Source organism: Amphiura filiformis, unplaced genomic scaffold (genome assembly GCF_039555335.1).
Source record: "Amphiura filiformis unplaced genomic scaffold, Afil_fr2py scaffold_66, whole genome shotgun sequence".
Taxonomy (NCBI): Eukaryota; Metazoa; Echinodermata; class Ophiuroidea; order Amphilepidida; family Amphiuridae; genus Amphiura; species Amphiura filiformis.
This window is the reverse complement of record NW_027305530.1, coordinates 126236-242258: the sequence shown is the minus strand read 5'-3', so window position 1 is coordinate 242258 and position 116023 is coordinate 126236. Positions and strand designations below refer to the sequence as shown.

Sequence of the window (116023 nt, the reverse complement as noted above, 5' to 3'; positions counted from 1 at the left end):
TTGGTGTTGTGGAGGTATCTGACCCCTGCAAAATTTTCCAAAAATTTTCCCTGGTCATGTTGTTTGTTGTCGCCGAGTTTGAGTCCCTTTCTCCTTACGGATGTCCAGAAAATGCAATTTTAAAATTTGACCCAGATGACCTTTGACCTGACCCCTGCAAAATGTTCAAAAATGTTTCCGTGGTCATCAAGTTTGTTGTCACCGAGTTTGAGTCCCGTGCCCCTTACAGATGTCCAGAAAAGACATTTTAAGATTTGCCCTCCAGACGACCTTTGACCTGACCCCTGCAAAATGTTCCCTGATCATGAGATTTGTTGTCACTGAATTTGAGCCCCATACCCCTTGCAGGTATCCAGAAAGTGAATTCTAAGATTTAACCCCAGATAACCTTTGACCCAAAATGTTCCCCTGATCATTAAGTTTGTTGTCACCAAGTTTGAGCGCCGTACTCCTTACAGATGTACAGGAAATGCATTTCTAAAATTTCACATCTGCATGACCTTTGCCCTGACCCCTGCAAAACGTTCCCCTGGTCATGAGATTTGTCGTCACCGACTTTGAGCCCCATACCCCTTACAGATATCCAGATAATACAATTGTAAGATTTTACCCCTTAATGACCTTTGACCCCAATTCTGTATGCAAGTTATAGGCGTGTGGTATAGCCGATGCATGCAAATGACATCATTGTACTATATATAATATGTGACAGAAGAAGCAGTTTGAAGGTATTTGGTTAAATACCGGAAATGCCCTCTTAATGACCTTTGACCTCAATTACATGTAGGAGGAGAAGCAATTTGAAGTTATTGTCAGAAAGAAGAAGAAAAAAAAGAAAGATTGGATAGCAAAACAGTACCTAGCTCGGGGGTTGTAAACCCCCAGATAGGTAAGAAAGATCGAATAGCAAAACAGTACCTAGCTCGGTGGGGGGGTTGTTGTAAATCCCCCAGCTAGGTAATCAACATGATCAATGCTTATCATCTGCACATTATTATAATATCCACAACAACCATGACAACCGCCAGTGAACTTCTGAATGGTGAAATCGGAGTAAGTGGCTGACATCACCTGCTTGGAGGTCAGTGAAATTAGAGTTGTGACTGGGTTGCAGCAAGGGGTGGTTTTATTACCCAATTGGGAATCAACTTCCAGCTGCAAGTCTGATTCTACTTTTGATCTCTGTTCTGACCATGCTCACTATATAGTATACTTCCATGATTATATGTGCAAGTGACATAGCATTTTGAATTTGTTACAGAGTATGAGTTTTTTGTACCCAAATTTGTCAAAGGTTATTCAATGAATATACAAATATATTGGGGTTCAAGAACTGGGCCATGATAGGTGAGTCTCTGTTGCCAGCGGAAGTACAACACGACTGATTCTAATACCTAGGTTTGTGTAAACCCACCTAGGTAATTAGTGTGCCATGTCTCTGATATCAGTATTAGGCCTATCTGTACACGATTTTTCAATTGGGACATTTTGTATAGGCCTACATGAATTTGTATTATTATTTTTTTCATGATTCAGTGATATAGAGGGTATAAACACATTTTCCAAGTGAAAACTACTCCACTGGATATGCCATTATTTTCACATCAAAGACCCTGGGTCTAGATCGTTCATGTCATTGTACCCTGGCTGGGCTAGCAAGTATTTAGTAAACCTCAAAATTATGCTATTTGTCCCTGTCCCACAAAATGAGTACAAATTCAAAAAGACATACTACAAGTATGCCTGCAATTGCTGCAAAGCCGCGATTTGTTAGCAAATATGTGCAATTTTGGAAAAGACATCTTTAAATTTTAGAAACCAAACCAAAAACCAATCTACAAATGTTTGGGGCACTGACTGAAAAGCTATTGAAGTAGCTACAGCAAAGAACAAATACTTGCAACAAGTTATTTTGTCCTTATTTTCAGAAAGCTGGACCACAGCACATAATTCCAAACTGTCACCCACAAGCATTAAATCACTTGAATCGGCTCAACAATTTGAGCATCATCATGATAATAGCTGCTGCAAACAAACATCAGATGTTAGACATGTTAAAGAATTACAAAACAAATTCCACTTTCCTCATAGCAGCTATCCCAGAGGTGCCATCAGTTATTTATGGTTTTACTAAACTTTCTTTGCAAGTCCCACGGAGACTGCCCACAATATTAACCCTCACAGGTTCTAACACACACTATTACCACAGAGGAACAGCCTCTAGTAAACAAAGGCAAAACAATTTTCCATGACATCAACTTGGGTTTCATACTTTAACCCTCTCTGAGTCTCTGTTGCCAGCGGAAGGAATGGACTAAAAAAGAATACCTAGGTGGGTGTAAACCCACCTAGGTAATTATACTTACTAACAGTACACCAAGTTGCATACACGCATAGTATGCGACTATCCATTCCGAGTGATTAGCACCCCATATTGCTATGGTGTCGCCTTTCTTAAGGCCTTTGGAAATAAGGGCGGCCGCAAATTGTTGACTCTTAAAGAGAATGAAAACATTAAGGTTATTAATTATTTGAAACTGTTGTGATTTGGTAGTTCACAGCATCTTACGAATGGTAGTGAGCTTTGGCAAAAACTGCATTGCTCAATTCATAGCGAGCGTGTAGAAGAATTAAAATATCACAGATATACTTTTATAGGTGCTGCGGTTCTTGAGTTACGTTGTAAAGAGGTCTGAAACAACAACACTTTTGTAAAACGTACATAACTCATTAACAACAATAAATTAAGCAAGTTTGCAAGTATACGATTTGTAGAATGAACTTTTGCAAAGCATCAAGGTGTTAATTTTCAATAATATATTGATCTAGATAATGAAAATCGATTTTTAGGTTGCTTCGACCAACAATACCTCGTCTACCCTTAAAAAGGAATTAAGATGAAGTAAAAGAGTGAGCGTCCTACGACAAATGATAACTTAATTCGGCTTTTTTAGGTTTAATTATCGTAACGGATGCACCAAACAGTTAATTCATTCAAATCGCTGTAACTACATCTTCGTGCCGTGATAAGATCAGTGGGGACGTCACGTGGGGCATGGGGGGAAATGTTCCCAGTTAGAAATCTTCCCCCAGTTGCACTCTAAATACTCCGACAACTTTCAATTTCACGGCAATTTCATGAATTCAACCCTCTGAATTTCACGTTGCACCTTCCCCGGAAAAATTCTGGTGCGGCCACTGGATAAGAGCATACGGGTATAGGCATTGATATTTTTGTTATGTTCAAAAACAAAAACAAATTTGGCGTTTCTTCAACGTTTTTAGGGTACATTTCTGGCTCGAAATGCTGGGATAAATTTGACCAAAATGTGTTGTGTATCATTTGTCGATATAGGTCTATGTTGACAGACGTGTTCTTTCATAAACTATAGACTTCAGCATATCAAATGAAGATCAACACAAGAGATAAAGTATACATGAGTAAGTGTGTAGGCCTATCTATATCGTAATTGTTATCGATTAACAAAATCGTTTTTGAGTTTGTTAACTCATGTCAGGTGGTTAGGGAAGAATCAGGCGATATGAGCTGATATGTCACCGACTTTATGTCTTTCGCACATAACAGCTACACCGGTAAATTGTCCAGAACGTAACATTTTCCTGTCTGCAAAGTGGTTAAATTTTCAGATCTTATTTTTGTCTCATAAGCTCTCATAAAAGGATGCCTAATAATGTCAGGCCTAGTATTTTTCATAGACACCGGTTCTAATAGTTGATAAATGACTTGTTGTATTTACTTAAAAGTGCTCTTCCTTGAGAACACGAAGTAGGCTACATGTAATACCCTACAGCTCGACCCTACACTCTCTATAATCTACGCCATAAATCTCAATTTTAGCAACAACAGGCCAAGTTTTCTATATGATGAATTCCAATGCTCACATTGTGTTATCTGGGAATTCCCAAAACAACATCTGACTATATGCTATTGTGATTACATGTGAGGGAATTCTAATATCTCATGAGATCAATTTAAGGGGTGGTGCAATAATTATGTGTACCCCTGGGGTGGTGAATTATAGGGGGGGCAAAGATTTTTTGGCAGGCCAAAGGGGGCAAGCATTTTTGGCAGGTCGAAAGGAGGGTCAAGCAATTTTGGCAGGTCGAAAGGGGGGAACGATTTTGGGCACAGATATTTTGGGCACCGTTTCTATATTACGCCCTAAAAATGTATAGGAAAACGTTTAATATGAACATGTTAACCCTAACCCTACCCGTGGTTTTTGTGCTATCGGAAGGGAAAGAAGGAACGAAAAAGGAGAGAAGATGAAGAAGAAAGTCACTTGCCCCCCGGGATTCGAACCTGGCACCCCTCGCATGCCACGCAGAAGATCCCCAGCATGTAGCTACACAGGTGACGTTGGCCCGGCCAACGATTCCCTGGGTATATATGACTTGGTCTGATTGCGTCATCAAGTCCCGTGGAATGCATGCACGCAGAGCGTTTTTAATAGTGAGCTTTAGTGAGTCCTAGTTCTGTTAGGGTTAATATGCAAAATTTCCTGCTCGCTACGCTCGCATTATATGATAAGACAATTTAAGGTTTTAAATTCAGGTTCCCAAAAATCTTGCATGTGTAAGAGGTGGGGGAGGGGGGGCACATCAAAAAAAAGGGTGGGGGCAAAGGTTTTTGGCACGTCAAAAGGGGGGGCAAAGGTTTTTGGCACGGCTAGGGGGGAACGATTTTTGGCACACCATTTTGAAAAATCACCACCCCGGGGGTACACATAATTATTGCACCACCCCTAAATAAAGCATCGAAGTACGCTTTGGATATCTCTTATTAATTACGCACATATTCGTTATGATAAAATATAGACATAACTTACCTTTTCTTTCATTTGTTTAAAGGTAAATCTCTCTTTGTCGACATAAAACACAAACATTTCTTTATCTGGATACTTGTCCGCCATTTTATACAATTGTTGTCCCACCGTAAGCCCGATGAAGGGATCTTTACGTGGCACATGGATGTAACTTTCTGTCAACTTCTTAGCTGCCATTTTCGGTTGCTATAATTATACGCGTGTACACAAGCTGAGATATATGCTCACAACGTTGGCGGCATATAATGTTATGAAACTAGCTGAGATCAGAACAGGCCAGGATTAAGCGAACTTTGGCCTTTACTTGATTCGACAAATTTCTGAATCTTCTGGGGTTTGGGTTTTGGTTGTAAACTATTAATAACATAATGATATATACAATTTACTCATCATGCTCATGTTGATTGATAATACAGGTACGAGGTCTACCGTGAATAAACACATAGTACCGGGTGTCCCAAAAGTCCCTTAACATTGTGAATTTGCCATAACTTGCGTTAGGTTAATAGTGTTGTTACAGAAATTGCACAGTATATAGATACTTCTTTTAGAAATGTTATGATACCAAACATGCCTATGTGGTCATAACCCTTTGGCATGAAATTAATGGATATCTAATTATCTATCGTACCGTCAAACCCACTTTTATAAACGCAAAATAAGTCTCGTCATTTGAGACGTGAACACGATATAGCGTGTTATCATTTTAAAAGCTGTTTTGATTAATTTGGCTGTGTTTGTTTGATTGTTTGTTTGTTTGTTTTCAATGCGTTACCTTCACTTTCTGTTTTATCTGGTTTTTTTTATGGAAACTACTTAAGATCTTTTCTGAGGATTCGATGAACAGTTGTACGCGGTACGTTGTCCATTGAAAGTCGACGTACTGATCGCCTTGGGCTTTTCGCCACCGCTCTTCGTATGACATCAATGTTTGTAGCCGATCTTTCTGTTCTTCTACGTCCTAGCTGCCCGAAGTAGATCATGAACAGATCGTTGATAGGAATTTCAGCACTAGTTGCTGGATTGTATTTCAGCTGGGTAGTGCATAATTTATATTAAACTGTTCCTTAAACATTGCTTCAATGAGTTTGTCCGACTTTGTCTCGGCAGAGAACCATACGACCTGAATCCGTTGATCTATAGGAAATTCATCTTCACTTCAACTGTTTTAAAGTAAAGTTTAATATTGTCAATATTATCCTAATTATAATCTAAAACAGCAGTCACGCTTACGCTAAGCCATGTAATCCATGAATGTTCATACATAAATGTAGCGTGCGCAGTGAGTGAACCAACTCTATTGTTCAGGGAAGCACATCATTCATGTTCTTGAACAAAGAACACATGAGCTTGCTTTTGTGGGTTTGATACACACATATTACAGTCGCACAGTAAGGTCAAAGGGTCATCAATAATGCTGTTTTTGGTATCAGAATAATTCTAAAAGATCAATCTATATGAATATGTTCTCCATTTTGGTATGAAGTAGGAAATATTTGAGATATGGCCAATTCACAATGTTAAGTTAGTTTTGGGACACGCTGTATAAGTGCAAAATACACACATGTATTTGAAGCTAACCAAAATTAACCTCGCGCCAATGATCCGTGTTCAATGTAAGGGAAGGTAATTATTTATGCCAGGGGATGGAGTAGTTGAGGAGGAACACCCTGAATATAAAGGCCATGAATGTTCCTTTTCACCAAAGGAAAGACCCCATGATTTTTAACATTTACTTTAAAAGAAATCGCTGGGCCAAAATATGCAAGCTTTGGCCAAAACAGTTTGGTTTGCCCATTCCAAAGAAGTCCTTTTTATGGAACCACACCGAACGTCCCTTTATCTATACTCCAGAACTCACAAGTAGACCTAGGCCCTATGGCCTCCATCATTCCGCAAGTTTACTACTTCTAACTTTGTTCCATTTTCTCCTCTCCCGGAAAACACATTTTACTTTTTCCTTGTCTAAATGCATATAATAAATAAATAAATAAATAAATAAATAAATAAATAAATACATAAATAAATAAATAAATAAATAAATAAATAAATAAATAAATAAATAAATAAATAAATAAATAAATAAATAAATAAATAAATAAATAAATATTATTTATTTATTTATTTATTTATTTATTATTATTTATTTATTTGGGGTGACCAATGAATGTACTGGCACTGTTCTCCCTTGTATCCGCACCTTTGGGCAAGCCCTCCCCATCCATATCAGATGACCCCTTTTTATTGTACGTTAAGTTTCAAAAAAATTTACTCGCATTTTCCAAAATAATAGTCTATTGAAGACTTTTAAGGCATATATTAACTTTCAAAAGTTGCTAATATGTGCGAAGAAAATATCATATTAGTTGACTCAGGAAATATAATGTTCACCTACCATGATACCCATCTTCAATTCATCTGCACACACTTAAGCAATAAAAACAAAACATGACTAAAAAAAGTACAGTGTTTTTGTGGGACCTGAGAGCATTCTAGACACGCCAAATTGCATTTTAGTACGAGTATGTAAATATAAATATATTTTTAATTCGTGAGATAATACAAATTTTATGGCAAATTATTATTGATATTAAAAAGTCCTTAAAGTAAACTTTATGTGATACGTACTTAAAGTATATGTAACTGTGATGAAAAATAGACTTCCCCGTAGTCCACTTGCCCATTGTGCATACTCTGGATATTGTATTTACGATTTTTAACCGGGAATTTCGCGATTAATAAACTGGCAGATTCTAAAATCAGAATTGTTCAGTATTGTAGTGCCAATACAATTATGACATTATGATATGTTGCATTCAATATTAAATATAAGCCTACGTACACTTTACTTTTACTGTCACTAATATAATTATATAAATTTTTTCATAACAATTTTATACTAGTATTTTGATGTAATAAATATCAGTATAATTTCGAGTTCAACTGAATGCTTTCATTATGATTAAACATGCTTTTATTTATCAAAAATCGACTATGGCATAGTCTAGAAAAGCCGATTATCAATTTGTACCTTTTGTATTGAAGATATACATTTTTCACCCAAAGAACCAGATTTTTAGTTGTTTTGGGGGAAAATGTATAGCTTCAATACGAAAGGTCAACATTTTCATATGATGGAGGGCTTTTCACAAGGCATTTGAGGGAAAATAATTTGCGATAAAATGGGTAATATATCGCGAATAAAAATAAAAATCTAATTTACTTGATATCAGAAGGACATTACTCGCATTCAAAATGCAAATTGATTTGTGTGATGCGCTCTCAGCCCCCAACAAATACGTGAAAACGGACCTATTGTAAAACATTGGGAGCAGAATTTATTTCTGCGCATTGTGACACCTCATGAGTCCCAATAATGATGTTGCAGAGCAAATTTACAGTAACCAAGATTTGAAAAATCGGAGCATCGGACCTCCACAGATCCAAGATTTGACCTTTGAGCTTTTTTGAAATAACTTAAGAACGCCGGGCACATCCTAGGTAACAGCTTACAGTGTTTGGTACTGCGAATACAAATCACTTATTGATATTTGAAAACTTTTGAATCCATAGACCGGATTGAAACATGAGGTTTTCGTAAAATTCTGTTATATTCCTTTTTAAGAAGAGGTACGCACTTTGACGTATTCTAGATCTTCTCCGATATCACTGGATAGTAGTACATTGACTACATTAGATATGTCAGGTTCCTTTCTTTGAAGGCATAGACTGTTAGCATAGTAGCTAGCCCACAACAATACTATAAGAATTATGTTTACTTTGTTTAAAACCAAACAAAAATCCCATTATATAAATAGTCAATCGTAAAATTCTTCTCATACGGATCAATTTTCAAACTTCAAAAAAGTATATGAAATTTAGTTTACTGCACCAGTGCATAAAGTATTCGGTTATGTTTGATTAGTGCATTAAAAATACCATTAAAGTTTTTGACGACGCAGTTCTTTCTGAGACATACTGTATCATTGCGTTTAATTTTAGATTGCATCTCAAATTCTAAAAATGACAAGATTTGATAAACTTTGTATTAAATCAATCCTGATTAAATGTTTCACTTTGCCTTGGGATGAATTGAGGCATCATTGTGAGTATTGTTACGAGTCGTTATTCAGTCCAAATACCTCTTCCCCAGATTCACTTCAGAATGCACAACAAAACACACTGATCAATTAAGTTAACAATGTCTGAGTCTTTTAATCAAAAGAAAAGTATGGATTAACAATAATTCTGTTAGTCAACATAAGACATACAATCAATCATACATACACTCTTTAGCAAAGGTACTTATCCGGCAGCCTTCTTCTTGTTGTTGATTGTAAAGTTCTCAATGTTCTTGAAGTATATCCTGATTCACTAGTCCTGCGAAGATCACTGTTCAGCGAAGTCCACAGAAGACTTTTATACCCATTTTTAAGTCCTCGCACAGTTGACTATCTCCAAAATGGTGTTATTTTCACCTTTTACACAATTTCTAATGGAAAACAGGTCTGCATTGCAGCTGTCTCCTTGTTTCCACTTACATTGACAGATGTGTTGTTTCATAAACCAGGCTTCAGCAAGTCGACAAAATTATATATACTAGTATATTCTTTTCTTAAGAAGAGGTACGCACTTTGACGTATTCGAGATCTTCTCCGATATCACTGGACAATAGTACATTGACTACATTAGATATGTCAGGTTCGCAATTTCCTTTCTTTGAAGGCATAGACTGTTAGCATAGTAGCTAGCCCACAACAATACTATAAGAATTATGTTTACATTTGTTAATATACCAAACAAAAATCCCATTATATAAATAGTCAATTACTATTCTCACAATGTGCAATCTGGAAATTCCCAAGAACAATTGTAAATAGTATTAGCCTTTCACATTACATCATTTCCTGTGGGGAATTCCAATATGATGTCATATCCACTTTACAATCACAGGGGATTTTCAAATGTGCATCTATCCAAAATTAAAAATGATACAATTTGCTTTTGATCAATTTGATGAATGAGAGGGAATTCCCCAAAATGTCTGAGATAGATAAAAAATCAAACTAAATTACTCGGGGCACGTCACATTATGCACCTAGAATTATGAACCTTCCGGTTGCATTATTATTACCAAATCATGTCACAGTATGCATGGTTGGGCTACATGTTGGCACCGTTTTTGCAAATTCTATATTGGAGGGCCAGAGTTGGAAGGACTCGCCCGTGGATCCCTTTTCCATGTTGACCATTGATTCAATCACCCAGCTATTCCACGTTGAACTTTTCCTTCGCGATTCTTGTTACTTCCATAAGTGAAAACTGAAAAGAAAGATAAAGAGGAAAAAGACGATATTCATGGCAGATGTTGTGTTATAGCCTATACTATTGCTCAACGACAACGTTAGACCATGGGCCGAACAGGGGGAAAAGGAGTATGCTACTAAATTGAATACAAATTCTAGCATTGTTTTTTGAAAAGGTACATGTCTGAAGTGTATAAAATATCATTTTATTTACAGCATCATGTACCCTCCGTTGGTATCATGAACCCTCCTGGCCCATCAATACATTGTAATAGGACATGAGTGCAAGAAGTAGGCCTTTTCATAATAATGATATGTGCTTAGGTACATGTCCCTATATCATGTGTACATATGAAATTGCGTTCATAGTGCAGTTATGTCCACGGCAAATTCATCGTGACCTTTCCAGCCAGAAACCCGCTTAGTGAAGATTAAACCGAGATATGCAGTACTAAACCATTATAGCAATCGATTGTCCTATCTCTTAAGCTTATTACCACGTGATAATATTAATCCAATGAGCGATCGAATAATTTGTCCTCTACGGTCCACTAATCCAATCGATAATGACGCTATTGACATGTACGGGCGAAGCTCCATTGACTTAATTTTGGGGTATTTTCACTGGTTTGCTGTCATTTACTCATCAATGCGGTCCCCCGTTATTAGAGGGACTTTGCTAATGATTTAAAGATAAACATGTAGAGAATAAACCATACTTGATTGACAGAAAGTACTAAATTTGTACCTATTACGGTTTCGTGACACCCTTCTTCCAAATGCGACCAGGGTGGCCAGGTGAAGCAAAATGTGCATTGGAATAACACGGGAGTTTGGATATAGATGGTAGAATTCTTTCTCATACAAATGTATGGTCCCCCGTTATTAAAGCTTGTACCGGGTTGAAAATTCAGATGTTTTGAAAAAAAAAATAATTGAAACATAGAGCAAGTCGTCGGCTGTATTCAATAGTGGCGTATAGTGATTTTTGGTCATTTTTTTTTAAAAATTGGCACATAATGTTTTTAATGATGTTCTCTTTCATTTTTCTAAGTCTCATCAGTCATTATTAGCTAATTAATTAGTAATTAATTAAATAAATGTGGCGTATAGTTACAAAGTGACATTTTTGTATTCCATAGTGGCGTCAGCTCATAAGCCACTTTGTATACACAGTTTATAATTAAGAAATATCGGCAAAAATGAAAAACTTTGTATGTCATAGTGGCGTACACCTCGCTACATGTCATAGTGACGTATCGTGACCTATGCGCCACTATGGAATGAAGACGACGAAAAGTAACGCCATAGGGATTACACGGCGATCGAGGTGGTAAGGTTAACGTTAGGTTAGGGTATTGCGTTTTGCGTGTTTTCCATAGTGACGTATAGTTTTATACTTATTGTTGTATGTATTTATTTACTTTGAAAAATATATAGAAATAAACTCTAGTTAGTTAACTATTGAAATTTCACATCATTTAGAAAATATGATGAATGTCTGATTTACACAACTCGATTTTAAATTGGTATTTCTTCAAACCCGATTTTCTCGAAAAGTTGTTTATTCGCGATGCCTCACTATATGCCACTATGGAATACAGCCGACGAAGTACTAAAATCATAGCTTTTTTACTTTTTGATATATGACGCTAACTAGTTCATCTCCTATATCTACTATACAGCGCTACCAGATAGGTCAATGCCTATTGTGAGTGCCCCTGTGTTGTGTGCATACATGTAGGCAACTATAACTTGCTTTTCCAATAACGGGGCGATCACTATATCACAACTGGGGAAATCGATTAGATCTCCGTATAAATCGTTTTGAAGACCCCCCTGGATTTACAGACGCTCTCCTCCTTGCATAATGACTATAAATACCAAGAAACTGAAGTATGGCTGGATAAAATTGATCCAAAAATAGTTGAGAAATCTCAGAAACAACACTATCTAATAAAACAAAAATCTACTTTGTGTGTTTGTAGATTGATTTGTTCACATCAACATGTGGATTATACAAGACCACCACGACGCTAATTGAAATCAGTATATTAAAACAAAACAATTACAACCGTAGCATCAAGAAAACAATGAAATTATAGTTTCACCTTTCCAGTTGTAGTTGTTGGAAATTCGTCTAAGAAGAGAATGTACTTTGGAATCAACAGGGTGTGCACCTAGGTGAATTAGAATAATAATAATATTGATTAGGGATTAGGCATACATGGATACAAAATAATTAAGAACGCATCAACATCATGAATGTTACATTAATCCTTCCTGGCATTCCTCGTCTGGACCATTCCCTTTCTCCGCGTGAACGATACATTTGACCAAATTTATTGTTTAATTATACAGGGTAATTCAAAATGAAGTAAACTCATGTTAACTGGTATATTCAAATGCAAAATAAAGTTGTGTGATGGGAGTGGTTTCGATCAATAATGCCTACATTATGACATAAAGATGGGCTTTAAGAGTTCTTTTCCAATTTTTCAATTTCAATTTCATCATATTGCGCTCAAAAAAAGTATGGAGTCAAGTATGGAGTCAATTATGGAGTCAAGTGTGGAGTACAATATGGTTTTTCAATTACGGCAACAATTTTTCATGAAATATGGGTCCGCGTGAAGTTCATCGTCTCTTTCGTCTTTAGTTTCCCACAGCTGATCGGATATCAAGTACATATAAGTAAGCAATATAAGAATGTATACAAGCTTTGAATCATTTGATTACAATGATCCGATAGTCTGACGCGTCAGGGTCCGGAAGACCGCGAACTGCTAGTAAACATTTAATTATAGAGTAAGGCATGCGTTGCAAATAGACACTAATAGTGTCAACATTTTCCAAATAAGTTTCAGTCTAACCATCTGGAAGACTATGAATTACACGAGTTAGAAGAGTTATCATACAAACTGCAACACCGTCGTAGTTGCAGTTTGGTTTTATACAGATAAGTATCAAGTTCATCAGGATTGCCAGTAGATATCATTTATAAAATTTCATGTAAACAAATCCAATTGATTATTTGGTAAAATGATGTTAAACATACCTAACAATGACGTTTCGTGCTACATCGTAGCACTTTCACAAATCGTCTGACCAATTCTCCCAGTCCTCCTCGTTTGCTTCCTGTCGGAGCGTGACGTTGGTGGCGCTGTTTTAGGTGGTTTTAGGAGTTGGTCATAGATGTGTGGCAGGAAGTGATTTCCTTCATCCCGGTTAAGTGTGTTGGGCCCCCTTTTCCGTATCCAAATCGCTTCTTTTATGTGTCTTCTATTTCTGTTTTGCTCTCTGTCCTTTATGCTCGCGTCATCCCAATTGATCACATGATTATCATCCGCTACATGGTCAGTAATAGCGGATTTGTTGACCTCACTGGTGACCGAGGCCCCGGGGCGAGGCCTTCCTCTGAGCTCTGGTATAAGCCTTAGTTGAGGATTTTTCCGCTTCGGTTTTGTGTTCTTTAAGCCGCGCACCTAGAACTCTAGAGGTTTCACCTATATAGGTTTTTTCAGTTGCGGCAGGGGATCTCGTAAACGCATTTGGCGGTTTGTAAGTAATCGCGTTTGTCCTTTGGGTGGACCAGAATGTTTCTTAATGTCTGGTGTGGCTTAAATGTGACACGATCTGGTCCACGGGGGCCAAAGGAGGCATTTTTGAAAATTGAGTTGCTGTAATTATTACATTATACATACAAAAGGCTATCATTTACTGAAAACACCAAAGGTCTAGCATACTTGGTTCAAAAGCTATGAAGTTGTTTGATGTCTATTTTCTTATGTATTTTATTGTTTTTTACTCCATATTTTGCCTTTATCTCAGTTACAAATTTGCCGCCTTTGGCCCCCATGGACCAGATCGTGTCACAAATGATGTTTGAATGCTATGCTTATTAAATATCCTCCAGCACGCTGAGAAAGCACCTCTTTGTAGGGGAGGACGACCATACCTCTATTGACCGACTGTGACGGTTCCTGTTTGGGGGGTTTCTTTTTGTCCACGTCTTTGAAAGCCCATTCTGGGTACCCACAAAGTTTGAGGGCTTCCTTGATTTTGCTTTCTTCCATTCGGTTGTCTTCCTCCTCTGTGATGACTTTATCCTTTCGATCCATAAGGGTTCGAATGACGCTGAGTTTATGCTGAAGTGGGTGGTGAGATTGAAAGTGGAGGTACTGATCCGTGTGTGTCTTTTTACGGTACACTAACAGTTTAATGGAGCCATCGGGTTTCTTGACAATGAGGGTGTCAAGGAAAGCGATTTGTTGGTTTTCTTCTTTATTCATACGTGAATTTGATGTTACCGGTTTTGTCTATCTGATTTATGTGTGAAGTGAGCTGTTCCGCTGATCCTTTCTTAACAATTTCTAACACATCGTCCACATATCTTTTCCAAAGTCTAGGTTGACATTTGACCGGGGCTGAGGGAATGGCTTCTTTTTCAAACCAAAAAAAGAGTTGGCATGCCAAAAATAGTGGAAAACGACACATTGTTTGTCAGTATAGCCTATCCACTTCATGGTATATAGATTTTCATGTTTTTGTCAATATGGCGCTGGCGGCCATCTTGGATTTAGGGGTCAATGTGACCCCAAACTCTTTGAATATGATCTTAAACGGTTTTTCATGCCAAATATAGTTGAAAACGACACATTGTTTGTTATTATAGCCTATCCCCTTCATGATATATCGATTTTCATGTTTTTCAATATGGAACTGGCGGCCATCTTGGATTTAGGGGTCAAAATGACCTCTCAACACTTTGAATTTTATCTTGAAAGGTTGGGCATGCCAAAGATAGTCGAAAAGGACATATTATTTGTCATTATAGCCTATCAAGAACATGGTATATAGATATTCATGTTTTTCAAAATGTCACCGGCGGCCATTTTGAAAAATGAGCTATAAATAGATTTTCCCGCCATTTTGGGAGGGAAATAGGAGCTATTTTTTCTTAGAATATGTCCATCTAGTCAAATCCACAGAGAAACAAAGGTATGCTATGAATGGTCACGGATCGTAAGAAAATGATTCAACTATGAGTTTACTTCATTTTGAATAATATGCCATCAATTTTGCAATAAATTACGAATTAAAAAAATTTACTTCCGATGATCTGATTTTCTACGGGATTAGGAGTTTGGACCAATTCTTTTTGATTGATGAATTAGGAATTTGAAGTACAAACCTTTCCTCGACAAAATTCCCGGATTTCATCCTCAGTAGGTGAAGCAGTCTTATCAACTCTGAAATAATAATAATTTCAAAATTTTCTCTTGGTAATAAAATCTGGCATCGATCTTTGTACATTATAATTAATCATTTGACTTTTGTCCGAGAAGTCATACAAATATGTTTGCACCCTATTTATTGTTTTATCACATTACCACATGTGTGCACTTAGGGATTCAATCATGTTTCACCGTTGTTCATCACCGTTTAACAACGATGCGGCCGCGTCGTCTGCGTGGTTTACTTCGCGAGGGCAGCTGTAGCTGCCCGAGCGAAATAAACTACGCCGACGCGCCGGACGCTAGTTGTTAAACGGTGATGAATAACGGTGAAACATGATTGAATCCTTCAACTAACGAAAAGAAGCTAAAGATCGTATAATTCACGATTATTTCACGAGGAAATGTCAGTTAATCATTGTCACTAAGCCTTACAAAAACTTCGATGATTTCTCTGTTAATATCATTAATAAAACTACAGAATAAAACGGCAAAATTTAGCCGCTATCTGAAAATACTGAATTCAACTTGTAAGCTTGTATACGCACAAAGGTTCCAGGCATGACGAATTTTACGCGCTCTCGCGTAACGCGTAGTCTCGCTCGCGTTCGCGTATACGCTACAGTAAAAGTGTGGATTCATCACGAATTAACAACGGTTGGCTCCTGTACAAAGGTATAGGAAGAGTTGTTGAATCGAGTTTAATAGCTTTCTACATGTGCTGCGGTAATCAATCGAAAGGTCGATCAATTGATCGCTCGATTGATCGATCAAATAATCATTTTATAATTAAATGAAATAAGTATTAAAAACTAAAATCAAAAATCTTACCTGATACAAGCACAGATTTCTTCGCCCACTCTTTCATCAGGTAATCCCACTACCTATATGGCCAAATATAGCAACATTGGTGTATTAATAGTACACGGTTCAAAAATGCAAGTATGTCCCCCAAGACATTTTGGTATAATCCAAAAACTATTCGATCAATTTCCTTGATTAAAAATCTGGAACGGATGAAGTGGGCTAGCTTTTTGTTGCTATATATTTATCATCTTGACTAAGAAAAAATCGAATGAAATCGTTGCAGTTTTGGGTACGTACCATTGCTGCGTGTACCTTAGAATGTTTGTACAACACAGATTCCAACTCTGCTGGTATCAAATTGACACCTTCCTTGAGAATGTTTGCCTACACAGTGTGAAAAAGCGAATATATGTCAAATATTTCTTTTATTTGAAGTGTAGATATACAACCGTGGAATATGTTTTTATGAAGTTTAAATATTCATTTAAAGATCGCGATATATCTCTAAACGTCAAAAGAATCGTAAACAATTGAAAGAATTAATATTATCATTAAAAAGGCGATCTTCAATATAATAATTACAGAACGCCAAATCATGGGATACCCTGTTTTCCTACCTTTTTTCTTCCTTTTATTGTAAGAAAGCCTGTTTGATCCATCATCGCTAAATCGCTGAATTGAAAATGAATATTAAAGTCAACTATTATAGTCGTGTATCGTAATAAATAAGGTGAGGATCGATTTTTAAAATCCAGGTGACCTTCATGACCGCAAGGATTTTTTAAAATTTGAAATTCATGTATCAGTGACGGCAAATGCTGCAGAAATAACCAAGTTATGAAACTAAAACCGATGTAAGGTACAAATTTAAAAGTTGTAACCCTATCACTTTGGCTGCACGTTTCATGAACTGCTACATTATTTACCGTAACATCCCGTCTACAAGTATAATACATAGTACTTTTGGTGAAAGGTAAATTAATCCAGACACCGTCCATCAACAGAATTATAACATAATGAGTTTGAGCAAATAAATAACCGGTACAAGTTTATACAAACAAGTATTATTGTAAGACCAATCTACCGTAAAATTCCGTCTAGAAGCATATATACCTCTAAACGAGGGTTTTTTTTAACGAAAGATATGAAAGGCCAATACCCTTCTCAAAACATTGCAATAGATTGGTCTTACAAATATACATGTTTGTACAGCCGCCTTTATCAGTAATATAGTTGTTCAAACTCCAAATAACGTTTTTGTTGAGAGTGTCTGCCTCTTGTCTCTTGTGTCAAAAAAACCTCGTTTAGAGACATATATATGCTTGTAGACGGAATTTTACGGTATTGTATTGGCATATCTTGGGCTGTGTTGTTGTAATTTTCATCAAATACACTCTATATATATGCTTGTAGACGAGGTTTTACGTTATTGTGTTAACTATATGTACTATCGTGTTATTTAACCTTTTATTCTGGGAGCAACTTTACAGCAAACACATGTCACGTTTTAAATAAGTTACATCTTGGCTTTTGGTTTAGGTAAAAACGTTTTAATAACATTAAAATGTCGGGTTATATAAAGGTCATGAAAACGTGTTAAAACGTTTTGTATGAAAACACACTACAACAATATTTTAAACATGTTTTCAAAATGTTATTGTAAACTATTTTTGCAAACATTTTTTGCCAAATATTTTGTCAATACTTTTAAATAACATCATATGTAAACATATTTGCACCCAGCAAACACAGAAATGTTCTTAAAATGTTTTTTCGAAACGTTTTAATAACATTTAAATGTCGGGTTATATAAAGGTCATGAAAACGTTCTTAAAACTCCAAATAACATTCTGTTTAGAATGTTTTGTATCAAGTTTAAAAAATATTTTTGGAATGTTATTAAAACGTTTTTATGCCATTTATATAACCCGACATTTAAATTTAAACGTTTTCTGTAAAACATTTGTGTTTGTTGGGCAGTAGATTATCAAAAATTTTTTTTTTAATGTTATTAAAATGTTTTATATCCTTAATATACCCTTTCTATTACCCGACATTTAAATGTTTTCAGACAACCTTTTATAACCTTTTTGCGAATGATGTCGAAAACGTTTTGTGTTTGCTGGGTTAGTTGCCATGGTATGTCACCAGTCCCAAACAGACATGTCACTTCTTCTCATCTATTTTTGAGAGCGTAGGCTGTACATGTAGAATATTAAAAAAAAAAAAAGTTTCTTCTTCATTGACATCTTTGAGAGGGTAAATACCCTTTGTGTCATTTCCAAGGTGTACTGCTCACAATGTTTCGTTTTTCATTCATCACTGGCCTTTACTAATATTGACTCACCCAGTATGAATCCAACCATTGTTATCTTTAATTTCCTTTGTTTTCTCGTCATTGTTAAGGTAGTATTTGAGACTGGTATAACCCCGCACAAGAAGGTTTCCAACAGTATTGACAGGAACAATAATTCCCTTATCATCAACAATCTTTGTCTGCATAAGTAAAACAAAAAGCTTGGTCTGATGGTGGCCGATAATAAGCAACAAAATTCAGTTCTTTGTCCCCTTTCTCATCTTTGCCGACTTCATTAATAAACACCTCCATCATCACATCTCTGTTATCTTACGTGTCAGGATATTGAAATTTCCCATGATTATACTCTTTATTTCGTATTTCGCTGGTCGCAGCATCGAATCGCGCGCGTAAACGTAATCACAAAGAGCGTACATGCGTTCTTACAATTGGGCGGTTTGTCGGCACGCTTGCGGCAAACCGCAAAAAGCTTTGATATCACTACCGAATTTGAAGCGAACCAATGCATAGTAAACGAATCATTTAACGAAGATGGTATAGGAATTGTTAAAGACTTTTAAAAGTTGGCATAATAATAAATAGGATAAAATATAAAACAAGACTTGAGTTTCTTACCTCAAGGCCTGCTGTGGGATAAACCGCGGCATCTGCTATTTTTTCTGGTGGGTCCAAAGGATCTCCACAATGACTTAGTAAAATTTCGGCCATGCCATAGCGATTCTATTAAAAGCAAATATGTGATGCGATCAAGCAAAATCAGTTGGAACTCGGAAATATTGATTTTGAGATATAGCCAAACAAAGGCAATATTTCCTTTTGTTATCCTATCGCTTTAATTGCTCATATCTTTGGAACTGGTTGTTAAATTTCAATGGGGGTTTCTGCAAAATCCAGCTTTGTAAATCCTTTTTACTATCCTATAAGAAACTGAAAATGTATTATTGCCGAGTTCCGACTGATTTTGCTTGATCGCATCACATATTAGTCAACAAGTCGATATAGACGCATATTAACTAACAACAGTGTACAATATAGATGAAATAACTAAAATCGATCGCTCAATAAAACAGGATCTAATCACTAAGTTAAGGAAAGTGTCGTTCATTTCATATTTTCTTGTTTTGTTCTTATTTTTTCGTGATCAGGATGATGTTCTTTTCCCTCTCACTTAATTTAAAATACAGCCAAAATTCTATTCAATAAACTATCAGTACTTATGCTAATACTGTATTGTTACCTTGGTCCTATTATAAAGATGAACATATTAAATATGCTGGCTTACCGTTGTATGTGTGGCTATTTTGCCCATCTTCTGTCTTAGTTTGTGTGGAATTATACTACCACCTATGCTGACTAAAAAAGGAAATTACATTATTTCAGTTAATGATTGTCAAGTTAGCTCAATAAGGCGTTCGACTATGGTGCGAGAGGACGCGGGTTCGAATCCTGGTGGTGGTTTAGTACGCTCTCATGGATAAATAGAGCTAGCATGAAACTTCCCCTGCACCAGGATCTTACTGCTAATTGTCTCCATGTAACCCGTACAAGTCATGTGAAGCTGATCCTGGCTGCGTAGGTCAATTGTGGAATGTCTAGGGTGTGCACTTCTAAGTAGCAAAGTACTTGGGTTGTTGTTTAATGGTAATATGCAATGGTGTGGGGTCGTAGTGGTGAGCGACGACCTGTACAGTGTGCTGAGGCTTGCGAATCAACGTCAACGTAGCGCGCTATAAATCGTTTTGTTTAATTCACACTATATACCACAAATTATGCAGTTCTCCGATCATCTCGGACATTTTAAAACTTTATACTTTAGTAGTATTTTTTTGCATTTGGTACAGTACATTCGTCGAAGTTTGCAAATTTCTTCTGTAGTCGCTGGTCGGGCAAACCTCATTAATATGTGCATTTTCAATTTGACCTATTTTACAAATACGGAACAGTAACAAAAAGCAAATTTGATGCGTGTCTTTGCACGGACAGAAGACACAACTAATAAAAGCACTATTCATTAACAGTTAAGTTAGGTATCAAAATGTGTATGCACTTGTGAGTGTTTTCCCGCCCAGCGACGTTGTTAGAGACAAGGCCTATATGTTTTACCTTGTTTAAAATTAGAGAAGTCATAAGAATCAATATTCGGTAGATTGACGAGATCATGAACGTGGTGACTTAATGTCGGGCCGCATGTTACTCTGTAAAAAATCAAGTCAACAAATAGTTATTGAAGTCATCATCATCAAAGTAGTGAGTGTTCGATGTTTGTGAATTCGAATTGAAGTAAGTTTGATTTACGGGCCATATATAAGCCCTTTTGCTCTCTTTGACGTCTTAAATTTGCCACTTCCGTTTGTTTTTTGGACGTATAAGGCAAATGTCTCAAAATGACCAACATGTGGGATAGCCCATTTTGCCTAGAAACTACAACAATCATTCAAATGAGATCTCGTAAAGATAACATCTGCCTCTTTAGGCCTACATGTAGCAAACCAAATACCTTTCGTTTTGAAGTGCTTCTGCCATAATATGTGCGTTGAATGTTGGAAATAAAACGATAGACGTAGAACCTCTAACAATAGGGAGGTAAGTCCCAAGCCAACTGTTAACGGCTGCGAATGTGGCCACTTGCATAAGCCGAAGAGACTCCTGCAAACAGTAACAAGAATTCGCCGTAGAAGTAATGATGTAACAAGATCAAATTGACCATGCTGAATGCATTGCCTTATGCGATAAGCAGCCTGCAGTCCTGCACTCATCACCTGAGTATGTGTAATAAACTAGATTGAATACGATACCGCTTTTTTCAAAGACACTAATCCGAAAGGTGCGGGTGCTTATCACAATGTAAAAATTCTATCGTAGAAATACGACCCAGGTTACCCTGTTCTTTAATAGTGCAATGTACAGGAATGATGTAACTTCTAGTGAAGGGCAATACAATGTTTAGTTTATCAAAACCAAATATGTTGTGTTCCATTTTCGTCATTCATTCATCCGTGTTATAATGTCAAAATTATCAAGCTTGTTTTTACGCACATTATAATAATAACAAAATCTTTAATTTGACACAAATCGCAAAGACCGTTGCAATTCATTTCTCTTATTTTCCAACAAATTACTTTTTCATTACCCAGTCACAGTCCAAGACGTTGACATCGCTTCTGAAGCCTCCTGTCATGGCGTTATTCAGAATGGAATGATGCGAGTGCACTGCTGGCTTAGGTATTCCGGTACTACCCTATAATAATCAATAAAACAATCAATCAATTACATTAAATCAATCAATCAACATTAAATTGTTTGATTCAACTAATCTGATATTATGTCCGCACCGTGTAGTCGTGTGGAAGACTCTTTTCAAGGCTTCTGTAAAGAAATACCACCAAAAAAACGTGACAACGTAAAGAAAGCAGCAAGTTTAAAAAGCCCCCACCTCGGCTCACTTTTTGAAACTTGGTCCCATTTGTAAAAGATACTGATTTAATCTTTGTCATAATTATCAACTTAAAAAAAATCCAGAAGTGTTATGTATCTTTAATGTGCCGATGCGATATTAAGTTGTTAGCATTCTGGAACGATCAGAAAGGTCATTATGTTGTTCTTGGCCAATATCCTATATGTTTTGTTTTATAATAATTATTAAGTTCATGACCAATGATTGAATTAAACGAATAACAAGTAGGCATGTTAATGGCAATGATGCTATTTTTTAAACGTTAAAAACACCGATATTCAAAATGGGACCAAGTTTCAAAAAGTGAGCCGAGGTGGGGGCTTTTTAAACTTGCTGCTTTCTTTACGTTGTCAACGTTTTTTTGGTGGATTTTCATTCTTTTTATGAATGTAGCCAAGCAGCTCTAAGCTTGGAAAGTCATCGGGTTACGAAGTACTCCATAAAACGAATAAAACGAAAAATAGATGTTTGAAATTATGTTATCCTTGATTTATGACAGTAAATAATTTAATAAAACTTTATCAGCCGTTTATTTTGAAAACTTACTGGTCACTGCTACCGCGTGACTGTAATGTTAATAGGGATACATATACATTTTAATATACTTTAATTATTCAAGGCAACTACGAAAATGTAAATATGAACAACACATACCCAATGTTGACGATGCCAGCGAGACACAGAGTCAGTCCGATTTACTTCAAATTGAAACTATGGGCTTATACTACGGAAGCGTCGAAGTGCCACGACTTAGCAAGATAATTATGTTTTAATGATTGTGGTTTTTGTAGCCCTGCGGGGCAATCTAGTTGGATATCCAAATTTCGCGGTTGATAGTTCTTTGTAGCCCTGTGGGACAATCTAGTTGGATTTCCCTATTCAGCGGCGGTTGTTGGCGGTCTTTCGCGGTTTGTAGTTTTAATTTCCCTCATTCTTCATGCCCTACCCTCTATCGGGGGTTAATTTATAGTTTAAGCTCGTTTGATAACTATACTTCGTGGTGTGTGGTTCTTTGTAGCCCTGCGGGGCAATCTAGTTGGATATCCAAATTTCGCGGTTGATAGTTCTTTGTAGCCCTGCGTGGCAATCTAGTTAGATTTCCCTATTAAGCGGCGGTTGTTGGCGGTCTTTCGCGGTTTGTAGTTTTAATTTCCCTCATTCTTCATGCCCTACCTTCAAGCGGCGGGTTAATTTATAGTTAAAGCTTGTAGCCCTGCGGGGCAATCTAGTTGGATTTCCCTATTAAGCGGCGGTTGTTGGCGGTCTTTCGTGGTGGGGACAGTCCCTCCTTTCAATAGGCCTTTGTGTATTTTTGCCGCTTTGCTAATTTGTCTTTACGTATGACTTTAATGGCCTTCCATATTTGGTTGTCTCTTTTTGGATACGTTTTTGTCCCTGCTGGCCTTCCATATTAGTGGAACAATTTTTCACACCTATAAAGTGTATGCAACAAACCAACCGGAACGGTATAACAATTGAGTCATGTAGGAATACAGTTCTACGATAGCTGAAGATGACAGAGGGACAGGTCTCTAGATCGATTCAACAACCATTCATACATATTACATGTTTTATTGTCCTATTATCATGCGAATCGCCCCGTGTTAGGACAGAACTTTATTTAAATGAGAAAATATTGGTAACCTGATCTAGTTTCTTGTGTTATTCAGATTGTTGTGTTGTTCAGATTTAAGGGCTGGGGTATGAACGTTTGGACAGTATTTATTTTGGGACATTAGAGCACATCAGACATATCGAATTGCATTCTGAATACGAAGAATGTCATTCTGATATCAAATAATTTTGATTTTTTGAAATTCGCAATTTAATACACATTTTATGGCAAATCATTAAAATTGATATTTTTGATATTTAACAGTACTTGAAGTAAACTTTATAAATCTGATGATTTATACTTAAAGTGTATGTAGGTGGGATGAAAAGCCGACGATCAATTGAAAATTTTGACCTTTCGTATTGAAGATATGGATTTTTTTCCCAAAACACCAAAAAAATTAGGTCTTTTGGGAAAAAAATCCATATCTTCAATATGAAAGGTTAAAATTTTCAATTGACCGTCGGCTTTTCCTCCTGCTACATACACTTTAAGAATATATCATTAGATTTATATAATTTACTTCGAGGACTGTTATATATCAAAATTTGAAAAATATCAAATTTTTATAATTTGTCATAAAATTTGTATTATATTGTGATTTTAAAAAATTAAAATTATTTGATATGCTTCGTATTCAGAATGCAATTCGATAGGTCTGAGATGCTCTCATGTCCCACAAAAAATACTGTCGAAACGCAATAAACGCTCATTTTGGATCCCTTAAATAAATAAAGAAAGTAATAAAGAGATTTCTTTTATTATTTGTTCTGCTAGCGGCTGCACTATAGGTTTTTTTTAAATAGGCCCTTAATATAATAAATAATAAACCTGAGAATCAAACATCTTGCTTTGATTAAAAAAAATAATATCACAATAGCACTGGATGATTAAAATTGTGTTATCCATGATTAATGACAATAAAATTATTGTTTAATACAATATTGAGAAAAACAGTTGGTCATCGGGTTTCGAACTCGGATCCCCGGATCCGGAGTCGAACGCCGAAACCATTGAGCTACGGGACTCTGATATAAATTGCTGTGTGGAAGTACATTATTTATTATATGAATGGGTGCATCGTCCGGAAAGAACAAAAGAATTGTGAAAAACTTGATTTTTTGGCGAATGGGGCTCAGAATTTTTATGTAGGGTATCTCAGAAAATGCTAGGGTATAATTAGAAGTAAATCGGAAAAAGTAGTGTGTAGGTGATTGCCCGCTAGTGCTGTAGCCTTGTCCAAAAATTCTGGATCAGTATTATTTTCCACTAATTTTTGCTATGAAATACCGGGTGAAATGAAGCAAAAGTGTTTGTTTATTATTAAACAATGGTTGACTGTAGGATTGGTGTCCCTTTTGGAATTAATGAGTTGTCAAGATATTACATTTGGGACTCTAAATAACATTAAACATGGTTTTAGATACACTTTGCACCCAGCGAAAAATATCATAGAACAATAGAAGTCAAGTGTTTTAATGTTAGGTGTAAATATAGTCTCGCGGGAGCATCTTCTTAGTCTTCTTTAACAGTCTTTTTTTTAAAAACTTGCTGGTCACGGCTACCGCGTGACTCTAATCATTGAGCACGTGAAACAAGCCTCCGAATCTCAGTGTGATGGAAGAAGCTATGGAGCGTAAAATGTCTCATTTGCATAACAAGGAACCACTTAGATTACATTACATTACATTAAATCAATCAATCAATCAATCAATCAATCAATCAATCAATCAATCGATCAATCGATCAATCGATCAATCGATCAATCGATCGATCAATCAATCAATCAATCAATCAATCAATAAACCAACCAATCAATTAATCAATCAATCAATCAATCAATCAATTAATAAACCAATCAATTACATCATATCAAATCAGGGAAGTGCACTTCAAATCAACACTATTGTTGAAAACTCTAAATTTACCTATTTCTATACAATCATTCACTTTCCAATATGAACAGAATACCTACAACCCCACACATCCACCCCTAGCACAATAAACACTGTGACTTACAGATGTAAAATACATACAACATGGATCGTCAATATCCAGGGACTTGCAGATTTCCTCCACCTTGCTTATGTCAGTCTCGTTACCAAGTGCAATGAAGTCGTCGTAACTATAAACACCCCTGCATATTGTGGATATATCAATAGTTGCAGCTTTTCTTTAAATCTAATATATTAAGGTTATTAACTATTTTTAACTGTTGCGATTTGGTAATTCACAGCATCTTGTGAATGGTAGTGAGCTTTGGCTAAAACTGCATCGCTCAATTCATAGCGACCGTGCAGAAGAATTCAAATATCACAGATATACTTTTGTAGGTCCTGTGGTTCTTGAGTTATGTGGTAAAGAGGGCTGAAACGACAACACTTTTGTAAAACGTACATAGCTCATTAACAACAATAAATTAAGATAGTTTGCAAAATAAAGAATTTGTAAAATGAACTTTTGCAAAGCATCAAGGTGTTATTTTTTCAATAATATATTGATCTAGATAACTAAAATTTTTTGGTTGCTTCGACCAACAATACCTCGTCTACCCTTAATGCATTGCATGGGCGGCAATTCATACAGACAGCTTTAAAAAAAATTAATTTGTCTAACCAATTAAAAATAAATCCGGTGTAAATAAACATCTCAAAAAGTAACTAACCCCCTTAAATAATGGCCATTGTTCAAAAACGGGCTAAATGCGCTGGAAGCAGACTTTGTTTCTGCACATTTTGACACCTCATTTGATACGATAGCCCAGAAAACAATAAAACACTTGTCAATTTTATGTAGTGAGGTCCAGATTTGAAAGTTGCACTTACAACAATACAAAAATACTCGGATATCATTACACAGATTTCCTTCCATTATAACTGAATACAAATCAATAGATTTTACTGCAACTTTCAAATCTTGGGTTACATTGATTTAAATTTACGCTGCGGCGTCAAAATTTAGACACTTGCTACAAATGAGGTGTCAAAATGCGCAGAAATAAATTCTGCTTCTAACGCATTTTCCAGATTTGGAATATCGCCCGTTTTTGAATAATGGCTATTATTTAAAGGGGTTAGTTACTTTTTGTTGAGATGTTTACATCAAAATGTAGAAACCTATAAAAGGTCCGATATAGACCTAAAAGTAAATAAGGTAACCAAAATACTACAGACTTACCTTTTCCAGAAGATATTTCCTTTTGAATTACCACAATTTATGACGAACTGTAAATGTGGACAACTGTTACAAGAATGAAAAAGTGATATGTAAATGAATGTAAATTATTATTATAAACTAAAAGCAAACAAAAAAGAAACACACATGATTGATAGAACATGTTGTACCATCACAAAGATTTTCAATATTTCGTATTAAAACAAAATTTATGAAGAAGTAATTATGACAAAACCAAATTATATAGATCCTGCCAGTGGAACAATAAGGAAAAATGTTATTTGAATTGACTAACGTCGAATTAACACGCAATGTTACCAACATATACAGTAACACTTTATTAAGAATCTTACCTATCTGATTTAAATTGTTCAGCCGGAGTACCTTTCAGTTCTGCAAAACATTCACAAGCCTTGTCCAGTAGATCGGAAGGCGATCGCATCAGAACTATGGCCTTACATTGCAGCTGAAAATTACAAATTCTATCCTAAGATTTTAAAGTATCAACAAGATAATTAATCTTGTTGATACTTTAAAATCTTAGGATCGGATAACGTCGACCCGATGCTTGCTAAGTATGATAAATGTATACCATAATGATCTAGATCTAGTTGTAAAAATGATTTTTCGGGCGAAAAAAATGTCATTTTCAATGATTTTTAAATATTGGTTTAAATTTCAATGTGTTACTTTGTTTTGTGTGTTTGCTTTAATTGTCTTTGTTAATGTGATGTGTTGCGAGATGCCTGGGGTATTCTGTATAAAACGAAGTTTACGTGTGATATCTAAAATACCTTATTCACGAGGGTGATGATTGTTGTATGTGGGAACTCTAACCTCAGGGGTACCTGAAAAATCATAGAAATAAAAGGTAGATTGGTTACATGATTCGCCTTTAGTAAAAATAAAGGTAATGACGAGCAGCATGCAAAACATTAAACAACACTGTTTAAAAAAAATACCGAAACGGGTTCGCATGGCTGGCAGCAAAATAGGTTATTGAACACATAATTATTCCGTTAGTACATTACTGTAATTAATAATATAATAAATTCTCTATGAACAAAAAAATAATAACTCATAAGGATACGTACCAGTAAAATTCCAAGTTGTATACAGGCATACAAGGTGATCATCCACTCCGAGTGATTAGCACCCCATATCGCAATGGTATCGCCCTTCTTTAGGTCCATAGCTACGAGGGAAGCTGCAAACTGCAAACTCTGAAATGGAAAGATGAAGATTATTAGCACACGGACATTTCAGTGACTTGACCGGACCCCTAAACAAGTTTGAATCCAATGATCCCATAAAGGCGACCAAACAATACCAACAACAAGTCAACAACACCAGCAACATTATATCTGGTTCCATACAGCAATACGCAGTATTGCTGTCTGGTAAGCAGGTACGAATTGAGACGTTGTGAATTGAGACGTCGGAGCCGGTCAAACACAGAGGACTAGCCTACATCCCGTATCCTACTATCACTCAAACAAGCAAATCTCTTCACGAATTCACTCACCTTGCGATCCTACATCATCAGTTGAAACAAACATCTAAGTTTCCAAAAACAACTTTGTCATTCCTCAAAACTACAAGTAACTTCATTAATAAAAAATTGAAATCATACTATTACCCGTTATTGAAAATTTTGTTCGATTTATGTGAACCAAAAGAACGCACGAGTCGAGTTCAGTTTACCAAAATGGTAGCTCCTGCCTCCTGGTCACCTCAGATATGACGTCAGTATCAAGCTGCTTATTAAACGGTGGATCGGATTGGTTGAAATCAACGCCACGTTTTTGACCTTACAGGGTCAGAGATATGCATATTCATGTATGAAAACAGCGATGCGGATATTATCGGGATATAGTATCATCACCGAGAACTGAGAATTGCGACATTTTCGATGTTTGTACCGGGGAATTTCAGACACGGAGACTCCGCGGAGATTTCGAAAAATTCGTCCAAAGGTAACCAAAGGGTTGGGGATCGCATTTTTAACTATAACTAAATGTTTCGGAATTGAGGTCGGCTAAAAAGTAGACAGTTTCGGGGACTGTAATTGGTGTAGATGTCACATTTTGAACAGTGAGCGATAAGTGACCAATTTCATGCTCAGCACAAGTGACTATCTTTACACAGGGTACAGCAACATCATCAACAACAAAAACCCTGTTCTATGTACGGGTCCGACTGACTCTAATATTTCCCGTTTGTTTTTTTATTCAAATTTGATGTATGCATGTAAAATCTGTCGCTTTTTGGACAAAAGTAGATTTAATTGGATGGATGTTTTTGTACAAATATGCAAAAATCAGCTGGCTTGAAAAAAAAATCCCACGCGCGAAATGAGGGACAAAGATTTACTCCTAGATTTTAACTATTTCCAATATCGGCCTGCTGTTTATATATCACTTAATCATGTCCCTGGTCTATGTATGGTGTCAAGTCATAGCTCAAAAATCTGGATTTCATATGTCCCATCATTCAGTGCGACATTCTACCTTATACCTGTAGTACCGGGGTTTAAGAGCTTTTAAGCATGATCCAAAGATAGGCATTATGGGATATTAGAAATCTACATCCATTATATTTGACATAAATAATGTGTATTTTGTTTTGGAGAATGTTAAGGTGATGTTAGACTGATTATTAGGCTTATTGCAAATTGAGACACAGACTCGACACCCAGAAAATTAATTCACACCCATGACACAGAACATATTGTTGTACAGTCATCCTAAATTAGCATCTATCACAAATTGTTTTGAGATGTCTGCCCAACAAAAGTGCTTTATCATGTGTTTATATTTTGTTTAGGATATGTGCCCAATCATGTAACATTTTGATGCTTATAACTCGCCACTAAGAAACTCTAAAAACATGCAGTATGCAGGTATGCAAAACGAACCTGCCGTTAAATAAACGTGCTGAATGGTATCATGATCAAATATACAAAGACAGGTCAAAAGCATAAGCTTACCTTTTCCTTCATTTGTTTAAACGTAAATCGTTCTTTATCCACATAGAAGACAAACATTTCTTTATTGGGATGTTTCTCAGCCATTTTATACAGTTGTTGTCCCGCTGTAAGCCCTATGAAGGGCTCTTTTCGAGGCACGTGAAGGTAGCTTTTCGTTAATGTTTGAGCAGCCATTTTGCTTAGTTAAAGTAGCCTTGTTTATCATTTAAATGCTTATTTGCACAATGCAGATAGAAATCATTGCACAAGGTCCGGGCACACGGTTTATATAATTATCATGTGGTTATGGGATTGCTCGCGGGGTACGGTCGAAGGACTCGATCGATGTAAGGTCAGCGTGTCGAACCATAATGCACACACAATTATTATTTTTTTGCTGAACCGTCATAAAATGGTATCGACCTGAATAATGTGTGTTACTTAACTTGCTTACTTACTTAGGCCTACTGACAAACCTTTTGGTCTATTAATATAGAGGGAAAGAATTACGCATAGCACACTAGCACAATTAAATATGAAATTACAAATGGAAACATGACATGCATAGCCTAGGCAGATATACCAGAGTTGGCTCCGGAAATACCTGCCCGTGCGGGGACTTGAACCCCAGACGTGTCGCTGGCGAGGCTTGCGCTCTAACCACTGATCGAGCTATAAACAGGACTGAAGTCTGATACTTATGAATATGAGCAGTCATGGTAAACGTGAGTTCAAACAACACACCAGTGTACGATATCAACATGAAGGGGCTGTCATTTTCTTCGGAATGGGGGGGGGGGTCTTAATATTTTTAGACAAAAAACAGAGGGGTGGGTGGGTGTGTTATAATTTTGTAACACCCAAAATATGAGGGGGTTTATAGAATTATTAAGGGCTGGTGACTCACAATTTTCATGCATTGGTTACGTAATCACCCAAATTATTTCGGATTAATCCCTTTCATTTATATCATTATCATTTGTTCTCGTGCAAAGATTGGTGAATAAATATGTTTAATTTAAATCCATGCTTGAACAATATTTTGTACTTTGTTCTCAAAATTACAAAAAAATACTTAGGTAATTAGCGTAGCAGGCTGACGATATTCTGTTAAGGGCTGGGGTATGACCGTTTGGACAGTATTTATTGTGGGACATTAGAGCACATCAGACATATCGAATTGCATTCTGAATACGAAGAATGTCATTCTGATATCAAATAATTTTGATTTTTGAAATTCGCAATTTAATACACATTTTATGGCAAATCATTAAAATTGATATTTTTGATATTTAACAGTACTTGAAGTAAACTTTATAAATCTGATGATTTATACTTAAAGTGTATGTAGGTGGGATGAAAAGCCGACGATCAATTGAAAATTTTGACCTTTCGTATTGAAGATATGGATTTTTCCCCAAAACACCAAAAAAAATTAGGTCTTTTGGGGAAAAATCCATATCTTCAATATGAAAGGTCAAAATTTTCAATTGACTGTCGGCTTTTTCCTCCCTGCTACATACACTTTAAGAATATGTCATTAGATTTATATAATTTACTTCGAGGACTGTTATATATCAAAAATTTGAAAAATATCAAAGTTTTATAATTTGTCATAAAATTTGTATTATATAGTGATTTTCAAAAAATTAAAATTATTTGATATCAGAAAGACATACTTCGTATTCAGAATGCAATTCGATAGGTCTGAGGTGCTCTCATGTCCCACAAAAAATACTGTCGAAATGCAATAAACGCTCATTTTAGATCCCTTAAGGACCTGATTACCAATGACTCCACGAACCGGGCCACGAAAAACCCTTCAGATCCCGCTTGACATTTACATTATTTTAAAACTGAGTCTTCATGTGCTATTTATTTGTCATGTCTGTTCATTATCTTCCCAGAGCTTATACGATATTTTTACTGCTATGTCAAATGCCGGGGTCAAATGCATGAGTATACAAACAATAGGCATATCCTTGCAAACATTTGCATTTTTTCCATAGTCGACCTGCCATACCCCCCTACGTTTCATCTGGACCTGTTTTAAAAGGTGCTTAACAAATGATGCTTATTATTATTATTGTTCTTACTAGACCAGCTGTAAATAATACTTGCAGCTGGTCTGCTAGTTTACGTATTTCCAAAAATGTTTAATTTTAATTTAGATTTACATTTTGTATATTAATAAAGTTTGGTGAGTCGCGACAAAAGAATTAAGACTGATTACGTGACAGCTGTCTGCAGCTCCTCTTTGTGTGTACAGGGTGTTCCATAAAAATTACCGGGTGTATAAATGTGGACATTAGTCGAGATATAGCTAGACATCTGAATCCAAACAGCGTATCATAGCCCATCTTATTATGCATCTTATGCACTAATTTTACTTGAATCGGTTGACTGATTGCGAAGAAATAAGCGATTACACAACGCATGTGCGTCAATTCTCTTAATTCCAATTATCCACGACACTGAAATAAAGAAACCCTCACACCAATTTTGGACCTCTTGTCAGTCATTCAGAAAGAACGCATAATTTATTCGTGCAATGCTTTGAGAAAATTCATTGAATCAGCCAGCTAATATTTATTGATTTATGGTCAACTTTTTCGCTCGCGGTAACCGAGCCTCCCAAACAATTACTTCGAAAGCCAGTTGCGCCTATAAACCAAAAGTTCCCTTAACTGGGAATGCACTATCTAACGATAGAGAAAATATAAAGACTCCATCTAACAATGGATAGAATATAAAGACTGCATCTAACGATGACAATATAAAAAGCCGCGGACTTACATATATCAAAAGAAATTAAATGGCTGACCCCTTTCTCATTTTCATATTATATTCATATTTAGATTACATGGTGGGCATCAGTAGAAACCAACGCCAAATCTTCTAGTAGGCAAATACCCCGAAGATTGGAAAGACTAAATAGAATTTATTAATGTAATATATGTATAATTATGTACATTAAATTGATCATTTTAGAAAAATGATCCAAAAAACTGTCCCAGATTCCTTGACACACATTGTCATGCTTTGAGAGCTTATGATATCGTATACATCACTCGGTTATGATGCCTACTCTAAATACAATAGGACAGCCTACCCTAGAATTCAACGTGATAACTAGCCGGCTGCGCAACCTCATAAAAACTTGATTACAATATTTCCTTTTTATATTTTGTTGAACAAGAAAAATCTGAGGGCATAGTACTTGGCCCCTGTCTAGCTACCCCATGCCAACCTGGTGTTGATTCCTTCCTTCCCGCTATACACAACATTCCTCAACCAAAATACCGCCCAAGACTGAAATGGCATAAATTTTAACAATTTTACTAATGCTTCTGAAGAAGAAACAACTTAACCACTATTTTACAACGATATTTGAACATTTATAACTGCGCCACAGCATAAAAACGTGTTGCTGAATTAGAACTGAACCTGAAATGATCTATTTGCGCACTCTCACACCTTAGTCATATTATTACGCACGGAAAGAACATCAGTATATTCTAACCCGAGGGCTCTCAACCAATTATGTTTTCCTTTCTCCTTCCAGACTCAAAATGGTACAATTTAAAATTAATTTTACTAGTGCTTCTGAGGCAGAAGCAAACTTCACCACACTATTTCACTGAGAATAATATTACAGCTGCGCAACAGAATAGAACATGTTGCTGAGATAGAAACTGAAGCAGAAGTGAACTACTCACACACGTACATCCATATAGTCACACTATTATGCAACACAAAGACCCGTGACATCCAACATATTCTGATTTCATTTCATTCTTAATTACATTTTGACTTAACGATGAAACCTTTATGTGATTTTTCTCACTCTTGCGATACTTATTTATGACGCCCAGTCCACTATTTTGATCAATTTTAATCCGATCAACCCTGACATAAAGGGAGTGGTGGGTGGGAAAAATGTTACGCCCGCTCTGAATGCTTGACCGACAAAGAATGAATCCAAATAGCGACAACCCGTGCTGAAGTCCTGCCCGCGAAACTATCACGTGACTTCACTACGGAAGGCGATTCCAGCCACCGGGAAAATAGTGAAACTATCACGTGACTTCACTACGGAAGGCGATTCCAGCCACCGGGAAAATAGTGAAACTATCACGACTTCACTACGGAAGGCGATTTCAGCCGCATGGATAACTGTGTTTTCATTCGACAAGCGAATTAAACTGCAGTTTGAAAGAAAGGGCTCAACACAATGCGCACTATTTCTTAACATGTCAATGGGCTTTATATTTTGTTCGGTGAAATAATGTTCGTTCTTCTTAAAGGTCCGTAACCCGATCGACAGCATCATCCCCGATTTTTTCATTGTTGATGAGGTTTTGGTATCACATAATAGATACTATTTTTCTCATTACTATCCTGAAATTTGACGCTCCAAGTCGATGTATTTCCGGAGAAATCATGAATCACAGCGGTTTTTACAGGTATACCAGTTTGTAAACAATAAAAATTACTTCGGATCATGGGAAGAAAAAAGCGAACTACGGTAAGTGCTGAGGAGACGGTCCGCCGTATATAATTAAAACAATTCCTTGATTATTTCAGTTGGTGAAATAGCTCAATTGGCTAGCGCGCCGTTCTTTTACCCGCGAGGTACCCGGTTCAAAACCCGGCATCGGAAGGTTTTTTTCCTCTCCATTTTTAACCCAAACTTTTTATATTCATTTGAAATGTACATATTGCCAGGGGAAATATATTTTGTTTCCTTTTTTCTGAAACGGTACGAAAAACAAAAAACAAAAAACAACAAATATTTTCCGTTCAATACGGGCCGGGCATTGCAGCATGTCAGCATTCGTCATACGAACGGGAATTGTTGTTGTTGCATGCCTACCCAGAATGCAATTCACGTATACAAGGTATTGGATTGCAAATTTGGCTATTTATTCATATTTACGCTGAAAATGCTCTCGTTTTTTCACAAAGCAGCATAAAGGGGAGATATTTGATATTATTATGTAATTTTAAAGACAATCCATATCCAAAACCAATAGGGTTACCCCCTTTAAACAATCTGTTTCTTGCAAAACATTAAATTAGGTTTTCTTCAAATTTGACTACTACACGATATTGAAATGAAAGCCTGCATGTAAGATGATGTACTTGTAAATATCTTATTTCGTTAATGTTAATATGATTATTGCATAAAGAAGTATTGCAGAATGCCAGCTGGCTAAAAAGTTATCTTACAAATTTAATAATGTTTTTGAAATATTTCCAAGAAATGGTAATACAAAATTTAAATTGTTTAAAACATGAACATAATGTTGCATGATATTTTAAAAACCACACGTCAAAATTCGCACGTGATCATCATGTCTTTGATCATTTTCAATTTTGGCTCAAATGTTATTTGGAAAGTTAAAACAAAACATAAACAATTATAGCTGGAAAGCTTCCAATTGCAGCAAAATGTTCAGACAAACTGTTGCTTTTAACTGTTTTAACTTTAAACTCAACAAAACTAAAAACATTAAAATAATAGTGTACAATATCAAAATTTGAAGTTACAAACTCATCACTTCATGTCTTTCTTGGTTTTTTGAAAAGTTTAATATATATTGCATGAGAGAAGATGTAAAGAAAGGAGATAGATCCAGCTATCCTCAAACAAAATATGTGTGTTGCCGCTCATTCAAAAGCAATCACGCTATTTAGGTTTAACAATAAAATACAACAAAAGGGTTCGAACCCATTACGGGTGTGATACACAAGTTGCTGCTTACTAGTTTTAGGGAAAGGTCAGTGTCTGTATACCATCAATACTATGCATGCCATGCATGCAGATCCTAACATCCAGTTTATTTCAAATAAAATATGACCGAAGTTCCATGGCAAATAATAATTTTGCACGCTTGGTTACGCTTTCAACCTCTACGATTTATGATGCAGCCTATTTTCAATTATCAAAATATCTTTATTAGGTTTGCAGGAAATGACAGGAAAATACATAAAACAATAAAATATAGATGATCAAAAATCATCCCTTTTCTAACAAAATCCTAAAACACTCTCCTAAATAATTAATATATGTTCCAAAATGGGCGGATGTTTTTGGAATCTTTACAAAACTGCATTTCTTTCTTATAGTATCCACGTGTGGCATCCCTTCAGAGCAGGTACTTAACACACACGTGTCATACTTTCAAGGGATTCTCTATAGAAACATTGGATATGGTTTCAATTCTGGAGTGAAAATTAATCAACCGTAGTCGGCAACACACATCACATCAAAGGCTACTTTCAAGTAGATGTGTAACTACTTGAGAATAAAGGACTATGAATAGGTGCGACAGGATTACCTACGGGATTATCTCAAGGATATAATTCCGTTCTCCCTCCTTCTTTTTCAACTTTCCTGGTTATAGTTAACCAATTTATGGAATCCGTTTTAAGCGTCTTATAATTCAACCAGCAACCACTGTATATCAATGTGAAGGCAAATCAAAAGTTTTATTCAGGCTGTTCATCTTGAAAGCATGAGTAAAGTAACACCGTAGGTTTAAGCGAATAATTATGAACGAATATGAAAATATTGATTGGAGTGCGCGCATTATATAATCGCTCATGTATTCGTAAGTTAACCGAATCAAATACAATTCAGGTATATGATGCATAATCGATCAAATGGTCTACGTGCTGCTTTTTTAATTTTTTGATCTTAATGTCTATTTTTTTGACTTATGTCAAAATTCATTCACCGGTAACTTTTTATGTTATACCCTGTACTTTTCCTGTTATACCCTGTGCGCAGTACACCAAACCACTACGCGAAAAGGTGCAATGGTGAAGAGTTCCGGTTAATAGTGTTTGTATACCGTTCACAAACACTTGTGTGTGTATGTGGGGGGCAGGGGCTTAAAGTTTTGACCCCTTAAAGGGGGGGGGAGGTCCGAAAATTGACCACAGATTTTCCGGGAAAATTTAGTTTATATACTTTTCTATTGGATTGGCCCATACTTTTCATGGCCAAAAAAAAGGGGGGGGGCTGACATTTTTGAGATCTGAAAAGGGGGCGAACAATTTTCGCGATGAATTTTTTTTGCATCAGACCCCCTAACAAGTGTTTGTGAACGGTCCCTTGGACATATCATAATGAAAGATGCTAGCCTATTAATCACTAAAATAGCTATGAAATTATACAAATCGATTTCACAAGAAAAACACGATAGTCCTTTAAAGGAGGATTTTTCCTCTTTTTATGACATTTTTTAGTAGATATCCACGAAAAAAGCTTATTTCCAAAATTTCATTTGATTCCGATTTTGCGTTTGCGAGTTATGCATGATCATGTGTATTACACTGCTCCATAGACAATGGGCTATTCCAGAAAATAGATGCACACCCCCTATAGAGGAGTTCAGATATCCGGACTTTTTGTTCAGTCGTGACTGTTGGAAATCCAGACTTTTAAAGTGTCCAAAGGCAAAAAAATAGTTTAAAATCAGAAATCCTCAATTTGAGAGCTCATTTTCAACATTTCCATGATTTTTCCTTCATTTGATTGGATTTCCAAGCTTTTTCCAGTAAAATTGGCAACTGGAAATCCAGTTGTTTTCAGAAAGCAGACTTGGAAATCCGGACATTTCTTTGATTGAAAATTTTCTCCTCTATAGGGGGTGTGCACCTATTTTCTGGAATAGCCCAATGTGTTGTAATTTCGTTCTGGTGCACCAGAACGAAATTCAAATTTAACGATATTTTTGCTAAACGAATTAATCTGCAAGAAATATTTGGTACATAAACATTATAATTTTTTTGGAAAAGTGGGGGGATGAGGCTGTGGATCACGAAATGCCCCTTTAAGTTTTAATTTTCGCATACTAGTATAGTAATTCATGTTTTGGTGTTAAAATAGCGGCATCGCTTTTAAACATTTTTTTTAGTAAAAACATGAATCTATAAAGTTAACCAAAGTTGAATCTTAAATGAAAATTCAATCCTTATTTAATACCAAGATGACGTAAAAAAGTGAAAAATACTGTCACGCAGTCACGCGGGGCAGAAAACACCGTGTAAAAATATTGCTTTTCAAAGTTATTTAGTGGTCTGCGCCCTGAAGTGCCGTGACCTTCAAAACCAGAAAATCAAAGCAGAGCAATTTTGTATTGTAGTGCAGTGTATACCAATATACATGTAACTCTACACTACACTGCACTGTAAGAGAATAGGCTAGATGCACATGTATATAGAACTTGAAGCAGTGGAAATCACATGCACATAAATGGCGACAGAAAAATTGACGAAAAGTTACCTTCATGTCCCACGTAAAGAGCCCTTTATTGGGATGTCCGTGGGACAACAGTTGTATCAAATGGCTCACAAGTATGCAGATAAAGAAATGTATGTATTTTATGTTGACAAAGAGAGGATTACTTTCAAACAAATGAAAGATCAGGTATGTATTTTTATATATGTGACCGTCCACGGCGAATGAGCCGTAAATTCCTCCCCCGGTCAATTTTGTTTTATTTCGTGTTTAAAAAATAAACATCATAAACTTAAAAATTGTATATCATTTGACTTCAAACGATATCCAGAAGCGGAGTTATGGTTAGTTAAACTTTGCTCCTTCAACAAAATTATAGCTTTTTTCGTTTCTATGTGTGTCTCTTTTTCCACATTGCTGGCAATAAATATCAAACAGTCATAATTGGCGGTCATTTCAAATCATCCCCAAGTCAACGAGGTTTAAGAAGGTTCTGTCATTGTTAATTGTTGGTTATGCATACCTATACAAATAACCCACCACTTGAAAAGGATTTAGCAAAAGCAAACAAAGACCAGAGCTATTAAAAGTTCTATAGCCATCTAAGGTAGAAGCTTATTATCCACTTCAATAATAGGATTATTGATTGATGTTGTGACTATCAAAATAAGACAGATGTCGCGCTAGCTTAAGTGACCGATGAATACGACCTTCGTACACATTTTACACCATATCTCAGAATACAATTTAGGGAATTTACGGCTCGTTTGTGCTGCCGGGTCACATATATGGAGGTGTTTGATATGTATTCACCGATTTAGTCGCCAGATATTATTATGGAAGTGCATGATACTTGATGACGGGAATTAATTAAAGTGTTTGCAAAAGCGTTTCCTTGAAAAAATAATAATTCGTGCAAAAAGATACATGTATACATATATCTACATTTTGTTGACGGAGCCTGAACCATTTCCTCCGGGATTTCCTCACTTGAACCCATGTATCTCATAATGCACAGTTTATCATTTATCGCTACGTGTCTTGAATTTTTTAATAGCTATTTTAGCCTACCAACCTTGTGGTAATACCTAATATCTCACACCCAAGTTTGTATGCATGCCTTAAATGTCTTACTGACACAAAAATTTGCCCCTGAAAATATGTTGTGTTTTTGTGATAAAGAAGGCGCGTGGAGCGCGTAAAAATTTTGCATGCTCTATAGATTGTACTCACATTTCGATTGTGAAGTTACAGATTGCGCGCGCAGCGCGAGAAAATTTTGAGTCACAAACCCATAAGGGGCTGTGCAATGATATGAGCCCCGGGGGGGGGGGGTAACATTTCCAAACGGCTCGCCAAAAATCGCTTGCCCTCCTCTCGGCCCGCCAAAAATCGCTCCCCCCCACCCCCGTCTCGGCCCGCCAAAAATTCTTTGCCTCCCACCCCTTGAACATGCCAAATTTTTGTGATCCCAAATTGCAAACCCGATGGTCTAGATGTATGTTGCGAGCGCAGCGAGCAGGAAAATTTGCATATTTAAGCGTTTCCGTACTGTTTTCCTAAGCCTTTTTAGAGCGTTTTATTAAAAAGGCGCCCCATGAATGCGTGCCAAAATCGCTTGCCCCCCACCCCTCGGCTTGCCAAAAATTGCTTGCCCCCCCCCCCCCAATTTTACCCTCATAATTTTTGCACAGCCCCTAATAATCTATAACCCCACTATTTTGGGTGTTAAAAATTTATAGCGCCCCTATTTTCATAGTACATTAAAAAGGCATTTCGTGAACCAGGGCCTCATCCCCCATTTTTCACAAAAAAGCTGAGATTTTTATACCACTGGAAACCTCTGGCTGCATAATGTTTATGTACAAAAATTATCATTTGATTCCATATGTGTAGTTACACCCCGCACAGCATAATAATAATATTAATAATGACAATATAAATACATTCACAAAATAAGGAACACACGCTCTGTCACCCGTAGACCCCCCTATTTTTCAAATTGAACAGTAACTTTCATTTATCACAGATTTTGTTAATTACGGTATTTTGAAAAACAGCAAATTTGAAGCCATATAACTAGAAATTCAATGTTCGAGGTTTCTGTGGCGCTGTTTCGGCTCTCACCCAAAGATTTCATTAAAAAAAAAGATCATGTTCTCACCCAATGGCCCCATATTTTTTACATTTTGCTCTCACCGAATGCCAAAAATCATGCTCTCACCCAATGACCCCATATTTTTTACATTTTTCTCTCACCTAACTGGGTAAGTCCATATGATATCAAGGAGGTCCCCACCTGACCCCCTCAGATTTGCTTTATATTTTAGTCATATGTTGTACCTGTAAAAATATTAAAACCTGCAAATTTGAGGTCTGTAGCTCTTACGGATTTTCTGTGGCAGCCATTTAAAGTTGAAGTATGGTGGTCTAAATTTGGACTCAAAAGTTGCCCTTTAAATAAATGTCATCTTTGGGAGTCTGTGACTTCTTTACAAAATAAGAGAGAGGTCTGAAACCTTGTATACACACTAACTGCATGACAATTTGTCAAAAAGTAAAAAAAAAAATCTGTAATTGCGCGTTGTGTCACGGGGTCATTAAATATGCAAGAAAAAATGTAATGTTTTGTAAACTGGCAAGTTTAGCCCTCTAAATTCACATTTTTTGTCAGATTAATTATTTTTTGTTGTCACTGATGCTAAATATAGGATAAATACAATACATATCCAAACAATTGAGGTCACAACTCATTTACATTTCGAACAGCGCCCTCACGAAGATGAAATTTATTTTCAGGGGGTCCAAAGTCGATGTGGTCCACCTTCAAAATTTATAAAACATTTTATTTTTTATATGACTACTAGTCTTATATTACAACTTTGCAAAGTCTCAGTAATTGTCTAGGTTGACTTCATATAAAACGACAAGCCCAAAGTTGACCATTTTCTTATGATTGCATGTACTGCAAAGGTGCCGAATTTGGAAGGCTTAAAGTCAAATTGGCCCCAATATTGAAAATAAAATGGAAATTAAAGTAAATAGGGCCAATAACTACGCATCTAGTCATTTATTTTCAATATTGTGGCCATTTTGACTTTTAAACCTTCCGAATTCGGCACATGTGAATTTAGGGGGACTAAAACTTGCCAGTATACAAAACATTAATGTTTTAGCCCCCCTAAATTCACATTTGTTGTCAGAATAATTGTTTTTTGTTGTCACTGATGCGATATATAGGACAAATACAATGCATATCCAAGACATAGAGGTGACAATTTATTTACATTTCGAACAGCGCCCTCGCAAAGATGAAATTTAAGTTGCAAATTCAACATTTTCAGGGGGCCCGAAGTCAATGTGGTCAACCTTCAAAATTCATAAAACATCACTTTTATATGACTACTAGTCTTAAGGTACAACTTTGCTATATCCCAGTAATTTTATAGGTTGACTTCATATAAAACGACAAGCCCAAAGTTGACCATTGTCTTATGATTGTATGTACTGCAAATGTGCCGAATTCGGAAGGTTTTAAAGTCAAAATGGCCACAATATTGAAAATAAATGACTAGATGCGTAGTTATTGGCCCTATTTACTTTAATTTCCATTTTATTTTCAATATTGGGGCCAATTTGACTTTAACCCTTCCAAATTCGGCACATTTGCAGTACATGCAATCATAAGAAAATGGTCAACTTTGGGCTTGTCGTTTTATATGAAGTCAACCTAGACAATTACTGGGACTTTGCAAAGTTGTAATTTAAGACTAGTAGTCATATAAAAAAAATGTTTTATAAATTTTGAAGGTGGACCACATCGACTTTGGACCCCTGAAAATGTTGAATTTGCAATAAATTTCATCTTCGTGAGGCGCTGTTCGAAATGTGAATGAGTTGTGACCTCAATTTTTGGATATGTATTGTATTTATCCTATATTTAGCATCAGTGACAACAAAAATAATTAATCTGACAAAAATGTGAATTTAGAGGGCTAAACTTGCCAGTTTACAAAACATTACATTTTTTCTTGCATATTTAATGACCCCGTGACACAACGCGCAATTACAGATTTTTTTTTTATAACTTTTGACACATTGGGCATGCAGTTAGTGTGTATACAAGGTTTCAGACCTCTCTCTTATTTTGTAAAGAAGTCACAGACTCCCAAAGATGACATTTATTTCAAGGGCAACTTTTGAATCCAAATTTAGACCCCCATACTCCAACTTTAAATGGCTGCCACAGAAAATCCGTAAGAGCTACAGACCTCAAATTTGCAGGTTTTAATATTTTTACAGGTACAACATATGACTAAAATATAAAGCAAATCTGAGGGGGTCAGGTGGGGACCTCCTTGATATCATATGGACTTACCCAACTGCGAAAGTGCCAGCCCTACACCTATATCCATTTCAGATTGAAGTGCCCCCCCCGATTACTGCTCAGTCGATAGACAATGTGTTGTAATTTCGTTCTGGTGTAATTTTGCGATATTTTGCCGAACGAATTAATCTGGAAGAAATTTTGTGTACATAAACATTATGTAGCTAGAGGTTTCCAGTGGTATAAACATTTATATGACCATGATGAATTTGTGCCAGCTATATTATATGTCTACATTTTAATAGCTGAGGGGAAATGCTTTAAGCGTTTTCAATGACAGTTAAATAGGAAAATTATTGCAGCATTGTCATTATCATCATCATCAGCTCATCATTATCTTCAGTCTTCAGTATCATCATCAAGGCCTAAAAACATTTTCTTGCGTCCACAACAGGCAGGCCAAAACAATTTTCCTGAAAAATTGCTTTAATTAACATGTTCTGCTTATAGTTTCTGTAATAATTGTCTTTGGTTTCAATTTTGAACATTATGCAGTCATGTCTACAGCAGAATTCACCACGACCTTTGCAGGACTTAAACCCCATTAAACCAAGATAAACCTCATTGAAAACAGCTCAACTATGTTAAATCAGGGATGTGTCTCATAGCCCTGGTTAAATCCATAAAAATATGTTTCTGATTTACCTGTGCGATATTTCAATGTGCTGTGATGAAATAGAACAGAACAATACTGAGCGTGGCCTTTGTTTCCGAAATGAGAACAATAATTTTTTAGCTCCCTATCGGGCAGTCAGAACTTCATATTTGGGAGGGCTCGACAACAATCTTCCCAAAATCGCATTTTAATCATTTTTAGATGACCATAGAGGGAAAGAATTGAAAATTTTTTACAGCTACTATGGCGAAAATTGATCAAACCGATCACACGATGGTGCTCGTTCGAAGTTGGAGCTATCGCGAGTCAGCTGTTGAGCACATTGCCATTGAAATTACACGTCCGACTGTTATGAAATTTTGGAAGACTCTCTTCGGGAAAACAGCTCGACAACAGCTTTCCCGTGACATTTGTTACTTCAAATTGTAGTATGTTAAGGATGAACATTATAATTCACATGTGAGCTTCTATGGCTATTATTGGGTGAAGGGTTTTCCCACCAGCCCACTAACTAGTCCATTGTCTATACCTACAGTACAGTGAGTGAGCTAGAGGTCAATCGTCAATTGGAGCGCTGTGTGTGCACTGAATAGGAAAAACGGACAGTAACTGCATAATGATTACATGTATGTATTATGTTTCCTTTGAACAGCGCTTGCGCTGGGGTCCATACATATTTGAATTTCATTGCATTGTATTGTATTGTATTGTATTGTTTTGTAGGCTTATTGCATTGTATATTGATACCATTTCAGAGCCAGAAGTTTGCTTCCTCCCTCATTGCAAAGGGCTACAAGAAGGGTGATACTATAGCAGTATGGGGTGCGAATCACTCGGAATGGCTGGTGGCGCTCTTTGCAACTATGCAACTCGGAATGCTGTTGGTAATAAAAATTTCCCTTCCCTTTCCTCTCTCTGTCCCTCCCTCTCTTTCTCTCTTACACTTTTGCGCATTCTCGTAATCGGAGTACTGTGGTTTTTTCATAGTTAACCTTGCTGTTTCATTTTTTGGTGAGAAATCCAACATTCAAGGCTTTGACTAAATGGTATTAAAAGAACAGAATGTTCTCTACTTTGAGCATGACGCTGGTGAGAAAATGGGCATGTTTTCGACTCAAAAGTTTCATCAAGCGGAAAGTGCTACAACCAGTTGAGTTTGTGTACTAGGTATATACTGTACTGAAGTTTAAGTTAGACTGAAAGAAAATGTGTTGCTAAAAAGATTTGACCAAATTGAGATAATAAATACAGAAGAAAAACAAATATCATGGAAAAAAAATACAGAATGTGAACTTTTCAACCCTACTTGAGCAATTTTGAACAAAGAACATGCAATAAAAGCTAAATGAAAAATATGGGTCTCTTTTCCTTAAAAAGTCATGAAATTGACACAAAGTGGGTTTCTTGACGAAATTTCATGGTAAACATAATAGATGTCACTGTAAGATTTAAGGAACATATTGAGCTATTTCATTTGATACCAAATTTCCCATGGTAACACTTGTAGTTTCAAAGTACAGAACATTTTTCATATTTTGGGAAATGTCCTTGTTTGCATGGAATCGCCCATGACAAAGTATTATTGTTGTTGTTTTCCTAGGTGCCACTGAGATTAGAATTTCCGGAAGCAACGATTGTAGCCTTACTAAACAAGGTAAGAAATAAAATGAATAAGTCTGTATCGAAATTATTATTACACGTGATTTATTTTATCGAAACGCCTGCAACTGCCAAATGCCACATTAGGCTCCTTTTGAAAATAATGACCCGATTCTATAGTTGAATTGAATGAAATTTTTCAGGATTAAGTTTACCAAAAAGTGCTACATGTATACTTACCTGACATTTTGATGTGCCAGTCTTGTGTCCCCGGGTAACATTAATTTTGATACAGCCTGTATATTATTTTTCTCAATGGTGTCAATTTAGCTCACTTCGGTTCTGTTTTATTTCATCACAACACACATTGGCGCAAGTAAAGAATATTGCAATGCAGAGTACATGTAGGCATTTATTGATATTAATAATAGTACCGTATACAAAATGCAATACATAAAATAATATACAAAATGACATAATATTACCAGATTAGGTTACGAAGTAACTCTATGTGTAAGATATGGACGGCGCAGAAACGCAGAACGTGTAGAATTGTCGCTCCATTATGCAAAACAACATAGGCTAGTATACATACATACATACATACATATACATACATACATACATATTTTATTTATTTCCATCATATCAAAATACATGCAAGCAAATTTAACAAAACGGCAAAATAGAATTAAAAAAAATATGGCGGAGATGTAACAAAAGGCAAAAGCCTGAATTGAGCGTTACACCACCTTAACCCAGATTGTAATGCAGAGTATATGTAGGCATTTATTGGTATTAATTAGTACCGTACACAAAATGCAATAAAATAATATACAAAATGACATAATATTACCAGATTACGTTACAAGTAATGTGTAAGATATGGACGGCGCAGAAACGCAGAACGTGTAGAATTGTCGCTCCATTATGCAAAAGAACATAGGCTAGTATATAGAACTGATTAATACAATATAAGACAAGACAAGCACCCAATCATATTCACGTCAGAAATAGTGACCAAATCCAGGAGACCAGACACACACTCTACTCACGCATGCAGATTACAGAAAAAATAGCAAATAAGACAACCTTATCAAGAAGGACAAAAACAGTATGGGAGCTGAAATACTTCCATGTAGCAGTTCCAAGGTCCAGAGGCTTAACCAATGAGACACTGAGAACTTTCTGGGTCTGACAAATAAGGAAACAAAGACGGCACTAGGTCCTGACACTATACCAAGAGGAGCGCTACTACCTATAAGCCTACGTAGTGGCTGGGAAGAAATACCAAGACCCCGGGAACAAGTCATTTGGTAGTTGGGTGGACCTCCTGTTCCTCCTGTTGAAGAAGACCCGAAAGATATGCCAATAGTACATCCAATTTGAAGGCTAGGATCCTGTGTTAGTGGTCTTGAATGGTGCTTGCATTTTCTTCAAAGGATTCTAGCTTACACTGGAAGCCTGGCCCTCTGGACTCCATCCCAAGAGGCCATACTGGTCAAGTAGGGACAATAAGTTTACACGTTGGTATTTTTATAGCCGTAAAGTAAACTCAACCCAGAAAGTATCGAAACGATTATAGATGGTCAGATATATCGGGAACTGAAATATATAGCAAAAACTTATTTAATGTATATAAAGCGCAGCTTTCTCCTGCGCATTTTGATACCTCTTTTGTCGCTCTACGATATCATTTGATCGATTTCTGGGCGCTTGAGTGGCTTCAAGACCGATTTTGAAGTTGCACTTAGCTCCTATTCAAGCCAAATGCCTTGTACTGTGACCAATAAATGACCATTGCTTTTGTCCGCCAAATTCAAATGGGTATGTGTGTCGCGTGTTGGATAAATTGATTGCAAAGAGTCCTGATCTTAATCCACTAGAACACTTGTGGGACACTCTCAAGAGGAAAGCTAACAAGGCAATCAAGCCTGACACCACCTTAGAAGGCCTTCGGTGCATCCTGCTCAGGAAATGGTGAGACATTGACCAAGGAAAGATAAGACATCTTGTTCAGAGCATGCGACGACGAATCAAGGCAGTGATAGACAATGATGGTGGGCACACCAAGCATGCCAAGTATTGAGATGTCAGCAGAAAGAGTTCATGACATAAGTCAGAGATAAGTAAGGGTAGCAAGTATTGAAGTTGGAAGTCGAAGGAGTAAAATAAAGTAAAGTTCATGGTTAAGTAAACAGAGCACGTCGGTGTCCTTTGTCTTGATTTTGTGTGTATATGTGTGTGTGTGTATATGTGTGTGTGTGTACACGACGAACGCATTTGGCTTGAATAGGAGGTAAGTGCAACTTTCAAAATCCGATTTGAAGCCACTCAAGCGCCCATAACTCAACCAAATGATATCATAGAGCAACAAAAGAGGTATCAAAATGCGCAGGAGAAAGCTGCGCTTTATATACATTAAATAAGTTTTTGCTATATATTTCAGTTCCCGATATATCTGACCATCTATGATCGTTTCGATACTTTCTTTTTGACCTGCCAAAGAATCTCTGCCCCTCCCTTTTGGCCTGCCAAAGCCCCTGGACACGGCACACTTTAGCGATTGAAGTTACGGACACATTTTCTGATTGAATATTCAATCGGTCACCGACTGAAGTTCAAAACCTCTCAATAAAAGTTTTATAGTGAATTTTCAAGAAAAACTGGCTTGTTATCCACACAGTTGTGGCAAACCGATGTGTTCCCTTCAAGACAACATTGAGAAAGGCAACATAATTGGATTGGCGAAAAGGTATAGAAAATAAGCTTTTTCTAGGAATTTTACTATGGGGTGAAATCAAAACTCAACTCAACCGGCGGTTCCTTCCGGTTGGAGCCGGTATTAATTTTTCTAAACGCTGTTTTGATTTCATCCCATGAAAACTTTTAAATCTGATTGTGAAATTCCTGATGAATCTCTTTATAACCTTGTGCCAATTAAATATAATTTTTATTATTACAGCTGAAATGCAAAGGGCTCATCCTGACCAGATCGCCGTCAAACATATTGGACAGGGTGTATGAAATATTTCCAGAACTGAAGGACACAACTACTGACGGATTCCATTCTGAACGGTATGAACTCGTAAACTGTACCTTAACAATCAACTATAAATAAACAGAGTGTACACACTACACATGAAAATTGATGTGATGGTACAAATGTGGTTGACAAAACCCATTACACCTTTTTTGATTTTCAAATTCTAATGACTAAGCCGGGAGTAAGTTTGGTTTCGGACACTAAATTTGTATGTTACGCCTTCTATGATATTTTGTTGACTTAATGTTACAAAATATTTGGGCTGAATGTTTTGTAATGTAGATTATTGCCTCGACGTTGGAGAATGCTAATGAAGATGTTCATGATTTTTTTTTGTTCATAACTTTTTCTAGTTTTCCAGGTATGGAGTTCTTCATCATTAGTGGTACCGTTCCAGAACAGTTATCGTTGAGAAAGTAAGGCAATGACAACAGTTTTTCATTTCATTATCTATATTTCCTTAACGAATATTAAACAGCTGAAACTAGTAATAAAATATATGCTAGTGACATTTAGCGTCACATTAATTATGAAAAACACAAACTGTAATCAGAATATTTGCACTGTTTTTCTTCTAAACATTATTAGGTGTGTGTATAGTTACGATGAATTCATGACGTTTGGTAGTGAGGCTGACATGGAAAACGTGAATAAAATCTGCATGTCTATTGATATGGATGAACCATGCTCTGTGGTGTTTACATCCGTAAGTGAAAAGCCATACATGCTTTCTCATGAAAAAGTATCATGTAATTGCACATTAGGCGTACATTTAACAATATCGCTTTAAAATATGTTTCGACCTTGCCGTTTATTACGAAATCTAAAATACCGTAAGCCCCTTCACAATTGATTCCTAGTTTCTGTTGGAGCTTGTAAAAATAAAAGATGAGGTAATATTTAATTATTAATTTTATTTTATTTATTTGGAAGCGAGTCGTCACAGCCTAATATCAACTGTACATTTTGTCACTGCCGATTTAATTATATTATGGTTTATACATTGATAATAATGGTTGTTCATTGTTTGTTCAGCAGTATACTAAAGATGATCAAAGTAAGGAGGTAGCAAATTAATGTAATAAAATAATGTCATTGAACAGATAAAATATCAAATAGGAATCAAATAAATAAACACTCTGCAATTCTCAATTTTGGATGCGGGATTGGAAATGGTAAACTCAAAATCAATTGTGAAGGGTCTATGGGATTTTGATTTACTAAAGGAACTAATTATAGCTTAATAGTATAGTAGACGCATTTTATATTCTATCCATATAGGGTAAATTTTACTAATATTTGCTTGATTAAAGTTGATGCCTAACATCTTGAGCAATACAAGAAATATGAGGTGAGGTGAATATTTCGATCAAAGTTGTCTCAAAATACTCTTGTTAGAATATTTAGAATAAGAATAGTTTAAAATAACGCGAAAAAATACGTCAACAAAAAATGACTAAACAGTAGTAATACACCATGTAATAATAGTAACAATACATGCAATTTATTAAGCGCCTTATATTTCACGCAACCACAAAACGTTTATAAATGCGCACGTGACCACCTACGCGTTGCCATAATAGCTTATAGACAGCAAGTCTATATATATAAGTTCTATATAGCGAGTGGTCTTTTTATACATTTGAATGCAAAGGCGTAACAACATGAGACTGCTGTGCAGCAAAATTATCTATTTTGTTCAACTCGTGATTATATTGTAAACGTTTACGCGTTTCCGTCGTTGAATATATTTTTCCGTCGTCAAATATTTTCAAAATGTTGTTTTTGATAACATACCGTAAACGTTCGCCTAATGGCGCACCTAGTCGCCTTTGCCTTGGGATAAATTTCATGTACAAATAGAGAGCTCCCTGCTGTAAAAATCCCAACAAGAATTAAGGGTATGTGTCCTTATTTGCTGGTGGGATTTTTACGGGAGGGCACTTTTACTTAGTGTCTAAAATTCCAGTTATGTCAAGGGAGCCTATAGCGCCATTAGGCGAACGTTTACGGTATTACAAATTGTAATTGCAAAATGTGTAATAATTTTGCAATTCAATTAAGGGCTGGGGTATGAACGTTTGGACAGTATTTATTTTGGGACATTAGAGCACATCAGACATATCGAATTGCATTCTGAATATGAAGAATGTCATTCTGATATCAAATAATTTTGATTTTTGAAATTCGCAATTTAATACACATTTTATGGCAAATCATTAAAATTGATATTTTTGATATTTAACAGTACTTGAAGTAAACTTTATAAATCTGATGATTTATACTTAAAGTGTATGTAGGTGGGATGAAAAGCCGACGATCAAATTGAAATTTTGACCTTTCGTATTGAAGATATGGATTTTTTTTTCCCAAAACACACAAAAAAATTAGGTCTTTTGGGAAAAAATCCATATCTTCAATATGAAAGGTCAAAATTTTCAATTGACCGTCGGCTTTTCCTCCCTGCTACATACACTTTAAGAATATATCATTAGATTTATATAATTTACTTCGAGGACTGTTATATATCAAAATTTGAAAAATATTAAAATTTGTCATAAAATTTGTATTATATTGTGATTTAAAAAAATGAAAATTATTTGATATCAGAAAGACATGCTTCGTATTCAGAATGCAATTCGATAGGTCTGAGGTGCTCTCATGTCCCACAAAAATACTGTCGAAACGCAATAAACGCTCATCATTTTGGATCCCTTAATACTTAAATTTGATGATATTTATCTATAGAGTTCCTACTTCTTTCTGTATAGTGGTCAATGCATGAAGATTTGGTCACGCTTGCTGGTCTTGGTACGTCGTGCCCATGGGTCACCTGCGCATTTATAAAAGTGCATTTATAGATATAACTGAATTACACTGATATACAACTCTAAAATTACAATAACTTATAAAGCTATGGTGAATAGAGTACTATTTAGCAAATTGTACAATGGTAGAATAACAAGGTTCAAAACCTAATATTTCAAGCTCATACTGCGCAGTTTGCCAGGTGTAATCCACCAATATGCAAAGAACGTGGTAACGTATGGAGCCCAAATTTCAACCTTTTCGCCAATAATTCCAAACTGACTGAAAAGTCGTAGGTAGATGACCAGAGGAATATTTTCCAATAAGTTTTTACCAAATTGGAGTTTTGAGTTTTGTTCCCTATGTAAACTTTGACTCTGAATTTATCCGAATGGTAAATGGTGCCCACTTCCTATTCAATACATCTCAGATGTCAATATTAAAACATGTTATGCATATCCAACTTTGCATCCACAAGCAAATTCTAACCGAACTTAAGTAAAAATTTTCTTTTTTTGCATTTCAGCATTTCCATGACCATATTTCAGTAGAACATGATGAAAAACATCCACAGACCAAATTTGGTGGGAATGGGATCGTGAGGGCCCGAGATATGGCTACATGAATACCTAATTAGCCCCATTGAAATCAGTGTAAATTGGTCTGGTTCATAACTGTTTGGAACCAGGCCAATTTACATTGATTTCAATGGGGCTAATTAGGTATTCATGCGGCCATATCTCGGGCCCTCATGATCCGATTCCCACCAAATTTGGACTGTGGATGTTTTTCATCATGTTCTACTGAAATATGGTCATGAAAATGGTGAAATGCAAAAAAAGGTTTTTTTTGTGACGTTATCACTTCGGTACTCTATAAGTATCAGCCTGTTTGATTACTTTCAGTGAATGCGGGTTGTTTTTCACTGCTGTATATAAAATTTACATAATTATAATAATATTGCAAAGCTGAAACTGTAATTCGTGAGCGAATAAATAAGCTAACTTGTGACCTTTATGACTCTGTAAATCACAGCTTTTGATTAAAACAAAATCATTTCAGGGTAGTACTGGGATGCCCAAAGCGACTGCTATTTCATCACATGCGTTATTGAATGACAGGAAAAATATTGGCTTCAGACTCGAAGAAGAAAGCTTGCAATATGATTTGGTAAGGACGGCTCTTTTTTATAACAGTTTGTATGTATGTATGTCACAACCGAAAAATGAACATTTTGGACAGGTTAAATTTGAAGATCCACAGGGGTTACAATGGCTATAATGCTTCTATTTTGATGACAAATGTTGATCTAAATTTGTCGGTACCTCAGATTACATTTTTATGTTTTACACTACAGCCTGTCTAAAAAGTGTGCAAGTGAAAAGCGCCCTCTTTGGCAATTAGAAAATACTGTTGTGACATGAAGCTTAAATTAACATCAAGGGCGTAGTCTTAGCTTTCAAATGCCTACCATCTTGTAGTGTAGATATGATACTATCATCTATAGTGTAGAGATTGGTGACCGTATGAAGTCACACATATAGCTATTACCTCCTAAGGTTTGATGGCAGGAATATTCGCATGGAGAGCATTCCATATGAGGTATGTAGATGGTACAAAAGATATTTGATGGCTGACAATGTTTGATGGTGTTCTCTTCCAGTGTATTCAAGGTATTCATCTTCTGGAAGTCTGACCAGGATCATGATGTACTAGTAGGATTGTTTATCTACTAGCATGTCTTCTACACCATTTTCAGTCCCAGTATCATTTTGGTATCAGGTCAGCTGGACGACAAGCTACGTTTAGGGGCAGCCTGTCCGGCAGATTTGTTGCTTTGTTTGCTGGATTTTACACCCTGACATAATGAACATGTGAACTTCACCACTATACTGTATGTTATCACAACATGCACATAAAACATGTATATGGGACTCATGCCAAAATATTATTTTACAGGAATCAGCCAGGTTCGGAGAAGCCATTACATTTTCAGGAGGTGCCGGATATATTGGACTTATTGCCCCCCTTACGGTAGGACTAACTACTGTCGTCTTATTTCCAGAATTCAACGCTGAGACTATGGCTAAAGCTTTACAGGATGAAAGGTATTCACGAATAAGATTCACAAAAGTTTATTCCCGCAATAGAACACCAGGCCTTGCCGTTTGAGGCGAGCGATCGCTCTCGCTCGCCACCGCTCGCCCAAACTCAATTTCTAGCGAGCGATGTTCCACTCACCATAGACAGTAAATATCGCTCGCTACGAATCACCCAAATATAATCTAAATTACATTCAAGTTTTAGCACTTCCAATGTATTAAATTTATCGTAATAAATTAGTCTCGATTTCTGAAAGACAGGATGTCAGCAGTGCGTAAGTGTGTCATATTGATTGCTCTTTCAGACCTACTGCGTGTTTCTACTGAGGGCCAAATTCCGTGCCATGCCGTGCCGTGCCGGGTCATACCGGGTAACAAGCCCAGTAGAAACGATCTGGGTAATCGGTTGCCGTGTCATGCCGGGTCATGTGCTCGCCTTTCGTTATCCACCTCTTGAGGTGGATCATGCCGGGTCAAAGCGTGTAATCCGCGCAGTAGAAACGAGCCGTGTCATCGGTTGCCGGGTCGAGGTCATGCGTGTTGCAAAAATAACGCGATTTATATCATTTCTACTTGTACAGTATAGGGCCTAGGCCTATAATGTAGTTCTTTCTGATATACACTGGCCACATGTGTGACTCGCATGAACTTGATGAAGTAAAATGGATATGACTTTACTTAGTCTAGGCCTACTTCTTTATAGTTAATGAGTTGGTTATATTTTGGCTGTAAATTAATTATCATAATAGCCAATTACTAAATCCACTGGTAAACTAATGCAATTTGGATTTTACGAAAACACTAAATTGTGATTGTAGGTCATATGCCATGAGCTGCCATGCGTGGACATTTAAATTTAGGATACAACCGTCAAATCTGTTTTCCGTACTTCCGGTTTACAGGAAAAAAATGCCGTGCATCGTGCGAGACACGGCTTTCTGGTCTCAGTAGAAACAAGCCGGGTAACGGTGGCCGGATTATGATCGGTATTTTGTGCCCGGAAAATAGCGGGTCAAAAATCCGTACGCTCAGTATAAACACGCTGCTAGAAAGTGATACGACCACTAGCGAGTGATTCGATCACTCGCCTAGCATCAAGGTAGCTAGCGATTGACCACTCGCCTTTGAAATCTAGACGGCAAGGCCTGGAACACTGTGATATACGACTTCGAAAAACATGCTTTAGTAAATTATTTAGGTCTATATTTAGAACAGGTGCGTAGCAAGCGGGTGGACAAGATGGACGAAATGCAATTGGCTCCGAGGGTCCAGGGGACTGCATGAAGCAAAAGGGGAAATGAGCTGGGTTAGGGATAGGGCTGATAAAGGAGATGTTAAAAGGGCCTCGCACTGTTTCTTGTCCATGTGTCCCCCGAGGCTATTGCTACGCCCCTGTACTCGGACTATATTTATGACTATATTTTGGTCGCGTTATTTGGTACTATATAGTTCCTTTCGTGAGTGGATGGTAATGATGTTATTAGAGATGCACTGAGTTATTATCAATGATATTTGGTGACAACATCTTTCGTGTCCTAAATAGGTGCATACCCCGGGTGCATACCCAGATGTTACTTGTACTATTAGAGATCATTTTGTTTGGTATAATAAATGCAATGAAATTATTGGAAGGTTATTATATTTTTCAGAGTCACAATGGGCTTTTTCTTCATCCATCATATTCACGATTTATTGAATTTACCAAATCTTAGCGACTATGATTTTTCCAGTTTAGACATTGGTAAGTTGATATAAGTATCGTCCCCTACACATCATTAATGATTTTAAGTGGAGGGAGGGTCTAAAATATTTGATTATACCCATGTTGATATAATGAACATAAATTACTTCCATGCGTGCTCACCAGGGTATGTAACGAAAGACATAGCAGCATAATATTTTTGTTCATTATATGCGCACTAAAGTTTTCAAGAATAATCGATAAAAAGTTATACAAATTTAACATCATTTTAAAAAGACCACATCTTGCTTTTCCATATAACAACTACTAAGTGTTTAAATCTTTAATATGCATTTGCAGTGTGAAATAGTTACAAATTATATAAATCTTTATTTGAAACAAGCATAAAAGTTAAGGAATTTAACACTCATTGTGTGACATATTTTCAGTAAATATCGGGGGAAGTGTTATCCCGTTTGAAATGAGAAGAAAATTGGAGAATATCTGCAAGTATGTAGTTGTAAGTACGAAGTTATCATTTTAATAAAGTATTCATTATTGGTTGGTTCACTAACAGCTATCACCTTAAATACTAAACGGTGATATAATACAAAAAAAAATCCTTATTGTTTATAATAACTGTAAGCCTACGAAGGTTTTTCATCCAGCGAGTCAAAACGTTGTTTACACCCTAATGACATAAGATTATCGTAGATCCTTCATTTGCGCTCAATTGTCAATGATTGTGTGATTATAACTCAACACTTACTCCGATTCTATAATATATGAACTTGAAACTAGATAGTTTTGTTTATTTTTTGTCCTTATTATGACGTCATATTGACGTCATATTATGTGGAGAATGTTATATCAACAAATAAACAAATTGGATTTATATATTGCATTCTTGCCACCAGCTTCAATCACTGAATAGGGACGGTCCATTATATCAATAGATTAGTATAATGAAATTAGTATGGAATATAAGAAGATTGCAGCAACTCCACTTCATATTCATGTTACATAAATTAGCTGAGTAGGTCAAGTGTTAATTTACTTGATTGTTTCTTGTTTTCTTTCTTTATATAGCCCTCATATGGCATGACAGAAGTTATGCTCACACATTTAAGTCATCCTAACGACCCAGAAGAGAAGCTAAAAGCAGGAGCGTTGTATCCTATAGGTGGAACAGAGGTAAGGCTCGTATAGAGCAAACCTCTTCAAACGTGTCCATGTGCCTTTCATTAAGGACCGTCATGATTGATTATAATGAATTAAAATGTGTTGTCATGTTCTTTACAATGCCAAAGTGAAATCACACTGTAAGCATGATTCACTAAACCGGCTTCAAGTCGGACACAACCAAGTTTTGTAGCGTTGTGATGGTAATTTCGTTGTTTTTATTTATTTATTTATTTATTTATTTATTTATTTATTTATTTATTTATTTATTTATTTATTTATTTACTTATTATGTTTATTTTTCTTTTGACAGACCAAAATTCTAAATGACAATGGATTTATTGTACCTGTTAACACAATTGGCGAACTCCATATCCGAACATATTCTGCTTTTCTATACTATGTGGACGAGGAAAAGAAGACGAGAGAAATGAAAGACGGAAATGGATGGATTCATTCTGGGTAAATTATACACTGTAATGAGGGTTAGATTTTGCATCGATATTAAATGCATAATAATCACAAGGATCCATACACTTAACTGACTCTAAAATACTGCATACTATGTGACCGACGCCATCTTCACTCGAGAGTAATTATATATTTTATTGGGTTTTTTTACATCTTTTCCAGTGATTTGGGTGTCATGGACGAAGATGGATACATCCAAATATGTGGAAGAAAGAAGGTTAGTGATGTGTCTCTTCTCTACTGCCCGGTTCCCACCTATAGGCCGATTCAAATCGATGAGCCAAAATAGTTTAAAATGCCACGAGCGCACATTTATAAGTGGCTCCATTTTCATTCCGGTTTTCATCTGAAATTGTACTTAGATGCTCAGAGTGTTTACACTAATTATTGAATAACCAATATTATGTTAAGATATATTACATGAACAAGTACTTCACAAACTGTGAACTCAAATTTGGATTTAAAAATATAAAACCATTCAACAAATCTTGAATTATCGATTAGCGTCATATACACACAACTTTGTTCTTGTATCAATATTCTGGGGAAAACTGAAATGCTTCATTTTATATATTACTTATACAGGATCTTATAATTAAACAAGCATTGAACTTGGCTCCTGCTGAATTGGAAAAGAGGCTGTACCAACATCCACGTGTTCAAGCTGCTGTGGTAGGTACATGAGAAAGACAAAGGGCTTTTAGCACTAAGGACATTCATACATTAAAGTGATCATATTTGGCTAGCAAATTACATTGTGTGTCTTTGTAAATTTCGCATGTATTTCTATTTTGCTGAAAAAGTTTTGTGCTGTTTGTCCTAAAATGTAATTTTTACTAGTTGGCATACATATGAAAATCAAAGTTAACGATCAAAGGCTTATTTTTGGCAACATTTTAGAGGTTACCCTTGCTTCTTCCCTTATTGGCTTTGGCAATGTGGTGTTATTGATAATTAATAGCACTGTAGAGTCCGATCCCAGGTGAATATGATCCCTCCAGCATTTTCCAGTGGAAATAAGTTATCGAGCTGCAAGCATAGTTTTAATTGACACTTTAGGATGCACTTATTTTGTATTTCACAATGTTCATTGTTTTAAATAATAGGTTATTGGCTTGCCTGATTCACGAGTAGGGGAAGAGATCTGCGCATGTCTTAGGTAAAGAATGACTTGCTTATTCGAAAGAAAATATGTTTATTTCATGTAATAAAAACAAAAAATGCAGGGTTACTTAACACTTTATGGTAAGAGATTTATCCAGTTCCCACACCAGGAGAATGAGAAGAGATTTACCCACTTCCCACATCATGGGGAAGGAGGATCAATTTTATGTGTTTGTTCCTTCGGGCTCCCCAGGCCAGATGTGCAGGAAATCAGATCTTAAAGGAAGCCTCCGGCAATCACAACATTATTCCTTATATGTTAGAAAAATAATTATCAAGCACGAATCACATGGTTTTATTTAAAACAAACTCATAGTGACCATAAAAACGAATAAAAACATCCGTTTCTCAACACGCGATATTCAAAATTCCCGGGCGCCGAGTGCAATGACGTCCCAGTATACAATGAAGGCTGACGACAATTGAACACATATAACCATTACGTCATTGCACTTAGACAATTTCGGCGCGGGAATTTTGAATATCGCGTGTTGAGAGCCGACTGTTTTTATTCGTTTTTATGGTCAATATGAGTTTGTTTTAAATAAAACAATGTGATTTTGCTAACATATAAGTCATAATGTTATGATTGCCGGAGTCCCCCTTTAAAGAAGCCGATTTACTATACAAAAGATTTAGCCAAACGTGACTGTCGTTAAAGAGGAAGCCCCGTCAGAGCAAATCTTCTGGTGACCCAAACCTGACTGGTTATCAAATTAATTAATGACAAGGTTATCGCTGAATGTAATAGGGGCTAATTGATACCATAACATTAAACAAGGCTAATCCAGGAATCACGGTTTCTTCTTGCAGACAAATAAAGATGTTCCGCGATGTTGGTCTCAAAGTGACGAGCTTTTATTGATCGTATAACACAAACTGTACTTGATAAGCATACTAAGATATAAAACTTTAGAACAATACCAATAATTGTTATTTTCGCATTTAGGGTTGACAAAGAAAATGCACCGTCTGAAGAAGAAATAAGGCAGTTTTGTAACGGAAAGGTATGCTTTGAAAATTCATGTTACTTTACTTTGTTGAAATTAATTCAAACCTTTGATATAATTGAAGGTTATCGTTCTAAACACAATGTACGGTTACAGACGTGAAGGTCAAAAGCTACATTTTGCTCTCCTACAACTATAGACAATCTCCAACTTTGATTGAAATTAATGCTACGCCTTTTTTGTTTCTTTATTTTACTTAGCATAAATATTCATGGAAACATTAATATTGATATCTTAAATGATGTTACAGTCCATTATAAGTTAATAGAAGTTATTACAATAAAACATCATTAAGGCATTGTTATAATTAAGAAAATAAGATTGGCATTGTTTTTGATTATTTCCAAAGGTCCATGAATTGTTAGTTCCCAAGTATATTCTATTCGTTGATGAAATTCCTACAAGTGGATCAGGAAAAGTAAGTCGTGGTATTTTACATATAATTATCATTTACTGACTATTATATCGTCATGATTTGCGCATAATGTCCAAAGTCTAGTGTCACCCTCTATAATACAGAGTGTCCCTGAGAGAACTGTATCATTAGAAACTTGATTTTTTAGATATTTGAAAGCCCAAACCAAACATAACTAAATAAGTGTGGTATCCTATAGGTGGAACAGAGGTAAGGTTCGGATAGAATTATGGAGTAAGTGGTAACCGAACAACTTGTGGAACTTTTTGAGTTTTGACCATTGACCACCCTGTTCTTGAAATTTTAGAGATTTATGAAACCACTTCATTTTCAAACCATTGATTCATTCATTTATTTTCTCTATGTGCAATATTGTTTGTTTGCTTGTTTTAGCAGTTATCATAGCTATTTATGTGCGGTTTTAACCATTGTATAATATACATTTTTTTCTGTATAAATTTGTATGTTTAATTATTGTAATCGTGGTAATGCGCTATAGATTCAAAATCATTATTAATTATTAGTATACAGAGATCACGAAGAAGTATAGGATTAGGAGTACTAAATCTGCTTCACGTATTCGTTTGTGTTTATGTTTAAAAAAACTTCTTAATTCTGTGATTTCGTAAACTTTAATTGAAAGTCATTTAACATACCGACAATCTCTCATAAGTTAATTGAGTGTTGATGATCAGTAATACATAAAGTAGTCTCCATGATTTATTCCAATAGTTTTCAAGACAGAAATTGACAGAAATGGCAATGGAAAAGTTCCCAATTGTATAAGGTAAGCTTTCAATAAGTTTATTGAAATAGTAACGTTAACTTAATTTGTTTCTAAATTACAAACCATTTAATTTTACGATTGTTTTTGCCTATGCAGTGTACATTATCAATTAAAACAATGTCATTAGGATGTTACTCATGGGTTTCAATACTTAGGTTGTTGCTAAAGCAAATTTACAGTTGATATCTTCCATTATCTACTTTCGTAAGATTAAGAATTAGTTCACTTATTTCTTAGAATACCGATTTTATTTTTCAAAATTGACCATTCCATTTTGCTCAACAGACTCTCAGAAGATCTGACGATATCATCAACATCTCTCATTGCTACATAAATTCTTGCCCGGTCGCAAAAATAGTCTGCATCACTTGAACTTATTCTAATCAGCATAACTTCGTCACAGTTGAATTGATATGCAACATCTCTCATAGCTACATATATTATTTGCGCGGTCGCACGAATAGAATCTGCATCTATGGAGTTTGCTGGAACTTATTCTGATCAGCATAATACATCGTGTAAAAGAGTTGATTTACTGGTTAAGGGGAAGCTGCACTGAAAAAAGTGATTTTCTAAAGTATTTGACCTGTGCACTTGTAAATTGGTGGGAATGTGTATGCTGATCAAACTTAGCGATTCCAGCCAAAAAATGATCGTCGTTATAACGGTTACCATGGTAACGGCGGCCATGTTGGATTTTCACATGATGTCATTGCGCGCTATTTTTCTTAGTCGTTCTTTGGAATTTTTTTCTGAAATCTGTTTTATTTGACAAATTTAGGTTTAATTAAAAAAATTACAGAGGGAATTTTCAAAAAAAGGTTGTACGGTTACGCTACGGTGCATTGAAATTGAAAATTTACGAAAACGGGTCGTTTCCATGGTTACCAGATGTTTTTCAAAATTTCCTTCTGTAAATATTTAGATACAGGTATGTCCAACATACTTGCCAAAAATAAGCTCAAACAGATACACCATTACCAAGAAAAGTGACGTGCAAGGTAAAAAATGACGCGAAACGACATCTGGCAGAAAATGGCATTGTAAGTCTAGAAACACTAAATATGTTAATTAGCCAGCAATTATGCATATCAAATATTATAAAATCATGTTTCTGTCAACAATAACATTTATACTAATTATTAGAACTCTTTATAGCCAATAAACATATTACATTATTCAGAAATTAATTTTTAGCTGGAAATTCCTTAAATATCGCCCCTTGAAAACAATACAATACATAAGAAATACATTACGTGTATTAGTATAGGCCAGAGTTCAATTCGTGACTTTTTCGTGTCACGTTGTTCCCTTTGATTACTTGCAACTTCTGAACCAAGTGTCCGATTTGAATCAAATAAAAAGCAAATAAAGGCCCAAATTCTATAGATTTTTAATTTAGAAAAAACATAAAATGACAAAAATACCCCTATTTCACAACAATCCTGGCAACATTAAGGCCAAAATCAACTCACAATGGTGCAGGCCCGGATGCAGGAAGCAAGTTAGCATAAGATCAAATTCTTTACATTGTCTATTATTACAAGTATATTTTGACCGTTCGGTTGGTGAAGACATTCTGCATCCCCAGCTCGAATTATTTTGTTAAGCTGGATCGAACTATTCGATTGCGTCCTAAAAGAGGTGAAAGCCAAAAAATAAAAACAATTATAGAAAAAAAATGTCGTTCATTTCACGTATCATTTTGTTACAAATATTGGCGTCACATTTCACGTATCATTTTGTTACAAATATTGGTGTCAAAAATTAACTTTTTAATCAAAATCAAATTAATGAAACAGCATTTAACTTACAATAAGCTATTATATGTTGAATGCTTCCTTCGCAATTCGTGTTGCTTCAAGGCGTGAATACTAAAACAGAAAGACAAAGAACGAGGATTTATGAAACATTGAAACATTTTGATTATTTATCATAATATATTTATGAAGCACACAATGTAAACAAAGTCTATAAGCCCTAGGTAAATCCGGAAAGCTTTTAGCATACAATACAACATGAAAATAACCTAAAATTGAAAAATCATATGGTAAATATCAAACTAGTATTAAGACCATTTAAAGTAAACTGTTGGCAAACTTCGACATAGTATAAAAAAAGGTCATATTACTGTACTACAGGTTTCGTATCGGAGCCACCTGCACAGGTACACCATCAACACAATACCAATGCTACGACTGTACAGGACCCACCAGCAGTGGTACTACACTGATACTCCCCTAACACTGCACAGTAGCATCAAAGTACCTTTTACTGGCGACGGTGTACCTGAACAGGCGGCCCCAATAGGAATCATGTAGTGTATCTAGACCCATCATATTGTTGACTGGAAAATGCTTGCGAAATAAGTAAGATATGCATAAAACGACATTTTTTGACAAAATAAACGAGACCTTGTTGGTTTCTGCCACTGTTTATTGAGTCCACATTCAGAAACCAAGCGATGTGATCGAGCATCATCCCGATTGAAGTGGTATTCTTATAGAAAGCAATATAATTACACGGCAAAAGAAAGAAGAGAGAGAGAGAGAGAGAAAGTGAACAAGAAAAAACAAAACAAAACAAAACAAACACCTCACACACATATAAAACAACATAAACTGACAACAACAACAGCAACACAGAAACATGATATTCACCTTTCCATTCGGAGTCGTTGGAAATTCATCGAAGAAGAGAACGTACTTTGGAACCAATAGGGCATAGACCTAAGTGAATGAGAGACATCAGATAAATAAAACAACAAATAAACCAACGTAGTCAAATTATAATCTGATACTTGACCTCTTTTGCAGGAAAATTTAGTTTCATTCTTTTCAAGGATCGTTGGTACATTAGCAACCAATGTAAATATGTCAAGTTCAAGTTAAGAGGATGTTAGGTTAAGATTAGGGTTAGGATAAAGTTTTAAAAGTGTTAGGGTTTGAATCATGGTTAGGGTTAGTGTTAAGGAGAGAGAGAGGGTTAGGATATTATAGAGCGCATGGGGGTGTGTCGGGTTTGGCTGATGCGTGATAACATTTCGAAGTACATACTTTTCCTCGGCAAAATTCCATGATGTCCTCCTCAGTAGGCGAATTATCCCTATCAACTCTGAAAAAATCAAATGTAAATAAAACATATAAATGATACACTTCATAACTTTATCCCTGTGTTATTTATGCACTTCCATTTATCTTGGTTTACATGTTTACGAGACAAACGCCGCTTTCTAATAAACTTTACCGTTGTCTACAAAGTCATGAAAGTTAACATCATGAAACGTGCTAGTGCGATTAATTAAAATAAACAAGCAGAACACAATCCTACCTGATACAGGCACAGATTTCTTCACCCACTCTTTCATCAGGCAATCCAATCACCTATTTATACACACAAATATAAGGCCAAAGATGTATATCTAGAAATATTTAAAATCGAAAGGCGGGATTTGTTTCCTTTTGTTTTTGCCAACTCAAAGTCAGTCAAATACGTTTGAGATGCTTGAAACTTTTGACACTTAAAAGATTCTTATATTTTTATAATTTGCAATCCGTGATATTTATCCCTGTTCTGTAATTAGATATAATTCTTGTGTGACATGATATTAACAAACAAATGTCACTATGCAAATATCACGATAGTATAGACGTTCTTCAAGTAAATTGCGTAAATCTTGCTTCATTTGATTATCCTCTGACCAATAACATTAAAACTATAGCAAAATATTGCTGCAACCGGAATATCGTTACGATTTGGCTGTTATATTCCACCCTGTTTGTACATACCATTGCTCCTAGTACTTTTGGATGTTCGTACAACACTGCTTCTAACTCTACCGGTATTAAGTTGACTGCTTCCTTGAGGATGATATCCTAGTAGGAATAACAATATACACAGGATAAATAATATATTTAATTATAAAGATAACATTGTTGAACCGATTTTTCGTAAAAGAGATTTGTGCTATTTTAGTTTCAATTTATACACCACATATGGAATACATGACCTATATAAATCTTCAACAGAAAGTGTGAATTTCAAAATCGGATTAACTGAATGAGTGACACCATTTGACATCTACGGTAGTCTTCCATAGGGGTGTATGGATTTCAATCGGAATAGCCCAATAAAGGATGGAAATGTAGTCACATGCATTTCACTGGCACTAATCTGGTATCACATAATTATACACCTGCGTCACATTGTACATACGTTACACAAAAGTATTTCGTAAACACCTCTTTTTCTTAAAGACTATAACCTACACACCTTTTTCCTGCCTTTTATCGTAAGAAAGCCTGCTTCATCCATCACACCTAAATCGCTATAAAATTTAAAATTGAGAAATTAAACATAGAATCAAGATATTTAACATATTCACGAGTCACACATTAAAATTTATACAGATATTTTGAAAATCCGTTTTAACATCATTAATGATATTGTCAATGCTAAGAGTGTTTTAGTCAGTATTGTAGGCATAAGATGTTAAATTATTGCAATTTGAGGACTGATATTATTATATGAAAAATGTTTTCAAAAAAGTAAAAATTTTTTACCATTTTTGAGCAAAACAAATTTTTGTTCCAACAATTGGCATAACTTTAGGTACGTTTTTCGTCAAATTTGGTTTAAAGTCGAATAGTTTTTCGGAGTCCCAGCCGCACATCCCCACCAAACCAAAGTTGAGAAGCCCCCCCCCCCTCCCCAGGCCTGGTGGTTATATGGAAATTAGAAGACCTACATTAAGCCTACTGGAAAACAGCACCTGGCAGAGATTTCTAGAATATCTTTGGCTCACCCAGTATGTATCCACCCATTGCTATCTTTTCTTTCCTTTGTTTGCAAATCATCAGCCAAGTAATATTTGAAAGCAGAGTAACCCCGGACGAGAATTTCTCCAACTGTTTCCACAGGTACAATAATGCCATTGTCATCAACAATCTTCGTCTAAATAAATGTAAGAACAAGAACACAGCAACACATATTTTACCAACAAAGACATTCATGTCCTCACAGGTGCCCTGGGACGGGTGCCTACCATAATTGAAGATGAAGATGTGTCGAAACTTACTCTGTATATTTACTATAACCATGATAACAGTAATAAGAATTTGGTGGTGATTGCTAGCCATATAAACAAAACCAAAATAAGAATTTACACTAGGAAAAGAGCCTTCGTCTTCAGTGTAATAAACATGTTTTTCGTCTGTGCCGGTCACACCTTTTTGATTGTTTTTATGCGGTGGTGTGCTCCAAATGCTGTTTTGGGGTTGCAGTGCAATTCTATTTTAAACTCTGTGTATATTTACAATAAAATTTTTTATAATCGCTTATGTGCTTATGAAATATGATGTTCTAAACTCATTCTCCTCGTCACTTCATATGTGCCTTTTGTCGTGCCTCCTCGTTTGCTTTTTGACTCATGGGAAGCGGCGTGGATTATGATATTTTCTTTTTGTTTATATTGTACTGTATACATTTTTGTTTAATATTTAAAAAAAAAATATTTGTATTTGTTAGGCCCTTAAATTTTCTTTGTTTGTAGCTTAAGATATTTTAATACGTTTCTGGTTGTGTAAAGCGCCTATATTAAATATGTCTTTATTATTATTATTATTAAACAAATTAGCCGGCCAGTAATAGTGACATGGTTTTTAAGTATATAAAAGAAAATCCTCAAGGAATCGAATAGCAACGCTTTGCCAGTATCTTTTGTGGGGCCTGAGAATACATCAGACACACCAAATTGCATTCTTAATCTGAGGAATACACTGCTGCTGTCAAATATTTAAGAAGTTTTGAAATTCGCGATATACAGTAATACACATTTTATGCAAATTATTAAAATTGTATGTTTTGATATTTTTGGCATTTAATAGTCCTCGAAGTAAACTTTATAAAACTAATGATATGTACTTAAAGTGTAGAGCTGAGAGGAAAAGCCGTCAATCATTTAAAAACGTTTACCTTTTGTATAGAAGATATACATTTTGTCCACAAAAGGCTTAAAGTTTTTGTCTTTTTGAGAACAAAATGTATATCTTCAATACATAAGGTCTACGTTTTCAAATGATGGACAGCTTTCCCTCCCAGCTACATACACTTCAAGTACATATCATTAGATTTTAAAGTTTACTTCGAGGACTGTTAAATATAGTATAATATCAATTTTCAATAATTTGCCATAAAATTTGTATTATATTTTGATGTGTCTGATTTTGATGTGTCTGATTTGCTCTTAAAGGCCCACAAAAATACCGTGCAAACGTTTCTATTCGATCCCTTAAGGTTAAGCACGATATTTTATTTTCATCCATTTTCTCACCTCAAAACCGTCTATAGCATAAGTAGCTGCATCTGCTGATTTGTCCGGTGGGTCTACAGGGTCACCCACATGAGTCATTAACATTTCTGTCATACCATAGCAATTCTTTGTGCGTAAATAAAAATATAAAACCTGTTAATTATTAAGAATTTCACACTTAAAACAGGCAAATTTACAATACGGAGCGGGTCGCGAACTATTTTACCCGTTTAAGCAACTGTATACGTGGTGTCCCGCCTATTAGGGTTAGGGTTAGGTTTAGGGTTAGGGTTAGGGTTAGGGTCTTAGGGTTAGGGTTCAATATTGATCGGAGATAGGGCCTATATACGTATTAACTAGTAATATAGTTTTTATAGTATATCGTGTATATACGCTTTATTCCGTAATCAACAAGTATGATAGAAAGACGGCTTTCTGGCAGAACTACTCGTAGCATAGTGGTATAGCGTCTGACTATGGATCGCTAGGTTGTTGGTTCGAACCCCGGTCAATCCTTGGTAGAATTTTAAATATAATATAGTTCGTTTCTTTTTGTTAAGAAGAAATACTTAGTAATAATGGCATGTGGAATCTAGCCTCATAATACATGTAATACTATACATTATGTATTATAAGTTTCTCCTATTCAAATGTTAACTACGGAAAAAAAATTCGCGAGCGGGTCATGCGTACACGTCACGAAATGACATTTTATTTACTGAGATCCAATAAGCTTATAAGTTATATTAATATTCGTTACTTTGTGAAGGGATTGCATCGAATTATGAACCATCTCTATTGTATTAGTCTGTCTAAAGAGGGCGCCATTAATTACCTTTTGTTTACAGTCAGTTGTTTTTACACGTAATTGCATGCACAAAAATGTCTCAAATAATTCCAAAAGTGTATGTATGTTTTCAAGCAATATTTTATCAGTCTAAATCCGTTGAGGTTCGTCAGTGAACCTCATTATAAGTACTGTTTTTTGAATTCTTTGTATGAATAACGCACTATGTTATGATACAATACTTAAGAACTCAAACTTGTACACAGAAGTTACGTTGTGTAGTGTTCTGCATGGTGATTTTTTTCTGCACATTTATTTTGAATCCAAAATCATTTATTTTCATGTGAAAATGTATATATTGCACTAGGAAATATATTTTGTGCACTTTTTTCTCTAGATAGAGATAATAAAAATTCCTTTAAAAGGAATAGGGCGGGCAAATGAAAAATTGTCAAGAGAAATAAAAGAATGAGTAAGTCTTCACAATTAAAAACAGGGAAAATATGACACAACATCGATTTCATCGAAGTTAAAAGAGTTTTTAACTTTATACGTTTATACGTTTGTTATTCCCCCATTGGAGGTTGTGTCATATTTTCCCTGATTTTAATCTTATCTATTGCTTATCCTTTATTCTCTGCTGGTCAGTTGGAACAGATTTTCCCTGTTTTTATATTAACCCTTCACATCATAACAGAAGATGATTTATGTTAACATTTTATATAAAACATTGTTATAAAACTTTTGTAGATAATAGTTATTTAAAACATTTTCGTAATCATACCTAGAGTTTTTTTATCATCAGATAGAAAGACTTCTGCTCATCTTCTCTGGTGAGACAACAGGGCTGGGGTATCTTTCCATATCAAAGTTTAAAAATCTGTCATATCAATTTCCTCAATATGTTGTTTTGATACAACTTATGAGGGGAAAACTTTGATTTTACAATATTTCGATATTATTTTTTAACTTTGTAACTTTATTATGATTAACATAACTGTATTTCAAAGCGTCAAACTATATCATTATTTTGTCCCAACAAAAATAATCCAGGGAATAAAATATTCATTCATATGTTTATTTATTATATTCAACCTGGGCCATTTCTACTGGTGCACATGCATTCTAATAATTTGTCTATAATACCTTATACAAGCATTATCAAGCACACTTTGTCACAAGATTTGAAAAGTAAATAGCCTATGTACACACTGAACACAATGTACATACAAGCTGTATTTAAGTCCATACAGAAACTGTCAGTATAAAATGATATATATTACCTTCACGATGCTGTTAATTTAGCCCAAAGATTAGGAAAACTAGCAAAACTGGTGAACTGGTACTGTTCAAATAAAAACATCTGCAAATCTTGCTGCAATTTCCAAATAGTATTTCTATTACTTAAATAATTATTTTTGTTATTTCTTTTAATACAAACACATTACTGCCTATGACGACTTTATCGTATTACTTACATATCAAAAGCAAGTAATAATTACAAAACTTGCCGTAAACTACCACCTCTGTGGGTGTTTGGGATATAACCGGCACGAATATTTTCTCAACACTGCGGTATGTGAAAAAGTAGGTCAATAGTCAGAGAATACAGGGCGGGTGCGGCACGCCGCACCCGCCCAAAAACACACCTCGGCTCGGGGAAAAATAATTGCGTCCAACGTCTAGGCAGTGTTGCCGTCATATTGTTTGTTTTGCTTACGATATTGGCTGTTGCAATATTAAGATGACGTCGGCCACTATCGTCTGTTTACAGTGCAACAGTCATCTTGGTTGCGAAACGCGTATATCACTTTCAATACCCGATTGGCAACATTAATTTTCCAAAATGTTGTTTTAATGCTTTTTCATATAAAACGTTAAAACATTCTCATGACCTTTATAAGCTGGCAAAAAATATTGTTAAAACGTTTCTAAATTAACACGTTTATAACGTTTTAGAAATATGTTTATGTTTTCTGGAATTATAGTACTCTGTTATTCATCATTATGGACAAATCGCACGACGATTCAGATGGACCGTAATTTACTTCTACTCACCGTTGTATGCTGGACTAGTTTCTTCATTTTTTGTCGTAGTTCGTTTGGAATAATACTACCACCCATGCTCACTAAAATAAATATAAAACAGTGTTACTTTTCGTGTATTTGATATGTTGATTTCCCTTAGCAAAAAATGGGCACGGGTGTACACATGGGTGTACGCGACATCTCATGTCCTATGTTGCGACAGGCCTACAGCAAGAACTTTGCCACATTATGATAAAATATGAACCCTTTTTAGGGAATTTCGATTATTGTTTTAATTTATTACAATTTTGCATTTGGAAACTATACATCTTACTTAGTTTAAGGTTTGAAAAGTCGTATGAATCGATATTCGGTAGATTGAGGAGATCATAGACTTGGTGAATATATGCCGTACCGATGGAAACCCTTGAAGAAATAACAAAATATGAAATGGACATTTCAGTAAATTCTGTCCGATCAACCAACACTGTTAATCTACAATTGGATATCAAATTTGTTAACAAATTGTAATATGTCACACTCCAATTTAACTTAAAAGTCAAGGTTTATAGGGTGTAATTATTCACGGAGGGCTCTATCAAGCAAATTCGACCAATGGGCAAGGTCCAATTCTCGCTATTCCTTTTCTCAAGTTGTGTTGGGATGTACATTTATGATTTAGAACCTTTGGTATCAAAACCCGGGACCACAACATACTTCTGACGTAGAAGCCTTTTGAAATCAACTACGTTGTCATTATCGCGGGAACGTAATACCCTTGAAGGTACTTTGGCTTGTAGGTATATTTGTGATTATCATTATAGAAATGGGTATGCAGAAGGTCCCACGTAAGTTTTTGGAAAACAGAAGGCCTAGGCCTAGTATTCCCCACAATTATAAACGATTACCTTTCATTTTGAAGTGCCTCAGCCATAATGCCAGCATTGAATGCTGGGTATAAAACAATGGTCGTACAACCTCTCGCTATAGGAAGATATGTTCCCCAAACAGTCCCGACGCCTGATAAGGTGACGCCAATCATATACCGAAGTGATTCCTAAAAACAATAACAATTTGTGTTTCGGGAATCTATTTTTAACAGTTTTCAGATGGCTAGCGCATATAATGTATGAATGAAATAATCTACAGCGTTGTAGATTACGCCATAATGCAAACATTATGCATCAATATAATTATCGAATGTCTCTCTCCCTGATTCCTTATTACAAGATTTTATCAGATTTGGTATATCAAACCCATTCATAAACTTTACCAAGAAGAAGTTTAACTATACTTTGAAGTTTCGAATGGATTTGATAACATTTTGGAAATTAAAGATTAATATCCACATTTGATAAGATACCAACAACATATTTATCCAATTAATGCATCCCATATTGGGCTTCCAAGAAGTATAAATGAATAAATAAATCATGTAAATTAAAAACGCCTCGGGAGTTTCTCAGGGATTTAATTACAATGACGCTATTATTAAAGATGTAATGTAATGCAATGAATTATATTTGAATCCTTTATAAAGAAATCTAATTGGACTTCATACAAATGTTTAAAAAGAATGTTTTATCATTACCCAATTGCAGTTGAAGTTGTCCACTCCCGTCCTAAAGAAGGCTCCCGTCATTGCGTTATTAAGAATGGAATGATGTGAATGCACTGCTGGCTTAGGCATCCCAGTACTACCCTGTACAAATAATTATAAACAATCAGACAATCAATCGATCAAGCAGAAACATGAGAAACAGTGCATTCTTGTTCATTGCTTCAAAATGGAACAGTATACATACTCTCAATTCTATTTGATTGGTTGAATATGGTGTTATTTGTATCTATTCTTGTTATCATGTTTTTTTAAATGTCGCATTTTCTTCTTCTGGAATGTACCATTCTTTCAATGTTGTCCTATGGAATGCATTGAGGTGACCGATATTAAGACAATATTGTAAAATTCCTGTACACAAATTAACTGTGTTTTTTCACATAATGTTAGCTTTTGCTATCCACGTAGATATTACGCCCATTTAACAACTGTTGCAAAATGAAAGGATATCGCAATCTTAGAGCCTAAATTGTGCGTAAATACTTGTATCAGCGATTTTAATTGGCTGAATTGTCGGGATGGTTTCGCAGGGTATTTTCTTTGATTAAAATTCACTCGTATAAAACATGTACAAGTAAGAATTTGGAATAACAATCGAGGGCGGGGGCCTAATCCCCAGCAAATCAAGAAAAGGTCTTTACACCAATCGGAGCTAAGCAGCCCGACGGGTCTTTCAGATGCACCCTTATTTCGTTTGCTCTTTTTCAGGATTTTGGTATCAGTGCTTCCACTAAAGATATAGGTATATTATAGTTATATACAAAAATGAAAGAAAAAAATAATGAAAAAAAATATGTCAACTGCTTTCTGACTTACAGATGTAAAATATATACAACATGGATCGTCAATATCCAGAGACTTGCATATTTCCTCCACCTTGCTAATATCAGTCTCGTTACCAAGTGTCATGAAGTCGTCGTAACTGTAAACACCCCTATAATATTAAAGTATCATAAATAGTATAAATGTAATTATTGCTTTCCCAAGATGAATACGTGTTACTGCACATTACCGGGCATTAATTCAGTATCATGCTAAAATTGACAATAACATAAAATATATCAACCATCACTAGTAGAAAAATTCAGAACGATGAGAATTGGACAAAAGTATGAGAATTGTAAATTTTCTATGAAACTTTCTCATCCAAATGAATGAGAAATACTAATTAGCGTGTCAACCACCTGTCACATTGTTTTAAATGAGGAAATTTAAGTTTCAACCGTCATCCTGACGTTCTGTATACCATATATATATAACTACAATCAAGTGCAAATTTGCTGTGACATATCCACGGTTCAATGACTCCCCCCGCCCCCTTATTCAATGTTATGTACCAAACACCGCATTTAAAAAAAAATATACTACATGTATAATATACATGTATGATACATATATATGATACATATATATACATATATGATATACATTGTTATACATTGTATATCATGAATATGTTTGCTCCAACATTGTTTGGTGGGGAGGGAGGGGATTCAAAATAGGCTGGAAATTATACACAAATAAAATATCATATGGCGAACTTGTTATGGACGGTTTTATTGAACCGAGGGTGCGAAATATGTATATGTAGTTATTAGGCCTATGATTTTCTATAATAATATATATATAAAACAAAATTGAACATGTTGAAGAAAACCAAGCATTGATACATGGAAATAGAAATTAGTCAATCAAGATTTATTCATTGAATAATTCATATAAAGACATTTTAATAATTATGCAATACAGAAGAAAGGAAGGAAGGAAGGAAGAAAGAAGATTCACCAAAAGACCCGCTCACCTTCCAATCCACTCATAGATCTTTGGTATAAATATATGCCGATAATGCAGTTGTATAAATTGAGTAAATACGTTGAGGTTAAAAAAGTTTTAATAATCTTAAAAGAAGAGAAGAGGAAAAGTAACAATAATAAGAAAATAGCACTAAAGAAGATTCGAACTTCATGACCCTCAATATAGACTATAGTTAACAAGTCAGATCCTCTACCGCTGCACCACGAGGAACTCTATGTACATTTAATCGATTTGTAATGTATATTATTATTCAATGTACGTATGCCCCGTGACATGGTAGAAAAGACATACTTGTATCGATTTTACTACGAATATATTTGTTGGCAATGTATTTAGGGTTAAGAAAATAAACTTGGAATTTTGATTCGTGCACTTTCCCACTAAGGACAATAAAGAAAATTACATCAATTTCTTTTAACACTGTTTGTGTCCACCGTTTGGCCATCAACCTGCTATACTTATTATAAATAACTCATGCACGACTGACAACGGCCCTACTACGGTGTAGTGGTTTCGTTAATGCCTTGCGATCACGAGGTCTAGAGTTCGAGTCCAATTGTAGCCGATTGTGTTTCCTTTGAAATTCTGGTTTTTATCCCTTTTTAAAATCTCAGATGACACCTACGACGGCGCAGTTTATTGATTTAAATGTGTTAATAAAATTATGATCAATAATGAAATCTGAGAGATTAAAAATTAGCAATGTCTCAAGATCCTGGTTATGGCTTCCTTAGATTTTACATTCACTTACACAGATAACGCAATGTAGGTGCTTTGCATCAAAACAAATTAATCATAATAATTCCTTTTAAGAAAATCGAAGCTCACATTAATATCAGTGTCAAACAACTACCTGTGACAGGTTGTTGACAGGTGAATTAGTATTTCTCATTCATTTAGATGAGAAAAGGTTCCATTTTCATAGTTTTGTCCAATTTTCATCGCTTTTAAAGAATTCTCATTTTACAATTGAATATATGAATACAAAACCCACCCAAGTCCATACTTTGGCCAAACTGAGTTAAGCTTGGGAAATTGTTGCTATACATATGCCTGTCATATGTATGAAAGAACAACTCAAATTCATCCTTTGTGTCTATTAAGCATGTGAATGATAGCATGTATAAAAGAACCACCCAAGTCCATGATTTGAGTCTTGTAACACATTGATTGAAATCCAGTATGTATAAAAGTCCACTTGTAACGCATTCATTGCTGGAGAGTGACTTTTGAAAAAACAATGGGTTTAATCAAGGAAAGTGGGTGGTTTATATTACATGGCAGAATGCTTATCAACAGTATACATACCTGTGTGCTTTATTTTGTATTATCTTACTAGTGGTAATCTCATTCCAACATTGTTGTCTTTGTATATGATTCGAAAAACACCCAAGTCCAGCATTTAAAATGAACCCCACGAAGTCCCTGAAATGCTAATAGTCATACCTAATACAGTTTAACCCACTCATTTACACGTATAACTTGCCATATTGACCAGGTAAATCTAACTGGAGGAATTAAAATGATACACGGATTTTTTTTTCAAAATCACTTCCCATGGACTTGGGTGGGTTTTAAATTCATGTATTCAATTTTACATTTGATGATTGGTCTAAACATTATTAAATCTGTGTGTATACGAGAAAACAAGTCAGAACTAAATTTTACGTTTTAGCATCTTGCAATAATGAAATATAACTTGGCTATTGTTATATATTGCATTTAGAAGTAAAGAATAAATTTTAACCGTACGTTTTGCAGGATAGTTTTGTTGCCGAGTTACTTCCGAGAACAATGAACTGTAAATGTGGACAGCTGTGGAAAGAAAGTATATGTTAAAGCACGTTGCAATACTATAATAATTCGAAAAAGAAAACAAAAGAAAGAAAGAAAGAAAGAGAGGAGAGAGAGAAAGAAAGAAAGAAAGAAAGAATAGAAAGAAAGACAGAAAGAAGAAAGAAAGAAAGAAAGAAAGAAAGAAAGAAAGAAAGAAAGAAAGAAAGAAAGAAAGAAAGAAAGAAAGAAAGAAAGAAAGAAAGAAAGAAAGAAAGAAAGAAAGAAAGAAAGAAAGAAAGAAGGAAGAAAATAAAGAAGGAGAGAGACAGAGAGATGACACCGAAAGACAGATATGAATACCGGTAAAAAGTCACAGAAAGGACAAATTCGACGCACGCTTTTCACAAAATAGTAGTAGTTAATGCACATAGGCATACATGTATACATGAATATTTTATCAATGTATACAGTGTTATCGTTTAAATATTCCAATCTACTCATCTTACCAGTCTGATTTTAATTGTTCAGCCAGACTACTTTTCAGTTCTTGAAAATAATCGCAAACCCTGTCCAACAGATCATCAGGAGATCGTGTCAGAATTATCGCCTTACACTGCAACTGAAATGGCAAACAGATCTTGATATGTTTTCTTTAAACAAAATGGTTTATGACTACCTTGCCATTTGCAATGAATGTACAATAAACAAAAAAAAAGCACCACAAATTGATCGAAAGGACATCAAAACATACGAGAATATTACTTAGTCCTCCTGACTCGAGGTATAAGCTGCACAATTTTCAGCTAAAGTGTAAACAAAAGCAAACGCATCTTGCTTAGGATTAAATATAATTGACTACTTTTGAAAGCGATAGGAAATACCTTGTTCATGATGGCTACGATTGTTGAATGTGGGAACTCCAGCCTCAAAGGCACCTGTATGGAAATATACTACATAATTATTACTTTTTTCATACCAAGTGTTTTTACAGAGATGCAGTTTATACGAATACCAAGATCATCCTCCCGGATATACGGATGGCAACTTTCATGTCACATCATGGGCGTCAATCCCTTCGGTAAATTACCATTTTGGTTGTTTTCAGTCACTTGTTGACAATTAAAGCCGACCCCCCCCCCCCAACACACATTTTAAGTTGGATCATATGGAAAGGTTTCTATACAAAAACGATTCTCTTATAAACCATCATGCGCACAGTTTCCACCTCGATACACCTGAGCACACATTATCGTTCAAGAGCTCTCAAGCAAAGCAGTGAATTGTCTCCGCACAGTCTTTGATTACACTACACGGTTGAGAGCATAGCAATGTAAGAGCTGTGGAGATTCTAGCTGAAAAATGGCCCATTTGATTTGTTTTTGTCGAAACCTCAAGTTTTCCCTTTATCCAATCAGATTTTTTTTAATATCAAACGAAAGCTAACACTTTCTCCTAAAACTGTTTTCGTCACTAAGTCATCAAATAAAGCAATCTAATGTTATAGCAAGGCGAATGTGGAAAATCTGGTGAAAACTGCCTAGCCAAGTACATTTTTATACCAAAATGTAGGTTTTAAAGTCAAAACCTCAAATGTTCCTTACAATATTTTTCAAATGCATGCCATTAAATGCAAAAGCACATTTATATTATCCATATACTAGCGTCACTAGAATGAGCAATGGCCTATTCTCTTTAAATTGCAAATCGTACACAAGTTACCATTTTCGCCTGTTTTGTCATACGGTTGTAAATTCAATGAACTATGACTTTGCTAAAGAGCGCTTACAAATTGATATGTGGCGCTTATGCGTCACATTATTATCCGAAAAAGTGTCTTTGTGCATGATTATAGGTGCTCTGGTTCAAAACTTAAATTTTCAAAATGGTGGCGGCGGCCATTTTGGATTTTGGCCTCTAGCGAAAAATGCCGGGATTTTCGCGAGGGACATGGTGGCTATTTTTCCCCTAAATGGTCCATAGAAGTCGAATCAATCGTCAAACCTTACTAGCCAGAGAGTGGTCACCAAATTGAACTTTTCACCTAACTACAATATCAAAACAGGACAAATAATAAAACTGGAAGGCACAGGTTCAAGCTAACATCCTACTCTTTTGGTAACCGACTGCGATCTATGTATAGTTTGGCTCTGTGTACACGGTTAAACAATTTTTGTTGCCGTCAACCATGAAAATGTTTACTCTCAGCATTTTACTCTGTTCGAGAGAAATAAAAACTATACACTATGTACTTACCAGTATAATTCCAAGCTGTATAGAGGCGTACAAGGCGACTATCCATTCCGAATGATTTGCACCTAAAATTGCTATCGTGTCTCCTTTCTTGAGGCCCTTAGAAACAAGGGAGGCAGCAAATTTCTGGCTCTGAAATGAACACGAAGCATACCAGATATTACGTATGGTATAGCAAAAGTGCCGGAAGTGGTTAGTTCGGGAAACCAGGGTTGTATGATTTTGTATATTACGGCAAGCGCCTAAGATGGGAGTCAAACATGATTGAATATCATCAGGATTGGTAGAATCAAAAGGTTCTTATTTGCATGTCTTCTTACAATTGCAGTCACAAAATTAAAAGATTTTGATCAAGTCTAAGCATTCGTCAAAATATTATAAGGCAATTGAGTATAATTGTAATTATTTATTGTTTATTTATTTATTTGTTTATTTATTTATTTATTTATTTATTTATTTATTTATTTATTTATTTATTTATTTATTTATTTTATTATTATTATTATTATTATTATTATTATTATTATTATTATTATTATTATTATTATTATTATTATTTTGATAATTGGTTCTAAAATTCGAACATAATGTTGTTTGAGTGTTGAGAAAATATTTGTTAAAAAAAAAAAAAAAAAAATGTTGGCAAACAATATTTGACAATAACATTTTGAAAACATTTTAAAACTATTTTTTGTAGTGTGTTTCATACATAACGTAAAACGTTTTCATGACCTATATATAGTTATGAACACGGCATTCGTGAGCACTCATTTGAAATGTATATTATTGAATGGTGAACTTGCCATGACCTAATTTATGGCAAATCTAACAATGTAGGCCTATACTATGATAGTTATACAGTGAATATAATTATAACTCTCTAGGTAGGGTATGGCTATAAATTATGTCGTAAAATACCGAGATAAATAACTGTTATTAAGTGAATGTACACGAATTATTGGCAATACTTGCATGTTCTGAAATGATCGATATATCCCTCAAAACGCGTTTTAACAGCTATTCGGCTTTATGCTGTATCCAAAATGTCTCTACCACTGCGCAGAGAGAGAGGTCGAATACGCATTCAACTACGTGTAAACCATAACACGCGTTCTTGATTTGGGGCTTTTGTGTAGCAATTACTAGTTGTCCTGAAGCTATGTAGACTTAACTTGCTATGTAAGTTATAAATAGTCATCCCTGTAATATTTAGCAAAAACTCGAGGATTTTAAAGCAAAAATAACAATATTAGCCTATATTTTAACGTATGATTTTCCGGGATTTTCCAATTTCACGGGCGCTCACTCACATAATTAAACCACAGTAATATCATGTGGGGAATGTTTGTACTTATTTTGGTATCACTGGATAAAAGATACCTACAGCTATACGTCGGTATCAAATATATTAGTATAGGACATGTAATATAGAAAATTCGGGGTTTCCGCTATACAATACTACAGAACAACATGATTTGTACAGCTAAGTATACGATTCGTCTCTCTGCCGAATTCATTTATCGCACTTAGGCGCGATTCGTCCAAATCAAAATTTCAATAACTACGTCGGTGAGTAAGATTTTTGGTGGAAATAAAAGATAACCTGAAACATAATCATAAGCATACAAAAACTCAATTTGCTCAAAATTCTCGATTCGTCACTCTGCCGAATTCATAACGACTTATATAAACACGACATTTAATGTTATTAAAACGTTTTTACCAAAACTAAAAACCCAAAATATAACCTGTTCAAAACATTTTCAAAACGTCAAACAAAATACAGTTTTTGACCCTTTTTACAAAATTGGCTGAATATTAAAATGTGACCAGGGATTAGGATTTAGCTATGTTTCCTTTTGCAAAACAGTATGATATTTGTTTAACTACAAAAAATAGGGATAATTTGCGCTCACAGAGCGGAGACAAGGTTCGCTATATTAAGGGGCTGTGCAATAATTATGTGTACCCCGGGGTGGTGAATTTTCAAAATGGTCTGCCAAAAATCGCTTGCCGCCCCCCCTTTAGCCGTGCCAAAAAATCTTTGCCCCCCTTTTTACGTGCCAAGAAACCTTTGCCCCCCCTTTTCACGTGCCAAAAATTCTTTGCCCCTCCCCCTTACACATGCAAGATTTTGGGGAACCCGAATTTAAAACCTTAAATTGACTTATCATATAATGCGAGCGCAGCGAGAAGGACATTTTGCATATTTGAATGTGTTCCTAACGTTTTCCTACACTTTTTTTTTTTTTTATGGTGTAGGCCTAATATAGAAATGGTGCCCAAAATATCTGTGTCACTTGACCCCCCCCCCTTCGACCTACCAAAAATTGCTTGACCAAATTCATTCACCAGACCGGGGTACACATAATTATTGCACCACCCCTAACGTGTAAAATCTATGGAGATGATAATCCCGCTATCTCTAATAGAGAAAAGGGTTCCCTATACCTAAAAAAGATTTAGTGATAGCGAACCTCAGGTATAGCGACCCTTCAATAAATTAGTGATAGCGAACCTTATTTAAAATTAGTGATATCGAACCTTAGAATTACCGAACCTTATTCCAAATTAATTGAAAATAGTGATATCGAACGTTAGGCATAGTGGACCTTTCTTGTAATTAGATGTAGCGAACCTTAGAGATAGCGAACCTTAGAGATAGCGGACCGTAGAGATAGCGAACCGGTGCCGTTTTACACTACCTCCCAAATGTATTTTGTAGCAAAACCGTGAAGGTTTCTATAAATAGTTGCATGCAAATAGATAAGGTGCTCTTCTGATAAAGCCGTGTGCACATAAAGCCTTGATATTGAATGGTGAACTTGCCATGACCTAATTTATGGCAAATTTAACAATGTAGGCCTATGCTATGATAGTTATACAGTGAATATAATTATAACTGTCTAGGTAGGGTATGGCTATAAATGATGTCGTAAAATACCGAGGTATATAAATGTTAATAATAAATTATAATAATAGGCCTACACAATGGTTCGAAATAATAAAGATATGTAAATCCATCAGCAATATGCTCGAACATTATACATAACCACCAATGCTAACAATAGATGATCAAACCAGGGAAGTGTAAATCAGACTAACAGACTTACCTTTGCCTTCATTTGCTTAAATGTAAATCTTTCGTTATCCACGTAGAAGACAAACATTTCTTTGTCAGGATACTTCTCCGTCATTTTATACAGTTGTTGTCCTACTGTCAACCCTATGAAGGGCTCCTTTTTAGGAACATGAATGTAACTATTCGTCAACTTTTGAGTCGCCATTTTAACTTCATAAGCTTAAGGGCGTAAACCACCAAATAACTTCTCCATTGAAAAGCACGTAAAAATCACCTTTTTTAAACGGCGTTTTCTACCAGACGTGACAATATTTTTCACTTTTTAACGTCATCCCTGTATTAATTAAGGACTGAAATTTCATTTAAGCTTCAATTTTGGGGAACTTTACAGGTTCAGTTTTTTATTAAAAAATGTTGAAAAGCGACGCCGCTATTTCAACGCCAAAACTAGCATAAAAACTTGTTCCGTTAGCATTCGGACATGGCCTACTTTTCTTGTGAAATCGATTTGTATAATTTCATATCTATTTTAGTCATTAATAGGTTAGCATCTTTCATTGAAATCAGAACATGCCAACCTCACGAAGAACATGGTCCCTAAGGACACCACATTGTCTCATGTAGCCATATACGTTTAACCGGAACTCATCACCATTGCACCTTCCGCGCAGTGATTTAGTGTAATACGCCCTTAATATCGGTGCAGCTTCACTAGTAATATAAGGGCGCATTACACTAAATTGCCGCCCTTTCGGACCTAGTTTTTGATGCGATTGGAATGTTCTTATTATTTAGATTGGTGATAGCATTCTGAACACTGAAATTGACCTTAATTAATAATGTAAATTAATTTTATCACTTAAGGGATCTAAAATGAGCGTTTATTGCGTTTCGACAGTATTTTTTTGTGGGACATGAGAGTAACCTCAGACCTATCGAATTGCATTCTGAATACGAAGCATGTCTTTCTGATATCAAATAATTTTCATTTTTTGAAAATCACAATATGATACAAATTTTATGACAAATTATAAAATTTGATATTTTTCAAATTTTTGATATATAACAGTCCTCGAAGTAAATTATATAAATCTAATGACATATTCTTAAAGTGTATGTAGCAGGGAGGAAAAGCCGACGGTCAATTGAAAATTTTGACCTTTCATATTGAAGATATGGATTTTTTCCCCAAAAAGACCTAATTTTTTGGTGTTTTGGGAAAAAAATCCATATCTTCAATACGAAAGGTCAAAATTTTCAATTTATCGTCGGCTTTTATCCCACTACATACACTTTAAGTATAAATCATCAGATTTATAAAGTTTACTTCAAGTACTGTTAAATATCAAAAATATCAATTTTAATGATTTGCCATAAATGTGTATTAAATTGCGAATTTCAAAAAATCAAAATTATTTGATATCATAATGACATTCTTCGTATTCAGAATGCAATTCGATATGTCTGATGTGCTCTAATGTCCCACAATAAATACTGTCCAAACGTTGATACCCCAGCCCTTAAAACAATGTCATTAAGATGCTCCTCGTGGGTTTCAATACTTAGATTGTTGCTAAAACAAATTTACAATTGCTATCTTTCATGTTTACTTTCGTTAGATTAAGAATTAGTACACTTATTTCTTAGAATACCGATTTTATTTTTCAAAATTGACTATAAATTCAACTTTGCTCAACAGACTCTCAGACGACCTGACGATATCATCACCATATCGGAAACTTATGCTGATCTGCATAACCTCGTCACAGTTGCTATGCAACATCTCTTGTAGCTACATACATTATTTGTGCGATCGCACGAATAGAATCTGCATCTACGGAGTACTTTTGCTGGAACTTATTCTGATCAGCATAACCTCGTTGGATTGCTATGCTACAGGGCAATGTATTTAACCCTTCGCCCCCACATAATAGACCTCCTTGAAATATGGCGGACACAAAATGAGAGGGCGTACTTTGAAGTGAGTAATCTTTTGTCAGCTGAGAAGCATAGAAAAGATTTCTCACTTCAAAGTACGCCCCTCTTTTGTGCCCGCCATCTTTAGAAAAGGTTAATTACGTTTTATACACGCATTACAGGTTGAATGAATCTACCAAAACGTCTCAAAACGCAAAAAGGCGCCAAAGCCACTTATGACAACACAAAAGGAAGCTGACCGCATGTAATTGCATATTGCTGTCAAAATTATCTGATCGATGGCTGCTGAATATGCTCAGGTTGATTCATTTTCTCGATCTATGACTATTATAGTAAAATTAGTAAAAAACAATTTGAACAAATTGTGTCATCTATTTCCTCTTTCGTTTGATTTTACTGACGCAAGTTATGTTTAAAAACGTAAAATACGTAATGTGTTAAAAAAAGCTATCAATTCGATACACACCACGTATGGTGAATATTGACGAAAACAGTGATAAAATATTGGTGCAATCAAGGCCGGTTTTCCTATTAACCCTATTTTATTACCCCTTATAAAAGTGGTATATTTGAGTGGTGTGGAGGGTTGGGTAAAAACCATTAAGTGGCTTGGTATTAAGTGGGATACCATTGACAAGCTTGGAATTTAAGCTTTTAGAAAAACAAGCGTTTAATTAACTATGTAAATTTTATCCAAATATGATGAAAACATATTTTGATTTACATTTTGAAGTGTGTGAGTACATCAATGTGGCATCTTTATACAGTTTTAAATACACTGTCGTGTTTCTACATATAATAAAAAGAAATCCGAGTTAATATGGACTATTATGTTAAAAGTTTATGGACATTTTTGGGCTATTCTTAGAGCAAAATGTAGCCTAAAAATGGTTAAAATATGCAAGTTTCCAACATTTTAAACCATTTTATGACGTGTAAATGGTAGTTATATTAGGAAAAACGTTTTTTTGTTGATAGAGAAATGATAAATTATCAAAACTGCTCAAAAGATTAGACCTTATTTTGTGTAAATATTTTTTTAACATGCATAATAAGCCGACATTGATAGGGGGTAATAAAGAGGGGTTAAGACAAATAGGGTTCCACATCTTTTTGAATTTACAGCATTACTATGAAGTTTCCATTAAAAATAGATTATTAAAGTAAACTTGACCACTACTAGTATAATGATCGTAAATCGGATTCAATTGCTATTATCGGGTTATTTTTCCGTGTTTTATTTTCTCGTCTTAATATTTTGCGCTTGTCTCAATACCTCTCTTGTCTCGTAACCGGGTTCATTGCTTTGAGCGGACACGTTCTTTACATTCGCATCCTTTGGGCACGAATCATTGACAGTGTGCAATGTATAGTTGATAATTTGGTATTTTGCATCCTATGATGTTATGAATAACGTAGGACTGGACTATTCTGGTACAGGCTTTACGTTGAGTTCAGATTATTTTAATCGTGGTGATTATAGTGAAATTGTCCCCTCGATCGCCATGCTCCTTCAATACTTCACGTCCAGGTCTTTGGGCAGCTGCCCTCGTCTAGTCCAGGCTGGTCTCGGGCAGCTTTATCGTTTCTGAAATGCAACTGTCCCTAATGGTACTTTGATTCTTTTGCGGACTGTATGCCAGGAATGTAAGAAAGATGCATTGAGCATTATGCTCTTTGCCTTGAATTAAGTTTGTCATAAACTTTAACAATGGTTATCTTCTGCTTCTTAGTCACTATCAATGTTGACTACCATTATACAGATCGTATTTTGTTAGTCAAAACATAATACATCGTGTGGACGAGTTGGTTTACTGGTTGATACACTACGGCCGCGATCAATTCCTCATGTTGCAGGAAGCAACTTTAATAGAATGAGTTCAAATTCTTCCCAGTTTCCATCGTAAAGAATATTCTCAAGTATATTTTGACCGTTCGGACGGTGAAGACATTCTGTATCCCCAGCTCGAATTTGTTGAGCTGGATTTTAGATTAACATCATACACGAACTATTCGATTGCGTTCTAAAAGAAGTGAAAGCCGGGGAAAAACATATTTAAAAATATTAAATATCGTTCATTTCCCGTATCATTTTATTACAAATATTGGTGTCACAAATTAACTTTATAATCAAAATCAAATTAATGAAACAGCATTTAACTTACAACAGGCTATTATGTTGAACGCTTTCTTCGCAATTCGTGTTGCTTCAATGCGTGAATACTAAAACAGAGAGACAAAGAACAAGGATTTATGAAACATTTTGGTTATTTATCATAATATATTTATGAAGAACAAAATGTAAAATAGTCTATAAGGCGACGAAAAAAGAAAACCCTGTTCTACATGTTCTACTAGATATGCATAAAACAACATTATTTGACAAAATAAACGAGACCTTTTTGGTTTCTGCCACTGTTTATTGAGTCCACATTCAGAAAGCAAGCGATGTGATCGAGCATCATCCCGATTGAAGTGGTATTCTTATAGAAAGCAATATAATTACGCGCCAAAAGAAAGAACAAAAAAACCCACTCCTACCCACAACAACAACAACAACAACAACAACAACAACACAGAAACATGAAATTTACCTTTCCATTCGGAGTCGTTGGAAATTCATCGAAGAAGATAACGTACTTTGGAACCAATAGGGCATAGACCTAAGTGAATGAGAGACATCAGATAAATAAACCAACAAATAAACCAACGTTTACGTATAATCACATTCAGAGATCTGTATCCGTAAAAAATGCAGTTGCATAACTACACCACGAATCCATAAGCAGAAATAGTACCATTTGATAATAACCCTTGATTTTTCATGAAATATATTGAGTACTTCTTTCTTAAAGTACCCATTGGCCTATCTATCGCTATCTGCTATAATCTGAGACCGAATTAAAAACGACAAGTTTGCGTATGACGTCCTGTCAAAACCAGCAACCAAATGCGCTGCGCCTTTGCTCTGACGTTGAGCATGGTTTCCGAACTCGACGTCCTTGCGTGGCAAGTTTCTTGCCTTAGGGGACAGCAAACCACCAAAATCTGATACTTGACCTCTTTAAAAAAAAAATTAGTTTCAGACTCATTCTTTCCAAGGATCGTTGGTACATTACCAACCAATTTATACCAAGTTCAAGTTTAGGGGATTTTAGGTTAGGATTAGGGTTATGATAAGGTTTAAAGTGTCAGGGTTAGCATCATGGTTGGGGTTGGGTTAGGGAGATGGAGAGGGTTAGGATATTATAGTGCGTATGGGGGTGTGCTGATGCGTGATGACATTTCGTACATACTTTTCCTCGGCAAAATTCCCTGATGTCCTCCTCAGTAGGTGAATTATCCTATCAACTCTGAAAAAAAAATCAAATGTAAATAAAACATTTTAATGGTACACTTGTTACACTATATAACCTTGTCCCTGTGTTATTACCGTTGTCTACAAAGTCATGGAAGTCAACATCATGAAACGTGCTAGTGCGATTAATTAAAATAAACAAGCAGAACACAATCCTACCTGATACATGCACAGATTTCTTCACCCACTCTTTCATCAGGCAATCCAATCACCTATACACACAAATATAAGGCCAAAGATGTAAATGTATATCTAGAAATATTTGAAATCGAAAGGCGGGATTTGTTTCCTTTTGTTTCTGCCGACTCAAATAAACTTGAGATGCTCGAAACTTTGAACTTAAGATTCTTATTTAAAAAATATTGCAACCCGTGACATTTATCCCTGTTCTCTAATTAAATATATTCCTTGTGTAACATGATTTTAACCAACAGACGAATAGGTATTCGTCAATATGCAAAGATCGCGATGGTATAGACGTTTTTCCAGTAAATGACGTAAATCTTACACTGATTATTCTCTAACCAATAACATGATTAACACTATAGCAAAACATTGCTGCCGCCGGAATATCGTTACATCTGTTATATTCCACCCTGTGTGTACATACCATTGCTGCTAGGACTTTTGGATGTTCGTGCAACACTGCTTCTAACTCTACCGGTATTAAGTTGACTCCTTCCTTGAGGATGGTGTCCTACGTAGGGAATAACAATGTACACAGGATAAATAATATTACAAAAATAACATTGTTGAACCGATTTTTCGTATCTAAGAGATTTGTGATATTCCAGTTGAAATTATACACCACTGTGGAAGGCATGACCTATAAATCTCTATAAACAGGAAGTATGAATTTCAAATAGGATAACATGAATATGGGCGACTCCATTTGAAATCTATATACGGTAGTCTTTCATAGGGGTGTTTGGATTTTAATCAGAATAGACCAATAAAGGATGGAAATGTTGTGACATGCATTTCACTGGTACCGATCTGGTATCACATACACCTGTATGTGTCAAATGATGTGCATACGTTTCAAGGTATTGTATGATCACCTCTTATCTTTTTCTTTAAGACAATGACCTACCCACCTTTTTCCTCCCTCTCATCGTAAGAAAGCCTGCTTCATCCATCACACCTAAATCGCTAAAATTGAAAATTGAGAAATTAAACATAGAATCAAGAGATTTAACATATTCACGAGTCATACACATTAAAATATACATATATTTTGAAAATCCGTTTTATTGTTATTGTCAAAGATAAGAGTGTTTTAGTCAGTATGGTAGGCATAAGGTGTTAAATTGTGGCGACTGATATTATTAACTATATGAAAAATATTTTCAAAAAAGTACCAATATTTTACTATTTTTGAGCAAATTTTGCGAAATATTTTCCAATGACTTCCCAACCAATACAAAAGTTACAAAGCCCCCCCCCCCACCATTCCGGTCTGGTGGTCATATGGAAATTAGAAGACCTACATTAAGCCCGCTGGAAAACAGCACCTGGAAGAGATTTCTAGAATATCTTTGACTCACCCAGTATGTATCCACCCATTGATATCTTTTATTTCCTTTGTTTGCAAATCATCAGCCAAGTAATATTTAAAAGCAGAATAACCCCGGACAAGAATTTCTCCAACTGTTTCACAGGTACAATAATTCCATTGTCATCAACAATCTTCGTCTGTATACATAAATGTAAGAACACATCAACACGTGTTTTTACCAATAAAGACAATTTCACTGGTGCCTACCATAATTGGAAATTTAGTATAGGTATAGATTAGGTGATTTTACGTAATAATAGATATGATATACCTATTCAGAATATTTCGACTACGGCAGATTTTTCCACCTTCAAATAGCATTATCAAATGCTAATTATCTTGATATTCTCCTTCAGAACAATAAAGAAAGCGAAACTGAAAACTTGAAAAGGTACGTCTTCAAGATATCTTAGTATGTGCGATACTTTGCCGTTTAAATTATGTGCGGTCAGAAATTGTCCGCAAAACCCTCAACTATAATCACCAGCCGTATCCGGGATGTTCTGTATATCGATATCCGGGTAAGATGGTATTGGCGCACTATAAATAGTCGAGGATAAATACATGTAGTACGGTATTCCCGGAAGTGGTACATATAGCACCATGCTTTTCAGTTTTGACCAGGCGGCGAGTGGCATGATAGAGCACGGCCGTATGGCATTTTCCATATACTCGGTTAGTTTTGTGGGGTTCATTATCGAACCCCAACGGCTTAGCTTGTATTTATATTATTTATTAACATAGGCCTATTTGTTTGTGATATTTCAAGCGTTTTAAAATTTCAAAATAATCCCATTCAATTACACGGTTGACGATGGAAATTTACTGAATTTAGAGAATGCACGCCATTCACCACCTGGTTTTGACCTCAGTATATGGCACAGGACATTCAATTTGGTGAATATTATATGACGTAAATTGATTCACTATGAACAGCACTAGTTAATGTATAATTATATTAAATACTATAGAACTGGTAAAAGATGTACCCAAACTTACTTAGTATAATTATTTAGTTTAACAGTACTAAGTAATTGGTGATGATTGCTAGCCAAACAAAATGAAAACAAAACCAAAATAATAATTTATACTAGGAAAAGTGCCTTCGTTTTCAGGGTAATAAACAAAAGTAGCCGGCTAGTATGGTTTTTAAGTATAAAATTAAAAAAAAAATCCTTAAAGGTCCGTAACCCGATCGACAGCATCATCCCCCCGATTTTTTTCATTGTTGATAAGGTTTTGGTATCACATAATAGATACTATTTTTCTCATTACTATCCTGAAATTTGACGCGCCAAGTCGATGTATTTCCGGAGAAATCATGAAACACAGCGGTTTTTACAGGCTACCATTTTGTAAATAATAAAAATTACTTCGGATTTCTGGGCAGGGAATTAATTGCGAATCATCAGTCTCCTCAACAATTACTTTGGTTTCGCGTCATACACATTAACTAACTGCTGAGGAGACGTTGCGCCGTATTTAGTTATAAAAATTCCGCGATGGACGTAGTGGGCAGAATAGCTCAATTGGTTAGCGCGTTATGCTTTACCCAAGAGGTACGCGGTTCAAAACCCGGTATCGGAAGGGTTCTTTTTCCTCTCCGTTTTTAACCCAAACTTTGTTATATTCATTTGAAATGTACATATTGCAAGGGGAAATATATTTTGTTTCCTTTTTTTCTGAAACGGACAAAACCCAAATATTGTCCGTTCAATACGGGCCGGGCATTGTACAGCATGTCAGCATTCGTCATACGAACGGGAATTGTTGTTGTTGCTTGCCTGCCCAGAAAGCAATTCACGTATACCAAGGTATTGGATTGCAAATTTGGCTATTTATTCACATTTACGCTGAAAATACTCTCGTTTTTTCACAAAGCAGCATAAAGGGGGCGATATTTGTTATTATTATGTAATTTTAAAGACAATCCATATCCAAAACCAATAGGGTTACCCCCTTTAAGTAATCGGATAGCAACATTTGAACAGTAATTTTTGTGGGACCTGACGTTGCTATCCGATGAATATTTTATTTTCATCCATTTACTCACCTCAAGACCGTCTATAGTATAAGTAGCTGCACCTGCTAATTTGTCCGGTGGGTCTACAGGATCACCCATGTGAGTCATTAAGATTTCAGTCATACCATAGCAGTTCTTTATGTGTAAATATATATTAAAAAACCGTTCATAATTTAGAATTTGACACTTAAAACAGACAAATACAATATGGAGCAACAGACAGTTAGATTAGTATCATCACTTACGAGTAGGCCTATGTCAGCAAGGTCGGGTCATGCGTACATGTGCATGAAATTACATTTTGTATACCGAGATCCAATTAGCTTAATATTCATTACGTTGTGAAGTGATTGCGTTATATTGCCAAAATCGCATCGAATTATGAACCATCTCTATCGTATTCTGTCTGTCTCTTAGTCTGTCTAAAGAGGGCAACATTAATTACCTTTTGTTTACAGTCATTTCGGTTACTCGCGTTCGGCGAATCGCGTAAATCACTTCCAGTTATTCTCCAGGGTTATTTTCCAATAGCATATGACCTTTATATAAGCCGGCAGTAAAATATCGTGAAAACGTTGAATAACGTTTCTTTTTATTGTATTACAATTTGCATTATCAGAAACTACACATCTTACATAGTTTTAAGTTTGAAAAGTCCTATGAATCGATATCCGGTAGATTGAGGAGATAAGATATTGTTAAAACGTTGAATAACACTAAAACATGTTTATAATACGTTTATAACGTTTTAAGAATATTTTTGTGTTTGCTGGATTTATAGTAATCTGTTATTCATCATTATGGACAAATCACACGACGATACGGATGTACCGTAAATTATTTTTACTCACCGTTGTATACTGGACTAGTTTCTTCATTTTTTGTCGCAGTTCATTTGGAATAATACTACCGCCCATGCCCACTAAAATAAATAAAAAAGCAGTGTTACTGTTTGTTTATTTGATATGCTGAAATTTGATAAAACATGGGCACAAGTGTACACATGGGTGTACACGACATCTCATGCCCTATGTTGTGATAGGCCTATAGCAATAACTTTCAATTTGATAAAATATAAACCCTTTTCTCTTCTGCAAAGGGGGATTTCTATCATTTGGAGCCTGATACATTTGATATTTTAGATTTGATTATTTTTTTTATTGTATTACAATTTGCATTATAGGAAACTACACATCTTACTTAGTTTTAGGTTTGAAAAGTCATATGAATCGATATTCGGTAGATTGAGGAGATCATAGGCTTGGTGAATTAATACAGTGCCGATGGAAACCCTAGAAGAATTAACAAATAACAATGTTGATCAACGATAAAAAACACAAAATACCACGATGAAAACCACTGCGCATGTGTGAATCCCAGGGTTTGCGATCATGTGCTATATGCTCACGGAATCGCTGTCCGGGGCAGCGTAACCCGTGTGGCTACTGGTCGGTGATCCTGTGCTTGGCATGCGGGGTTGAATCCCGAGGGTGCAAAGTGACTTCTTTGTTCATCCTCCCTCTTTTTTCGTTTGTTATTTAACTTCCGATGGCAAAAAAGCAGGGGGGCAATGTTAGGGTTGATAATATATACACACTCTAATAAACTTATAACTTGTGTTTAAACATCCTAAGTTAAAGGTTAGGGTGTAATTATCAACTGCGGGCTCCGTCTATACACATATCAAACAAATTCGATCAATGGGCGAGGTCCAATTCCCGCTAGTCCTTTTCTTAAGTTGTCTTGGGATGCACATTATAATTTTGAACTTTTAGAATCAAAACATACTTCTGGGATGGAAGCCTGTCGAATTCAACTACGCTGTTAATCACAACATCGCGGAACGTTTTACTTTTGAAGGTACTACGTGGCTTCTCTTGTAGGTATATTCGTGATTATCATTATATATATATATGTATGCAGAAGGACGCACATAAATGTTTGGAAAAAAGTAATGGGCCCACTCTCTCCTATAAGCAATTACCTTTCATTCTGAAGTGCCTCAGCCATAATGCCAGCATTGAATGCTGGGTATAAAACAATGGTTGTGCAACCTCTGGCTATAGGAAGATATGTTCCCCAAACAGTACCGGTGCCTGATAAGGTGACGCCAACCATATACCGAAGTGATTCCTAAAAACAATAACAATTTGTGTTTCGGGAATCTATTTTAACAGTTTTCAGATGGCTAGCACAATATAATGTATGAATGAAATAATCTACAGCGTTGTAGATTACGCCGCTAAAGATATAATGCTAACATTATGCATCGTCGTTGTCATCAATATAATTATCGAATGTCTCTCTCCCCGATGAATACATAAATCATGTAAATTAAAAAAATAAAAAATCCCTCGGGAGTTTATCAGGGATTTAATTACAATGATGTTATTATTAAAGATATAATGTAATTAATTTGATTTGAATCTTGTATAAAGAAATCTCCATACAAATGTTTAAAAAGAATGTTTTATCATTACCCAATTACAGTTGAAGTTGTCCACTCCCATCCGGAAGAAAGCTCCCGTCATTGCGTTATTGAGAATGGAATGATGTGAATGCACTGCTGGCTTAGGCATCCCTGTACTACCCTGTACAAATAATCGATCGATCAATCAATCAATCAATCAATCAATCAATCAATCAATCAATCAATCAATCAATCAATCAATCAATCAATCAATCGATCGATCGATCGATCAATCAATCAATCAATCAGAAACAGTACATTATTGTTCATTGCACATGGAACAGTATACATACACTCAATTCTAATTGATTGGTTGAATATGGTGATATTGTTTATCTATCTTGTTATCATGGTTTTTAAATGTCGTGTTTTCAATGTTGTCCTATGGTAACATTGTAAGATTACTGAAAACAATTAAAGCTGTGTTAGTTTTCAAAAATGGTAGCCTTTGCTATTAGATATTACGTCCTTTTAATCTATGAGCCGAACAACTGTTGCAAAATGAAATGAAATCGCAATATTAGCGCCTAATGCGTGTATCGGCGATTCTGATTGTCTGAATTCAATCTCGGGATAGTTTCGCAGGGTATTTAAAAAATAATGCCAACTGCTTTCTGACTTACAGATGTAAAATATATACAACATGGATCGTCAATATCCAGAGACTTGCAGATTTCCTCCACCTTGCTAATATCAGTCTCGTTACCAAGTGTCATGAAGTCGTCGTAACTGTAAACACCCCTAAACAATATATGAATATTAAAATGTCATAAATAATAATATTAAAATGTTATAAATAATACAATGTAATTGCATTAAGAACTGGAAATTTAATTTCAAACTTACGTTTTGCTGGATAGCTTTTTTGCTGATTTACTACACAGAACCAGGAACTGTAAATGTGGACAGCTTTGGCAAGAAAGAATATGTAAAACATGTTAAAATTCTATAATAAGAAAGAAAGAAAGAAAGAAAAAAAAAAAAAAAAAAAGAAAAAAAAAAAAAAGAAAGAAAGAAAGAAAGAAAAAAGAAAGAAAGAAAAAGAAAGAAAAAGAAAGAAAGAAAGAAAGAAAGAAAGAAAGAAAGAAAGAAAAGAAAGAAAGAAAGAAAGAAAAAACACAAAAAGACAGATAGGAATTCAGGCAGAAAATCACGGAAAAGAAATCGGGTAATTTGCGAATTAGACGCACGCCTTTCTTGAAACGTTTATGCACATGCACACATGCCTATGCCTTCTTATAATTCAAATACATGATTAATTTATTATTTTAACATTTTTATATAGCGTTATCGTTTAAATATTCCAATCTGCTTATGCTCATCTTACCAATCTGATTTTAATTGTTCAGCCGGGCTACTTTTCATTTCTGGAAAATACTCGCAAGCCCTGTCCAACAGTTCATCAGGAGATCGTGTCAGAATTATCGCCTTACACTGCAACTGAAATGGCAACCAGGTTTTGAAATGTGTTTTTAACAATATTGCCATTTGCAATGAATAGACAATAAACAAGAAAAACACACAAACACACAAATTGATTGAAGGAACATCCAAACATACGAGAATATTACTTAGTCCCATTACAACATGACTCGAGGTATAATCTGAACAATTTCCAGCTAAAATGTAAACAAAAGCAAATGCTCAATGCTTAGGATTAAATATAATTGACTTATGAATGCGATGGGAAATACCTTGTTCATGATGGCTACGATTGTTGAATGTGGGAACTCCAGCCTCAAAGGCACCTGTAGGGAAACATACTACACAATTACTACTAGTTTCATATAATGTGTTTTTACAGAGATGCAGTTTATACAAATACCAAGATCATCCTCCCGGATATATGGATGGTAACATTCGCGTCACATCATTGGCGTCAATTCCAGGGGGAGGGGGACGTGTCCCTCCCCCTGTGGGCACAATTACCCGGTTTTTGTTCTTTTCATCCACTTTTTGACAATTGAAGCCGATTCCCCCCCCCCCCACACACACACACCCCAAGTCGGATTGGCGCGTCACATTATGTTAGTTTTTAGGGTGTCAATATCAAGACAGGACAAACTAAAGGGTAAAGGTCACAGCCAAGCTAACATCCTGCTCTTTTGGTAACTGACTGTGATCTACATGTATAGTTTGGCTCTATGTACACGGTTAAACAATTTTTGTTGACGTCAATTATGAAAATATTTACTCCGTCAATTATGAAAACATTTACTCTCAGCATTTTTTTTGTTCAATATAACCTTATAATACCGGGTGTCCCAAAAGTCCCTTAACATTGTGAATCTGCCATAACTTGCGTTGGGTTAATAGTGTTGTTACAAAAATTGCACAGTATGTAGATAATTCTTTTAGAAATGTTATGATACCAAACATGCCTATGTGGTCATGACCCTTTGGCATGAAATTAATGGATATCTACCGTACCGTTAAACCCACTTTTATAAACGCAAAATAAGTCTCGTCATTTGAGACGTGAACACGATATAACGTGTTATCATTTTAAAATCTGTTTTGTTTAATCTGGCTGTGTTTGTTTGATTGTTTGTTTGTTTGTTTGTTTTCAATGCGTAATCTTTATGGAAACTGCTTAAGATCTTTTCTGAGGATTCGATGAACAGTTGTACGGGGTACGTTGTTCTGAAAGTCGACGTACTGATCGCCTTGGGCTTTTCGCCACCGCTCTTCGTATGACATCAATGTTTGTAGCCGATCTTCCTGTTCTTCCACGTCCTGCCCGAAGTAGATCATGAACAGATCCAGTTGATAGGAATTTCAGCACTAGTTGCTGGATTGTATTTCGACTGGGTAGTGCATAATTTACATTAAACTGTTCCTTAAACATTGCTTCAGTGAGTTTGTCCGACTTTGTCTCGGCAAAGAACCATACGACCTGAATCCGTTGATCTATAGGAAATTCATCTTCACTTCAACTGTTTTAAAGTAAAGTTTAATATTGTCAATATATCCTAATTATAATCTAAAACAGCAGTCACGCTTACGCTAAGCCATGTAATCCATGAATGTTCATACCTAAATGTAGCGTGCGCAGTGAGTGAACCAACTCTATTGTTCAGGGAAGCACATCATTCATGTTCTTGAACAAAGAACACATGAGCTTGCTTTTGTGGGTTTGATACACACATATGTACAGTCGCACAGTAAGGTCAAAGGGTCATCAATAATGCTCTTTTTGGTATCAGAATAATTCTAAAAGATCAATCTATATGAATATGTTCTCCATTTTGGTATGAAGTAGGAAATATTTGAGATATGGCCAATTCACAATGTTAAGTTACTTTTGGGACACGCTGTACGTACTGACCAGTAAAATTCCAAGCTGTATGGAGGCATACAAGGCAACTATCCATTCCGAATGATTGGCACCTAAAATTGCTATCGTGTCTCCTTTCTTGAGGCCCTTAGAAACAAGGGAGGCAGCAAATTTCTGGCTCTGAAATGAACACGAAACAGATGTTACGTTTGGTATAGCAAAAGTGAAACAGATGTTACGTTTGGTATAGCAAAAGTAGTGCCGTAGTAATTCGGCGGAACCTTTGTTGTTATGATTTTGTATATACGGCAAGCGCCCGAGAAGGGAGTCAAACATGACTATGGGACCGTTCACAAACACTTGTTGGGGGGGCTGATGCAAAAGGGGGGGCTGAAATTTGTTGACCCTCCTAAGGGGGCCCTGAAAAAAAATGACCACAGTTTATATGCTTTTCTATGGGGTTGACCCATAATTTTCAATGAGGTCTGTAAAGGTGGGGGGGGGGGAGGCGAACAATTTTCGCGATGAATTTTTTTGCATCAGGCACCCCCCTTACAAGTGTTTGTGAACGGTCCCTAAATATTAAATATAGGATTGGTACAAAGACTTGGCACAAGTCTATGCATTCAAAATAGGGCTAAGGCCTATTATTGGGTAATTGGGTATAATTTTATTTTAATTTTATTTTTGATAATCGGTTCTATAGGAGTTTAAAAAAATGAGTTTTCCAAAAAATAGAATGCATAAACTTTGTAAAAGTCATTGCATGGGCTTGATTGTCAAATCATACAAAAACAGTTTTGGCCCTTTCTTAAAAAAATGGCTGAATATTAAAATGTCACTTAGGATTAGGATTTAGCTCTGTTTCCTTTGACAAAACAGTATGATATTTTTTTAAATTACAAAACAACAACAACAAAAATTAGTGCTATATTTTTAAAATTCCCTGCCCGATTTAACATAATTACGTTTTACACTACCTCCCCCAATGTATTTTGTAGCAAAACCGTTTCTATAATAATGCGTGCAAATAGATAAGGTGAAAATCGTGTGCATTTACTGATTGTGCCCCGTGCCCTGATTGTGAATGGTCAGCTGAATGGTGAACTGCTATACTGCTATATATATAGCAAATTTAACCTTGTGTACTGTGCTATTTTTACAGCGTGTATACACAGTAGTCCTACTATACAGTTGTGTATGTAGGGCATGTCTATATAATATGTCGTAAAATACCGAGGTATAATGTTTAGTAATATAATAATTAAACTATATAGACCTATACCGGGACCTATACATGCGGGTTCGAAATGATATATTATAGGCTATATCCATCAGCAATATGCTCGAACATTATACATAACCACCAACGCTAACAATAATACGTACTAGTAATCAAACTTGGGAAGTGCAAATCAAGACTAGTATTAAACAGGCTTACCTTTGCTTTCATTTGCTTGAATGTAAATCTTTCGTTATCCACGTAGAAGACAAACATTTCTTTGTCAGGATACTTCTCCGACATTTTATACAGTTGTTGTCCTACTGTCAACCCTATGAAGGGCTCCTTTTAGGAACATGAATGTAACTATTCGTCAACTTTTGAGACGGCATTTTAACTTCATAAGCTTATCGCCTATCGGTCTGATCAGGTCTGATATGCGCTGGTATATAAATACAAGGGCGCATTACACTAAATTTTACGATGTGCAATGGTAATGAGTTCCGATATTAAAGGGAGCGATCGTTAGGGGGGAACACGAAAAAAATTTTGGGGTCTTTAGGGGGGAACCTGAAATTTTTAGTTGAACCAGGAGGGGGGATTGTTAAATTTTAAATGGAGAAAATTGGAAAACAAGGGGGAACGCGAAAATTTTGAGCGGACGCGAGGGGGAACGCGAAATTTTTGTCGATATTTTTTCCAAAACGCCCATTCTCCCCTTGCCGTAAATAATGATCGGTCCCTAAAATGTATACAGACTAGACTGTAACAATAAAAATTATATACTTGCAATTTCGCTTCTCAGAAAAAATAAAAGAGATCATTCCAACAATTAATGTGTTGCAGTGGAATCAGTAACAGCCTTGGCTATCAGAAAAAAAATACTTGGTTTCTTTACTAATTCTGGCTCAAACGCTATGCTTAATTAACTAAATCGTCAAGAAAACTAGTTGTAATTAAAATACAAGTGAGTCAATAATACATTGACTCACTTGTATTTCAATTAGTAGGTCAAGTTCTATATGGCGGGGCTGTTGCGCGAATGGAATTATTGGATCGCTCAGAGTTTACATTCCTTTCCGCGCCTCGATTTGTCTGCAGCTGCTGGACTAAACAATGGCCGGACATTTTTGGCAATGTTTTTGTCCTGACAAAAATAATAGTAACTCTAAAAGGTAAGTTTATTTAAGGTTAATGTAAGCTTTTGGTTGAACGTAGCTTCATTCGTGCGGTTTGCTGGGCGGATGATCCACTTGCATGCAATGCGTGCCATGACAGTCGTCCAACTCTATGATTTCTATATCTTTCTCCCCCAAAAAAAAAAGGTAGCTACACTGACAGTAGTCGAAAACATAACGCACTGCGTGCCACGCTATATTACGTCCTAAAAAGGTGTAGCAAAACATTAGTATCACGTTCAAATATGCAACTTTGCTCGCTGCGCTCGCATTATATGATAAGACAATTTAAGGGTTTAAATTCGGGTTCCCCCAAATCTTAGTGTGTAAAGGTAGTGGGTATGGATGGCGGATACCTTCAAAATACGCCTAAGATAATACGCCTTACCTTAGACGTCTAAGATGCATTCTTAGACGCCTAAGATGCATTCTTAGACGTCTAAGATGGATTCTTAGACGTCTAAGAATTTCGCGGTAGACTTAAATCAACGAATGACAGGACCCGAACTCCCAAACAACCAATCATACATCGTAGGCGTATTCAATTATTGACCAATGAAATCTTAGACGCCTAAGATTTTACACGCCTAAGATTTTTCTTAGACGTCCAAGATTGACCATTTGACCGAGTGATGGACGGTATCGCAAATTTGATCAAAACGTACGACGGGCGCAGTAGAGATGCTCTCACTGGCGCCTGTTGCTGTTCCCAGCTAACCAAAAACGTTTTCTGAACGTTGTGAGAACGTACCGTTGACGTTTTCTAGACGTTCTGATAAAACGTTTTTAAAACGTAATTTTGTGGAGGGTTTTGACGTTTTAAAACGTTATTAAAAGACGTTCTAAAAACGTTTTCGCAACGTAAAAGACGTTTTTAAGACCTATCTTTCCGTTACCCAAGACGTATCCAGGACCTACAGACCAGGTTCTAGCACGCAACTAACGTACTAAGAACGTTGCAGAAACGTCCAAAACGTCCTGAAAACGTTATAGCAACGTAAAAAACGTATTGGAGGATGCATTACTCACCACCAGAAAACGTATGTTACGTTTCTACTACGTTTTTAGAACGTTTTCTTGACGTTTTAGTGACGTTTAGAAAACGTGCTATGTTTTTTAGGTTTAAGACAATGAAAATAAAGCGAAAATATAATTTAATAAAAGTCCAAAACAAATATCAAATATTATTAAATTAGGCCAATACAAAATTCATGAAACAATTTAGTTTGGCAAATTAGTGATACTTACGACTTACACGACACATAATAAATCACACCAGACAATTAATGTTGATTTGATGTGTGATTCATTAAACTTTATTCCTGTGTATGAATACTATTCTTCATTCATTTTCGTTGAAAATACTGCTGAAACATAAATTAATTTTATACAAACATGCTATGCAAAATCACCCCATGGAACATGTGGAACTTGTGTTACCATGTATCGAGTCAACTATTGTCATGACCATTGATGACTGTTTATACACTCTATTACTCGATTTATAATAATTATTGTTTAATACATATGCATGGATGGAATACTCATGAAACCCGATTATTGTACATTTATAGGATAAAAAGTTTTAAAACATGATTTATATACATGAAAACTCTCAAATATAAGTTACTATTTATAATTGAAGACAGAATAATATTCAAAAGACTAGTTTGCGTATAATGTCCTGTCAACCAGACCAAAATGCCGTTCTGCGCAGGTCAGCAACCAATCACACCGCGCCTTTGCCCTGACGTCAGACGCAAACTAATGTTTTCAATTCGGTCTTCAGTTAAATTCGACAAACTTAATTGATTACTCTCACGTACAAAGCGCAGTTAACACTCTAAGAAATAAAGGTTCTAAAAAGATTCTAAAGTTGTCCTCACAGGAGAACCCTTAGAGGTTTTCTAAAGAACCAAATATGGTTCCAAGACCATCGAAAATGACCCCAAACTAAAGAACCTTTTAGAGGTTCAAGATCTAAGAGGGCAGGTTCTCCTGAGAGGACAATTATTTCTTAGAGAGTTGATGATGACTAGACTTGAAAGTGCTCGTAACTTTTGCCAACACTTTGCTAAAATTAAGTCATAATTATTGTTCATGGTTTACTTTAATTTTGTAGAATTTTGCCATAGGCCTACTATGTTCGTAATGTCTAGCCCCTCTCAAATTTAATTAGCATTTATGCAAAGTAACGTGGTCCGGTTTGACACTTTGACAAGAACGTATTTGCGCGATGTTGACAAGTCGCAACTCACAACGAATATATGGCGACGGAATTAACAACACGTATTTTGATTGACCAAGTTTTAAGGCAGAATTCTGTAAAATAAAAGTACCATGAACATGTATGCATTTATTTTAGGCATAATATTGACAAATGTACAGTTCATGAGCCTTTTCACGGCTCATTACCTAAATTGATTAAATGTAGGCCTATAAAGATGATAAGTCTGCATTTCCCTTATGAAACTAGCCCCGTTCTCAAACCGCGACGCCTCTCGAACAGCGAGCGGAGCGAGCAGCGAGCACAGTGGAAAATCATCATACAGGTATCAGAGTACAGAGTGCTAGGAACTACCGGTACCCAAAGCATTAACGAGCAAATTAGTCCTATAAACGAAACTACTTTCGTTTTCGGCCATCATCTCCCTCCCTGCCAGAAACGTAAATCCACAAATGTTGAAAATTATCTTCTTAAAAGAAATATTTTTACAAACGTCATTGAGATTTGAAACCCACTCCCAAAAACCTCGATCTTTTTGGTTGTTCCTTTAAGGATGGGGTATGAACGTTTGGACAAAATTTATTGTGGGACATGAGAGCACATCAGACATATCGAATGGCATTCTGAATACGAAGAATGTCCTTCTGTTCTCAAATAATTTTGATTTTTTTTTAAATTCGCAATGTAATACACATTTTATGTGAAATGATTAAAATTGATATTTTTGAAATTAACAGTACTTGCAGTTAACATTATAAATTTGATGTTTTATACTTAAAGTGTATTTATTTAGGATAAAAGCCGACGATCAATTTAGAAAATTTTGACCTTTCGTATCATGGATTTTTCTCCCAAACACCCAAAAAAATAGGTCTTTTGGGGAAAAATTCCATATCTTCAATATGGAAAGTCAAAATATTCAATTGATCGTCGGGTTTTCCTCCCAGCTACATACACTTTAAGAATATATCATTAGATTTATAACATTTACTTCGAGGACTGTTAATATCAAAAATTTGAACAATATCAAATTTTAATAATTTGTCATAAAATTTGTATTATACCGTTAATTTAAAAAAGAAAATTATTTGATATCAGAAAGACATTCTTCGTATTCAGAATGCAATTCGATATGTCTGATGTGCTCTCATGTCCCACAAAAAATACTGTCGAAACGCTCAAAACGCTCATTCCAGATCCCTTAATGTCATTAAACACGTCAAATAATTTGAATACGCATAGTCTAGTCTCAAAGATAAAATAAGTTCAATTGAAGTGTTGTGTGAAAACTCCTCAAATTGAATTATTACCTCTTTACTAGTGTCCCCAAATACAACGTAAAAACCACTAATTTACATTGTTTACACAACATACAGATAATATCATCACTTCCGTTGCTGATGGGCAGAGCGATTAACTGTAAACCGTTGACAAGAGCGTACTTGCGCGATTGACAAGGCGCAACTTGCGAGTATGGCGACAGAAATAACAACACGTACGGCGTGTAAAGCACACATAGTAGGCCTACGCTTCGGATCGGAGGCGCATTGTGAACATCGCGGAAGTATGCTCTCGTTTTACAGCAAATTAAAATCACGGTATAGTTACTATAATCATGGAGGTATATAAATAAATGGAGAATGATCTAGCCAAGCATCTTTTGTACTACGTTGGTTATGACCAATTATTGTTGAATAGGCAATTTCAGGGGATATTGATTATGCTAAGCTGATTACATTGTTAAGTCTGTTTCACTGGTCATTTATTTCAATGGGGTGCTAAATGCAGTTACTTATAATGTTTATTGGAAAGTGCTCTTGTTTCAGAAAATTTGATATCAAAATGTCATTTTCGCCAAAAAATTGCATTGAAATCAGTCTTTTTGAATAAAATAAACACCCTATCTGTAGGCCTATATCTGTGGTCATATTGTGACCCCCTACATTTTGGTCATGATTCTTGACAAATTAAATTAGGCTATGACCCCCTATTTTTATTTCCAAAAAGTTATGACCCCCCCGTATAGGCCTATTTGGAACCCCCCTCCAAAGAAAATGATGGCCCCTAATAATATTAATAATCATTTAGGCCTAAATACTGATAATTATTTATTATAAAATGAGAAGTTTAATGATGATGAAAAGATTTTAGCTGAATTCCGAAGTACTTCCGGTAAATCTTACTCGCTCTTAACTCAATTGGCCCAAATTGGCCCAACATAATTTTTTCACAATCGGAAGGTAAAACGTTTTGCTTTCATTTGCACTATATTTGAACTCCTCAGACCCCTTAAAAGCTTAATATATGAACATGAAAACTAAGTATATTTGTCAAGTTACGGCACAACTAGTGTAGAAAACAGTTTCATAACTTGAGAACAGAACATCCAAATTTCATCGGGTTTTCGCACAATCATACATTGAAACTATAAGCTATCAAAACTGGCGACTTTGAACAGCTAATTGACTAGCTGACGTCATTATACAGTCTCTTTTACAAGCCTTCCGGTACGGGTCAATGTAGGGTCAATTCCTATGAGGAAATTTTGGGAGTGACGATCAATGAACCATGGTAGAGTCTCATAACCATCGTGGAGATCAATAGCTTGGCTGAAGTGGCTAGTCATTCAAGTTTGGTGACTCATTGAATAGAGGTAATAGGATAATCTCCACTTAAGAGATTAGAATTCTGGCGATCATTCTCCATTTATTTATATACCTCCATGCTATAATCGATAAGTCGCTATAATCTGAGGCAGAATTTAAAAGTCCGAGTACATTTTCGGTCTGGTTGGCAGGATGTCAGACGCAAATTAGTCTTTTTAATTCGGGCTCAGATTATAGCATGCCCTCGAGCGTCAAGTCGCAAGCCATACATGGCCTTTAATGCAACTTTGACCAAAGGGCCGTTCATATTACGCCGCAATTGCGGTGCGGTGCGGTGCCGCACTGCAGAATACTTCAATAAATGAAGTTCAATACATTTTAACTTGGAAATGCGACGAGTAGCGTTGAGTTGAGGCAAAAAGTAATCGATTTATCGGTACCGCATCGCACTGCATTGCGGCGTAGTTTGAACGGACCTCGACGCTGCAACAATAAGGCTTTTTGAAGTATGACGGGCACAAATGGAGATGGTGTACTTTTATTTGGGTAATCTTGTGTATGCTTTCTTTCAGCATACAAAAGATTACCCAAATCAAAGTACTCCCTCTTTTGTGCCCGCCATACTTCAAAAGGCTTAATATAAATCAGCGATTGTGGAAACGTACTCAGCGAATACTAGTGTGATTATCATGGAGCTATTAAATACACTGGTGAAGTGACGTAGTTAGTCGGATTAACTACCATAGCAATAGATGAATAAAATTTTGACTGTATCCCCCGTATGCCTACAACGTCCATGCGGTACCGATGCATTGAACCATATATTATGTCAAAGAAATGCTAATCACTTGCACCTGTAAGATTAGCCTGTTTGAAAAAGAGCGGTATTGTATTCAATCTATTATATGATTGAAGACAGGTGATGAGTGCAACCTGCTGTAGTGCAGAGCGATCTATTCAAAAATTGTATTCATCTATTGCTATGGTAGTTAATCCGATTAGGACGTCACTTCGCCAGAAACAAAAACATCTTAACATGCTTATGAGAAATGTTTTAAAATAAAAGTCTGATATATAATCACAGCTATTTTAAACTTAAACCTTATATTTATCGAATATATACTTCAATAGACAGTGAGCACCTTGTCCGACAATGTTGTAAAACTAGCATGTTTACCAGTACAGTGCCTGTGGTCTTCAGTTTCAATGTGTCCCCTAGTCTTGTTCTTCCTCTTCCTGTTGGGAGCCACGTTCATTTTCGCCGCGCTCATCATCCTCCAATTCCCCTACAGGTACCGCTGCATCCACATTCCCAGCTTTCTATAGATAATAAAATGGAAAACAATCTATTTATAAGCATGATCATCATTTTGGGAAACATCATTTTTAAATTGAACTGAAACCCGATTCCCTTAAATCTATCAGCTCACTAAAATAGCAGCCATGACAAAATATATATAAATAGGCATAAGAAATTCTATGAATAAAAAAATACTATCAGGTTATGGTCACCCTTAGATATCCAGACAACTTATTTATATTATCAGTATCATTAATTCTGAGTAATTTTCAAGGTCTGTATAAACCATAACGAAATCATAATGCGCGCGTGGGGGTGTGTGTGTGTAGGGGGCATGGATCCCCTACTGAATCTAAGAGAAGTGAAAATAAACAAAAATGCTCCATAGAGAAAGAAACATCACGTAGGTGTGTGAAATGTAAGGACAAAAAGTATGTCTCAGATACATTTGGTAAAATAGCTTTGTGCTATGCTTTATTATTTTTTTTAACATTATTTTTAAAAGAAAATGAGCTGTGCGATATGCGATATTTTTTTCATTTTACATTCAACGAACAATATTTATGCACTTTTGATATTCAGATACAGAAACATAGTAATACACTGCAAAAACAGTGTCTAGAGATTGAACACTTTTTTTTTGTCCTCAATTTGTAAATACGTTTAAAACCTAAACACCAATGTCAAATTTCAAAACATCATATGTTTAATATCTAAACACATTAAGACATATTAATTCCTAAACATGTTTAGCATTTAAACGTGTTTACAAATAGAGGACAAGGTGGTGTCTAGAATAAGTGCTTATATTATAATCCCTAGACATTGTTTTAGGCCTACATGAATTAAATAAATGAATTTGGCATTTCAGCAATGATATTTGAACTTACTTTATACTTTTTTCCACCTGGAAGATTTGGTGTTCTTTTCAGATAATCTCCAAGTCCCTTCTCTATCTCAACCTCCTTAGCTTGAGGATGATTCTTCATGCAAGCTTCTATAGAAAGGTGGAAATGATATGAGTTCAGTATTAAATTAAACTCCTTTATCAAAATAAACGGTCTGTATCTCAATATTAGGATTTTCCAAAAGCCTACATGTCGACGTGTTACCATACGTGCGGTCTGTGGTCTTAGGGAAATATTTTTTATTTGATAAGTTTATGAATAAAGTATACACATATAATCTAAAATAACAAAAAAAAACCAAGTTGGAAACGTATGTCCGATTTAGGGTCAGATTTAAATATCCATATTTTAATTTTATAGTCACAGAATATGAGTATATTACACCCACTATGATTGGTTCAGACAGCATGACAAATTATATGCATTCTGTTTAGGCTTAAAGGCAAGTGCAAAATGTCAAACATAGGCCTATTTTGAATTATGGCCTATTTATAAATGATCATGATTATTAGTACTTCAATTGTGTAAATCAACCACAATTTCATATTGTGTACTTTTGAACACACGAAAATTGCATCTTAATTCATAATTTTGTTTTTAAAGCTAGTATAGGGTGGAGGCAAGGGAACATTTTGCACAGGTTATGATTGTTTGGTATAAAATGACAGTTCCTGAGAAATATTAAAATATTTAAAGAACCTCTCGTGTCTATTCGATATTCCTATATTAAAATACATGTATATAGAAATATTTTTGGCTGAGTGGAGTTTTAATATAAAACCACATGCGGCCCTCATGTGCATGTTTTGCAAAAAGCAAAACTTATAGTTAAGGGCTGGGGTATGAACGTTTGGACAGTATTTATTGTGGGACATTAGAGCACATCAGACATATCGAATTGCATTCTGAATACGAAGAATGTCCTTCTGATATCAAATAATTTTGATTTTTGAAATTCGCAATGTATAATACATATTTTATGGCAAATCATTAAAATTGATATTTTGATATTTAACAGTACTTGAAGTAAACTTTACAAATCTGATGATTTATACTTAAAGTGTATGTAGGTGGGATGAAAAGCCGACGATCAATTGAAAATTTTGACCTTTCGTATTGAAGATATGGATTTTTTTTCCAAAACACCAAAAAAAAGTCTTTTTGGGAAAAAAATCCATATCTTCAATATGAAAGGTCAAAATTTTCAATTGACCGTCGGCTTTTCCTCCCTGCTACATACACTTTAAGAATATGTCATTAGATTTATATAATTTACTTCGAGGATTGTTATATATCAAAATTTGAATTTATATCAATTTTTTATAATTTGTCATAAAATTTGTATTATATTGTGATTTTCAAAAAATGAAAAATATTTGATATCAGAAAGACATGCTTCGTATTCAGATAGGTCTGAGGTGCTCTCATGTCCCTCAAAAAATACTGTCGAAACGCAATAAACGCTCATTTTAGATCCCTTAAGAGTGCACCAAAATATTGACATAGTTTTTTTGTATTTCAATCAGGTACAATAAAAAGCTATCTTGTCATGTTTCTTTACAAAGTTCTAATTGATAACTAACTAAACAGCAGATTGCGTAACTCTATCACTCTTTAAACAAATGATAAACTTCAATGTTGCAAAATATGGAATATGGATATTTTTCGACAATGTTCTTAGCACATCGAAAAATGTTTCAACAGAACGAAGGACAATATCTTGAACTTCTGAACCAGCAGTTGCCAGACCTTAAGGCCTATATGATTTTATGACATGTTACATGTACAAAATAAGTAATTGTCTTGCTTTTAAAACTTTATACGAAGGAGAACAACTAAGATTACAAGAGATGGTAATCTAATACTAATGGATATGCGTTTTCCCAGTCGCCACCCAAACAGGATAGTGGGTTATGTATTTTTAAATTGTGATCTGTTTAATTGATAAAATGTCATAGTTTGTTTTGGTGTCATTTGAAAGCTAAAACACCACTAACATTAGTAACCCAGCAAACACAAAACGTTTTCGACATCATTCGCAAAAGGTTATAAAAGGTTGTCGGAAAACGTTTAAATGTCGGGTTATATAAAGGGTACATTAATGGTGTAAAACGTTTTCTTAACATTAAATAACATTTGTTGGTAATTTACTGGACAGCAAACACAAATGTTTTACAAAAACATTTAAATGTCGGGTTATATAAAGGGTATAAAAACGTTTTAATAACATTCCAAAAACATTTTGAAAACTTGGTACAAATCATTCGAAACAGAATGTTATTTTGAGGTTGAAAAAATATTTTGCAAAAAATGTTTGCCCAAAATATTTACAATAACGTTTTAAAAATGTTTTCACGACCTTTATATAACCCGACATTTAAATGTTATTAAAACGTTTTGTAAAAAACATTTTAAGAACATTTCTGTGTTTGCGGGGTGCAAATATTTTAACATAATGTTATTTAAGTGTTGACAAAATATTTGGCCAAAAATGTTTGCAAAAATAGTTTACAATGACATTTCGAAAACATTTTAAAAATATTGTTGTAGTGTGTTTTCATACAAAACGTTTTAAAACGATTTCATGACCTTTATATAACCCGACATTTTAATGTTATTAAAACATTTTTACCGGAACCAAAACCCAAAATATAACTTATTTAAAACGTTTTAAAAACGTTTTTGTGTTTGCTGGGAACAACCCTGTAAATATGAACAATGTAGCTTTTCAACTACTGGAGATGTGTGGTTGATCGAAAGTTGTGAGGGAAGGATGGGGAAGAGGAGCACACAAAGTCTATGGGAACAGGGCGTTTCGCATGTGTAACTTGAATAAATTAACCCTAACCCTACCCGTGGTTTTTTGGCTATCGAAAGGGAAAGAAGGAACGAAAAAGGAGAGAAGATGAAGAAGAAAGTCACTTGGCACCCCCGGGATTCGAACCTCGGACCCCTCGCATGCCACGCAGACGATCCCCAGCATGTAGCTACACAGGTGACGTTGGCCCGGCCAACGATTCCCTGGGTATATATGACTTGGTCTGATTGCGTCATCAAGTCCCGTGGAATCCGTGCACGCAGAGCGGTTTTAATAGTGAGCTTTAGTGAGTCCTAGTTCTGTTAGGGTTAATGACTACAGGGGCTACATGAACTTGATTTTGGTCTTAATTTACAGCTAAAAAATTCTACTTGTTGTTTTTAATCATTTTGAACTCTTATGCATGCATACCTAGGGCTAAAGAATCGTACTGGTCATCGATCTCTTTGATTTTTTTAATTCAGTGCTTTCAGGCAACACAAACCTAATTAATTACACTAAAAATAAAAACAAATGTGTTCCACTTCCAAGCAATCAATATACATCATTATTCATTTGCAATCATTTCATAAATATTCCAACATTCCATTGTTTAGGGCAAACATTAGCGTACTTGAACTTCTCTGGGTAATATATGATTTATAGGTCATACCCCGGGGGTCATACCATCTGTTGTTTTTAACCATGGACTTGGAGTTTGTGACTAACCCAGAACATAGGTCAAGACTGAGGTGGTACAGGTGAAGTTCTGGGTGCACAAAATACACCTCTGGGTGCAATAACCGGCAACATGATAATCATTTCAATGGATTTCCAGTAAACCCTTCTGCCTGACTTTAAAGTAATTATTCAAATTATGAGGTTTTGGGCGCTAAATACTCCATCACATATTGCTTACATATTGGGTAACCACGGCCACTCTTTTTTGCACTTGTAATTAATAATGTTACTTCTCACGTGTTCTGTTTTTATACTTGATGACTTCTCTTACTACTTTCAGGAATTTGCCTGTGTAAATATACATGATATAGATGAGAATAATAATATAGCCTACTTGTAATTAAATCAGGTACTGAGTTGTCCGACGATCTGATGATCGAGTGTCATGAGTGTCATGCTAATATAATACTCATCTAACACATTATGTCAGATAGACTTATGAAATAGGTATAACAATTTGACAAACAAGACAAAACTCAAGTCAATAAACCACCTTGAATTTCAATCAAATAATTAATTGTAGGCACGGCCTTTCGATTCTGACAACATCGCCGATCTATTTCAATTTTGAGATTGCAATTTTATAAAGCTTTCAATCACGACGAATAGGCCAGCTATACGAATGCATCACGAACATACAAGTATTTTATTTAGTAGTACCAATACGGAATTAAACCATGAATATCATCAAACCTTACAACATACTTTTAAGTCAAGAATGGTAAATAATTAGAAAAACAATATCCTATTAAAAACATCTTAAGTCCTCAGCTTTTAAAGACTTTCCTCGAATTCAAATTACATCAACCGTCATTATATTGTGGATGCCATATGTTACTCATTGTACTTAAAACTTCACTGATTAAATTGACTAAAAACATACACGCTTTAACATGTTTAATGCAAATATAGTAATAATAAAATACAATCTTACCTTTGTTTGGTAGAACTGAAAGAAACAGATGCAAATAGTTCCTTTTGATGAGCAACTTGATGTATATTCCTTAGAACAGCATGCCAGCATAAACGATCGTGTGAAACGTATAATTTTTCACATTCCAGGTTTGAATTTTGGGTTGCCAGACGATTCACAAAACCATAAAACTTTTATATAGGTCACACTTAAAGATGTCAAGCAAGTCAAACACCGCGTCATACATCACAATCTCTAAGACACAGTTCCTCACTAACCAGCAGCTTATGCTAGGCTTAGGCTGACTTTAAAATGTTGGTTGCAAAAGCTTAACTCTACAAATTGAGATCAACGTCCGAGAAGTGATGTTGTCGAATGCATATAATTGAACCGTGCTGTGATGAAGAGATTGTTATAATAAAAAGGACTGCGTGAAACACTTGCCAAATTAGGTACATGTTTCCTGATTGATGCACATATAATAAAGAATTAAACAGTTAAACTTGTATTCATCAACAATATACAGACATCATTGACTTCACAATTGCTGGGATTTATATGCGCGCACAGCAGGCGAACATTAAGTTTCATATTTTGAAGTGAAAGTTGATACACATTTGGGTTCATTTCCACGAAGCGCGCAAAAATATGCAATTTTACACTATTTTATACCAAATCAAGGCGTTTAATGCTATCTATAAACAACAAGGAATTTTTCTTTCACTTTTTTCTTCTTTGAGATGTCGGGGGGGGGAGGGGTTGTCATAAGAATTCAAGGAATTATTTAATCCCAGTTGATTTAATATTTAGTCGGCTTTGTCATGTGTATCTTGTCTTTTTTTTTTACTTTCTTCAATCCTTCGATTCCGTCCTTTTCCTCAGTCATCTGACATGATAGCTCCTCTTTTTCCTTTCTGTTAATTGCTGACGTACCAGATATCAGGGGTATGACATAGACAAATTGCTTTTTACCGGTCAAGTTTACGGGGAGATGCGCGTATTATTCACACAAATCTTGTTATACTATTTTAGCCCCCAATCACGGTGAATTGGATGTGAATATGAAGGTGAATTTGAATTCGATGAAGTACGCGGAGCGCGAGAAAATTTCAATTCTAAACTAGACCAGGGAAGTGTTTGCCGAAAACGGGGTGGGGGTGACATTTGATATCCCAAAGTGTATGCGGGCGTGTCCCCGCTGTCCCCCAGGATTTACGACCATACAGTGCCTTAAACCAGAGTAGGCTACGTGTTAAAACATTTTGATAATATGAAATAATAATTAAACGCTTTAGAAAGACATTTAATTGACGTTGTACAAAACGTTCGGAAAACGTTCTGGAAATAACGTATTATAAACGTGGCAAAATAACGTAAAAATCGAAATATTTTGTAACGTTTTAAAACGTTTTCTGAACGTCATGGTAAAACGAACAATATTTTAACCAAGTCAAAACGTTTTTAAAACGTTTTTAAAACGTTTTGGAAGACGAAGACGTAAAAGACCAAACTAGAACCTAGAGAAAACGTTTTCTAAACGTTTTGTGTTTGCTGGGTTGGTCAGACCCTGTAGAGGTGTTGGCATGGTTGGCGGTCGTGCTATTTGGTCAAACTGATTTACCTGATCCAATGGGGCGGCGATTAGCCATAATTCTTCCGGATTATAATGGCAGTTCCTTGATAATAGTGAATAAAATATTCGAAACTTAGGCCTATATTACACTCATAGAAATGACTTGTTCGCCTTGTTGGCGCAATTCAAAAGGAGTAAGTTTGGACAACTCAAAACTAGTGAAAAGTTGCCAAAACAAAATTCATTTTAGTTATCCGAACTTAAAAAATGCTGAAAAAGCTCAAAAAGTTCCGTCAACTAATCAACTTTGTTGGCATTACTTAAACAGTTGATGTAAGTCGTTGCGTCAACTTTTTAAGTAATGCCAACTTCTGAATTCAAGTTCAGGGAACTTAGAAAAATAAACAAGGTTCAAAGAATCAATTTGTTGTAACTCAATATGTAAGTTGATGTAACTCGTTCATATTAAGTTACTGGTACTTATTGTTTTGAGTTATTCCAATTTGGTACTTTGTTACTTAAAATTCACAATTATCAGTATTCAAATATTTATTTTTGTATTCAGTGCAAAATTTTGTATACTATAGCACACCTCTAGAAAATTATGCTAACCTAGTTTCATTTTCTGAGTTGTAACAACTCAATAAAGTAAGTGCAAATGAGTGCGACCAACATAATGATATCGAGTCAGCGTTACTCAAAATTGTACGCGTTGGCATTACTCGGAAAGTTGACGCAACGACTTACATCAACTACTGAGTAATGCCAACGAACAATTTCTATGAGTGTACGGTGTACCATCTCCGCCAATTCGCCCTTTTTTATTTAAATCCCCGATTTTCCTTTTTTATTTTCCAATTTCCATTTTCTTTATTCAATTCCCGATTTTTTTATTTTCCCTTTTTATTTAATTCCCCAGTTCCCCTTTTTAAAATATTAAATTTCCCTTTTTAATTCCCCTTTTATCGCACAAAGCAGAATCTCGGCTGAGTTACAAAATACTGGTCCAAGAATCTGCTCGCTTCCCGCTACGTTTGCTGGTCTTCACGTGTTCCTTTGCGTGACTGACAGACCGCATGGTCAGACCCACTGTGTAGAAGTCAGTGGTCAGACCATGTGTGTGTTTATTAAACACCACTGACCACGATAGCCTGAGTGTTAGAGCCGTAGACTTATTTCAAGTCACGGGACTAGTATTTAGAATATTTATGATCGATCACTGCGCATGTAATACGAGCTACTAGAAGTCTTCTAAGGTGCTTTGTGAGCTAGGCGAGCTATCACATTGGTGATACCGTCCACCACTAAAATATCAATCTTAGACTTGTAAGAAATCTTAGGCGTGTAAAATCTTAGGCGTCCAAGATTCCATTGGTCAATAATTGAATACGCCTAAAATGATTGGTTGTTTGGGGTTTCTGGTCCTGTGATTCGTTGATTTAAGTATACCGCGAAATTCTTAGACGCCTAAGATTGCATCTTAGTCGTCTAAGGTTAGGCGTATTATCTTGGGCGTATTTTGAAGGTAACCGCCATCTATAGGTGGGGGAGGGGCAAATATGTTTTCACCGTGACATATTACAGGTGTGTCACTTGACCTACTTAAATTGTCAAGGGTGTCACTACAGGGACGGAATAAAGACTCGCATACGTGAGTACCGGTGACCCACTTACAGTTTTCTAACTTTACTTTTAGCTTTCTTAAAGAGTTTTATGTATAGGATAATGGCCAAGGATTAGAACGTGAGTGGGTAAGAATGGCTGAGCCGCGGAGCGGCGAAGCCATTCTTACCCACTCACGTTCTAATCCGCGGCCATTAACCGACTTAATACACACCTATGACGTCGCGCTATTGTTTTACCGCTCCATTATTTTTCACGAATGGAGTGTTATTGAAATAGGTTGCTCTTTACAAATTGATCAATTACTCATTGATGCCGGACAATACACTAATATAATGATCGTACTAAATTTTAGGTGCGAGTGCAAAAATAGTCCGACTCAGCTTTATGTAAAATTTCTATAGAAATACCCATCATATCACGATCCAGGTGTTTAGTTCAAATCATCCGTAACCACCTTCTTGAATTATAAAGATTTAAAATGTTTGTTACACAAATTGAATAAACGTAGATTCGTAAAATCATTAAAGTGATTAGACCATCAATAGTTCTTTATGCCCACTTCTAATGTATTAACTGTTGAAGTAGTTGCGTCATGTTGCGTTTAGGTCTCTATTTTGCATAATAAGGAAAATTGGCAAAAGGTCATATAGCATGTATAGGCTCATATGAAATGGTCATTACAGTTGTCAACCTCAAGAAAACTACACCTATCGCTATACCTGAGCAATGATACTCTTCTCTGTGAATCGAGTTTACGATTTTGGAACAACCATGCAATTATGGACACTATTGTTTATCTTGGATAATTTTGTGATGGAATCATTCCGAGGATATATATCGTTGATTCGCAGCAGAAGGACCAAAATCAGGTACGAAAAGGTACGAAAATTTTAAATGTACTACAACACATTTTACCTAGGCCTATTATTGTCCTTGAACTTTGTCGGCAAAAACAAAACAAACTTCGCCGCCTTCGACGCGAAATAAAAGCCACCTCAACTTCCAGTCCCCCCTTCCGAAATCAAATGGAGCGTCCCTAACATTGTAATATTTAATTACCGTATAATGGGGGTAACTTCGGTAAGCGGGGTAACTTTGGTCGTTCAAATATATTTTTTAAATGGTCATATTTCCGTACAGCAATATTGTTTTTAGTCATATTTGGTCTCAATTTGTTAAGAAATATATTTGGAAGAAGTCGCTCATGTCCAATTTCTTTGAAAGTTACGAAAATATTGGCATTTTTGACCAAAAATGAGCATTTTTTTACATTTTTTTCAGACAAAATAAAAATCGATATTTGTGAGCAAGGATGCGTGCTTGCTTAATTTTGCATGGTGATAAATGTCACAAAAAACAAAACCTTGCCCATATACAGCGAAGATCAATTTTTTTCATTTTCTTTTCTTCATGGAATGTAATACTCTGACCAAAGTTGCCCCAAATGCGGGGTAACTTTGGTCAGGCTATTTTCAACCCCTAGGGCACCCTTTCAAAATTATTCAAAATCTTTTTCAACTTCAAGGTGTAGAAGGAACCCTAACGTCATAAAAAGAGATAATTAGAAATATATTTGGTTTTGTTTGGAAGCAGTGGTTTAAAAACTCTGAAAAGTGCCCAAAGTTACCCGTTTTACGGTATCGGATAGGCCTACTGATCGATGTAAGTAAATATTCAAGCATGCCAAAATACCATCAGATGAAACATCAAATATACTAATGACAAATAAAAATTATACAGAAAATAGACCTACTGTGGCTTTTATCATTATTAAACATGCCCGAAGAGAACGATTTGAAAATAAACAGATTCATAGGCCTAAATACATTGATACAGATGTGTATTATGTATATGTAGCAATGTTGCCCAAAATATGACAAATTATATGTAGGGCCTAAGCCACTGAAAACGTATAAAAATATAAAGAAGGAAAAAAATGTTATAAAAAACAGTAAGCGTAGAAAGAAAGGTCCAAATAAATAAAAGTAAAGGCCTACGAAGTAAAGCCTAAGTGAGGGTAAAACACATCTTGCATAATAAGTACAACGTACTTAGCCAACAATTTAACCTGCCCGTTTTGATCTTGACTTGCTTTTCACAGATTGCATTGTAAGGGCTCGGATAGCGACGTTTTTACGTATTTTGTTTGTGGCACCTAAGAGCAAATCAGACACATCCTTCTGATATCAAATAATTTAGATTTTTATTAAATTCGCGATACAATACACATTTTAAGGCAAATTATTAAAAATTGATATTTTTGAAATTTAACAGTCCTCAAAGTAAATTGTATAAATCTAACGATATGCAGTAAATAGTAGGAAGTTGGGTTGAACAGCCGTCAATCATATGAAAATTGTGACCTTCATTATTAAAGATATAGATTTTTTCCTCAAAACACTAAAAAATGTAGGTCTTTTTGGAAACAAATGTTTAAGTTCTATATGAAAGGTCAAATTTTCAATTGAGTCGGCTTTTCATCACAGCTACATAGGCCTATAGTTTAATTACATATCATTAGATTTATAAAGTTTACTTCGAGGACTGTTACATTTGGAAAAATATAAAAAATATGAAATTTTAATAATTTGTATTATATCGCGAATTTCACAAAATCAAAATTATTATTATTATTAGATATAGGGACAATCCTCGTATTCAGCATGCAATTCGATATGTCTGATGTGCTCTCAGGTCCCATGACAATACTGTGCAAATGTTGCTATCCGCTTCCTCAATTTATTGTATTAATGAAAATCATTTTCTTCTTGTTTTTCGTATCATTGTTTTGCATGAATGAAGTGATGATAACAATACCGCACTTTTCGCAAATACTTGCTTTTCAAAAGTGCAATTGATATTAACACTACATTCGTAAATGCCAGTACTTTTTCCCTGAAAAGTATTTGCTTTTCAGAGAAAAGAGAAAGGCATTTACGAATGGCGTGTTATTGTGATCATCGCTCCATTCGTGGAAAATAATGGAGCGGTAAAACAATAGCGCGACGTCATAGGTGTGTATTAAATTTTCAGAATTTGATATTTCTTTTTTATTTTTCAAGGTATTTATTTATAAAGTACAGATAAGGCCTATCACATTTCATAATTATAAATTCGGTCATCTACTGCAAAGACGGTCAATACAAACACTCCCATTTGCAATCGGAGGTCCGGGTTCGACCATCTCTAAATTCCACCAACAGATTGTACTTTCAATCACTCATACTTTCACCACGTCTTTACTTAACTCATGCTAACAAATGCGTTGGTAGAAGCTTGGAATAGGTAGATGACTAAATTAAATGAAATATGATAGCTGATTCCCGAAAAATACACCACTAATTTTCTTGGATTAAAAAAATATTATCATGTTTTGCAAAATGAAATATAGGTAAATCTTATTCCTTTAGTTTCTAACTGACAATATAAATCAAATTTGAATAGCTTTGAAATTTCAGGCTAAACGGGCCAAAAAACACGCAATTTTCCATGATTTCTGACAATTTCAGTCACAAAATTCAAAGACCTGGCTGGTACAAGTATAAGCATTCAAAATTTGTAGTATATGCTATGAGTTTGCTCAAATTCATATTTTTTGTTAATATTGATAATTGGTTAATATCGTTATGAATTCGGCAGAGTGACGAATCGAGCATTTTGAGCAAATTGAGTTACTGTATGCTTGTGATTATGTTTCAGGCGATCTTTCATTTCCACAAAAAATTAATGATAAATCTTACTTCCCGACGTAGATATATATTGAAATTGTGATTTGGACGAATCGCGCCTAAGTGCGGTTAATGAATTTGACCAAAAGACGAATCGTATACTCACATGACTTAGCTGTGCAAATCAGGTTGACCTATTGTAAAGTGTAGCTGGAAATTCCGAATTTTCCGAATTTTCTATATTACATGTCATATACTGGTTTTTTTGATAGCAATAGGTAGCTATAGGTATCTTCTTTCCAGTGATACCAAAATAAATACAAACACTCCCCACCCGATATCGCTATGGCGTAATTATGTCAGAGCGCCGTCGCACAATTGGGAAATCACACAAAATATAGCCCAATATTGTTATAGCTACTCTAAAATCCTTGATTTCAACCGGAGTTTCACTAAATATTACGGGGATGACTAATTATAACCTATATACCAAGTTTAGAATCTATAGCCTTAGGACAACTAGCAATTTTTACATAAAATCCCTAAATCAAGGATGAGTGCTATTATAGTTTACACGTAGTTGAATGCGGATTCGTCCCCGTATGTAACTCTTTGCGCAGCGGTTGACACATTTTGGATTTAGCATAAAGCCGAATAGCTGTAAATACCTGTTTTGAGGGATATATCGATTGTTTCAGAACATGCAAGTAGTGCAAATAATTGGTGCACATTCACTTCTATAATATACATTTCAAATGAGTGCTCACGAATGTTCTCATATTTTAGAAGGGCCGATAGAATGGTAGGCCCTACCAATATTTTCAAACGCCGTTTACTCAGAACAGCGATTTTGCGGATTCGTCACTCTGCCGTATTCATAACAAATTATAGAAGATATGAAAAAATGATTTTTCCAAAAGTAAGAATGCAATACCTGTAATTAGTCTTTTATACCAAAAATATTCTTGGGTATGATTGTCTCAGCATACGAAAAACACCTTAAAAACACACCTTTTTGGCCTTATTTCCAAAAATGGCAAAATAGTAAAATTCGACTTTAAATAATAACCAGCTAGAACTAACTGAAGGAAAACAGGATAATGATTTTTTTAATCCACCCAAAATAATGCTTTTTCTGGAATGGGAGTAATACTTTTTTGTTGTCGACAGAAGTATGATTAAAAGGTTATTTAACGTGAATTTTACCATCGGCGAAGTAATTAGCAAAGCAAGTGTGTCATAGTGAGTCAATTGGGTGTAATGGAGGGTCAAGGTGTCATGGTGGGTCACGGAGTGTCTTGATGGGTCAACTTAATGCCATAGTGGGGCAAGGGGTGCCATGGTGTATCATGGTGGGTCAAGGGGTGTCATTGGATGTTCAACGTGTCATGGTTGGTCATGATGTGTCTTGATGGGTCAACTTGGTGTCATAGTGGGTCAAGGGGTATCAATTTGTGTCATGGTGGGTCAAGGGATGTCATTTGATGGTCAAGGTGTCATGGTGGGACACGATGTGTCTTGATGGGTCAACTTGGTGTCTAGTGGGTCAAGGGGTGTCAATGTGTGTCATGGTGGGTCAAGGGATGTCATTGGATGGTCAAGGTGTCATGGTGTGACACAATTTGTCTTGATGGGTCAACTTGGTGTCATAGTGGGTCAAGTGGTGTCATGGTGGGTCATGATGGGTCAAAGGCTTATATGCAGAAGCGTAGCCAGCGGGTGGGGGGAGC

The 116023-nt window shown here is 35.5% G+C and overlaps 4 protein-coding genes and 1 long non-coding RNA gene across 5 annotated transcripts; 1 reads left to right on the top strand and 4 right to left on the bottom strand.

Moving 5' to 3' along the window:
• Positions 1-12252: 12252 nt before the first annotated feature.
• On the bottom strand, positions 12253-30005 carry LOC140144610 (medium-chain acyl-CoA ligase ACSF2, mitochondrial-like). Its single transcript, XM_072166426.1, has 17 exons — positions 29747-30005; positions 27852-27980; positions 27552-27605; positions 27111-27223; positions 26761-26823; positions 25603-25720; positions 21645-21752; positions 21012-21160; positions 20618-20709; positions 19797-19867; positions 19130-19234; positions 18545-18693; positions 16815-16869; positions 16495-16581; positions 16222-16274; positions 15348-15405; positions 12253-12333 (listed from the first exon to the last, which is right to left on the bottom strand). Exons 1-17 carry the CDS (start codon positions 29918-29920, stop codon positions 12253-12255), a joined length of 1659 nt encoding a protein of 552 aa, XP_072022527.1. The 5' UTR covers positions 29921-30005.
• A 7929-nt stretch (positions 30006-37934) lies between these two features.
• Positions 37935-60700, top strand: LOC140144606 (medium-chain acyl-CoA ligase ACSF2, mitochondrial-like). Its single transcript, XM_072166422.1, has 19 exons — positions 37935-38165; positions 43735-43863; positions 44580-44633; positions 47544-47656; positions 47978-48040; positions 48213-48330; positions 51495-51602; positions 52392-52540; positions 54184-54275; positions 54665-54735; positions 55305-55409; positions 55711-55859; positions 56031-56085; positions 56454-56540; positions 56975-57027; positions 57982-58039; positions 58392-58460; positions 59190-59244; positions 59530-60700. Exons 1-18 carry the CDS (start codon positions 37992-37994, stop codon positions 59241-59243), a joined length of 1701 nt encoding a protein of 566 aa, XP_072022523.1. The 5' UTR covers positions 37935-37991; the 3' UTR covers position 59244; positions 59530-60700.
• Positions 60701-60806: 106 nt separating this feature from the next.
• Positions 60807-95182, bottom strand: LOC140144607 (medium-chain acyl-CoA ligase ACSF2, mitochondrial-like). Its single transcript, XM_072166423.1, has 19 exons — positions 94976-95182; positions 93586-93714; positions 91952-92005; positions 91585-91697; positions 91104-91166; positions 90881-90998; positions 90268-90378; positions 89772-89920; positions 88988-89079; positions 88639-88709; positions 65576-65680; positions 64049-64197; positions 63517-63571; positions 63033-63119; positions 62575-62627; positions 62301-62358; positions 61905-61973; positions 61059-61118; positions 60807-60879 (listed from the first exon to the last, which is right to left on the bottom strand). The coding sequence occupies exons 1-18, from the start codon at positions 95057-95059 to the stop codon at positions 61068-61070; spliced, it is 1611 nt and encodes a 536-aa protein (XP_072022524.1). The 5' UTR covers positions 95060-95182; the 3' UTR covers positions 60807-60879; positions 61059-61067.
• LOC140144603 (medium-chain acyl-CoA ligase ACSF2, mitochondrial-like) lies at positions 69937-79378 on the bottom strand. Its single transcript, XM_072166420.1, has 7 exons — positions 78942-79378; positions 75832-75960; positions 74460-74513; positions 74085-74197; positions 73555-73617; positions 70804-70921; positions 69937-70071 (listed from the first exon to the last, which is right to left on the bottom strand). The coding sequence occupies exons 1-7, from the start codon at positions 79113-79115 to the stop codon at positions 69937-69939; spliced, it is 786 nt and encodes a 261-aa protein (XP_072022521.1). The 5' UTR covers positions 79116-79378.
• Positions 83032-84193, bottom strand: LOC140144608 (uncharacterized). Its single transcript, XR_011857915.1, has 3 exons — positions 84145-84193; positions 83443-83511; positions 83032-83071 (listed from the first exon to the last, which is right to left on the bottom strand). It is a non-coding gene; the product is annotated as an uncharacterized lncRNA (long non-coding RNA).
• Positions 95183-116023: the final 20841 nt, after the last annotated feature.

Excerpts from the sequence above, each read along its gene's own strand:
- LOC140144610 (XM_072166426.1), bottom strand. The coding sequence starts at position 29,920 with ATGGCTGCTCAAACATTAACGAAAAGCTACCTTCACGTGCCTCGAAAA. Across the intron at positions 27,606-27,851 it reads TACAACTTGGAATTTTACTG|GTACCCCTGAGGTTAGAGTT; the intron begins GTACGTATCCTT and ends ATGATTTTTCAG. Across the intron at positions 16,582-16,814 it reads CAATAAAAGGAAGAAAAAAG|GCAAACATTCTCAAGGAAGG; the intron begins GTAGGAAAACAG and ends CACACTGTGTAG.
- LOC140144606 (XM_072166422.1), top strand. The coding sequence starts at position 37,992 with ATGGCGACAGAAAAATTGACGAAAAGTTACCTTCATGTCCCACGTAAA. Across the intron at positions 44,634-47,543 it reads TTGTAGCCTTACTAAACAAG|CTGAAATGCAAAGGGCTCAT; the intron begins GTAAGAAATAAA and ends TTATTATTACAG. Across the intron at positions 47,657-47,977 it reads GACGGATTCCATTCTGAACG|TTTTCCAGGTATGGAGTTCT; the intron begins GTATGAACTCGT and ends AACTTTTTCTAG.
- LOC140144603 (XM_072166420.1), bottom strand. The coding sequence starts at position 79,115 with ATGGCGACTCAAAAGTTGACGAATAGTTACATTCATGTTCCTAAAAAG. Across the intron at positions 73,618-74,084 it reads GAACAATTAAAATCAGACTG|CTGTCCACATTTACAGTTCA; the intron begins GTAAGATGAGTA and ends TTCTTTCCACAG. Across the intron at positions 70,922-73,554 it reads ACAAAACTATCCTGCAAAAC|GGGTGTTTACAGTTACGACG; the intron begins GTACGGTTAAAA and ends TTAATATTATAG.
- LOC140144607 (XM_072166423.1), bottom strand. The coding sequence starts at position 95,059 with ATGTCGGAGAAGTATCCTGACAAAGAAATGTTTGTCTTCTACGTGGAT. Across the intron at positions 92,006-93,585 it reads TACAGCTTGGAATTTTACTG|GTGCCTTTGAGGCTGGAGTT; the intron begins GTCAGTACGTAC and ends GTTTCCCTACAG. Across the intron at positions 89,921-90,267 it reads ACAACTTCAACTGTAATTGG|GAATCACTTCGGTATATGGT; the intron begins GTAATGATAAAA and ends TATTGTTTTTAG.